This window comes from Microtus pennsylvanicus, chromosome 2 (genome assembly GCF_037038515.1).
Source record: "Microtus pennsylvanicus isolate mMicPen1 chromosome 2, mMicPen1.hap1, whole genome shotgun sequence".
Classification (NCBI taxonomy): Eukaryota; Metazoa; Chordata; class Mammalia; order Rodentia; family Cricetidae; genus Microtus; species Microtus pennsylvanicus.
In genome coordinates this window covers 90,337,649-90,481,827 of record NC_134580.1, presented here as the reverse complement: position 1 = coordinate 90,481,827, position 144,179 = coordinate 90,337,649, and the positions used below count along the sequence as shown (strand labels likewise).

At 35.5% G+C, this 144,179-nt stretch overlaps 5 protein-coding genes and 3 pseudogenes across 5 annotated transcripts; all 8 read left to right on the top strand.

Moving 5' to 3' along the window:
• Positions 1-15,166: 15,166 nt before the first annotated feature.
• LOC142844312 (olfactory receptor 4F21-like) lies at positions 15,167-16,102 on the top strand (annotated as a pseudogene).
• Positions 16,103-48,332: 32,230 nt separating this feature from the next.
• Positions 48,333-49,268, top strand: LOC142844311 (olfactory receptor 4F21-like). Its single transcript, XM_075962644.1, has one exon. The coding sequence runs from the start codon at positions 48,333-48,335 to the stop codon at positions 49,266-49,268; it is 936 nt and encodes a 311-aa protein (XP_075818759.1).
• Positions 49,269-71,774: 22,506 nt separating this feature from the next.
• On the top strand, positions 71,775-72,713 carry LOC142845013 (olfactory receptor 4F15-like). Its single transcript, XM_075963778.1, has one exon. The coding sequence runs from the start codon at positions 71,775-71,777 to the stop codon at positions 72,711-72,713; it is 939 nt and encodes a 312-aa protein (XP_075819893.1).
• A 12,632-nt stretch (positions 72,714-85,345) lies between these two features.
• Positions 85,346-86,281, top strand: LOC142844310 (olfactory receptor 4F21-like). Its single transcript, XM_075962643.1, has one exon. The coding sequence runs from the start codon at positions 85,346-85,348 to the stop codon at positions 86,279-86,281; it is 936 nt and encodes a 311-aa protein (XP_075818758.1).
• Positions 86,282-107,020: 20,739 nt separating this feature from the next.
• LOC142844309 (olfactory receptor 4F21-like) lies at positions 107,021-107,954 on the top strand (annotated as a pseudogene).
• An 8,663-nt stretch (positions 107,955-116,617) lies between these two features.
• Positions 116,618-117,546, top strand: LOC142845012 (olfactory receptor 4K3-like; annotated as a pseudogene).
• Positions 117,547-125,163: 7,617 nt separating this feature from the next.
• On the top strand, positions 125,164-126,081 carry LOC142845011 (olfactory receptor 4K15-like). Its single transcript, XM_075963777.1, has one exon. The coding sequence runs from the start codon at positions 125,164-125,166 to the stop codon at positions 126,079-126,081; it is 918 nt and encodes a 305-aa protein (XP_075819892.1).
• A 9,064-nt stretch (positions 126,082-135,145) lies between these two features.
• On the top strand, positions 135,146-136,075 carry LOC142845010 (olfactory receptor 4K15-like). Its single transcript, XM_075963775.1, has one exon. It carries the CDS (start codon positions 135,146-135,148, stop codon positions 136,073-136,075), a length of 930 nt encoding a protein of 309 aa, XP_075819890.1.
• The last annotated feature ends 8,104 nt before the right edge of the window (positions 136,076-144,179 follow it).

The window sequence follows — 144,179 nt, the reverse complement described above, 5'->3', positions numbered from 1 at the left end:
AAACCTGACATGGGTTTTGGGCTAGACCATCCATTGGTTGGTCACACTAGGTCATATTTAAACAAACATTTTTCATTGGTAGGACAGACTATAGGTAAAAGTTCAGTGGCGGGGTTGATTTCCCACTCCCTCCACTTAAAGTCTTGCCTGGTAACAGGGGGTGAACTGTTCTGTCTTAGTTTTTTCTTGGTGTCCTTGTGTTTCTTTGAGAGATTTATCCCATTCTCCCAATTTTTTGTTTGTCTTTTCCTCCATTTATTTAAGGAATTTTTTCATTTCCTTTTCAAGATCTCCATCATTCTCTTTATTTAAATTTATATTTAGAATCATTTTCTTCTGCTTCTTCTGGGTTAGAATGATCAAGTCTTACTGTTATATGACCACTGGGTTCTGGCGTTACCATGCTGCTTTTAGGTTGTATTGGTGCCGATACATCTCTGCCTCCAATTGGTTCCAGCCATATCTTTGCCTCCTGGTCCATCACTTCCAGTGGTTGTCTGTGTCTTTGAAAACTGTTCTTTGTCTGTTATGTACTGTAGCTCTATGTGTCTCAAGGAGCCACTGATGTCTCTTTTGGCCTGCTCTTTTGGTTCGCTCTCTTGGTCCACTCTGTGTATTCACAGCCTGAGCTTCAGAGTTCTTCTCTTGGTCCTTTCTGTGTAGTTGCAACTTGTGTTTTAGAATGCCACTGAGGTTGTGGGAAATAGGAGCATTTGGAGGTGGAGTGGGATTTGTAACTTGTAGGGTCCGATCGATGGGATGGTGTGTTGGAGCAGTCTACCTGCAGGAAACTTGCCTGCTGGCTCACTAGAGAAGCTGAAGAAGGTGGGGGAGGGACCTTGTCTTTTGCCTTGATATGGAGGGTCTAGAGAGTGAGGTGTCCCACTCGGTGGGTAGTCACTCAACTCTTGGTCCTGTGAATTTGCAGTCACTTTTTAGAGTTTCACTGAGGTTTTGGGGTCAGAGTGTGGCTTGTAGCTTACAGGATCTAATGGATGGGATGGGGTATTGGAGCAACCCCTTGGTAGTCTCTGTGAATTAATCACCAGTATTTATGTAAATGCTGAGTGAGCCAATCTATAATCCTAGGGATCCCTAAACCATGATGTCTAGCTAGATTATCCAAATAGGTAAACTCAGGTTTCAAGTGAAAGATCTTTCATCAATATATAATAAGGAAAGCAATTAAAAAGACACCTGACATCAACTTCTAGTCACCAAATACACACATACATACACACACACACACACACACACACATATTCATATGTATCTACACTCACATATGCCAGTACATGTACATATATGCTTACTAGGAAGATACATATATACAAAAATGCAAATAATAAAAATAATTTATTTGATACAGTCAGAAACTGAAATTAATGCCTTCAAAGATTCCTCATGAAACAGATGACAATGAAATAAAAAATGTGAAAGCTAGAAGAAATTAAAAATAATTTAAGGCTACCCCAAGCACCATAGACTATCTAATAAAATAAATAGCCAACATCAGCTATTAGAAACAATATTTTGAATTGTTGGTCAGAGTTGTCCAACAAACTCTTACAAAACTGTAGGTTATGATTTAGCCCTTGGTTTCTTCCTCCAAAAATGTAGAAGGTAAATCCTTATTGCTGAAGACACCATGTGATTCAGACACAGGACAAAGAGGATCTGAGCTAGAACTGACCTGAAAACCTTCTTGCAGAGAATTAGTTCTCAAAGTACCAGAACACAAAAAGTCACGGAAACTTCCTTAGGAGAGAAAAAAAAATTATAGTACTACCTTATGAACCACAAAAAGCATGACATAATAATCCTAAGGCTACAGTAGGGGCACATCTTCATGGGTAATAATCAATAGCTCCCTGATGGACCACTGAACATGATTGAAATTATTTCTGGTACTGGAAATCGAGACAACTAACCAAGGTTTGTAAGACTAGGATATTGGGGGAAAACATAAAACCAATACTTTACTCAAACAGCACAATCTCTAATTATTCTCTAAATTGTTATAATCATAGAGAAGTATAGTTTTTAACTTTTATTAAGACATTTCTCTTTGCAAGGTTAGAAACCATTACAGAAAACAACTGACCAAAACTAGTATTGGGGAACTCATTTCCAGCTGACACATCAATAATATAGCTCCTGCAACTAGCACTTGGGAATAATAATAGAGAGAGGACATAATGACCATCAAAGCAGAGGAACAGGAAATTCTCTGTAGAAATTCAACCTCTGAAGAATATCTTGCATTTTTACTTTTTAATTTAAGAGATTCTACACTCATTAAGTCTTAGCAAAATGGCTGACAAACAGGCCCTGAACAAGAACAACACCAATAGACATGCTATAGAAGGGGGGAAGCACCTAAAGTGTTCACCCCCCAAAAAAGCTAAGGAATGCTGAGAACAGAAAAACAATCTTACCCATTGGTTATCCACTAAAAGATGGTCAGCTGGGAATACACATGCATCCAAATCATAGCAAGTAGTAAATGAGCTGATAAGATTGTATTTACATATTTAGAAGTGTGTGTCTGTGTTGTTAGAATAAATAAAGAAAACAAAGACTTCAATCTGAAAGAAAACTGTAGTGCTGGCTACAGTTGAAGAGGGAAATAGAAATGAAGAAAGGAGAGAAAAGATATAGTTACAGTATGGTCTCCAAAATATAATTTAAAATGCTTTAAAGAATAAAAAGTACACTTCATAAAATTCTACAATTAAGATCCAAGTGACCAAGAAAGAATATAGCACAGAAAGAATGTAAGACCAACCCTGGGAACTAATAAAAAATGATAATAACCTTAAAACAGTATATAACTGGAAAAAATATATAGGAAACTGTGAAAAGTATTTTCTAGATTGAATTCAGCTTCCTGGTTGAGGCAATTCAACCTGCAGTCAAAAGCAAACTTAGTTTTAGGTAAGAGTATAATTGTTAGAGAGCTAAATTAGGTTTAAAAAGAGTACAATTAAAAGGTACAACTGGTTAGGGTGGGCAAGAGACTTGACCCTAGAGGGGCTCCCAGGTGCCCAAGATGAGGTTCCCAGTTAGTTCCTTGGGCAGCTGAGGATAGGGAACATGAATTGACCCTATCCTAGAGCAATACTGACGAATATCTTGCATATCATCATAGAACCTTCATCTGGTGATGGATGGAGATAGAGACAGAGACCCACACTGGAGCACTGGACTGAGCTCCCAAGGTCCCAATGAGGAGCAGAAGGAGGGAGAACATGAGCAAAGAAGTCGGGACCACGAGGGGTGCACCCACCCACTGAGACAGTGGATCTGATCTACTGGGAGCTCACCAAGGCCAGCTGGACTGTGACCGAAAAATCATGGGATAAAACCGGACTCTCTGAACATGGCGAACAATGAGGGCTGATGAGACGCCAAGGACAATGGCAAGGGGTTTTGATCCTACTTAATGTGCTGGCTTTGTGGGAGCCTAGCCAGTTTGGATGTTCACCTTCCTAGATATGGACGGAGTGGGGAGGACCTAGGACTTACCACAGAGCAGGGAACCTGGACTGCTCTGTGGACTGGAGAGGGAGGGGGAGAGGAGTGGGGGGAGGGGGAGAAGGGTGGGAGGAAGGGGAGAAGGGTGGGAGGAGGGGGAGAAGGGTGGGAGGAGGGGGAGGCAAATGGGAGGCTGGGAGGAGGTGGAAACTTGTTTTTTGTTTTTGTTTTTCTCCTTTTCTCAATAAAAAAAATAAAACCATAAAAAAAAGGTACAACTGGGAGAGAATGCAATTGATACCCTGATATTAGTGTTGACCACATTCCTGTTTGGAGGAATAACTCCACTGTCAAGTCAGGAACTGATTGAGTTCAGGGATTTAGTGGGAGAGCAACTTTCACTGCAATCTGACAGAAAACCCAATTCCATCTCTTATCAAGCTCCAGGAATAAAAACCAGAAGACACCAGGACAAAGATCATGTTTTAAAGGACTGAAGCCTTTTGGTCTGCAGAAGGCACAATACTGTACTTATCAAAGAAGTACATCTCTCCTTGGAACATGGGGCCACAAATTCAGTGCTGTTAAGCGTTCTTTCTTTTTATTTTCATTGTATTTTTATTTTTTGTGTTATATGAACATGTGTCTATCGGTCACCATGTAGTCCAGAGGTGTCAAATCTCCTAGAATTGGAGTTACAGGTGATTGTGAGCCACAAGACATGAGTTCTGGAAACTAAATTTGGGTTGCACTCTTTAATTGTTGAACTGTCTCCACCACTGTGCTAACAGGTTATAATATTATGACTACTATTACATATTAATAACATTTTCTTGTGTTGAGCTTTTGTTAAATCTTTATTGTATACATCTCTTTAATTTTTGGGGTAGATGACTAAAACTGTCAGCAGTGGGTACTAGGGAGTACCTTCCCTTAGTCCGGGCAGCTTGAGCAAGGGAGTATCTCTTGAATAATTGTTTCAGTACTAAGCAGATTGAATGATCTCAAGGAAGTTCTGCTATCTCAACACTTAAGATTCCAGGGAGACTTCAGCACCAAAGGAGACAATAACAGTCATTAATTGAGATATGCTATACACATGACCACTTGAGACAGCTCTATTCTAGACCTAGGAACACTCTAAGCCAAAAAAGACTCAGATTCAATCTGGTGGCTTAATGGGGCATGGGGGTAGTAGAGATTTATGTCACAAACTTTGATACTTGATTTGATAATGTGACAATAAAGATTGAAGTAGGAAATGTAAGTTACCTGTAATTTGTTATTAACCTTAAGTTCCACTTGAGATAATCAAAATCATAATTTAAAAGATAATTACCATTTTATATACAGTTATTTTCAATGTAAGATAAATGAAATTTGTAAACACAGACATTTTAACGACCATTTTATGTAACTTCCATGAATTTGAGAACGTTTATAGTACATAGAAAAAGGGCAAATGTGATTAGTTTAGTCACCTATAAGTTAACAATCTAACAATGTAAAATCTTAAAATATATACTGAAATCCATATGCTAATATTGTAATCTCTTCAAAGCATTTCTAATCTCTTTGTTTCTTAAAATGTAAATGGCTAGGTTCAGAAGAAGTATGATGACAGCATAAAGCACTGCAAGAAACTTGTCTACTTGGGTCTTGCTGACTGGCCACAGGTAGATGAAAGTGCAGGGCTCCCCAAAATAATATGATCACAGTGATAGGAACAGTGCAAGCAGAGAGAGCCTTGTGTTCTCCATCCTTATATGAAGGCAGACAGTAATCAGAATAAGAGAATAGGAGATCAGCACCAGAATGAATCATATGGTTGCTAGCACCCCAGTGTCAACATTTATCAAAATTTCTAGGACATAGATGTCCATGCTAGCTAATTTGATGACAAATGGAATATGACAGAAAAAAATTGTCCAATTCCTGGGATCCAAAAAAGGGCAGTTTTACAATTATAACAATTTACAATTATAACTAATAGGCTTATTATTGGATACATATCATTGGCACAAAGCCAATGATCCAATGATGGCATCACTATTCCAATGCACATATGTCTGCTCATGATGCTGGAGTAATGGATTGGCTTACGGATGACCCCATAACGGTCATAGTACATTGACACAAGCAGTACCATCTCGCCCCTTCCAAAGAAGTGTCTAAAAAAAATCTGACCCGTGCACCCTTTAAAGGAGATAGTCTTTTTTCTTTGAGGAAGTCTGTGATCATCTTATATGTAGTGACTGAAGAAAGACGAAAGTCAATGAAAAAGAGATTGGCAAACAGGAAATACATAGGGGAATGGAGATGAAGGTCAATGATGATAATGAATACAATAAATATTTTGCCGAAATGGTGATTAAATAAAGTAAGGAAAATATCACTAAGAACAAAGAAAGACTAAAGCTCCCAAGAGTCACAAACCCAAGAATAATAAATTCAAATACCTCAGACTGGTTTAGTTCTTCAATTTAGTTCAGTTCTAAATAAATCTAAAGAAAACTATACAGGACTAGATCCTGTGAATGTCAGAGGATTGTATTAAAAGAATTTCTCTAACTCTTCTGATGGCAGTGACTGATCTTTGATATTTGCATATACAATTCCCTATAAGAGACATACATTGTGTGTCCAAGAATCCTTACTCTCATTTATTTACACAGATTATTTCTTGTATATGAGTATAAGAATAAATATATGCTAATGCTAATGACCATTGACAAAAATGGCATATTGTTCTTAAATACAACTAAAACATAATTATGTAAATTGTAGAACTATTTTAGTAAAATATAGATTTTACATGTTCAAGGTAGATTTTTGACATAGTTGTTGCAAGATGAAACAGAAGGGAAAATAACGATACTTGTAAAGTTGTGATAAAATTATATATAAAACAATAAGAAAATCTTAAGAGAAAAGTAACAGAGTCAGGCAAAGTCAAAAATAGATATAAAACTGAGCACATAAGCATGATAAAATATTCTTAATCTTCTTTCTTGAATTTATCATATCCTATAGTGTCATATTATTATTAAGTAAACAGGTATGAGTGGTGATAGACACTCCAAATGAGAAACCCTAATCAATTTGATACTGTATACCTGAAAAAAAATGTGAATTTTTAAAAAGAATATTTGGTAGTTACATGATAGGAAAATAAAGTTCTATATAAATTTAAAATGCTAGAATAGCTCTTTTTTATATTTATTAATTATATGATTAATGAATGTATGAATAAGTAATTTAGTAAAAATTAGAAGTAGTAGTACTAGTTTATAAAATTGTCAACATTGTTTCACAATGACAACAGTTAATTGCATATGAAAGATGAAAAATGAGATATTTAGCTACCTGTGATAAAGTCATGACTATTGGAAAGAAATGTTCTCTGATCATGAATTTCAAAGGTTCTGGACTCTGTACAAAAATGCTGAAAAACATAAAGGATACGTAATTACAGTGTATCAGGAAGCCTAGTGTTCAGAAAGCTCATTTGGGAGTTGGAGAGATGGCTTAGTAGTTAAAAGCACTGGCTGATCTTCCAGAAAAGAGGACCTGAGTTAAACTTTCAGAACCCACATAACAGCTTATAATCATTTAGCCAAATGTGATTTAGACAGAGAATACACAATTTAACATTAAATTTCTATTGAAAAGAAAATAGCCTCTTAGAAACTGATATCTGAAAGTCAATATAGAGTTAAATGCAAACAAGACTGGGGTAAAAATCAGGGGCTGAACAGGTTTCAAGTTACTTCCAAGTGAGTACACCCTGAGTATCTGAAGCTGCAGCAACCTAGCTACTCTGTTCCAGAGTACAATGTCTCCATCGTTTCTCTGTGTTTGTAATTTTTTTTACAGATTTTCATGTTCTTAGACTGAAAAATTATAACTTTTAAAAGAGGTGTATGTCGCCTATGTTCACCAATGGAAGGAATTTTTGGCTATTCAGGGTAAATGATATATACAAGTTCATTAGGTTCCTTATAGTTGACTTTCAAGCATGTCCAATATAACAAAGTAAAGCTTTACTCCAAAAGGACACATTTCTAAACACTAAAGCCATAAAATCTAGCTTGACAAAAAGAATAAAACCAGGAACATCCAAATAAATATGTCTTCTCAGAACATATTCATATTCTAAGCCATTTACATTAGCTGTTATTTAGGTTACAAAGAGTAAATTTGAAATAAAAAACATTATATTGTATATAATACATATTGTTTAGCATTTGTGACTATCGATGTGGTGTTAGTTTTGTTACACGTTGTTTGTTTTCTGAAAGTTTTGTAGTATTTAGCAAGCCTAGCATTAACAAATGAATAAAGACCATTTGCCTGAATCCATCACTAGAAACAAGCAATCTAACTCAATTATTTGAAGATGAATTGTAGAATTATCTAGTCACTTAATAAAACTATTATATAATTATATCAAAATTTTAATACAGAAATTATATATATATATATATATACTGAGAAAAATTTAAGTGGGCATACATTTTTATTTACATACTATTGCAATGATACAAAAGAAAAATGGACTCTCATGAAACAACTGTAGTTGAATATTAGCTAAGATTACCTTGATAATCTTTGTCTATATTTGAAATGTATAGTTACATATAGAATAAAAATGTTAAGCAATATTGATGACTTTAAAGGACAACAGTAATTGCATTAATTTATTGATATCAAATATTCCAAACAATATTTCTTGAATATTTTTGTAGTTGAGCTGGCTGTCATAACATAAGAAGACATAAACCCAACTCACAAAGACAAACTTTGCCTCATAAGTCAGGTCTGAGCTTATGTACAATAACATGAAAGCAAAAGGGGACAATATGGGATGTATGATGTGAAATTGGGAAAGTGTGAATGGGAAGTAGATGACAGAGCTTAATAGAGGTGTTTAATATTATAAGACATGTAAATATATAACATTGTCATAATTTAATCCATTGTTTTATACAATTAATATGTTAACATAAATAATTTAAATTTAAATGACACTCAATGATTTTGTTAGTAGCTACATGGTTTTCAATAAAATTGGTACAAATGATATATAAATTGTGCTGTGTAATAAAATATCAAGTTTTGTTTTTCTTTAAAAAAATATTCTTTGGTTTCCTTTACCTCCTTATCAAATATTTACTAAAACAACTAGTATTTCTTTGATGCAATGGGATTTTGATGTACAATTCCCATGATAAATGATCTGGAGACTTAGGTCAGCAACCATCAGTTGGTCACCAAATGCTTTTGCCAGGTTGTAGGTAGTTAGAGCATTGGTAAGAAGTATTAAACAGACAGTATCCAAGACAAAGACACTTCCTAAAAGATAGTGGAAATACTTCTTCTAGTATTTGAGGACACCTGGTAAGTAGACATCAATACCATACTGCATTAGCAGTAACTTTCCTTGTACAGCTAATGCACAGCATCTTTGTATCATGCAGAGTGCCCAATCTTCAATAAAATTTTTCTTTCAGTTATACTTATTGGGCATCCATTCATGCTTGTTTCCCAAATAAATTTAGAAGTTGTATAACCCTAGGTTTCATTTCAATTTTTGGAACGAATTAGGCATCTGAGTTAAAAAAAAAAGATGCTGAAAATAGTCTTATAATATACAGACCAAATGAAAGACGAGAGCAGGAAAAGGACAAATACACGTATTGTAAGGATTTGACCACCACACACACACAGAGAAATTATGAACACGGTGGCTGTTAGGGGTTTCAAACAGTGAATAGGTATTAAACGACTCAGGAAATATTCCATTCATGATCTACCTTTGATTTTTTGTTTTGCTTGTTGTGTGTCTGAGCCTGGTCCTTCTGTCATAGTCTCAGTAGTAGGTCAGTTTGAACATAGCAACAAAATGTGCCTTTAAATTTTACTCTAATTACTTCCCTTTTAAACTATATAGTGTTATTTTACTTTTTTCTATCTTCTCTACTATTATCTTTCTTGGTCCATGTCTCTTCTTCCTCATGTTTTCTTCTTTAACATCAATCAAATAGCTGATCAGTGTTAAAATAACTAACAATGAACTGCTCCTACATGTGAGCTTTTTATTGCTGATGAATCTGATGTTGAGCAACATATATTTAGGAGAAAATAATTTTTCTCTAATTTTAAATCATTATTATAACATTATATGCTAGTCTGGATAAATCTGAAATTGTTCAGTTGAATTTTCAAATCTTTTCTTTCTTAATCTAGTATTTTGTATTTATAAATCCACCTTTGGTTAATGTAGATACAAGAATCTTTGAGATTGTTTAAACAACACAAGAATATAGAATTTAGACAGGAAAAGACACTTAGCATTCTACCTTTTAGCCCTCACCATTACTGGTGTTATTGGTGTTTCTTCCTAAAGAATGTTTAAGTTTAAAATGTTCACAAATAGTTATATTACTGTTTTTATACTTTCTCTTGTTTTTCAGGTAAGTATAAATCTCTCTAGACTTGCCTGGGTAAATCTATTCTGGTGATTTTAAAGTTTAATATTTCACTGTATTTATTTATTAAAATTAATAATTCATTATTTACACTTTTAAACTATAGTCTCTGTGTGAATATATTTGTCACATATTTATTATTCAGTCTTGTAATAATAGCCACATGTTAAAATCTTATACATTTCAATTATAATACATATGCAATATACAAATTTAGATTTTTATTTAAAGTCTTAAAAATGTTAAGGCTCTTTTGCTGATCTATTTCTTCTGACTTTACAAATCTCTCCTTTTCTCCCCATTCTGATTGGCAAAACAGGAAGATTATGACTAGTGATGGACATAGAGAACTATTTCATTGTTAACTGTGTGTGTTGATCTCATTGTGATATTTCTATGCAAGTGGTACTGTATTTTCAATAAGACCTTACTTGGCAACATGTTGACAATATTATGAGTGTTTATATTCTGAATAAATGATGACTATATTTTTATACTTTTGAGTACAATATCATCAGTGAGAATATGTAAAAACACCTGGAACTATAAACGAGGAAGATAAAAAATAAACCATTTTATGAAAACTCTGTTACAGCTTCTTTTTTTAAACTTAAACCATGGGTTTTAATCATCCACACAGTAAAACATACTGAATATGTATATGCTTTGTATTTCAGAATAGTAATATTTTAAATTTGTGGGTAGCATTTAATTCCATAGAGTTTTGATTATAGGTTCTTTACAAAAGGCATCTCCTCCAGCTGAGCACAGTATTTGTTCTAGTGTCCCTGTACAGTCCTGCTCTATTTCATCTGGTATTTATAATATAAATTCTCCACCTGTGCCCATATAGCAGTGGCTCCTTGCTCACCTCTGCAGTGTTTCCCTTTGGTTATGGTACTTACAAGATATAAATAAAGGACAGTGTGCCATGCCTGACTGCCTCAAGTTGCTCTGAGCATGTCATCTTTTATTTTAATTTATTGTTTTAATTTCATTCCTAGAGCATCTCAATGCAAGGATCCAGGTATGGAGTGAGTGATGACATGAAAATGACCGTAATAAAGAGGCTGTGTGAGAGCTTGCTCTTGTCTGTAAAGTGGGGAATTCAGATATAAGATATTCAGTTAGCCCTTGCTTTGTAACATGCTGACTCACTGAATCTTGATCTTACTGTTTCAGGTAAACTGGAGGCTGGTACCCCCAAGATATCTGTTCCCTTCACTGATATGAATATATACCATTGCACTTGGTTTATAAACAGGTTCTAAGTATCTGAACTTAGGTCCTCATGCATACAGAGCAAGCACCTTACTCAATGAGTCATCCCAGCAACCCTTTTTCTGTTTTATATTTAATGATCAATTGAGGTCAACTAAAGTTAATGATAGGAAGCAAATATGGCTTACATGTTTTATTTGTTATATTTTGTTATGAATAATCCATCCACTCCCTAACACCATATATTTCTCCACTGTTCTAGGACAGATTACGTGATGTTCTTTCCATATTTGTATATGACCATTTGAAAGTATTAATTAAAATAAAACTACTGCTTATAAAACTTCAGAAACATTATTTGTGTCAGAATAAAGTTCTAAACATAGAACTAAAATTATGTCTGCCTTGTCCTCCATTCTGATCTATTAGTTGAACAGGTGAACAAGTTAAGGAAATTTCAAATTACTTTCTAATGACTATAAAATTGTATGTACTTAATTTATTCAGAAATATCATTAATTATTTAATTGCTTATTGCTTTTAAGTGTTATGTGACTTAATTCATCAAGACTCTCAGATGGAGAGGTAAGCAGTGTAACTGATGTTGATTAGAAACAGCAGAACATGGAAGAAAACAATGCAATCACTTTACATTTTTAATGAGGGAAAATATGAAGAAAGGAAACCAAAAGCATCAACAACAGGTACAAAAAATGAACCACTGAAATTGCTTGATAGTAAAAACTGTGAGCATGTATAATATATGTCAAGAGCAGAAGTCTGTGGTGTGACTATTTTTTTTTTTGTCTGGGAAAATGGTAATAATACAAATTAACAGATTTGGTTAGCCTCCGTGATTATAAGTTTAGGTTTTACAGATTAACTTGAAGCCCTAGGAAGTCTTCTTTACAAATATGACATATTTAACTTTGGACATAGGACTCTTGATTCAAAATTAAAACTAAAGGTAAATAATTTAATAGTAAGATACTAATTAAACTGAGTATCATGGTGCTGAAAGAAACAAAACAGGAGAAGTCTAAGATGAGTGAGTCATGCCAAATATTAAAGGTCGAAATAGGAGAAACTATCACTTTATAAAAATAAAAGCATGGAGAAAGGTTACATGCAACTTTTCAGAAACTGGTTGAGAAAATGCCAGACTGAATGTAGTTGCAGTCATCAGAAGGCCTTGTTTGCAGTGACTCATAAAGAGCAGAGTTCAGTGTTCTCACATCACTAGAAGAAATGTGGAAAAGGACTGATGGCTTGGGTGAAGTTGGTCAACATGCGCACTGAGTGCTGGGCTTTGTTCAAGTTTCTACTGTGCCACATGCAAGTCGTGGGCTTTATGCATCATAACTGCCGCACTCTTAAAAACAACAATAGTATTAATTACACAAATGAAATAAGGAGCAAAGATACACTTTGTCCATAGGAAGGTGTTTTCCCTATTTAGAGGAAATGACTTTCTGCAAAATTACTGATTTGGAATTACATGCCCAAATTTCAATGAAAAAATAGAAATTTCACTACATGTTCAAAAATGAACCCAGACTTCGTGTTCCTGATGTGAGATAAAGCTGTAATCCTTTAAAAATTAGATTGAAAATCATTGAATGATAGGAGAACAAGTGGTTATAAGAGCTTCATGAAGCCAAGAGTCCAAAACTTTAGAAACATACAAAAGCAAATTAATACAATTACAACTAAATCGTGTAGAGAAATTCAGTAAAACAGTAAGTGAAAATTGATTGCTATAGAAAATATCCAGAATAGTTTCTCTCAAGGAGCACAGTGTTAATGGCAATTGTATAGTAAGACTGACTGAATGGACACCAGGGATTTCTGAGGAATATCTGGCAATAGAGAAGAGTAGTCACAGTGGACACCACTTCAGAGATTTTTATCTTAATGAGTTTATTACAGCTATAGGATACATAAGCTGGAGGTTGTTTGATTGGAAGATGTTTGGAGTATATTTCAAAATACCATTCATTATAGCATAGTTCTGTAATCAAAAGAATTAAATATTTTTTCCAAATTTCTAAATGTAAGTCCTGAACCTAACACTTTATTCTTGTATATGTGGAGATTCATTTTTTAACATATAAATCTATAACAAGAACAGAGAATATATACAGAATTATACATGGTATAAGACTTAATGTACTTGCTAAACTTATCTGCACAAAAGAAGTACATAATAAATATTATGCTTTGATATATAATTTTTAACTAATAACACATTTACTTTTATAATCACTGAATATTGATGTCTAAGCAGGACCATGATAAATGTGTCACAGCCAAATATTTTTTTAAAAAAATTGTCTCAATTTGAGTGTAATATTCATAATAAATTGTATAGAAAAAGGAAAACATACACAACATGTAAGATATGAATTATTTAAAAAACAAAAAACAGTAATGCAACTTATCCCATTGGTATAGGCATACATTCAGATACGATTTCAAAACTACACTGCAGTGAAACAAAAATGATGAAATAGATCTATATAACAAAACAAAAATAAAACTAACCAAAGGGAATGAATAAGAATAAACAATATGAACATTCATCGGTAATATTAAGAAAGTCAAAATGCTAAATCATCCTCTGAAAATATAAGCAATTCATTTTTAAAGTCATATGGAAATGAGAATGAATGTCACTTCAGAAGAAAATATATACAGATGCCCAAATGACATGTAGAAAAATATTCACTATTGGGGATGTTGAGATGTTTCAATAGAAAAGACCATTTGCTGCTATTATACAGGACTCATGTTAAATTCCCATTACCCAGAAAGTTACTCGTGGACTGTAATAACTCAGGTCACAGAGGATAAAATGCCCGCCTCTAACTTCAATGTGAATTACACACACATGGAGCACATATAGATATGCAGACAAAATAGTCATATGCATAAAAGCAGGAAAATAAATATTTAAAATGTTCTGTTACTACAATAAACCATAAGTGAAACACAAATCAAAACTACAATGAAATCACAGTATTATCTACTAGAAAAGCTACTAATAAATCAAAAGGTATCTAGTGATAATTAAGAATAAAGTAAAAGTCTACTTTTGTGTACTTGTGATGAGAGTGTTCATGTAGCAATTGTATTGAATCATAGACATTTTTCAAAAGTTAAAATAGGGCTGACATATTTATCCATTATTTTCCCTTGGGCTGTATCTTAAGCAAACAAATTGAGCATACCGAAGAGAATCATTATTTTACATATTTATGACTATACTATTTACAATAGCTTACACACAGAAATAACTAAAATATAATTAAATATTAGTCATCTAAAGAAAGTAATTGTTTCATTTGCAGCACGAAGGAAAAAAATGCAAGGCACTGTTTTAAAGGAACTATCAGAGAGAGAAACATGTCCAACTTCTCATCATTGCTGTAAAATGTTAAAGAAAAAGTAAGACTGTAGAAGAGTAATCAATAAAGATTTGGGAATGAGAAAATGGGAGAGTAAAAAGACTGAAATGTACAAATTACATGTGTATAAAAATACCTTTGTGCCTACACCTCCATTTCACCAGTGAAACAATTCATGAAAAATACTTTACAAAATACGACAAGAACACATTCTATGGATATTCTGTCATCTGAAGTGAACAGACACTAAAACACTTAGAAAATAGTTCAGAGAACATATATAGAAATGCTGCAAAGCAAACCTACTATAACAGAATGTCTGGCTGTAGAATAAATAGGAGGAATCCCACCTGCTTTCCGTTACCATATTTATGCTTGTGTTTCCTTAAAGGCATTATCATAAAAGTTTTATTATTTTTCAGTTGCTTGTTCTTTTGCTATCAACTCAGAGTTTTTTCTCTTGATTTTGATTAGAGAATCAGGGCGTTTTGTAATTTGAATATATCCCTTAGTAGCTAAGCTACAAATTTTCATAATTTCCTAAGAAGTGATTTGAAAATACCCATACCAATGGATCAACTAAATGACTCCACTGTATCTGAGTTTGTGCTTCTAGGACTCTCTAGTTCTTGGGAAACTAAAATTTTCCTCATACTGACGTTCTCTACACTCTACTTATGAATCATTGTGGGAAATCTCTTCATTGTCATTTTGGTAATTGCTGACTCATATTTACATTCACCTATGTACTTTCTTCTGGCCAACCTGTCCCTCATTGATGTTGGACTTTCCACTACCACTGTTCCGAAGATGATCTCAGATCTTCCGAAAGAACACAGAGTAATTTCTTTCCACAGCTGTATGACTCAGATCTTTTTTATCCACATTATGGGAGGAGTGGAGATGGTGCTGCTCATAGCCATGGCATTTGACAGGTACACAGCCATCTGTAAACCTCTGCTCTACTTGAGCATCATGAGCCCTACAATATGCATTTCATTTGTAATCGCTGGCTGGGTCACTGGTGTGGTCCATGCCCTGTTCCAGTTCTCATTTGTTATAAGCCTGCCTTTCTGTGGTCCTAACAAAATAGACAGCTTTTATTGTGACTTCCCTCGGATCATACAACTCACATGCACTGATAGAGACAAGTTTGAGTTTGTTGTTGTTGCCAACAGTGGCTTCATGAGCATGGGGGCCTTCTTCCTGCTTCTGCTCTCCTATGTCTTCATTTTGGTCACCGTCTGGAAAAGGTCCTCAGGGGATTTGTCAAAGGCACTTGTCTCTCTGTCAGCACACATCACTGTGGTTGTTCTTTCTTTCACTCCATGTATGTTTCTCTATGTGTGGCCTTTCCCTACATCATCAATTGATAAATACCTATTTATTGTTGACTTTGCTATCACACCTGCCCTGAATCCTGTCATCTATACATTGAGGAACAAAGATATATTTGTATCAATCCAAAGATTATACAAAAGAGTTGGTTATGACAATTTTTGCTGAGTTAATCTGGTGTGGGAGCTCAAAAAGCATATGAATAACTGTATAATGTAAGTTTCCACTAAGGCATATGTTCCATTACCTTGTAAGCAACACACATCAATTACCACAGACCATTAGTGTCTTGCTCCTTTTTCTTTGAAAAATTAGAATACATAAGTATTCTAAAAATGCCGTATGGATAGATAATTCTTTTTAGTCTGTTTAAATAACCTATAGTGATAAAAAAATTAACACCAAATTTGTTTGTGTAAATAAATTAATAATCACAATGAGTAGTTCTCTATAAAGGACTAGTGTCTCTGTAATTTAGGTTGTGTTGTCTCAAAAATGCATACAGAGTAAATTTGAAAGTGAATAATTTATTCAGAAGTGTGTTCAGAGTCATTAGTGGGAAAGTGAGACATTAGTAGCTTTTACTGGCTCTGCCCTAAAGGTGACTATATAGATGATGTAATTTAGAATTATTTAAATTTAGGATAGAGTGTCCAAGTGTAGTTCTTTATTTTATAAACGCACATTATTTTTTGATACGTCCAAACTGCCTCCTAGAAAATTTTCTCTGTGTGCTTTATAACATCTGGAAAAATGGTCAAGCAGAGTGGATGATTAATACACTAAAAGAATCTAACCATCAAGTAAATTGAAGGTTATATCTAACGGCTAAGTATCTTATAAAACTACCCCTTAAAAATTTTCAGTTTTATCATGCGGCAATAAGTGATACACGGGCATGGAAAATTCTATCCTCTGAAAAAATCTGTGATTTCATCCTTTTTTGAGTCTCTAAAGTACTGATGTTGGTGTTCTTTCATTCATATACACAGCCCAGCGAAGAAATGGCCAGTAAAGTAGTCTAAGGAGCAGGGTTAGATACCATCCTTATAAACTGATATCATCTGACTTCTCCAGAGACAAGAATAGACATCTGAGTTGAAATTAAAGTTCTAGATAAACACAAAATAATGTCATTATACACACATGAACAAATAAAATAATTCACAGAGTAAAAGAGTAACAAGGGGAAAGAGGCATATCTGAGAAAAGGCCACTGGGATTGATCTTCATTTAAGGGTATAAAAGCTATTATCACTGCAAACAATACAGCATGAGTCTGAATGAAGAGGATTTCATCTTACTGGGTAAAGCAAGGATTCTGTTTTGGGTTGTTTCTGTTTTTGTTACTGTTGCTTTTTTTCATTGAATTTTTTAAATTCTATTAAGACTTTTTTCATATCGTTTTCCATCCATCTACTCCCTCCAGTTCTTCTCCACCTCCCCCGCATCTTTCTCATATTAGAAAACGAACAGTCACCTAAGGGATGATAATAAGATAAGATTAAAAAACATACAAATTGGAATAGGGCAAAACAAATGGAAAAATAGCCCAAGAACAGACATGCAGAGACCACTGATATGTACATACAAGATTCCCATAAGAGCAGAAATCAGAACACCATAATATATTCATAAAACCTATAGTACAAAAAAACAATGGCTGAATAAATAAGCAAAACATAACAGTATAGATCTTTAAAAAATCACTGAAATGACAAAAGACCTCCAATGATGCAGGTAAGTTCCTTTTCTGTTGACCATTGATTGTGGGGCATGTGACCTATTCTAAAGATAGCGTGTTTCTCTAGTGAGACTCCTTTGGAGAAAGGTAATTTTTATTTACAAGTGTTTATCAGTTGGAGATAGCTTCAGGGATAATGATGATGCCTGTGTTATCTTACAGGCCCCATATAGGCTGCAGATTTCTGATGGGGGAAAAGGCAGTCTAAACCACAAAAAAAGCAGTTCTGGTTAATATGTGATCTGTACTTTGTGCCTACAGCTTCTCTTCCAACATCTGAAATTGTCTTTCTTAATTTTCTGGCTTCAAACACACCATCTGCCAGCTTTGCTGTGTTTGAAATGTCTCTGTTCTGTACTAAAGTTCCGAGGAAAGAAGGAAAAATAATACATGCCTATATTAAAGACTATTAGACATAAAGCAAAGAATAACTAATCAATATCCAAAACCCCATAGAAGCTAGGAAACAAGGAATGCCCTAAGAGAGGCATACATAAATCCCCTGGGAAGGGGAATTAGACAAGATCTCCTGAAAAAATTGGGAGTGTGTTTGTTTGGGAGGAAGCCCAGAGGGAAGGGGAGGGGAGAAAGGTAGTGAAGAAGAGAGCATGAGGAAATGGGATGTTTGAGATGGGAGAGAAACAGAGAGGAAGAACAAGGAAAAAGATATCTTGACAGATGGATCCATTATGGGGCTGGTGAGAAGACAGGCAGTAGGGAAATTCTCAGGAATTCACCCACTAAGACCCTAAGCCAATAATGGAAACGGTGCCTGAACTGGTCTCCCAGTTCAGGACCTTTCTCAAGTAGCTAATGGGAACAGATGCTGACATCCACAGCTAAATACTGGATCAAGCTTCTGAAGACCAGTCCATGAGAGGGAGGAGCAAAGGGGTCATGACCATAGGGGGAATAACCACAGAATCAGCTGATCTGAGCTAGTGATTGCTCATTGACTCTGGACTTAACAGCATGGAAACTTGTATAGGACCAAATTAGGCCCAATGAATGTGGTGACATTGTGTGGCGTGGGAAGTCTGTATGGCCACTGGCAGTGGGACCAGGATTTAAACTTAAGGCTTGAACTGGCATTTTGGAATCCATTATCTTTGGAGGGATACCTTTCAGGCTAGATATACTGGGAAGAGAGCCTTGTTCCTGCCTCAAAGTGATGTGTCAGACTTTGTTGATTCCACTTGGGAAACCTTACCTTCACTGAGGAGTAGATAGGGAGCTGGGGTCCTGGGATGGAGGGGAGAGCAGATGGAGGGAGGGAGTGGAAACTGGCCTAGTTATGTAAAATGAGAAAAGATTCTTATTTATTTATTTATTTTTAATTTCTTTTTTTTTATTTCTTAAAGATTTCTAACTCTTCCGCGCCACTGCCTCCCATTTCTCTCCCCCTCCCTCAAACAAGTCCCCCTCCCTCGTCAGCCCAAAGAGCAATCAAGGTTTCCTGCCCTGTGGGAAGTCCAAGGAACCCCCACCTCCATCCAGTCTAGTAAGGTGAGCATCCAAACTGCCTTGGCTCCTACAAAGCCAGTACGTGCAGTGGATCAAAAACCCATTGCCATTGTTCTTGAGTTCTCAGTAGTCTTCATTGTCAGCTATGTTCAGAGAGTCTGGTTTTATCCCATGCTTTTTCAGACACAGACCAGCTGGCCTTGGTGAGTTCCCGATAGAACATCCCCATTCTCTCAGTGTGTGGGTGCACCCCTCGCGGTCCTGAGTTCCTTGCTCGTGCTCTCTCTCCTTCTGCTCCTGATTTGGACCTTGAGATTTCTGTCCGGTGCTCCAATGTGGGTCTCTGTCTCTGTCTCCTTTCATCGCCTGATGAAGGTTAATATTCAGGAGGATGCCTATATGTTTTTCCGTGGGTTCTCCTTATTTAGCTTCTCTAGGATCACTAATTATAGGCTCAATGTCCTTTGTTTATGGCTAGAAACCAAATATGAGTGAGTACATACCATATTCCTCTTTTTGGGTCTGGCTTACCTCACTCAGGATAGTGTTTTCTATTTCCATCCATTTGCATACAAAATTCAAGAAGCCCTTGTTTTTTACTGCTGAGTAGTACTCTAATATGTATATATTCCATACTTTCTTCATCCATTCTTCCATTGTAGGGCATCTAGGTTGTTTCCAGGTTATGGCTATTACAAACAATGCTGCCATGACATAGTTGAGCATATACTTTTGTTGTATGATAGGGCATCTCTTGGGTATATTCCCAAGAGTAGTATTGCTGGGTCCAGGGGTAGGTTGATCTCGAATTTCCTGAGAAACTGCCACACTGCTTTCCAAAGTGGTTGCACAAGTTTGCATTACCACCAGCAATGGATGAGGGTACCCCTTCCTCCACAGCCTCTCCAGCAAAAGCTATCATTGGTGTTTTTTATTTTAGCCATTCTGACAGGTGTAAGATGGTATCTTAAAGTTGTCTTGATTTGCATTTCCCTGATCGCTAAGGAAGTTGAGCATGACCTTAAGAGACTTTTGACCATTGAACTTCTTCTGTTGAGAATTCTCTGTTCAGCTCAGTGTCCCATTTTATAATTGGGTTGATTAGCTTTTTACTGTCTAGTTTCTTGAGATCTTTATGTATTTTGGAGATTAGACCTTTGTCAGTTGCAGGGTTGGTAAAGATCTTCTCCCAGTCAGTAGGTTGCCTTTGTGTCTTAGTGACAGTGTCCTTTGCTTTACAGAAGCTTCTCAGTCTCAGGAGGTCCCATTTATTCAATGAGGTCCTTAATGTCTGTGCTGCTGGGGTTATACGTAGGAAGTGGTCTCCTGTGCCCATGTGTTGTAGAGTACTTCCCACTTTCTCTTCTATCAGGTTCACTGTGTTCAGACTGATATTGAGGTCTTTAATCCATTTGGACTTGAGATTTGTGCATGGTGATAGATATGGATCTATTTTCATTCTTCTACAGGTTGACATCCCGTTTTGCCAGCACAATTTGTTGAAGATGCTCTCTTTTTTGCATTGTATAGTTTTAGCTCCTTTATCGAAGATCAGGTGTTCATAGGTTTGTGGGTTAATGTCAGGGTCTTCTATTCGATTCCATTGGTCGACTTCTCTGTTTTTATGCCAATACCAAGCTGTTTTCAATACTGTGGCTCTGTAGTAGAGTTTGAAGTCAGGGATGGTAATGCCTCCAGACGATTCTTTGTTGTATAAAATTGTTTTAGCTATCCTGGTTTTTTGTTTTTCCATATAATGTTGATTATTGTCCTCTCGAGATTTGTGAAGAATTTTGATGGGATTTTGATGGGGATTGCATTGAATCTATAGATTGCTTTTGGTAGAATTGCCATTTTTACTATGTTGATCCTACTAATCCAGGAGCAAGGGAGATCCTTCTATTTTCTGGTGTCCTCTTCAATTTCTTTCTTTAAAGACTTAAAGTTCTTGTCAAATAGATCTTTCACGTCCTTGGTCAGAGTTACCACAAGATATTTCATGCTATTTGTGGCTATCATGAAAGGTGATGCTTCTCTAATTTCCCTCTCTGTTTCCTTATCCTTAGTGTATAGGAAGGCCACTGATTTTTTTGAAGTTGATCTTGTATCCTGCCACATTACTAAAGGTGTTTATCAGCTGTAAGAATTCTTTGGTAGATTTTTTGGGGTCGCTTATGTATACTATCATATCATCTGCAAATAACAAGAGCTTAACTTCTTCTTTTCCGATACGAATCCCCTTAATCCCCTTGTGTTTTCTTATTGCTATTGCTAGAACTTCAAGCACTATATTGAAGAGGTATGGAGAGAGTGGACATCCTTGTCGTGTTCCTGATTTTAGTGGGATGGCTTTGAGTTTTTCTCCGTTTAATTTGATCTTAGCTGTCGGCTTGCTGTAAATAGCCTTTATTATATTTAGGTATGACCTTGTATCACTAATCTCTCCAAGACTTTTATCATAAAGGGGTGTTGAATTTTGTCAAATGCTTTTTCAGCATCTAATGAAATGATCATATGGTTTTTTTCTTTCAGTTTATTTATATGATGGATTACATTGATAGATTTTCATATGTTGAACCAGCCCTGCATCTCCGGGATGAAGCCTACTTGATCATAATGGATAATTTTTCTAATGTGATCTTGGATTCGGTTTGCCAGTATTTTATTGAGAATTTTTGCGTCAATATTCATGAGTGAGATATGCTTGTAATTCTCTTTCTTGGTTGGGTCTTTGTGTGGTTTTGGTATCAGGTTAACTGTACCTCATAAAAAGAATTTGGCAATGACTCTTCTGTTTCTATATTGTGAAATACATTAAGGAGTATAGGTATTAGCTCTTCTTGGAAGTTCTGGTAGAATTCTGCATTGAAACCATCTGGTCCTGGACTTTTTTAGGAAGGGAGATTTTTGATAACAGTTTATAGTTCTTCGTGACTAACAGGTCTATTTAGATTGTTCACCTGGTCTTGGTTTAGCTTTGGTATATGGTACTTATCTAAAAAATTGTCCATTTCTTTTGCATTTTCTAGTTTTGTGGCATACAGGCTTTTGTAGTAAGATCTAATGAGTCTCTGAATTTCCTCTGTGTCTGTGGTTATGTCCCCCTTTTCATTTCTGATCTTATTTATTTGCGTGTTCTCTCTCTGCCGTTTAATTAGTTTGGATATGGGTTTGTTGATCTTGTTGATTTTCTCCAAGAACCAACTTTTTGTTTCATTGATTCTTTGGACTGTTTTCTGTGTTTCTATTTTGTTGATTTCTGCCCTCAGTTTGATTATTTCCAGTCTTCTACTCCTCCTGGGCGTGTCTGCTTCTTTTTTTTCTAAAGCTTTCAGGTGTGCTGTTAAGTCTCCGATGTATGCTTTCTCTGTTTTCTTTAAGTGGGCACTTAGTGCTATGAACTTTCCTCTTAGCACTGCTTTCATAGTGTCTCATAGGTTTGAGTATGTTGTCCCTTTATTTTCATTAAATTCAAGGAAGACTTTAATTTCTTTCTTGATTTCTTCCTTGACCCAGGTGTGGTTCAGTAGTTGACTGTTTAGTTTCCATGAGTTTGTCGGCTTTCTGGAGGTAAGATTGTTGTTGAATTCTAACTTTAATCCGTGGTGATCTGATAATACGCAGGTGGACACTGATAATTTTTTGTTATCTATGGAGGGAGGTTTCCTTTGTTTCTGAGTATGTGGTCATATTGAGAAGGTTCCATGAGCTGCAGAGAAGAAGGTATATTCTTTCCTATTTGGGTGGAATTTTCTATAGATGTCTGTTAAGTCCATTTGCTTCATTACCTCCAGTAGTTCTCTTATTTCTCTATTAGGTTTCTGTCTGATTGACCTGTCCATTGCTGAGAGAGGTGTATTGAAGTCTCCGACTACTAGTGTGTATGGTTTAATGTCTGCCTTGAGTTTTAGTAATATTTCTTTTACATAAGTGGGTGCTTTTATATTAGGGGCATAGATGTTCAGGATTGAGACGTCATCCTGACGAATTGTTCCTGTTATGAGTATAAAGTGTCCATCTCGATCTCTTCTGATTGATTTTACTTTGAAGTCAGTTTTGTTAGAAATTAATATGGCCACACCTGCTTTATTCTTAGGACCATTTGCTTGAAAGACTTTTTCCCAACCCTTTACTCTGAGTAGATGCCTGTCTTTGTGGTTGAGATGTGTTTCTTGCAAACAGCAGAATGTTGGATCCTGTTTTCGTATCCAATCTCTTAGCCTTTTTATAGGTGAATTGAGACCATTAATATTAAATGATATTAATGACCAGTGGTTGTTTACTCTGCATATTCTTATTGTTTTTGGAAGTAGAATTTGTGTGTCTCCCTTCTTTGAGTTGTGGTAGTGAAGGTTCGCTAGATGCCTCAGTTATTGTAGGCAGTGTTGGCAATGTTGGATTCCTTGGGTTGTGATTTTCCTTCTATTACTTTCTGTAGGGCCGGATTCGTGGCTACGTATTGTTTAAATTTGTTCTTATCCTGGAATGTCTTGTTTTCCCCATTTATAGTGAACGAAAGCTTGGCTGGGTATAGTAGTCTGGGCTTGCATCCATGTTCTCTTAGCTTCTGCAGTACTTCTATCCAGGACCTTCTGGCTTTCATAATTTCCATAGAGAAGTCAGGTGTAAGTCTGATCGGTTTATCTTTAGAAGTTACTTGGCCTTTTTCCTTTGCAGCTCATAAAATTTTTTCTTTAACCAGTATATTTTGTGTTTTGATTATTATATGGCGAGGGGATGTTTTTCTTTGATCCAGTCTGTTTGGTCTTCTGTATGCTTCTTGAATATACAAAGGAATAGCTTTCTTTATGTTGGGAAAGTTTTCTTCCATAATTTTGTTAAAAATATTTTCTGGGCCTTTGAGCTGTGACTCTTCTCCTTCTTCTATTCCTATTATTCTTAGGTTAGGTCTTTTTATTGTTTCCCATAATTCCTGAATGTTTTGTGATGAGAATTTGTTGGCTTTTCAGTTTTCTTTGATCAGTGTGTTTATTTTCTCTATGGTGTCCTCAGAATCTGAGATTCTTTCTTCTATTTCTTGTATTCTATTGATTATGCTTGTTTCTGTAGGCTCTGCTTGTTGACCTAGATTTTCCATATCCAGCTGGTCCTCATTTTGTGTTTTCTTCCTTGCTTCCATTTCAGTTTTCAATTCTTGAACTGTTTCCATTACCTGTTTGATCGTTCTTTCTTGGTTCCCAGGGTATTATGTATGTATTTACTCATTTCTTCAAATTTTTGTTTATACTTCTCATCCATTTCTATAAGGGCATTTTTCACATATTGTTTAAGGGACTCTATTGCTTTCATAAAGTCAATTTTTTCCACTTCTTCTGTGTTAGGGTGTTGAAGACCTTCTGTTGTAAGATCATTGGGTTCTGGTGTTTTCATGCTGTTTTTCAGATTATTGGGTGAATTCCTGCCTTGGCGCCTGCCCATCTCCTCCTATTGATGCTATCTAAGGGGTCTTTTAAAACTGGTTCAGGTTTCCCTGCTGGCCAGGGGCTCCTCTTACAAAATGCCCTTGCACTGTTCCCTGGTTCCTGCCGGGGGCCAAGATCCCTCTCACCCCTCAGAAGGGTCTTCAGGAATAGGACCCGGCTCCTCCTTTGCCAGGGACCTCACCAACCAAAGGCCTACCTCTTTGATTTAATTGTAGTGGGGCGATCTGCTCTCGGTGTTGCGCGGTCCCTGCAGCCTGCATCTGCTGCCACGACGGTTCCCGCCGCCTGCAGCCTGTGTCCTCTGCTGCCACTCAGGTCCCAGCCCGTCCCAGCCAGTCCCAGCTGGTCACCGCCAGCTGCGGAGGGTGTCCTCCGGCCGCCTCCGCCATCCTGGTTCCGGCCTCCTCCGCCGTCCGGGTTCCAGCCGCCTCCCTTATTTATTTATTTTTATAGTTTTTATTGAGCAGTGTGTTTTTCTCCTTCCCCCTACCTTTCTCCCGTTTCCCCTTCTCCTCTCTCCCATGACTCACATGTTCCAAATTTAATAAGAAGATATTTTCTTTTTCACTTTTTTATCCATGTATGCCTCTCTTAAGATCCTCTTTGTTGTCTAGTTTTTCTGGAGTTGTGGCCTGTAGGCCTATATATGTATATTTTTTTGCTTTATGTCTAAAAGCTACTTATGAGTGAATATATATTATATTTGTCTTTCTGGGAGGCAAAGGAATGGATCTAGACAAAAAACATATTGAATGAGTTAATTCAGACTCAAAAAAGACTGTGGTTTTTTTTTTAAATAAATTTAATGATAAAAAAGACTCTTTAAGGCCATGGACTGCAAAGATGACTTGGTAGTTAAGGAAACCTCAGCACCCAGAATTCACGCTGAGTTACTCACAAACACTTTATTTCCAGCTTTAGGGAAATACTTAGGACACCTGCAAACACACACACATACGCACACATACACACATATACACATGTCCATACACACAGATATACACAATACATATACACAAATACACACGTCCATACACATAGACATATACACACATACATACATACATACATATATCCATATCCAGAGACACAGACATACACACACACATATACACATTTATACAAATATATATATACACATACACGTGGACATACACACTGACACATACATTAAAAATTAAAGAAATCTGAAATCCATGTTCTGCCACATGATTTCTTGACTTGAACTGCTGTGCTTCTAGAGAGCTATGATGTTAGCAGTCCAGAGCCTACTATGGTATCATTAGTCCCCGTAAGAGCCATTCCTTGACTACCTCAGTTATCTGCCTAAATTCCAGACACGTGAGTACTAGGTAATTATTTTTTTAAATGTACAAAAAGACCTTTAACTTTCACTAAGACAAAATTAAAGGACAACGCGTTAGTTATTGAGTAGACATATTACCCACCTGATGTTCCCATTAATGTATTTTAACTCTGTCTTGATATTTGACTCTCGTTTGTTCTGTCACTATAAACACTTCATGAAACTGGTATGACATTGAAATATTGTTTTAAGGCAACTTGAAGCTGTGGTCATGGGCCATGGTCACTCTTACTTGTTCTCAAATAAACTATTTTTTCCTCCTGTTGAGCTAGAAATGTGGTTTTGGTATATGCACTATATACATTCTTATGCTAAGCCCAAATGGAATTAGACAGCACTTTTAAGGCTTTATTACAGACAGTATGATACATACACTTAGAAAACCATACTTTAAACATCATTCTTTTTAATAATATAATTTTTTATTGATTTTTTGGGGAATTTCACATCATGCACCACAATTTTGCTCACTCCCAGTCCTTCCATATACTCTCCTCACCCCTGCAGAATCCACCTAAAAGAAATCCCCCCAAAAAACCTCAATTAAAAACAAAACAGAAAATAACCCTCTCCTTCATGTTTTCTAATTATTTATTTAGTCTATCTATCCTATCTATCTATCTATCTATCATCTATCTATCTATCTATCTATCTATCTATCTATCTATCTATCTATCATCTATCTATCTATGTTTTTACAATACAGGGTGTCTCAGTAGCTATGGAGCCAGTCCTAGAACTCGCTCTTGTAGACCAGAATGGCCTCGAACTCACAGAGATCTTCCTGCTTCTGCCTTGTGATTACTGGATTTAAAGTCATGTGCCACTACCACCCAGCTCCTTTGTGGTTTCAACACTTCTTTATTCATTCTAATGACACTGGAGGCTGCTGTATGTCACATAGTATACCTTACTGTCCAAACAGTCACACCCACAAAATGTTCATTAATGAATTATCAATCTGATTCAAGGCTTTTCACATAACTTCATCACTAGACCCTCACCCAAACTCATCTCCATTATCTTCATGTTGACCCAAGACATGACTATCTTGCAGTTATTCTTCCTCAGGACCAGTCCCTTCCTGCACTCTTAACAGGTAGCCCTGAATGTGGGTCTGCCTGTTTGGTTGCTCTAGGATATTGGTACCACACCCACTCAGGCAAAAGCAGAGTCAGCTCCTCTAGGATCATGCCATGGTGAGAGGTGAGGTCTGAGTGTGGGGGCCAGATATCCCAGGGGTGGCAGGAACAACACTTCTGCTGCAGTTACCAGCAAGCATCAGGGACAGCTATCCCAGCTGTAGTGAGGGGTGTCATAAAACAGCATGACCTTTGAATTTCAATTCATATGGTTCCTATGAACCCTATGGTAACACAAGCCATGAACATCATCACAGAATCCAGCTGCAGAAGAACTATGGGCATGGATATGACTCTTGGCACAGCAACTTGTGCTTAGATGTCACCATGGCACTGGAGGAAGCAACTCCCACCCAGATCAATATGACCCTGGCTGCAGCAAGGCCTTAGGACACAGATATTGTTATACAGACCCCTGGCATCCACACAGCCTTTAGTGCTATCAGGAGTCATATATATCAGCACAGACCCTAGCATCTGAATGGCCACAAAGCCAGACATGGCACATACATGGTCCTGTGCAATAGCTGGGACCAGACAACATCATAGCCTTGTATGGCAGCACAGGCCACACAGATCAGCATGACTCAAGTTGTGGCTTGGGTCTCAGCTACCAATAGTGCTACAGGTTGTGGCCTTGACCCATACAATCCATGTGGTCTTCAATGTTACAATGAGACACAGGCATCAACACAGGCCTCAGATGTAGTAGGACAATGAAACCAGATATGATTTCTGCTAGCACCCTGAGCTCAGATGTCACCATGACTCCAGGTGGCAGGGCAGACCACTCATATTGGCAGTGTCACCCTTGGATACCCACATGGAACCAGAAGGCAGCCCAGAGCCCTGGCATCTGCATGCTCTGTTGTGGGAGCTGTGGGGCTGCATTCCGCCACCCAGCTCCCGCCACCAGCTAGCTTTACCTGAAATAACAACACACAAACGGTTCTTTTAAACACTGCTTGGCCCATTAACTCTAGCCCTTACAGGCTAATTCTCATATCCTGATCAACCCATCTCTGATAATGTGTGTAGCATCAATCTTACCGGGAAAGATTCAGCATGTCTGACCTGGCAGCTTGCTCCATGGTGTCTTCCCCGGAGAGGGGAGCATGGCGTCTCTGCTCCAGAGAGCAGAGCTGTCGAGTCTTAGCTCACTTCCTCTTCCTCCCAGCATTCTGTTTTGTTTACTCCTCCCACCTATGTTTTAACCTATGAGGCCAAGCAGTTTCTTTATTACTTAACCAATGGCCTTCCTCCATCATTTCCCCTTTTTCTGTTTAAACAAAAAGGAAAGGCTTTATCTTTAACATAGTAAAATTACATATAACAAAACAGTTATCAAGTAAAAATTACAATATTTACATTTATTTTATCTTCATCATAACTAAGGAAAACAACTATAACTATCTATCTATTCTTCAACACCATCAGAGACTCCAGAAAAATATAATATTACCTACGTAAATAAAAAGTAAGCAACTTACAAACTCTAGAAATGAGAGAGACATCTCGCTGCCTGGACAGTCACCCAAAGTTTCTCTGTACCGTTGGGGAATCCATCTTTGGCCTCCAGGCCCATAGTATCCAGAGACATTTCCATCTCCCACTTCTCCATCACATACATGTTAATCATAAGGCTGCCCTCTGGATGTTTTTCTCTTGCCTAAGCTATTTGGTATCAGACAGGCCTGCTTATAGTCATGACTTTGACAGATGGATTCAGCCCATTGCTTAGCTTTTTTCTGAGAGTCTAGCCTCATGACAGAGTACTGGCAAGAGCCATGTTTATTGCCACAACTCTACGGAGTTTCAAGTTCCCTGCCACCAACAAGAAGCATGCTGTTCTCTATTCATAGACACCATTTAACTGTTTGTGGTGGATACTCTTAAAATGGATGCAAAGTTTTTGCAGCTAAAGCCGAGTCAGGAATCCTCTGTTAAATGAGATGTGCTTGCCTCTAGCAAAGAGAGCAAAGCCAAGAAATTGCTGCTACCAAGAAGCCATGCTTAAAGCTGTTATTTTGTTCTAGGATTACTTCCCAAGCTTTCTCAGGTTTTCTGTGTATGCAGTTGGCCACACATTGGGCACCATTTGTTGACTGAGATTTCTGTCCTATCTGGTCCTGCAATTGTTCATCCCTAAAGAAAACACACATAGGTTTATAAACTGATTGGCCTAGAATCTTGGGCTTCTTATTAACTCATATAAAGTATATTAGCCCATAATTCTTTTCTGTGTTTGCTACGTGGCTAGGCATGCTTTTCAGGAGGCAGTCACATCTTTATTGTTCTGTGTCTGGCTTCGTCTGTGTCTGTGTGAAGACTGTAGACTGACTCTTTCCTCTTCCTAGAATTCTCATCACGCTTCCTCTACTTCCTGCCTGGTGGCCCTTCCTATGTTTCCTGCCTGCATACTGGCCAATTAGCATTTTATTAAACAATTACAAAAAAGCAATCTTTACAGTGTAAAACCATTGTCACACAGCACAGGGTGATTCATTAGAGCACAGTTCAATTTCCATAAGTTTGTAGTTGTTCTGCAATTAGTGTTGTTGTTAAATTATAACTTTAAACCATGGTGATCTGATAAGATACAGGGGGTTATTCCTATTTTTTATATCTGTTGAAGTTTGCTTTGTTACTGAGTATGTGGTCAGCTTTAAAGAAGGTTCCATGAGGTGCTGAGAAGGTATATTTTTTTTAGTTAAATGTTCTGTAGATATCTGTTAAGTCCATTTGAGTCATGATATATATTAGTTCTCTTATTTCTCTGTTAAGTTTCTGTCTGGTTGACCTGTCCATTGTAGAGAGTGTGTGTTGCTGGGTATAGTAGTCTGGGCTTGCATATGTGGTTTTTTAGTATCTGCAGCACATCTGTCCAGGACATTCTTGCTTTCGTGGTTTCCACTGATAAGTTGAGTGTAATTCTGATTGGACTGCTTCTGTATATTACTTGACATTTTTCCTTTGCAACTCTTAATAATCTTTCTTATTCTGTATATGTTATATTTGTGCTTTTACTATCACATGACGAGGGGACTTCTTTTGGTTCAGTCTATATGGTGTTTCATAATCTTTTACTTTCATAGGGATATCCTTCTTTAGGTTGTGAAGCTTTTCTTCTATGGTTTTGTTGAATATATTTTCAGTGACTTTGAGCTGGAGTTCTTTTCCTTTTTCTATCTCTATTATTCTATGAGTTCACTTTTCATTGTATCCCAGATTTCCTGCATGTTTTGTGTTAATAATTTGTTGGATTTAATGTTTCCTTTGACTGATAAATCTATTTTCTGTATATTATCTTCAACACCTGAGAGTCTTCTGTCTCTTATGTTTGTGTGGTTAATCTTACACCTCTAGTTCCAGTTCAATTACCTAGAACTTTCCATATCTAGAATTCCTTCCATTTGTGTTTTCTTTATTGTCTCTATTTCAGTCTTCAAGTCTTGAACTGTTTGCTTCACCTGTCTTATTTTTTTCTTGGTTTTCTTGTGTTTCATTGAGAAATTTATTCCTTTCTCCCATTTTTTTGTTTGCTTTTCCTCCATTTATTTAAGGGAATTTTTCATTTCTTCTTTCAAGGTCTCCATAGTTCTCTTAAAGTTATATTTAAAATTGTTTTCTTCTGCTTCTTCTGGGTTAGAATGATCAAGTCTTACTGTTATATGACCACTAGGTTCTGGTGTTACCATGCTGCTTTTAGGTTGTATTGCTGCCTACACATTTCTTCCTCCAGTTGGGTCCAGTCATATCTTTGCCTCCTGTTCCATTACTTGCAGTGGCTGTCTGTGTCTTTGATAACTGTTCTAGGTGTGTTATCTACTGTAACTCTATGTTTCTCAAGGAGCCACTGATGTCTCTTTTGGCCTGCTCTCTTGGTTTGTTCTCTCTTGGTCTCTCTGTGCATTCATAGCTTCAGAGTTCTTCTCTTAGTCCTTTCTGTTTAGTTGCAACTGTGTTTCAGAGTGCCACTGAGGTTGTGGGAGATGCGAGATTTCGGAGGTGGAATAGCACTTGTAGCTTGTAGGGTCTGATTGCTGGGGTAGTGTGTTGGAGCCTTCTACCTGCAAGAAACTTGCTTTCTGGCTGACTAGAGAATCTGAAGCAGGTGGCGGAGGGTCCTTGTGTTTTGCCTTGAAATGGAGGGTCTAGTGCATGAGGTGTCCCACTGAGTGGGTGGTCACTCCATTCTTGGTCCTCTCTGTGAATTTGCAGCCTTTTAAAAAAGAGTTTCACTATTACAAACAATGCTGCTATAAATAGTTGAGCATATACTTTTGTTGTTTGATAGGGCATCTCTTGGGTATATTCCCAAGAGTGGTATTGCTGGGACCAGGGGTAGGTTGATACCGAATTTCCTGAGAAACCGCCACACTGCTTTCCAAAGTGGTTGCACAAGTTTGCATTACCACCAGCAATGGATGAGTGTACCCCTTTCTCCCAAACCTGTACAGCAAAAGCTATCATTGGTGTTTTTGATTTTAGCCATTCTGACAGGTGTAAGATGGTATCTTAAAGTTGTCTTGATTTGCATTTCCTTGATTGCTAAGGAAGTTGAGCATGACCTTAAGTGTCTTTTGGCCATTTGAAATTCTTCTGTTGAGAATTCTCTGTTCAGCTCAGTGCCCCATTTTATAACCTAGATGCCCTTCAGTGGAAGAATGGAAGAAGAAAGTATGGAATATATACATATTAGAGTACTACTCAGCAGTAAAAAACAAGGACTTCTTGAATTTTGCATACAAAGGGATGGAAATAGAAAACACTATCCTGAGTGAGGTAAGCCAGACCCAAAAAGAGGAACATGGGATGTACTCACTCATATTTGGTTTCTAGCCATAAATAAAGGACATTGAGCCTATAATTAGTGATCCTAGAGAAGCTATCTAAGAAGGAGAACCCAAAGAAAAACATATAGGCATCCTCCTGAATATTAACCTTCATCAGGCAATGAAAGGAGACAGAGACGGAGACCCACATTGGAGCACCGGACAGAAATCTCAAGGTCCAAATCAGGAGCAGAAGGAGAGAGAGCATGAGCAAGGAACTCAGGACCGCGAGGGGTGCACCCACACACTGAAAGAATGGGGATGTTCTATCGGGAACTCACCAAGACCAGCTGGTCTGTGTCTGAAAAAGCCTGGGATAAAACCAGACTCTCTGAACATAGCTGACAATGAGGACTACTGAGAACTCAAGAACAATGGCAATGGGTTTTTGATCCTACTGCACCTACTCGCTTTTGGGAGCCTAAGCAGTTTGGTTGCTTACCTTACTAGACCTGAATGGAGGTGGGTGGTCCTTGGACTTCCCACAGGGCAGGGAACTCTGATTGCTCTTTGGGCTGATGAGGGAGGGGGACTTGATTGAGGGAGGGGGAGGGAAATGGGAGGTGGTGGTGGGGAAGAGACAGAAATCTTAAATAAATAAATAAATAAATACGGTAAAAAAAAAGAGTTTCACTGAGACTTTTGGGCATAGGAGTGTTTGGGGTCAGAGCGTGACTTGTAGATTAAAGAGTCCAATGGGTGGGATGGGGGTATAAGAATAGCCTCTTGGTCCTATGTGTGAATTAATCCCAAGATTTTATGTGAATGCTGAGTGAGCCAATCTATAATCCGAGGAATCCTTCAGCCATGATCTAGCTAGACAATCCCAATAGATAAATTCAGGTTTCAAGTGAAAAGATCTTCCTTCAATATAGAATAAGTAAAGCAATTGAGAAAGGCACCTGACATCAATTTTTAGTCACCAAATACACACATACACACACACACACACACACACACATACACACACAGTAATACACACAGACACAACTTCACATATATCTGCACACGCATATACCAATACATATATACATATGCTTACCAGGGAGACACATAGACAAAAACCACAAAGAATAAAATTAATCTATTTAGTAGAGTCAGAAAACTAAAATTAATGCCTTCAAAAGATTAGTCATGAAGCTTGTGACAATGCAATAAAAAATATGAAAGCTAGAAAAAATTAAAAATAATTTAAGGCTACCCCAAGAGCCATAGATTGTCTAATAAATTCCCTAACATCAGCAAAGAGAAACAGAGTTGTCCAACAGACTCCTACAAAATTATAGGTTATTATTTTGCTCTTGGTTGCTCCCTCCAAATATGTAGAAGGTAAATCCCTATTGCAGAAGACACCATTCACTTCAGACACGAGACAAAGAGGATATGAGCTAAGACTTACCTGAAAATCTTAGTGCAGAAGGTTAGTTCTCATGGTATCAGAAGGCAAAAAGTCATCGCAACTTCCTTAGGAAAGAAAAAAAATTAATAGTACTATCTTATGAGTCACAACAAGCATGGCATATTAATACTAGGGCTACCATAGTGGCACATCTACATGGTTAGTAACCAATAGCTCTTTAACGGACCATGTAACATGAGGGAAATCATTTCTCGTACTGGAAATCTAGATACCTAACCAAGGTTTGGAAAGCCTATGATCTTGGGGGAGAACATAAAACCAATACTTTACTCAAATAGTATAATCTCTAATTATTCTCTAAATTGCTATAACCATAGAGAAGTTCAGTTTTTAACTTTTATTAATATATTTCTCTTTGCAAGGCTGGAAACCAATACAGAAAACAGCTCACCAAAAACACTACTGGGGAACCCATATCCATCTTATACATCAACAATATAACTCCTGCAACTAGAACTCAGAAATAATAATAGAGGACATAAAGACTGTAAAAGCAGAGGAACAGGAAATTCTCAGTGAGACTGTGCCTTTATAGAATATCTTGCATTTTTAGTTTTTAATTTCAGAGAATATATACTCAGTAAGTCTTAGCAAAATGGCTGACTAATAGGCCCTGAACAAGAACAACACCAACAGACATGCTATAAAAGGGGGAAAGCACTTAAAGTGTTCACTCTAAACAAAAGCTAAGGAATGCTGAGAACAGAAGAAACTATCTTCTTCATGAAAGAGCATACCAATTGGCTATCCACTAAAAGATGGTCAGTTAGGAATACACAAGCATACAAATAGTAGCAAGTAGCAAATGAACTGATAAGATTGTATTTACATCTTTAGAGGTGTGTGTTTGTTTTGTTAGAACAAATAAAGAAAGCAAAGCCTTCAATCTGAAAGAAAACAGTAGTGCTGGGTACGGTTGAAGAGGAAAATGGAAATGAAGGAAAGAGAGCAAAGGATATAGTTACAGTATGGTCTCAAAATATAATTTAAAATGCTTTAAAGAATAAAAAGTACACTTTATACAATTCTACAATTAAGATCCAAATGATCAAGAAACTATATAACACAGAAAGAATGTAAGACCAACCCTGGGAACTAATAAAAAGCGATGATAAGCTTAAAACAGCACATAACATTAGAAAAGTACAAAAGGAAAAGTGAAAAGTATTTTCTAGGTTGAATCCAGCTTTCTGGTTGAGGCAATTGAACCTGCAGTCAAAAGCAAACTTAGTTTTAAGTAAGAGTATAATTGTTAGAGAGTTAAATTAGGTTTAAAAAGAGTACAATTACAGCGTACAACTGGGAGAGAATGCAATTGATCCCCTGATATTAGTGTTGACCATATTCCTGTTTGGAGGAATAACTCCATTGTCAAGTCAGGAACTGATTGAGTTCAGGGATTTAGTTGGAGAGCAACTTTCACAGCAATTTCACAGAAAACCCAATTCCATCTCTTATCAAGCTTCAGGAATAAAAACCAGAAGACACCAGGACAATGATCATGTTTTATAGAACTGAAGCCTTTTGGCCTGCAAAAGGCACAATACTGTACATATCAAAGAAGTACACCTCTCCTTGCAACCAGGAGCTACAAATTCAGTACAGCTAAGCATTCTTTCTTTTTCTATTTTCACTTTATTTTTATTTTTTTTGTGTGTTACATGAATATGTGAGTATTGGTTATCTGTAGTAAAGAGATGTCAAATCTCCTAGAATTGGTGTTACAGGTGATTATGAGTCACACAACATGAGTTCTGAAAACTAAATTTGGTTTGCACACTTTAATTGTTCAACTTTCTCCACCACTGTGTTAGCAGGTTATAATATTATGATTACTATTACATATTACTAATATTTTCTTGTATTAAATCTTTTTATTAAATCTTTATTGTATATATTTCTTTAAATTTTTAGGTAGATGACTAAAATTGTCAAGAGTGGGTACTAGGGAGGCCCTTAACTTAGGCCTGGCAGCTTGAGCAGGGGATTATTTCCTAAACAGTCCTTTTAGACTACGCAGATTGAATGACCTCATAGAAGTTCTGCTATCTCAACACTTAAGAATCCAGGGAGATTTCAGAACCAAAGGAGACAATAACAGTCATGAATTGAGACATGCTACATGCATGACCACTTGAGAAAGCTCTGTTCTAGACACAACACCACTTTAAGCAACCCAAGACTCAGATTCAATCTGGTGGCTTAATGGGATTTTGGGGGGTAGTAGACATTTATGTCACATGGTTAGATACTTCATTTTATAATAGGATAATAAAATTGAAGAAGCAGCAAATGTAATAGGTACCAATAATTTGTCCTTAACCTTAAATGCCACTTGCAATAATCAAAATCATAATTTAAAAGATTATTACCATTTTATAGTTATTAACCATGTATCAATGAAATTTGTAAACAGACATTTTAAAGACAATTTTATGTAACTTCCATGAATTTTAGAGTGTTTATAGTCTATAGAAAAAGGACAAATGTGATTAGTTTAGCCACTTGTAAGTTAATATTCTAAAAATGTAAAATCATAAAAAATATACTGAAATTCATATGATAGTATTGTAATCTCTTCATAGCATTATAATCTCTTTGTTTCTTAAAGTGTATATGGCTAGGTTCAGGAGAGGTGTGATGACAGCATAAAACACTGCAAGAAACGTGTCCACCCGGGTTATGCTGACTGGCCACAGGTAGATGAAGGTGCAGGGCCCCAAAAATAATATGACCACAGTGATATGAGCAGTGTAAGTAGAGAGAGCTTTGGATGCCCCATCCTTAGAGTGAAGGCAGAAGTAATAAGAAAAAGAGAACAGGAGATCAACAACAGAATGAAGCATATGGTTGCTAGCACCCTACTGTCTGCATTTATCAAAAATCTCTAGAACATAGATGTCCATGCTGGCTAACTTGATGACAAATGGAATATCACATAAAAAAAGAACTGTCCAATTCCTGGGATCCACAAAAGGGCAGATTTACAATCATAACAATTCACAATTATAATTAATAGGCTTATTATTGGATACATATCATTGGCACAAAGCCAATGATCCAATGATGTCATCACTAATCCAATGCATGTAAGTCTGTTCTTGATGTTGGAGTAATGGAGTGGCTTACAGATGATCCCATAACGTTCATAGGACATTGACACAATAGTATCATCTGACACCCTCTAAAGAAGTGTCCAAAGAAAGTCTGATATGTACACCCTCCAAAGAAGTGTCCAAAAAAAATCTGACATTTTACCTTAAGGAAGTCTGTGATCATCTTATATGTAGTGACTGAGGAAAGACAAAAGTCAAAGAACAAGATATTGCTCAACAGGAAATACATAGGAGAGTGAAGATGAAGGTCAATGATGATTATGACTACAATAAATATTTTTCCCACATGGTGATTAATTCAAGTGAGGAAAATATCACTAAGAAGAAGGCCGGGAGCTCCCAAGACTCACAATACCCAAGAATAATGTATTCAGATACCTCATACTGGTTTAGTTCTCCCATTTAGTTCAGTTCCAAATTAATCTAAAGGAAAATATACAGTACTAGATTCTGTGAACATCAGAGGATATTTATTAAAAGAATTTCTCTAACTGTTTTGATGGAAGTGATTGATCTTGAATATTTGCGTATACCCTTCCCTGTAGGTCATACATGGTGTGTCCTAGAATCCTTACTCTCATTTATTTACACAGATAATTTTTTGTATATGGGTGTAAGAAGAAATGTATTCTAATGATACTGGCCATTGACAAAAAATGGCATATTTTTCTGAAATACAGCTGAAATATAACAATGTAAAATATAGAACTATTTTAGTAAAATATAGATTTTACATGTTCAAAGTAGATTTTTGACAGAGTTGCTGCAAGATGAAACACAATGGAAAACAACCATACTTTGTAAGCATGTGATAAAACTATAAATAAAACAACAAGGAAATCTTGAGAGAAAAGTAACCAAGTCAGGTGCAGTCAACAGTATGTTTGAAACTGAACACATAAGCATAATAAACTATTCTTAATCTTCTTTTTTGAATTTCTCATATCACATCTGTGTCATCTTATCATTAAGTAAATAGGTTAGAGTGGTGATAGGCACTCCAAATGAGGAACTCTAATCAATTTGATACTGTATATGTGAAATAAATGTGATTTTTTTAAAAAAAAAAACTTTGGTACATGATTTTAAGTTACATGATATAAACTTAAAATATTAGAATAGCTCTTTAGCTAATCTTAACAATTATATGATTAATGAGTGCATGAATAAATAGTTTAGCAATAATTAGAAGTAGTAGTACTAGTTGATAAAATTGTCAACATTGTTTCACAATGATAACAGTTATTTGCATATGAAAGTTGAAAAGTAAGATATTTAGCTACTTATCACATGACTATTGGAAAGAAATGTTCTCTGATCATGACTTTCAAAGGTACTGGACTCTGTACAAAAATGCTGAAAAACATAAAGGATACGTAATTACAGTGTATCAGGAAGCCTAGCGTTCAGAAAGCTCATTTGGGAGTTGGAGAGATGGCTTAGTAGTTAAAAGCAGTGGTTGATCTTCCAGAAAAGAGGACCTGAGTTAAACTTTCAGAACCCACATGACAGCTTATAATCATTTAGCCAAATGTAATTTAGACAGAGTATACAAAGTTTAACATTAAATTTCTATTGAAAAGAAAATAGCCTCGTAGAAACTGAAAACTGGAAGTCATATCTGAAATCTAGAGTTAAATGCAAACAAGACTGGGGTAAAAAGTAGAGGCTGAACAGGCTTCAAGTTACTTTTAAGTTAGTAGACACTAAGTATCTGAATTTGCAGCAACCTATCTTCTCTGTTCCAGAGTATAATGTCTCCATCATTTCTATGTGTTTGTAATTTCTTTTTACTGACTTTCATGTTCCTTAGACTGAAAAATTATAACTTTAAAAGAAGTGTATGTCCCCTATGTTCACCAATGGAAGGTATTTTTGCTATTCAGGGTAAATGATATATACAAGTTCATTAAGTTCCTTATAGTTGACTTTCAAACATGTCCAATATAGCAAAGGTAAATCTTTATTCCAAAAGAACGCATTTCTAAACACTAAAGGCATAAAATCTAGCTTGACAAAAGGAATCAAACAAGGAACATCCAAATGGAAAAATCATTGTCTTCTCAGAACATATTCATATTTTAAAATTGCTTCTTTCAGAATCATATGAAAATCAACTCTGTGTCCCTGTCAACCTCTCTGACTTCTATATTCCAGTTACTTTTAGCAAGTGTGTGACTAAGTATCACAACATCAGGAGTGTGCCAGCATGCATAGCATGTATTCTTTAACATTATCCCTTTTGCTTCTGTGATTTTACCCAATTCTTGAGTTATTTCCACAATCATAATTTTCTCCCAATTCTATCTTCTCTCTCTTTGTCCATCTTCCTCTCTCTCCTATATATTAATAATTAATAGTTAATTATCTGAAAATTTCTTATTATACTCCTCTCTGTGCCTGCAAAAATTATTTTACTCTGTGAAAACTATGCATCCCAGTTGTTCACAATCATTGAATCTTCAACCAAATCACCCAAAAGATAGTCTTACCTAAAGCAAAATATTCTTCCTGATGCTTATAAATATCACACATTCCAAGACAGTTGGACAAAAATCTTGATATTTCTAAAATCTCTGTGGGAGTTCAATATCCTCCTTATTAATATTTGTGGTAAAATGGATTAAAACATTGAAGAATTATCTTAAATATCCTAGAGAAGGGGATTAGGAAGAAATACAACTGTTTATAGATAACATTTTTATCAGGGAGACATAATACCTGACCAATTGTTTTTGCATAATCAGTCATCGTTCTTAGTAATAACAGGACTCCAAAACTGTTTCATAATAAGGTAAAACAACCATTTTCTGCTGTGCCAAGGATTTGTGAAAATGTTTGGGCTATATTAGAGCAGAGTGGCCCCATGGGAAGGAAATTTTTTTCTATCTATATCATATTCCTTTGAGACCTCGAAGTTTTAGAATTGAGAATATCAGCAGGCAATGCATCTATCTGATGTTAAAGTCAAGGAAAGTAGAGTGTGGATAGGAAACAAAGCTTTAGATGACAATGGTTAAGCATTACTTTAAAACATTTCTTTCTTTAACATTTCTAAAGAGCTAATATATTAAAAGACTGAAGTGTTATTTCTCTAAAGATGCTACATGACTTTTATCAAAAGGAGCAGATGACTATTTTTGCAGACTGATCCATTTAACTGGTCATCAGTGTTTTCAGTCATACTTGTATGAAAAAAGTCAGAGAGGAACAGAAAAACTATTCCCATCTCAAATGTTTCTGTGTTAACAAAAAAAAATTTCTATGTGTAACATTCCAATATTAAAAATATTCGTGGGCTGGTTATTAAGATCAAAAGTAAAGCACTTGTTTGAGTATGTGCCCTGCTAAAATAATTATAAAATGAACAACTAAATTATTAATATTAATACAATGTAGGATATTAAATTATTAAGATTATCCTAAATAACATTAATAAGAATATGATTGATGAACAATACTGGTATATAAGAGCAACACATGTTCTTACCATTGGGTCATGACTTTGATCATCTAATTACAAACAAACAAAATAATATATATTAAATTTTATTCTTTCTGAGTCTTAGTAACACTACGTGTTCTTTATTGTTTCTTAGTCATAATAAAAAAATCTATGAATATGAATGATTATATAATGTGGGGTAACTACAGAAAGCAAGATATAGGATGAAATTTATGGCTGGCACATATATTACCTATGCGGTCCTGGTTCCTAGAGAAGACACCTAAGATTAACATATTACAAATTTAGTGTGATTTCTAACTTTACTCTAGATACTCATCTTTTTGTCTAGAGATATTTTTAACTCTTACCCTTCATCAAGTAAACTCTTTTTGTGGCAGATATAGAGTATTAGAGACACCAACCACTGGTCAACATACAAAGAACAACACACCATGTGGTACGCAAAGTAATTCCTACACCAAAATCTCAGATGAAGTCAAGGAAGGAGGGCAGAAATGTTTTAAGAACCAAACACTGAGAACTCCTTGCTCTAAGTAATGTCATATATATATATATATATATATATATATATATATATATATGAATCTATAAGCATTAAATCCCAACAATATGGTCATCTAAAGACATATAAATATATATACATATATACATACACAGACACACACACACACACACACACACACACACACACACACACACACACACATATATATATATATATATATATATATATATATATATATATATATAACAGTGTGGGATAGAGACATCTCACAATTCCTATCCCCAGGTGCAGAGCATTTACACACATACCATGAATATTAACTCATGCATACATATACACATACATATTAAACAACATATATTGAATTAAAAAAAAGAACTAAGCCTATAAACTCCATGAGGACCTAAATTTAATTTTTATTACAAAATTCCTTGAGAAAGGTAAATGAGAATATATTAGGTACATTATGGCATGATAGTCATTCAGTTTTGATTTAAATAGTATTTTTCAAAATGAGTTTTTGATTTTGGATTCTTGTCATTTTGCGTAAGAATAAGTGTATAATTTTTCTATAGGCATATTCATCTTTTCCTTTATGTTTATGTTATAGTAATACTGTGTAAAACTATGCTTGGATTCCAAATGTTATACTTAAGACACTGCATATTAATTTTAAACTATTCACATTAGCTATTATTTAGGTTACAAATGAGTAAATTTGAAATAATAAACAGTATATTGTATATAATACATATTGCTTAGCATTTGTGGCTATCAATATTTAGTTTTAGCTTTGTTTACACGTTTTTCTTTTCTGAAAGATGTGTAGCACTAACAAGTGAATAAAGACCATTTTCCTAAATTCTTCACTAGAAACAAGAACTCTAACTCAATTATTTGAAGATAGATTGTAATCTTATCTAGCCAATTAATAAAATATTACATAATTATATCACAATTTTAATACAGAAATAAAATAGATACATATGAGTTGAGAAAAATTAAAATGGGCATAAATTTTTATTTAAATACTATAGCAATGATACAAAAGAAAAATGGACTGTCATGAAGCAACTCTATTTGAATATTAGATAATATTACCTTGATAATCTTCATCTACATATGAAATGTATAGTTATATATAGAATATAAATGTTAATCAATATTGATGACTTTAAATGGAAACACTAATTGCAGAAATTAAGCTAAAAACTTGGTATCATGTCCCCTACAATATTTCTTGAATATGTTTGTAGTGGACCTGGCTATTATAGTGTCAGAAGACATAAACCCAACTCACAAAGACAAGACTTTGCCTCGTAAATGAGATCTGAGCTAATATAAAATAACATGAAAGCAAAAGGGGACAATATGGGATGTGTGGTTGAAAATAGGAAAGTGTGAATGGGAAGTGGATGAGAGAGCTTAATAGAGTTATTTAATATTAAAATATATGTAAAGATATGACATATTCATAATTAATCTATTATATTATACAATTAATATGTTAACATAAATAGCTTAATTTTAAATGATACTCAATGAATTCATTAGTAGCTACATGGTTTTCAATAACTTTGGTCAAAATGATATATAAATTGTACTGTGTAATCAAATATCAAGTGTTGTTTTTCTTTAAAAATATTTTACTTTGGTTTCCTTTACTTTCTCATTAAATACTTACTAAAACAACTAATATTTCTCTCTTTGATGCAATGGGATTTTGAAGTACAATTCCCATGGTAAATGACCGGCAGACTTAGGTCACCAACCATCAGTTGGTCACAAAATGCTTTTGTCAGGTTGTAGGTAGTTAGAGCATTGGTAAGAAGTATTAAACAGACAGTATCCGAGACAAAGACACTTTCTAAAATATAAAGTAATAGTGGAAATACTGCTTCTAGTATTTGAGGACACTTGGTAAGTAGACATCAATATCATACTGCATTAGCTGTAACTTTCTTTGTACAGCTAATGCACAGCATCTCTGTAACATGCAGAGTGCCCCATCTTCAGTACAATTTTTCTTTCAGTTATACTTGTTGGACATCCATTCACGCTTGTTTCCCAAAACAAGTTTAGAAGTTGTATTGTATAACCCTAGGTTTCATTTCAATTTTTGGAATGAATTGAGGGTATGAGTTATAGCAAAAAGATGTTGAAAATAGTATTATAATGTACAGACCAAATGAAAGCAGGAAAAGGACCAATACACTATTCTAAGGCTTGATCACCTCACACACAGAGAGAAATTATGAACACGGTGGCTGTTAGGGGTTTCAAACAGTGGATAGGTATTAAGAGACTCAGGAAATATTCCATTCATGGTCTACCTTTGATTTGTTTGTTTTGATTGTTGTGTGTCTGAGCCTGGTCCTTCTGTCATAGTCTCAGTAGTAGGTCAGTTTGAACATAGCAACAAAATGAGCCTTTAAATTTGACTATAATTACTTCCTTTGTAACCTATATAGTGTTAATTTGCTTTTTTCTAACTTCTCTACTATTATCTTTCTTGGTCCATGTCTCTTCTTCCTCATGTTTTCTTCTTTAACATCAATCAAACAGCGGATCAGTGTTAAAATAACTAACAATGAACTGCTCCTACATGTGAGCTTTTTATTGCTGATGAATCTGATGTTGAGAAAAATCTTGTAGAGTGACATATATTTAGGAGAAAATAATTTTTCTCTAATTTTATATCATTATTATAACATCAAATGCTACTTTGGATAAATCTGAAATCGCTCTGTTGAATTTGCAAATCTGTTCTTTCTTAATCTAGTATTTTATATTTATAAATACACCTTTGGTTAATGTTGATATAAGAAACTTTTAGATTGTTTAAACAACACAGTAATATAGAATTTAGGCAGGGAAAGCCACTTAGAATTCTGTCGTTTAGCCCACAACTTTACTGGTGTTACTTCTTAAAGAATGTTTAAGTTTAAAATGTTCACAAATAGTCATATTACTCTTTTTATACTTTCTCCTGTTTTTCAGGTAGGTATATATTTCTCTAGACTGTGTAAATCTATTCTAGTGATTTTTAAAGTTTAATATTTCATCATTTGTATTTATTGAAATTAATAATTCATTATTTAGTCACAGTCCAGCTGGCCTTGGTGAGCTCCCAATAGATCAGCCCCACTGTCTCCATGGGTTTGTGCACCCCTCTTGGTCCTGACTTCCTTGCTCATCTTCTCCCTCCTTCTGTTCCTCATTGGGACTTTGGGAGCTCAGTCCAGTGCTCCAGTGTGGGTCTCTGTCTCTATCTCCATCCATCACCAGATGAAGGTTCTATGGTGATATGCAAAATATTCATCAGTATGGTTATAGAATAGGATCATTTCAGAAGCCAGCTGGACTGTGACTGAAAAAGCAGGGGATAAAACCGGACTCTCTGAATATGGTAGACAATGAGGGCTGCTGAGAAGCCAAGGACAATGACACTGGGTTTTGATCCTACTTCATGTTCTGGCTTCGTGGGAGCCTAGCCAGTTTGGATGTTCACCTTCCTAGACCAGGATGGAGTGGGGAGGACTTTGGACTTTCCACAGGGCAGGGAACCCTGACTGCTCTTCAGACTTGAGAGGGAGGGGGAGAGAAGTGGGGGGAGAGAGAGAGGAGTGGGAGGACGGAGAGGAGTGGGGCGGGGGGAGTGGGAGGCAGGGAGGAGGCGGAAATTGTTTTTTTCTCAATAAAAAAAAGAAAAAATAATAATTCATTATTTACACCTTTAAACTATAGTTTGTGTGTGAATATATTTGTCACATATTTAATATTCAGTCTTGTAATAATAGCTACATGTTAAAATCTTATACATATCAATTTATAGTACATATGTAAGTACAAAATTAGATTTTTATTTAAAGCCTTAAAAATGGTGAAGCTATTTTGCTGATCTATTTCTTCTGCCTTTACAATCTCTCCTTTTCTCCCCATTCTGATTGGCAAAACAGTAAGATTATGACTAGTGATGGATATAGAGAACTATTTGACTTCTTAATTGTGTGTGTTGATCTCATTGTGAGTTTTTTATGCAAGTGGTACTATTTTTTTCAATCAAACATTCTACTTGGCAACATGTTTACAATATTATGAGTGTTTATATTCTGAATAAAAGATGACTATATTTTTATACTCATGAATACAATATCGTCAGTGAAAATATGTAAACACATGGAACTATAAACAAGTAAGATAAGAAACCATTTTATGAAAACTATGTTAGAGCTTCTTTTTTCAAACTTAAACCATGGGTTTTAATCATCCATACAGTAAAACATCCTGAATATGTACATGTTTTGTATTCCTAAATATCCATATTTTAAATTTGTAGGTAGTATATTTAATTCCTTTAGCATTTTGATTATAGGTCCTTTTCAAAAGACATTTCTTTCAGCTGAGCACAGTATTTGTTCTAGTGTCCCTGTACAGTCCTGCTCTATTTCATCTGGTATTTATAATATAAATTCTCCTCCTGTGCCTATATAGCAGGGGCTCCTTGCCTCAGCTCTGCAGTGTTTCCCTTTGGTTATGGTACTTACAAGATGTTTATAAAGGACAGTGTGTACAGCCTGACTGCCTCAAGTCGCTCTGAACGTGTCATCTTTTATTTTAATTTATTGTTTTAATTTCATTTCTAGAGCATCTTAATGCAAGGATCCAGGTATGGAGTGAGTGATGACATGAAAATGACCGTAATAAAGAGGCTGGAGGAGAGCTTGCTCTTGTCTGTAAAGTGGGGAATTCAGATATAAGATATTCAATTACCCCTTTCTTTGCAACATGCTGACTCACTGAATCTTGATCTTACTGTTCCAGGTAAACTGGAGGTTGGTACCCCCAGGACATTCTGTTTCCTTCACTGATATGAATGTGTACCACTGCACTTGGCTTTTAAACAGGTGCTAAGTATCTGAACTTAGGTCCTCGTGTATGCACAGCAAGCACCTTACTCAGTGAGTCATCCCAGGAGCCCATTTTCTGCTTTATATGTAAATGATCAATTGAGGTTAACAAAAGTTAATGATAGAAAGCAAATATGGCTTGCAAGTTTTATTTGTTACATTTTGGCCTGAATAATTCATCCACTCCCAAACACTATTTATTTTTCCACTGTGCTAGGACAGATTACATGATATCCTTTCTATTTTTGTATATGGCCATTTGAAAGTATTAATTAAAATAAAGCTACTGCTTAAAAAATTCAGAAACTTATCATTGGTTTAAGAAAAAAGTTCTAAACATAGATCCAAAATTATGTCTGCCTTGTCCTCAATTCTGATCTATTAGTTGAACAGATAAACGAGATAAGGAAATTTTCAAATTACTTTCTAATGACTATAAAATTGTATGTATTTAATTCCTTCACAAATATTTTTTATTTTTTAATTGCTTATGTCTTTTCAGTGGTCTGTGACTTAATTCATCAAGTCTCTCAGTTGGAGAGGCAGTGATATCTGATGCTGCTTGGAAACAAAGCAGAACATAGAGGAAAACAATGCAATCACTTTACATTTTTGATGTGGGAAAATATGAAGAAAAGTAACCAAAAGCATCATCAACAGATACAAAAAGTGAACCACTGAAATTGCTTGATAGTAAAACCTGTGAACCTGGAAAATATATGTGAATAGTTGAAGTCTGTGGTGTGACTATTCTATTTGTCTGGGAGAATGGTAATAATACAAATTAACAGATTTGGTTAGCCTTTGCGATTATAAGTACAGGTTTTAAATACTAACTTGAAGCTCTAGAAATTCTTCTTTATAAATATGACATATTTATCTTTGGACATTTTACTCTAGGATGCATAATTAAATCTAAAGGTAAATAGTTTAATAATAAGATACTAAATAAACTGAGTATCATGGTGCTGAAAGAAACAAAGCAGAACAGGTCTGGTGTGAGTGAGTCACGCCAAATATTAAAGGCTGAAACAGGAGAAACAATCACTATATAAAAATAAAAGCATGGAGAAAGGTTGCAGGCAATTTTTCAGAAAACTGCTTGAGAAAATGCCAGACTGAATGTAGTTGCAGTCATCAGAAGGCCTTGTTTGCAATGACTCATAAAGAGCAGAGTTCAGTGTTCTCACATCACTAGAAGAAATGTGGAAAAGGACTGATGGCTTGGGTGAAGTTGGTCAACATGCGCACAGAGTGCTGAGCTTTTTTCAAGTTTCCACTGTGCTGCATGCATGTCGTGGGCTTTATGCATCATAGCTGCCGCACTCTTAAAAACAGCAATAGCATTAACTACACAGATAAAATGAGAAACAAAGATACACTTTGTTTATAGGAAGGTGTTTTTCCCTACTTAGCAGAAATGACTTTCTGGATAATTATTGATTTGGAATTCCATGCCCAAATTTCAATGAAAAATAGAAATTTCACTACATGTTCAAAAACGAACACAGACTTCATGTTCCTGATGTGAAATAAAGCTGTAATCCTTTAAAAATTGGATTGGAAATCATTAAATGATAGGAGAACAAGTGGTTATAAGAGCTTCATGAAGCCAAGAGTCCAAAACTTTAGAAACATACAAAAGCAAATTAATACAATTACAACTAAATCATGTAGAGAAATTCAGTAAAACAGTAAGTGAAAATTGATCACTATAGAAAATAGCCATAATATTTTCTCTCAAGGAACATGGTGTCCACGGCAATTGTATGGTAGGACTGACTGAATGGACACCAGGGATTTCTGAGGAATGCCTGGCAATAGAGAAGAGTAGTCACAGTGGACACCACATCAGAGATTTTTATCTTAATGAGTTTATTACAGCTATAGGATACATAAGCTAGAGGTTGTTTGATTGGAAGATGTTTGGAGTATATTTCAAAGTACCAATCATAATAGCATAGTTCTGTAGTCAAAAGAATTGAATATGTTTTACAAATTTCTAAACATTAGTCCTGAACCTGGCACTTTATCCTTTAATGCGAAGATTTATTTTTATCATATAAATCTAGATTAAGAACAGAAAATATATACAGGATTCTACATGGTATAAGATTTAATAGACTTGTTAACCATATTTACACAAAAGAATTTTATAATAAATGTTATGTATTGATATATAATTTTATAACTAATAACGTGTTTACCTTTAAGGTCACTGAATGTTTATGTCTAATAGAACCATGATAAAAGTGTCACAAACATATTTATAACTCTACTATTTACAATACCTTACATACAGAAATAACTAACATATAATTAAATATTTGTTTTACAAAGAAAGGAATTGTGTCATTTGCAGCATGATGGAAAAAAGTGCAAGGCACTGTTTTAAAGGAACTGTCAGAGAGAGAAGCATGTCCATTTTTCATTGGTAGAAAATGTTAAAGAAAAAGTAAGACTGTAAAAGAGTAATCAATAAAGATTTGGGAATGAGAAAATGGGAGAGTAAAAAGACTGAAATGTACAAATTAAATGTGTATAAAAATAACTTTGTGCCTAAACCTCCATCTCACTAGTGAAACAAATTCATGAAAGGATTCTTTACAAAATACGACAAGAACACATTCTATGGATATTCTGTCATCTGAGGTGAACAGACACTAAAAACACTTAGGAAACAGTTCAGAGAACATATTTAGAAATGCTGCAAAGAGAAACTACCATAACAGAATGTCTGGTTGTAGAATAAATAGGAGAAACCCCATTGGCCTCCCTTTATCATATTATGCCTGTGTTTCCTTAGGGGTACTATCATGAAAGCTTTAATATTTTTAAGTTCCTTATTCTTTTGCTTTTCGAACTTAGAGTTTTTTCTTTGGATTTTGATATTCAGAGAATCAGGGAGTTTCATAAGTTGGACATATGCCTTAGAAGCTAAGCTACAAATTTTCAACAAGTGATTTGAATACTGCCCACACCAATGGATCAACTAAATGACTCCATGGTTTCTGAATTTGTGCTTCTAGGACTCTCTGGTTCTTGGGAAACTAAGGTTTTTCTCATGCTGACTTTCTCTACACTCTACTTAGGAATCATTGTGGGAAATCTCTTCATTGTCATTTTGGTAATTGCTGACTCTCATTTACAATCACCTATGTACTTCCTGTTGGCCAACCTGTCTTTGAATGATGTGTGGGTTTCCTCTACCACAGTTCCCAAGATGATCTCAGATCTTCTGAAAGAACACAGAGTAAGTTCTTTCTGCAGCTGTATGACTCAGATCTTTTTTATCCACATTATGGGAGGAGTGGAGATGGTGCTGCTCATAGCCATGGCATTTGACAGGTACACAGCCATCTGTAAGCCTCTGCGCTACCTGAGCATCATGAGCCCTAAAATATGCATTTCATTTGTAATCACTGGCTGGGTCACTGGTGTGGTCCATGCCCTGTTCCAGTTCTCTTTTGTTATAAACCTGCCTTTTTGTGGTCCTAACAAAATAGACAGCTTTTACTGTGACTTCCCTCGGATCATACAACTCGCATGCACTGATAGAGACAAGTTTGAGTTTGTTGTTGCTGCCAACAGTGGCTTCATGAGCATGGGGGCCTTCTTCCTGCTTCTGCTCTCCTATGTCTTCATTTTGATCACCGTCTGGAAAAGGTCTTCAGGGGATTTGTCAAAGGCACTTGTAACTCTGTCAGCACACATCACTGTGGTTGTTCTTTCTTTTACTCCATGTATGTTTCTCTATGTGTGGCCTTTCCCTACATCATCAATTGATAAATACTGGTTTATTGTTGACTTTGCTATCACACCTGCCCTGAATCCTGTCATCTATACATTATGGAACAAAGATATATTGGTATCAATCCAAAGATTATACAAAAGAGTTGGTTATGACAAATTTTGCTGAGTAAATCTGATGTGGGAGCTCTGAAAGCATATGAACAACTGTTTAATGTAAGTTTCCACTAAGGCATATGTTCCATTACCTTGTAAGCAACACACATCCATTACCACAGACCATTAATGCCTTGCTCCTTTTTCTTTGAGAAATTAGTATACATCAGTATTCTCAAAATGCAGTATGGATAAATAAATGTTTTTAGTCTGTTTAAACAACCTATAGTGATCCATAATGAACACCAAATTTGTTTGTATAAATAAATTAATAATCAAAATGAGTAGTTCTCTATAAAGGACTAGTGTCTCTGAAGTTTAGTTTGTGTTGTCTCAAAAATGCACACTGAGTTTAAAGTTTGAAAGTGAATAATTTATTCAGAAGTGGGTTCAGGTCATCAGTAGGAAAGTGACACATTAGTAGCTTCTACTGGGTCTTCCCTAAAGGTGACTATATAGATGATGTAATTTAGAATTATTTCAATTTTATGATAAAATGTCCAGTGTCATTCTTCTTTTTGTAAATGCACATTATTTCTTTGATATGTCCAATCTGCCTCCTAAAAATTTTCTCTGTGCAGTTTAGAAAACATGGAAAAATGGTTAAGCAGATTGGATGATTAACACACTAGAGGACTCTAACCATCAAGTAAATAGAATATCATATCTAAAAGCTATGGAGCTTATAAATTACACATTAAATATTTTCAATTTTGTCATGTGTCAACAAGTGATACACAGGCATGGAAAATTCTGTCCTCTATAAAATCTGTGATTTGATACTTTTTTGAGTCCCTAAAAGTACTTAATGATGGTGTTTTCATTCATATATACAGCCCAGCAAAGAAATGTCTTTGCATGGAAACAAACTAGGCCTACTGAATGTGGTGACAGTTGTATGGCTTGGGAAGTCGGTGAGGCCACTGGCAGTGGGACCCGGATTTCTCCTTATGGTTTGAACTGGCATTTTGGAATCCATTATCTTTGGAGGGATACCTTGCTCAGGCTAGATATAGTGGTGGGGGAGAGCCTTGATCCTGCCTCAAAGTGATGTGTCAGACTTTGTTGACTCCATTTGGGAAGCCTTCCATCTCTGAGTAGTAAATAGGGAGCTGGGGACCTGGGAAGGTAGTGAAAGCAAATGGAGGGGAGGGAGTGGAAACTGTCCTAGTTATGTAAAATGAGAAAAGATTCTTTTTTTGTATTTATTTTTATAGTTTTTATTGAGCAGTGTGTTTTTCTCCTTTCCCCTACCTTTCTCCTTTCTCCCCTTCTCCTCTCACCCATGACACCCAAGTTCCCAATTTACTAAGCAGGTGTTTTCTTTTTCACCTCTCTATGTAGATCCATGTATATCTCTCTTATGGTCCTGTTTGTTGTCTAGTTTCCCTGGAGTTGTGGCCTGTAGGCATATTTTTTTTTGCTTTATGTCTAAAAGCTACTTATGAGTGAATATATACTATATTTGTCTTTCTGGGAGGCAAATGGATATATCTAGACAAAAAAAATTGAATGAGTTAACTCAGACCCAAAAAAGACTGTTTTTTAAAAAATAAATTTAATGATAAAAAAGACTCTTTAAGACCATGGACTGCAAAGATAACTTGGTAGTTAAGGAAACCTTAGCATGCAGAATTCACACTGAGTTACACACAAACACTTTATCTCCAGCTTTAGAGAATCATACTTAGGACACCTGCAAACACACACACATATGCACACATACACACATATACACATGTCCACACACAGACATACACAATACATATACACAAATACACATGTCCATACACATAGACATATACACACATACATACATACATATATAAATGTCCAGAGACACAGACATACACATTCATATATATATATATAAATTTATATACACACATACACATAGACATACACACTGTCACATACATTAAAATTTAAAGAAATCTGAAATCCATGTTCTGCAAAGATGATTGCTTGACTTGAACTGCTGTGCATCTAGAGAGCTATGATGTTAGCAGTCTAGAGCATACTGTGCTATCATTAGTCCACTGAAGAGCCATTCCTTGACTACCTCAGTTATCTGCCTAAATTCCAGCCATGTGAGTACTAGGTAATTATTTTTTAAATGTACAAAAATATCTTTAACATTTACTATGACAAAATTAAAGGACAATGCATTAGTTAATGAACAGAGATATTACCCACCTGATATTCCCACTAATGTATTTTAACTCTGTTTTGATATTTGACCCTCTTTTGTTTTGTCACTATAAACACTTCATGAAACTGGTATGACATTGAAACATGGGACTGTTTCTTCACCATACCTTTCTAATAAAAGGATAGAGAAAATTTGCTTTCACAGTGCCTTCTTATAATAATCTCAGCCTACTGGGAGATATCAATGGACCATACTTCCACAGCAAATACTCAATAATCCAACCCTGTGCCAATACATTGTAAGTCACCCATTGGAAATGATACATAAACAATTCCCAAAGCCTATAATTTACCATTACTTGGATGAGACTTTGCTATCTGATTCAAATGTAGATATTTTACAAAGAATGTTTGAAGAAGTAAAGAGAGTTTTACCTAATTGGGGATTACAAATTGCTCCCAAAAAATACAGAGAGGAGATTCTGTCAGTTACCTAGGTTTTAAAATAGGTTTACAAAAAATTAAAACACAAAAGGTGTGTATTAGGAGCGACAAATCGCAGGCTCTTAATGACTTTCAGAGAGTGTGAGGAGACATTTCCAATCTATGACCTACTTTTGGGAAAACACCTAATCTAATAATTTATTTTTAAATATCCTTAGATGTTGACAAAGACTTAAATAGTCCCAGGGAATTAACAGTTGAATCAGAGAAAGAATTAACTATGGTTGAAGAGAATTACAGAAGGCACATGTCGATCAGGTAGAATCTAGTCTTAATAGCATTCTAGTCATATTGGATTCTAGAACTTATCCTACACGAATTTCAATGCAGAAGAAAGATGTTATCTTTGATGCAATCTCTTTGCCACATAAAATGAGTAAAAAGTTAAAAACTTATGTGAAAAGGTCACTGAATAAATTTTAAAAATGAATTTTTACTTCACCAATTAGTAGGAATAGATCCAGCAGAGATTATAGTGCCTTTTACTACTGATAAAATTAAAAACTTATGGGAAGACAATGGACCTTGGCAAAGAGCTTCTGCTAATTTTTAGGAAAGATTAATAGCAACTATCCCAAAAGTGATAGAATTAACCTTATATAGAGAACTACTTGGATCTTTCCCACATTATATGTAACACACCAAGAACTGGAGCCCATATTTCCAAACCGATGAAAATGAATAAGCAAAGGCAGGTTACAAATCAGAAGATTTAAGTAAGGTGGAATGAAGCCCTTATAATTCTCTCCAAAAGGGAGAATACTATTCTCATGGTACTAGAGCATTTTATAAAACCTCTCAATATAGTTACTAATTCACAATATGTAAAAAGAGTTGTTTTGCATATTGAATCTGCTGAATTTGTACCAGATGATACAGAATTGATTTCATTCTTCATTCAGGTTCAAGATATAATCAGAAATAGGCTTTGTCCCATATACATAACACACATCCCATCCCATACTGTTCTGCCAGGTCCTCTATCACATCATAATGGAAAAATTGACAGATTATTGATTGGAAATGTGATGAAGACATCAGAATTTTATAAAGAAACATCATATTAATAGAAAAAGTTTAAAGAAAGAGTTTTCACTTTCATGGCAAAAAGCTAAGGATATTAATTATAAGGAGATTTCCTACTTGCTTTTTAGATAAGCAAACACTGCTACCTTCAGGGAAGGTACCGAAAGGGTACTCAAAGGAATGAAATATGGCAGATGGATGTGTTCTACATAACAAAATTTGAAAACTAAATATGTATATCAATCCATTTTCATCTATTCAGGTTTTGAATGGGCAACTGCTTTGAGCTCAGAGAAGGCTGATTCAGTAATCACACATTTATTAGATGTTATGGCCATCATGGGTATACCTGCACAAATAAAAACAGATAATGCTCCAGCATATGTTTCTAAGAAAATGGAAACAGTTTTTTGCTTATTATAATATAAATCACATTACAGGTATAGCACACAATCCTACAGGTTAGGTAGTTATAGAAAGATCAAATCAAACTATAAAGGATATGTTATACAAGCAGAAAGGAAAGGAAAATACTCCCATAAATTTGCATAATTCTGTATTAACCCTTAATTTTCTTAATGGCGATGAGAAAGAAACAAAAGTAGCAAGCTGTTTTCATTACTATAGCTCTATAATAGAGTTTGAAGTCAGTGATGGTAATGCCTCCGGAAGTACCTTTATTGTATAGGATTGTTTTGGCTATCCTGGGTTTTTTGTTTTTCCATATAAAGTTGATTATTGTTCTCTCAAAGTCTGTGAAGAATTTTGTTGGCATTTTGATGGGGATTACATTGAATCTATAGATTGCTTTTGATAGAATTGCCATTTTTACTATATTGATTCTCCCAATCCAAGAGCATGGGAGATCTTTCCATTTTCTGATATCCTCTTCAATTTCTTTCTTCAATGCCTTAAAGTTCTTGTCAAATAGATCTTTCTCTTTCTTGATTAGAGTTACCCCAAGATACTTTGTGCTATTTGTGGCTATCATGAAAGGTGATGCTTCTCAGATTTCTCTCTCTGCTTCTTTGTTCTTTGTGTATAGGAGGGCAACTGATTTTTTGGAGTTGATCTTGTATCCTGCCACATTACTAACGGTGTTTATCAGGGGTAGGAGTTCTTTGGTAGAGTTCTGTGGGTCGCTTATGTACACTATCATATCATCTATGAATAATGATAGTTTGACTTCTTCCTTTCCAATTCGAATCCCCTTGATCTCCTTATGTTGTTTTATTGCTATTTCTAGAACTTCAAGCACTGCCTTGAAGAGGTATGGAGAGAGTGGACAGCCTTGTCTTGTTCCTGATTTTAGTGGAATGAGTTTAAGTTTCTCTCCATTTAATTTGATATTAGCTGTCTGCTTGTTGTATATTGCTCTTATTATATTTAGGTGTGAACCTTTTATCCCTAATCTCTCCAAGACCTTTATCATAAAGGGGTATTGTATTTTGTCAAACGCTTTTTCAGCATCTAATGAAATTATCACATTTTTCCAGTTTATTTATATGATGGATTACATTAATAAGTCTTTGTTTGTTGAACCAGCCCTGCATTTCTGGGATGGAGCCTATTTGATCAAAATAGATAATTTTTTGGATGTGTTCTTGGATTTGGTTTGCCAGAATTTTATTGAGAATTTTTCCATTGATGTTCATGAGTGAGATTAGTCTGTAATTCTCTTTCTTGGCTCAGTCTTTGTATAGTTTGGTATCAGGCTAACTATAGCTTCATAAAAGAAGTTTGGCAATGACTCTTATGTTTCTATTTTGTGAAACACATTAAGGAGTATAGGTATTAGCTCCTCTTGTAAGTTCTGGTAGAATAATGCATTGAAACCATCTGGTCCTGGGTTTTTTTTTGGTAGGGAGATTTTTTGATGACAGCTTCTAATTCCTTGCAACTTACAGGTCAATTTAAATTGTTCATTTTTTTTATTTAACTTTGGTATTAAGTACTTACCTAAAATTTCCATTTATTTCACATTTTCCAATTTTGTGGCATACAGGCTTTTGTAGTGAGATCTAATGATTTTGTGAATTTCCTCTGTGTCTGTGGTTATGTCCCCTTTTCATTTCTGATCTTGTTAATTTGGGTGTTGTCTCTCTGACGTTTGATTAGTTTTGATAGGGGCTTGTTAATCTTGTTGATTTTCTCCAAGAACCAGCTTTTTGTTTCATTGATTCTTTGGATTGTTTTCTGTGTTTCTATTTTGTTGATTTCAGCCCTAAGTTTGAATATTTCCAGTCTTCTACTCTTCCTGGGTGAGTCTGCTTCTTTTTTTTCCTAGAGCTTTCAGGGAGGCTGTTAAGTCTCTAATGTGAGATTTCTCCATTTTCTTCATTCTCTGTGCTATGAACTTTCCTCTTAGCACTGTTTCATAGTGTCCCATAGGTTTTTGATATGCCATGTCTTTATTTTCGTTGAATTCCAGGAAGAATTTAATTTCTTTCTTTATTTTTTCCTTGACCCAGAGGTGGTTCAGTAGTTGCCTGTTCAGTTTCCATGAGTTTGTATTCTTTCTGGGAGTAGAATTATTGTTGAATTCTAATTTTATTCCATGGTGCTCTGACAGTACACAGGTGGCTACAATTTCTTTGTATCTGTGAATGTTTGCCTTTGTACTGATTATGTGATCAGTTTTTGAGAAGGTTCTGTGAGATGCTGAGAATAAGGTATATTCTTTTCTGTGTGAGTTGGAATTTTCTATAGATGCATATTAAGTCCATTTGGTTCATTACATCTGTTAGTTCTCTTATTTCTTTGTTAAGTTTCTATCTGGTTGACCTATCCATTGGTTAGAGAGGACTGTTGAAATCTCCTACTATTAGAGCATGGGTTTTGATGTATGCTTTGAGTTCTAGTAATATTTCTTCTACATATGTGGGTGCTTTTATATTAGGGGCATAAATATTTAGGATTGAGACTTCATCCTAATGAATTGCTCTTGTTATGAGTATAAAGTGTCCTTCTCCATCTCTTCTGATTGATTTTAGTTTGAAATCAGTTTTGTTAGATATTAGTATAGCCACACTCGCTTGTTTCTTTGGTCTATTTGATTGGAAAACCTTTTTCCAACCCTTTACTCTGAGGTAGTGTCTGTCTTTGAGGTTGAGGTGTGTTTCTTGTAAACAGCAGAATGTTGGATCCTGTTTCCGTATCCATTCTCTTAACCTGTGCCTTTTTATAGGTGAATTGAGTCCATTGATATTAAGTGATATTAATGTCCAGTGGTTGTTAACTCTGGTTATTTTTTCTGGTGGTACTGCTGCTGTGTTTACCTTCTTTGAGTTGTGCATGGTGGGGGGTTGTCAGATGATTGGTCTTATTGAATTTCTTGGTTTGTGGTTTTCCTTCTAGTATTTTCTGCAAGGCTGGGTTTGTGGCTACGTATTGTTTAAATCTGTTTTTGTTCTGGAATATCTAGTTTTCTTCATCGATGGTGAAAGAAAGCTTTGCCGGGTATAGTAGTCTGGGCTTGCACCCGTGGTTTCTTAGTGTCTGCAGCACATCTATCCAATACCTCTGGCTTTCATGGTTTCCATTGAGAAGTCAAGTGTAATTCTTTTTTTCCTTTTTTTTTATTGAGAAAAAAAATTTCTTCTCCTCCCAGCCTCCCACTCCTCCACCCCCAATCCACTCTCTGTCCCCCCACTCCTCTCCCTCTCCCCCCACTCCTCTCCCCCTCTCTCTCAAGTCTGAAGAGCATTCAGGGTTCCCTGCCCTGTGGAAAGTCCAAAGTCCTGCCCCCTCCATCCTGGTCTAGGAGGGTGAACATCCAAACTGGCTAGGCTCCCACGAAGCCAGAACATGAAGTAGGATCAAAACCCAGTGCCATTGTCCTTGGCTTCTCAGCAGCCCTCATTGTTCGCCATATTCAGAGAGTCTGGTATTATCCCCTGCTTTTTCAGTCACAGTCCAGCTGGCCTTGGTGAGCTCCCAATAGATCAGCCCCACTGTCTCCGTGGGTGGGTGCACCCCTCTTGGTCCTGACTTCCTTCCTCATCTTCTCCCTCTTTCTGTTCCTCATTGGGACTTTGGGAGCTCAGTCCAGTACTCCAGTGTGGGTCTCTGTCTCTATCTCCATCCATCACCAGATGAAGGTTCTATGGTGATATGCAAAATATTCATCAGTATGGCTATAGGATAGGATCATTTCAGGTTCCCTATCTTCAGCTGCCCCAGGAACTAACTGGGGACCTCGCCTTGGGCACCTGGAAGCCCCTCTAGGTCCAAGACTCTTCCCAACACTAAGACGGCTCCCTTAATTAAGATATGTGCTTCCCTGCTCCCCTATCCAACCTTCCTTTATCCCAATCATCCCGTTGCCCCAAGTTCTCCCCATCCTACCCTTCTCACTTTTCTCTCCCCATCTCCCCTTACCACCCTCCCACCCCACCCTTAAGATCCCGATTTTTTGCCTGGCAATCTTGTCTACTTCCCCTACCGAGGAGGATAGCTATATGTTTTTCTTTGGGTTCACCTTCTTATTTAGCTTCTTTAGGATATCCAATTATAGACTCATTGACCTTTATTTAAGGCTAGATACCAATAATGAGTGAGTACATCCCATGTTCATCTTTTTGGGTCTGGGTTACCTCACTCAGGATAGTATTTTCTATTTCCATTCATTTGCATGCAAGATTTGAGAAGTCATTGTTTTTTACTGCTGAGTAGTACTCTAATGTGTATATATTCCACACTTTCTTCATCCATTCTTCCATTGAAGGACATCTAGATTGTTTCCAGGTTCTGGCTATTAAAAATAATGCTGCTATGAACATAGTTGAACAAATGCCTTTGTCTTATGATCGGGCATCTCTTGGGTATATTCCCAAGAGTGGTATTGCTGGGTTCAGGGGTAGGTTGATCCCGAATTTCCTGAGAAACCGAAACACTGCTTTCCAAAGTGGTTGCACAAGTTTGCATTCCCACCAGCAATGGATGAGGGAACCCCTTCCTCCACAACCTCTGCAGCAGAGGCTATCATTGGTGTTTTTGATTTTAGCCAATCTGACAGGTGTAAGATGATATCTCAAAGTTGCTTTGATTTGCATTTCTCTGATTGCTAAGGAGGTTGAGCATGACCTTAAGTGTCTTTTGGCCATTTGAACTTCTTCTGTTGAGAATTCTCTGTTCAGTTCAGTGCCCCATTTTTTAATTGGGTTAATTAGCATTTTAAAGTCTAGTTTCTTGAGTTCTTTATATATTTTGGAGATCAGACCTTTGTCTATTGTGGGGTTGGTGAAGATCTTCTCCCAGTCAGTGGGATGCCTTTTTGTCTTAGTGACACTGTCTTTTGCTTTACAGAAGCTTCTCAGTTTCAGTAGGTCCCATTTATTCAATGTTGCCCTTAATGTCTGTGCTTCTGGGGTTATACCTAGGAAGCGATCGCCTGTGCCCATCTGTTGTAGGGGACCGCCCAATTTCTCTTCTATCAGGTTCAGTGTGCTTGGACTGATATTGAGGTCTTTGATCCATTTGGACTTGAGTTTTGTGCATGGAGATAAATATGGGTCAACTTTCATTCTTCTACAGGTTGACATCCAGTTGTGCCAGCACCATTTGTTGAAGATGCTTTCTTTCTTCCTTTGTCAAAAATGAGGTGTTCATAGGTTTGTGGGTTAAAATCTGGGTCTTGTATGCGATTCCATTGGTCGACTTCTCTGTTTTTATACCAATACCAAGCTGTTTTCAATACTGTAGCTCTGTAGTAAAGTTTGAAGTCAGGGATGGTAATGCCTCCAGATGTTCCTTTATTATATAAGACTGTTTTGGATATCCTGGGTTTTGTTTTTCCATATAAAGTTGATTATTGTCCTCTCAAGATATGTGAAGAATTTTGATGGGACCTTGATGGGGATTGCATTGAATCTATAAATTGCCTTTGGTAGAATTGCCATTTTTAATATGTTGATCCTCCCAATCCAAGAGCAAGGGAGATCTTTCCACTTTCTGGTATCCTCTTCAATTTCTTTCTTCAATTCTTTAAAGTTCTTGTCAAATTGATCTTTCACTTCCTTGGTTAGAGTTACCCCAAGATATTTTATGCTATTTGTGGCTATCGTGAAAGGTGATGCTTCTCTGATTTCTCTCTCTGCTTCCATATCCTTTGTGTATAGGAGGGCGACTAATTTTTTGGAGTTGATCTTGTATCCTGCCACATTACTAAAGCTGTTTATCAGCTTTAGGAGTTCTTTGGTGTTTTTGGCGTCGCTTCTGTACACTATCATATCATCTGCAAATAATGAAAGTTTAACCTCTTCCTTCCTAATTTGAATACCCTGGATCCCCTTATGTTGTCTTATTGCTATTGCTAAAACTTCAAGCACTATATTGAAGAGGTATGGAGAGAGTGGACAGCCTTGCCGTGTTCCTGATTTTAGTGGGATGGCTTTGAGTCTCTCCGTTTAGTTTGATGATAGCTGTCAGTTTAATGTAAATAGCTTTTATTATATTTAGGTATGACCCTTGTATCCCTAATCTCTCCAAGACTTTTATCATAAAGGGATGTTGAGTTTTGTCAAAAGCTTTTTTAGCATCTAATGAAATGATCATATGATTTTTTCTTTCAGTTTATTTAGATGATGGATTACATTGATAGTTTTTCGTATGTTGAACCAGCCCGGCATCTCTGGGATGAAGCCTACTTGATCATAATGGATAATTTTTCGGATGTGTTCTTGGATACGGTTTGCCAGTATTTTGTTGAGGATTTTTGCGTCGATATTCATGAGTGAGATTGGCCTGTAATTCTCTTTCTTGGTTGAGTCTTTGTGCGGTTTTGGTATCAGAGTGACTCTAGCTTCATAAAAGGAATTTGGCAATGACTCTTCTGTTTCTATATTGTGAAATACATTAAGGAGTATAGGTATTAGGTCTTCTTGGAAGTTCTGGTAGAATTCCGCATGAAACTATCTTGTCCTGGGCCTTTTTTGGTAGGGAGGTTTTTGATAACAGCATCTAATTCTTCGCGACTAACAGGTCTATTTAAGTCGTTCACCTGGTCCTGGTTTAACTTTGGTATTTGGTATTTATCTAAAAACGTGTCCATTTCTTTTACATTTTCCAGTTTTGTGGCATACAGGCTGTTGTAGTAAGATCTAACGATAATCTGAATTTCCTCTGTGTCTGTGGTTATGTCCCCCTTTTCATTTCTGATCTTATTAATTTGCGTATTCTCTTTCTGCCGTTTGATTAGTTTGGATAGGGGTTTATCAATTTTGTTGATTTTCTCTAGGAACCAGCTTTTTGTTTCATTGATTCTTTGGATTGTTTTCTGTGTTTTTATTTTGTTCATTTCAGCCCTTGGTTTGATTATTTCAAGTCTTCTACTCCTCCTAGGTGAGTCTGCTTCTTTTTTTTTCTAGAGCTTTCAGTTGGGCTGTTAAGTCTCCAATGTGTGCTTTCTCTGTTTTCTTTAAGTGAGCACTTAGTGCTATGAACTTTCCTCTCAGGACTGCTTTCATAGTGTCCCATAAGTTTGAATAGGTTGTTTCTTTATTTTCATAGAATTCAAGGAAGACTTTGATTTCTTTCTTTATTTCTTCCTTGATCCAGGTGTGGTTCAGAAGTTGACTGTTCAGTTTCCATGAATTTGTAGGCTTTCTGGGGGTAGCATTGTTGTTGAATTCTAACTTTAATCCATGGTGTTCTAATAAGACGCAGGAGGTTACGAATAATTTTTTGTAACTGTGGTAGTTTGCTTTGTTACCGAGTATGTGGTCAATTTTTGAGAAGGTTCCATGAGCTGCAGAGAAGAAGGTATATTCTTTCCTCTTTGGGTGGAATAATCTATAGATGTCTGTTAAGTCCATTTGCTTCATTACCTCCATTAATTCTCTAATTTCTCTGTTAGGTTTCTGTCTGATTGACCTGTCCATTGGTGAGAGAGGAGTGTTGAAGTCTCCTACTATTAGTGTGTGCCGTTTGATGGCAGCCTTGAGTTTTAGTAATGTTTCTTTTATGTACGTGGGTGCTTTTATTTTAGGGGCATAGATATTTAGAATTGAGACTTCATCCTGATGAGTTGTTCCTGTTATGAGTATAAAATGTCTCTCTCTATCTTTTCTGATTGATTTAAGTTTGAAGTCAACTTTGTTAGAAATTAGTATGGCCACACCTGCTTGTTTCTTGGGTCTATTTGCTTGATAAGCCTTTTCCCAGCCCTTTACTCTGAGTAGGTGCCTGTCTTTGTGGTTGAGGTGTGTTTCTTGTAAACAGCAGAATGTTGGATCCTGTTTTCCTATCCAATCTTTTAGCCTGTGCCTTTTTATAGGTGAGTTGAGCCCATTGACATTAAGTGATATTAATGACCAGTGGTTGTTAACTCCGGTCACTTTTTTAGTAGTAGAGTTTGTGTGTTTCCCTTCTTTGAGTTGTGCTGGTGAAGGATCTCTAGATGTTTGAGTTATTGTGGTCATTGTTGGACTCCTTGGTTTGTGATTTTCCTTCTATTACTTTCTGTAAGGCAGGATTTGTGGCTACGTATTGTTTAAATTTGTTTTTATCCTGGAAAATTTTGTTTTCTCCATTTATAGTGAACAAAAGCTTGGCTGGGTATAGGAGTCTGGGCTTGCATCCATGGTCTCTTAGTTTTTGCAGTACATCTATCCAGGACCTTCTGGCTTTCATGGTTTCCATAGAGAAGTCAGGTGTAAATCTGATAGGTTTACCCTTATAAGTAACTTGACCCTTTTCCTTTGCTGCTCTTAATATTCTTTCTTTATTCTGTATGTTTTGTGTTTTGATTATTATATGGCGAGGAGATTTTTTTTTTTGGTCCAGTCTATTCGGTGTTCTCTATGCTTCTTGAACCTTCAAAGGAATATCTTTCTTTAGGTTGGGAAGGTTTTCTTCTATAATTTTATTAAATATATTTTCTGGACCATTGTGCTGTACTTCTTCTCCTTCTTCTATCCCAATTATTCTTAGGTTTGGTCTTTTTATTGTGTCCCAGATTTTCTGAATGTTTTGTGATGAGAATTTGTTGGTTTTGCTGTTTTCTTTGATCAGTGTGTTTATTTTCTCTATGGTATCTTCAGTGTCTGACATTCTTTCTTCTATCTCTTGTAATCTGTTGTTAGTACTTGTCTTTGTAGTTCCTGTTCGATTACCCAGATTTTCCATCTCCATTCTTCCCTTGGTTTGTGTTTTCTTCATTGTTTCCATTTCATTCTTCAAGCCTTGCACCGCTTCCCTTACCTCTTTGATTGCTTTTTCTTGTTTTTCTTGGTTTTCTTGCATGTCTTTGAGCGATTTATTCATTTCCTCTACCTTTTTGTTTGTAATCTCTAATTGTTTATGGCAGCTTTTCACCTCTTGTGTAAGGTCCTCTATTATTTTCATATAGTTCACTTTTGAGTCTATTTCTTCTATTTCTTCTTTAGTAGGGTGTACAATTCTTCTTATTTCCGGATCCCTGGATTCTGGTGGTGTCATGTTGCCTTTCAGGTTGTAGGTGGAATTCTTGCATTGGCGCCTTCCCATCTCTTCCTTCAAATGGAGCCAGGAGAGGCCTGGTGTCTTGGTCCAGTCTTTGCTGTGATTGACTCTCTGGGTGTATCTCTTCAGTGTAGAAGCAGGAACCGTTCCTGTCCAGATGGGATTCCTCAGCAACTAAACAGGGCCGCTCGGTAGCCCAATGATCTGGGGGCAAAAGGATGAACGGAGCAAGGAGGAAGGGGAGGTATCCAGAAGAGCATAGGAGAGCCTGGCGCATGCACGAGCTGAAGGTGCCCGGGCACCCTTACAGGGGACCCTGAGGCCTGCCCGGTAGGCAGGCACTCACCGCTCTTGGTGGATAGCCTTAGTGTAGGAGCTTAAAACTGTTCTTGAGCACTAGTCCTAGCATACAGCAGGGCAGGGTTGGGGAGGGGTGCTGGGGGGCTGGGTCGTGCAAAGGAAAGACAGCCCTGCAGAAGGAGCTGGGGGAGGGGGGGTTGTGCTCTCTTCCGGGACAGTCTGCCCCTGGATAGCACACACTCACCCGTCCAGATGGAATTCCTCAGCAACTAAACAGGGCTGCTCGGTAGCCCAATGATCCAGGGACGAAAGGAAGAATGGAGCAAGCGGGGGAGGCGGTATCCAGAAGAGCACAGGAAGCCTGGCGCACGAGTTGAAGGTGCCCGGGCTCCCTTTCGGGGACCCTGAGGCCTGCCCGGTAGGCAGGCACTCACCGCTCTGGGTGGGTAGCCTTAGTGTAGGAGCTTAAAACTGTTCTTGAGCACTGGTCCTAGCATACAGCAGGGCAGGGTCTCAGGTGTAATTCTGATAGGTTTCCCTTTATATGTTACTTGACCTTTTTCCCTTGCTGCTGTTAATATTCTTTCTTTATTCAGATGTTTTGTTTTTTTATTATTATATGGAAAGGAGATTGTTTTTGATCCAGTCTATTTGGTGTTCTGTATGCATCTTGTGCCTTCATAGGAATATCCTTCTTTAGGTTGGGAAAGTTTTCTTTTAAAATTTTGTTGGTTAATGTCAGGGTCTTCTATTCGATTCCATTGGTCGACTTCTCTGTTTTTATGCCAGTACCAAGCTGTTTTCAATACTGTAGCTCTGTAGTAGAGTTTGAAGTCAGGGATGGTAATGCCTCCAGACGCTCCTTTGTTGTATAAGACTGTTTTGGCTATCCTGGGTTTTTTGTTTTTCCATATAAAGTTGATTATTGTCTTCTCCAGATCTGTGAAGAATTTTGATGGGATTTTGATGGGGATTGCATTGAATCTATAGATTGCTTTTGGTAGAATTGCCATTTTTACTATGTTGATCCTCCCAATCCAGGAGCAAGGAAGATCTTTCCATTTTCTGGTGTCCTCTTCAATTTCTTTCTTCAAAGACTTAAAGTTCTTGTCAAATAGATCTTTCACATCCTTGGTCAGAGTTACCCCAAGATATTTTATGCTATTTGTGGCTATCGTGAAAGGTGATGCTTCTCTAATTTCCCTCTCTGTTTCCTTATCCTTAGTGTATAGGAAGGCCACTGATCTTTTTGGAGTTGATCTTGTATCCTGCCACATTACTAAAGGTGTTTATCAGCTGTAGGAGTTCTTTGGTAGAGTTTTTGGGATGTACTCACTCATATTTGGTTTCTAGCCATAAACCAAGGACATTGAGCTTATAATTAGTGATCCTAGAGAAGCTAAATAAGGAGAACCCAAAGAAAAACATAGGCATCCTCCTGAATATTAACCTTCAGCAAGCGATGAAAGGAGACAGAGACAGAGACCCAAATTGGAGCACAGGACTGAAATCTCAAGGTCCAAATCAGGAGCAGAAGGAGAGAGAGCACGAGCAAGGAACTCAGGACCGCGAGGGGTGCACCCACACACTGAGACAATGGGGATGTTCTATTGGGAACTCACCAAGGCCAGCTGGCCTGAGTCTGGAAAAGCCTGGGATAAAACCGGACTCTCTGAACATAGCGGACAATGAGGACTACTGAGAACTCAAGAACAATGGCAATGGGTTTCTGATCCTACTGCACGCACTGGCTTTGTGGGAGCCTAGGCAGTTTGGATGCTCAACTTACTAGAACTGGATGGAGGTGGGGGTTCCTTGGACTTCCCACAGGACAGGGAACCCTGATTGCTTTTCGGGCTAGGGGGAGACTTAATTGGGGGAGGGGGAGGGAAATGGGAGGCGGTGGCGGGGAAGAGACAGAAATCTTTAATAAATAAATAAATTAATAAAAAAATTAAAAAAAATTTTTGTTAAATATGTTTTTTGGGCTTTGAGCTGTAATACTTCTTCTACCCCTATTATTCTTGGGTTTGTCTTATCATGGTGTCCCAGATTTCCTGGATGTTTTGTGTTAAGAATTTGTTGGATTTGTTATTTTCTTTAATCAGTGCGTTTATTTCCTCTATAGTATCTTCAGCATCTGAGATTCTTTCTTCTATCTCTTGTATTTTGTTGGTTATACTTGTCTCTATAGTTCCTGTTCATTTACCCAGAGTTTCCATATCCAACCTTCCCTTGGTTTGTGTTTTCTTTATTACCTCCATTTCGGTTTTCAGCTTTTGAACTGTTTTCATTGCGTATTTATTGTTTTAAATTGTTATTTATTTATTTCTTCTACTCTTTTTGTTTTTCTTCTCCATTTCTTTAAAGCAATTTTCACATCTTGTTTAAGGTCCCCTATTATTTTCATAATGTTACATTTAAAGTTGATTTCTTCTATTTCTTCTGGAATAGGGTGTTCAAATCTTCTTGTTGCATGATCCCTGAATTCTGCTGTTGTTATGTTGCTTTTCAGGTTCTTGGAGGAATTCTTGCATTGACGTCTGCCCATCTCTTCCTTCAAATGTAGCCAGGAGAGTATTGGCATCTTGGTCCAATCTTTGCTGTGACTGACTCTCTGGGTGTATCTCCTCTCTGCAGGAGTAGGAACTGTTCATGGGCCATGGACCTCGCAGAAAATATGGCAGTCTTAGGGGAGGCAGATTCTTGTGGAACAAAGAAGCCCTGCAGCAGGAGCTGGAGGGGCCCTGTGTTTTTTTCCCAGTCTGTCCACCCCGGGATGGCACACACTTACCAGTCTGGATGTATGTCCTCATAACAAGAACAGGGACTCCTGGAAGTCCAAGGACTCCGCAGACAAAAGGGTAAACTTGGGGGGCGGCAGGGTCTTGTTGAACAAAGAAGACCCTGCTCCAGGAGATGGAGGTGCCCTGTACTCCCTTTCAGGGACCTTCCAGCAGAGCAGGCACTCACCCCTCTGAGTGGATAGCCTCAGTACAGGAACAGGAACTGTTTCTGAGGCAAGTAGTTCGCATACAATAGGGCAGGCTTGAGGGAGGCAGGGTCGTGTGGAACAAAGAAGCCCCTGCAGCAGGAGCTGGAGGTGCCCTGCCAAATTAATTTTCATTTGACCAAGATTACAAGTCCTTAGAATGTCTGGTAACAGAGTAGGAACCCAAGTTTTATGATCTGCTGTATATTATTGATTTGAATAATCAAGCTGTATTATTTCTCATTTTAATCTATTAAATTAAATGAATGATTTTCTTTCACTTTGCAATCATCATTATTGACCTGATATGCACATAATATATAATAAAATATAAAGTTGGTATTATAGCTTTATTCTATCTGTGTGTTACAGCAATGACATGAACTGTCTACTTGATATTATAATATCTACAATCTCCTCACTGATATTGGCTTAGGTAATAACTAACTTAAAGATAGTCTACTGTTTAAAAACAGTGATTCTCTTTAAAGAAATTATTGGTTATAATTTAATACATGATGGTTCTTAGCCCTTTAAACTTATTCTTTAATTAAAATTTTAGTGTTTGCTCACTCTTCCTACCATGGGTATTCCCACAGAATTCCCATGGTAAATAGGCTGAGGACTATTAGGACACCAGTATCAAGTGGTCACTAAGAGCTGGATTTTATGCTGTGGTCATCTAACATCCTGGTTATGTTCCAAAAGAACTCACAGAAACTAGAATTTTTAAAAAAAAACAAGTGAAAATATTGTTTCTTAGCATAAATTTTCATCTTCATTTTTGTGCTAAGGTGAGTAAGAAGAAAAGGAAGTGGGTGGGTTTTTGAAGTGTCAGAAGGATAAGGACTTCTTTCTCCTAGCAATTCAAAATTATTTATTAAATATCTTTTATGTGCTAAGTTTTCATAATGGAAACTAAAGGATTTTGCTTCAGATTACATAGAAGGAGATGCACACTACTCTACTAGGTGATTTTCTGGATTGTGTCTCAAGGATATTTTAAAATGTAATAAATTCACAAATCATTTTTTCTCATTTTACTACCCATACTTATTCAAGGGAATTTTATAGAATGCTTTAGTTTCTGTTCCAGAATTTATTGTATCTCTCTCCCCAAATAGGATAGCAATCCAGGTGTTACACTTTAGGAACCACAGGTCTTATGCTTGCTGGATGATATTTTATAGGAAGAGAATGAACACCACCATTTTCAACTTTATCAATGATGCCTCTGTAACACATATGTACCTTTCTTTATAGCAATACACGTTTAGTTGCACCAATTATACTTAAATGCCTTTAAAGCTTCCATACATAGTTGTAGAAAAGTAATTTGAAGTTTCTGAAGCAGTGAATATAAGGTTATTAGAAAATGCCTATTTTTGACAGGTTTGGTTTTTATATAGCACCACTGCTTTTTATGTTAGGTCACAGAGGCATGTTGAACAAGATTATATTTTAAATAAAACCAAATGCATCACACGAATTTCTTGCATATTGATTATTAAGCCCTATTTTGCTTTGAACAAACATTTAAGATACTGACATTTATACTTGTTTTCTTCCATTTTATCTTACAATTATAAAAATTTAAGAACATGAATAATTAATTTCCTATTAGTGGGCAAACAATGTTTTACCTATAATAAACCATTGAAAAGAAATATTTTTACGAATACTTCTAAAAGCATATAAACAAAATTATTGAATAATAATCTCGAAGAAGAAATTACCAATAACTTCATAACTTTCAGCAGAGATAATAGGTGAAAATATTAATGGATAAATTTAATACTAACATCAATTTATAGTGACTCGCTTTTTGATAAAAATCTTATAAACAGTTATTATAATGTAAGCATTCAAAATTATTTGTACAAATTTGGGAAAATAGAGTTGAAAATATCATATGTTCTGTAATTCTAATCTTTACTCAAAACAGAATTAGGTAATATGAAAGAATCATCAAAGAACTTTATAAAGACAAAATTTGGGTATACCTCTATTTACATATTTCAGTTACTTTTGAATTAATCTGATTAGTGAAACAATCATGATTGATGACCCAAAAGAGTTGAATAGTCAAAAAAAAAAGAGTTGAATAGTCTACATTTTTCCATTTATTCTTTAAACTGTTTCATTTTTGTTGGAAATTTTGATTTTGATGCAGAAATACTCAGTGATATGAATATACATTTAAAGAGTCACCCACTGAGATAACAATTGCAGGTGCTAATAGAAGGACATAGTGATGAAACTGTAGTTAATACAGTGATATTTACAGCTTGAGTAAAATTACTTTATTTATAATATTTGAAAATAGCTTAAGCTAGTTGCCACAAATAATATCCACAGTTGTTGTTTCCAGTTCTTGCTCTCCTTAAGGAGAATAAAAATTACCATGAGAAGCATATAGTGAGCTATCATTGTAATATGAGCTCTGGGAGGTTTTCTGGACAGATTTGAATCACACGTGAATGGAGTATATTTCCCAAGGAAGAAAGGAGGACTGTAGCAGAACTCAAATGGGCACGTCAGCATTTGCGTTCAAAAGTGTCCCTAAACTCTCAAAGATTTGGATTAGACAGGGGACCCTGAATAAAACCCCCTTTATTTGCAGAGTTGATTCCAATAGATTCACATGCTTGCCAAATTCCTATTTTTTTATTATTCTATATTATTTACTAACACCTGAAGTCTTCTCTGTCAATTAATTTGTTTAAAAGATAAAGCAATGTATTCATGTACTATTCAAAATCAATACTAGAGTCAGTATTCTAATTTACTAAACTCAATTTCCTTCTAATCTACTAAACTCAATTTCTAGACTTACTGCACAATGACAAGCAAGCGACAAGGGACTAATTCATATCATGAAATGTCCAACACACTCTAATGTAGGCTGTGTAGTTTGCTGTTTTATACATATGAAGAATATAAAATAAAATATCATGTACTAAGAAACTAGAGCAGCTATCTAATTATCTATGTATCTGAGTACTCATGAATCATTACTGAATAATTGTATGGGCCGGAGTTTGTGACTAACATACTGTTTTTATGGACAAGGAAAGAACAAACAGCAAGATTGTCAAATGCCATCCACATAAGTCAGCAGTCTTGTCAGAGACGACTGTATAAAATGATACAAAAGCACAAGGCCTGGGTCTACAACAGGCTGTGACGGGAGAAGTATCTGTTTTGGCAAAGATGAGGCATGATGTTTACATGCAGACAAGGAAAAGTTGCACAAACGTAGGCCTGTAGTATTTCAAACATTGCAAGCAATCAAGGAAACAAACAGAATTATTCAAGTGATTGAAGAAAATTGGGATACAATATTGAGTTGTCTGAGTAATTTAAATGTTGGAATGGGAGATAGTCTGTGTGGTATGAGGATTGTGACTTAGAAAAAAGCCACTGATGTTATTAAAAAAGGATTGCAATTAATCAACTGATGCAGACACTGCTGTACCTTCCTGTTAAAATCTCTCCATTCATCTTGTTCCCATGTCTCTTGCTGTTTTATTTTATTTTGGCCATTTTTTCTTCATTCTTTTACTTAAACAACTCTGTTTTTTGAAAACCAAATGATTCAAGTCATCTTTTCAACAACACGTTTGTATCTTCAGATGTATATCAGTGTCTACATAGGTATTATGTAGTGAGCTGCTTTTTAAGGTCTCATTTTTTAAGAGAATTGCTCCTAAAACACTTCTTTCCTCATCTTCTTGTATTGTGATCATACTGACTGTGCATTTTGTTTATAGAATATTTATTTTAGGATTTGAGTAAAGTCAAAATACATGGTACATTTGAAATAAAATATAATTAGGAAGCAAGTGACTTTCCTAAATGTGTATTCAATAATAAATTTTAATGAAAATTCATTTTTAAGTTCCAAGTATTAAATAGCTACTATGTAAAAACAACTGAAGAAACTCGGCATATAGAATGCTTTTCTACCAGGGTTCAAGCCTCAGCATTGAAAAGAAATGAATTTTTATAAATTACAGAAGTCAATTTTAAATATTAAATAATTCTGGTGCTCCTGGCATGTCAGCTGTTGTTACTCACTTAATTGTCAAATTATCTCAATCTGTGACCTGCTCTGTGTCATCCCAGCTGTTACCAATATAATTCTTCCCATCCTGTGACCTGTGTTAGGACCTCCTATAATTGTCACTGCAGTGTGTCCTTTCAGCTATCATTTTATATCAAATCCTTAATACATAGTCTTGTGCAACCTGCAAGATCAAAAATCATTGTTAAATCTCCAATCATGGAACTTGTGCTACTTTATGCAGGTGCTCTTGCAGTGATAAGCTCCGGAGCCTGGCATGGTGCTGAGTGACAACATGGAAATTCACTGGAGGAGAGTAAAGAGGGAGCTTGGTGCAGAGCAATGCATGACTTCATAAAACATTGTTTTATAAAGGGGAAAATAGTTTAGAAAATTCAGAGAGTATAACAAAATATTACAAGAAAAATTGAATCAAAATTTTAGATGGGCTCCATGAGATTGATACTTGACCATATTTGGATATATTGAATGTATAATTTCTTATATTCAAGAAATAAGTAAATATTAGTTGAAAACCAAAAACTGTTACTTCTGATACCTTTCGGTAATATGGTGTTAATTTAAAAAATGTTTTCTAAGTTGGTTTTAGTTTCCTACAATTTGGAATAAACTACAAACATTTTTCCTTTTATATAATGTTTCTGTGTATGAATAACAGCTTTACCCACCTGGATATATTATTTGTACTATATTTTAATTGAAGAATTTTTATTTTTTAAGGTAGTTGGTGATATGATATTCACCCAATAGTACGTGGTAATGGCATCTTTTAGAGAAAGTTTCATTTAAGGGATTATTATTCTAAGACTATCTTCCTTTAGATGATACATAAACTCATATTTTGAGTTTCAGTGAAAATGTCTCTTTCTTCAGAGTTTCACTTGTGACATATTTATTAATATTCATATTTTCTGCAAACAAAATATTATCATAAGATTTTAAATTTACACATCTTTCATTACTTGTGGTCTATTTCTTATACTAATTGATTATATTGACTTTCTATTTTTCATAGCCATTATTTAATGTACATTTTATTTGATCTATATTTTAATATTTATTGTATTACATTTATTTCAATATGAAAGCTTGCATAAAATATTTAAATTTTGAAATGCAAGTGCACCCATTCTTCTGCAAACATTGTGGGTCCATACTTGCTATGATCTTTTTCCACAATTAAGTAAAAATGTGCAATTTTCATTTTAAAAAACATTTATTTTATTAACATAGCACTCAAATTACTTGTAGTCACAAAAGTCATTTCTTTTTTCCACTAAGATTGTTAATTTGGTACCATTTTTTTGGGGGGAAATTTCTCCCTTTTTGATCTATTTTGCATAGTCCATGATAATCTTACAACTGATCTGTGTTTTGTTCTTCTCCTACACCTTTCCATTATTTTTTTCATATTAAAGTAACTAACCAGTTCCTTTAGCTCATCACCAATATGTGTAGACCTATCTGTTAACACACATATAACCCTTCATCTGAATCAGAATCTCACCAGTTTCTTATTTGTTGCTGAGGTTTTGGTTAAGTCATGCTCCTGGGTATTTCTAAATAATTTTCTCCTTATAAATAGCTCTCACTCACTCATCTAGCATCACTGATTCTTTATATCTCAAAACAGACACCTTCCAGAGTGGTATGTGCTACACCTGTAAGCTAATGTATCACTCAGCCCCTGATTCATGTTCACACTACTTCTCACAGTAGCACACATACACTATTATAGATTTCATGTTTCACTTCACATCTAGACAGAACACTGGGTGAAGACAGAATCTGTGTTCATTGCATTTGGCTGGCACAAGGCACTTTTATATTTAGTTCTCTGTGTTATCTGCCAGGTTATTGAACACTTGTCAAATGAATGAGCTAATTCATTTTTAAAGGTTTTACTATATGAAGAAGATTTTTCATGGGACTCAGCACTTGCTTCTTTTAAAATTATAATATATTCATTTGAAATTTTTATTTTTTTCTATTTATTTCAGCAAATATAACGAAGGTTAATGAATAAAACATATTACACAGAGGTGGCTGAATTTGTGTTTCTGGGACTTTCAACATCTAGACCAATACAGCATTTCGTTCTTGCCTTCTCTATGGTATTGTACATAGCCATTGTGCTAGGAAACACCCTTGTTGTGCTTACAGTGACCTTTGACCCACATTTACATTTCCCTATGTACTTTCTTTTGGGCAACCTCTCATTTATTGATTTATGTCTTTCCACCTTAACTGTACCAAAAATGATTTCTGACCTCTCCTCTGGGCACAATACCATCTCATTTCAGGGTTGTGTCTTCCAGATATTTGTCCTTCATGTCCTGGGGGGATCTGAGATGGTGCTGCTGATAGCCATGGCCTGGGACAGATATGTGGCCATATGCAAGCCCCTCCACTACCTGACCATCATGAGCCCACGGAAATGCCTTTTGCTTCTTTCTGGTGCTTGGGTTATTGGTTTCCTGCATTCAGTGGCCCAATTAGCTTTTGTTGCTCATTTGAGTTTCTGTGGTCCTTATAAGATAGATAGTTTTTACTGTGACCTTCCTAGGTTTATCAAACTGGCCTGCAAGGACACCAACAGAATGGAGTTCATGGTTGCTGCCAACAGTGGCATCATTTCTATTGGCACCTTCTTCTTACTGATTGTTTCCTATATTGTTATCCTGTTCACTGTATGGAAACATTCATCAGGTGATTTATCCAAGGCCTTCTCTACACTTTCTGCTCACATCTCTGTGGTGATTTTGTTCTTTGGACCATGCATCTTCGTGTACATGTGGCCTTTTCCTACTGTCCCAGTGGATAAGTTTCTTGCTATTCTGGACTTCATGATTACTCCCATCCTGAACCCTGCCATTTACACACTGAGGAACGAAGACATGAAGGTGGCAATGAGGAGACTGAGCGATCAGCTCCTGCATTTTAGGAAAATGTCCTAAAGAATCCCTAATAATAAAAGTTACTCAGAGTGAGTTCAGTATGCTAAAACAGTAAATATTCTTTAGAACTATTTTGCTTTCTGATTTTTAAGTTAATATAATCTTTTCAAAACTTAACTAAGATGCTGTAAATAACATGAACTCCTAATATTTATGGATACATAAAACTCTAATATGCAGAACCCAACTACTTTTTAAAGGTTAATATATTTTGATTTTGTGTAGGATTTTGACAGTGTCTCAAATACTGTATTCGTTGTCTATGCAATACCTATGGATGCCAGAACAGGTCCTCTGCAACTCGAGTGACTGATGGTTGTAAACCACTTTGTGGTATAGGAAAACAAACTAGGTCTTCTACAATCATGTTATTAACCACTGTAGCTGCAAAGAACAATTTTTTCATTTATCAATCAAAGTCCACTTACCCTGTATTCACATAATATATATTGTAATTAAACTTTCGTAAATATGAAAATACAGATATCTTTGTGGATTTGTAGACCTTATATAAATTCAGAAGTGGGGTAGCCAAGTTAATGGTAATTTTATTTATTAGTTTTCTGAGAATCTTCCTTAATGTTTTTGTTATGGCTGTACTAATTAACATTTCTACAAACCTTATAGAATAATTCATTTTTCTCTATCATCTTGCCAAGACTATTTTTAAAGTTTCTTCAGTGTATATTAATTATGCATAATGGTGATTTTTCATTTTAATAAAATGTGAATAAAGTATTGGATTATATTCATTCCCCACTGTGGTCTTTTGCCAAACTACCACACCTCCCAATCCTCTTCATCTTCCCAACTAACTTCATTTCTACTTTTGTACATTCTTTTGTGACTCAATGGGTTATCTTAGGGTTCTTTACTCCTAAGTAGAATCACCACTGAAGAAAATGGCTCTCCCTTCTTTATCTTCTCTTGTCATGGAGTAGTGACCCCTCTAAGAAGACCCCTTCCATGTCCAAATTTTGTTGGGACCAGTGTGGTAGAGATCTAATTATAACTGTTGTGAGTTTGAGTGCAACAACTCTGTAATGCCCAGGAGTCAACATTTCACACACTTCTACCATTTATCAAATTCTTTTTTTTTAAATTTATTTATTAAAGATTTCTGTCTCTTCCCCGCCACTGCCTCCCATTTCCCTCCCCCTCCCCCATTTAATTCCCCCCCAAGCCCGAAAAGCAATCAGGGTTCCCTGTCCTGTGGGAAGTCCAAGGAACCCCCACCTCCATCCAGGTCTAGCAAGTTGAGCATCCAAACTGCCTAGGCTCCCACAAAGCCAGTGCGTGCAGTAGGATCAGAAACCCATTGCCATTGTTCTTGAGTTCTCAGTAGTCCTCATTGTCCACTATGTTCAGAGAGTCCGGTTTTATCCCAGGCTTTTCCAGACCCAGGCCAGCTGTCCTTGGTGAGTTCCCAGTAGAACATCCCCATTAAAGTATATGCTTTACGATGTTCATAGCAGCATTGTTTGTGATAGCCAGAACCTGGAAACAACCTAGATGCCCTTCAATGGAAGAATGGATGAAGAAAGTATGGAATATATAAATATTAGAGTACTACTCAGCAGTAAAAAACAAGGGCTTCTTGAATTTTGCATGCAAATGGATGGAAATGGAAAACACTATCCTGAGTGAGGTAAGCCAGACCCAAAAAGAGGAACATGGGATGTACTCACTCATATTTGGTTTCTAGCCATAAACCAAGGACATTGAGCCTATAATTAGTGATCCTAGAGAAGCTAAATAAGAAGAACCCAAAGAAAAACATATAGGCATCCTCCTGAATATTAACCTTCAGCAGGCGATAAAAGGAGACATTTATCAAATTCTTACATTCATTCCCTCCCTCATTCTTTAAAGAATCCCAAGTCTTGGAGGAAGTGATAATATCTACTTCCTTATATACCATTGGTCAATCACACTCATTTCTTCTCTCTATTTTACCAGCTATGTATCTTATGTATCTGTGATTCACCAACGCACATTACTCATCTACTCTGACATAAGCTGGAAATATATATATATATATATATATATATATATATATATATATATGAAAGGCAATCTGACCAACAAACCATGTGCACTTACAGAAGCAGCTGTTTCCCCACCTTGCACTGACATGGCTTTTTACCAGAGATAAAGGAATAGATATGAATTTTGCCTTGCTTATTAAGCATCAAATACTGTGAAATGTGGTTAGTTATACTCATGACAGACTTTTCAGTATTTTAACGGTGAGCTATATCTCTGAACAATGATATTGTTGTACACACGGTATAAAACTGAGTAAGATGACTGTTGATAATCTCCAAAAATACTATGTACAATACGCTGGTATTACAAGGGGATAACCAGCAAGGAGAAAGCTTCCAGCCCACCCCCAGATTAATTTTTTTTATGTCCTTACCAAGATATGTGGTGTCTTTAGCAATTTTTTTCTGTCTAGTAATAGTGGGCAACCAAGTATAGTGGCAATTGACTGTATTGTTATGGGGGTTTAGGAAAACTTTCTCACCAATAACTCATAAAGAAATAGCAAACACAAGACACCAAAATTTTTACTCCATACTTTAAGACTTCTGTAAACACCATTTCTCTCTCCCACAGGTTGCCTCTTACCAAGATCTTTTATTTCAGTTTTCTTTTGATTAGCTTATGAAGTATCAGCTTTGTCAGACATCATTAGGCTTATTTACCCTCCCTCAAACTCCACTTCGACCGAATCCTGCCCTTCCTCACTGCTTAAATCATTTTACTCTCAGTGTTCCTGTTTCCACTTCCATATCATATTCATGTTGCGTTCTAGCAGCCTTTAAAAGTCTTTCACACTGGCATAATTCTAGTCTTCTATCCTCTTCACACACGTTCCCAAATGAAAGCATGAATCTAAAAGCTTAGCATCTAGGATGCACATATGAAAGAGAATGTGGTAGTTTTCTTTTGAGGCAGAGTCTCCTCCTTAAATTAATATTTCCAGTTTTATTAATTTTCATACAAATTTCATAATTTTATTTTTTTTTGGATTTTGGAGACAGGGTTTCTCTGTAGTTTTTGGTGCCTGTCCTGGAACTAGCTCTTGTAGACCAGGCTGGCCTCGAACTCACAGAGATCCGCCTGCCTGTAGCAGTAAAATTCCACAAGGTATATTTACCAAATTATAAATTTCCATTTACCAGTAAATGAATATCTTGACTGACTCTATTTCCTTGCTATTTTAAATAGAGTAGAAAAAAAATATGGTTGTGCACTTATTTCTAACGAATTCTTTAGATACATGTTTACAAATATTATAGATGGAAATTCAATTTTAATATTTATTTTAGGAATTCTTTGCAGTGCTTTCAATATTTTACATACTAGTTTACAGCCTACCAATAATAAAGATTCCATTTCTCCACATCCTTGCCAGAATTTGTCATATGTTTTACTGATGATAGCACTTCCAACTGTAATGAGATAGCATATAAAAGTACTAAGTTTGCATGTCCCTGATCTCAAATATGCGGACACAGTTGTCTTTGATCCAATTACAGTACTTTTGTGGGGTATAACAGATTTGTCTAATTCCACTATTCTACATGTGTAGTCACAGGATCACATTTTAATCATATGCACTTATTTGAGTTGTCTATATTGCTCCATAGAATTTTGCATCTATTTTTGTGCCATTAAGATGATGGTGTTAATACTATACCTCTGTAACATAATTTGAAACCTTTTGGATTGCTAGTGTTTGCTCAGGATTATTTTGGCTATTGGGAGTCTTATATGATTTTATATGTATTTTAAATTGTTTTTCTATTACTGATAGAATGCAGAATGCATATATATATATATATATATTGATTTAGGTAAGACTCTTTAGTAACAATTTTGAAGTCATGCAGAAAGTAGACTACTTTCTTTTGTTCCATATCATTATAGAAATATTTTCTGTTTTTCCTCCATTTAATATGACATTTACTACAAATTTGATATATATAATATTTATTATACTGAGGTAGCCACCCTAATTTCCTAATACACTGGTTTTGGATTTTGATGATGGTTTTTTTCTGCATCAAATATTTTCTGAGTCTATGCAGTTGATAACAGGAATTGATTTATGAGTATGGAACCATTTTTAATCTCTAAAGTAATTAAACTTCATCACAATGAATAGTCTTTCTGTATGTTCTTAAATTTTATTTGTAAGTATTTTAATGATAAATTTTTCATTTGTGTTCATCCAATAGCATGGTCTGAAAATTTTTGTTGTGTTTGGTTTTGGGGGTTGTATCTTAATCAGAATTGAATGTGAAGATAATACTGGGTTCATAAAAAATTCAATAGCACTCCTTCCTCTTCTGTCTATGAAATTATATAAAAGGAATTGGAGTTAATTTTTCCTTAAAGATCTGCTAGAATTATAAATTTAATTTGTCGAGTACTGGGTGTTTTTGTTTGTTTATTCTTGGTTTTGTTTTTAATAGTGAAGAAGGCCATTTTATACCTGTTTTCATCTCATTGCTGGTTATAGATATGTTTATCTCTTGAGTTTTTAATAATAACTATTTTTTCAAGTTTGCGATTGGGCTTCAGTGTGGGTGTTAGTCCATTCTTCTTCGGATTAAAAGTAGCAAACTTGTTTCTGCATACTTATCAGCTATCTCAATTTTCTTTTTTGGAAAAATGTTTTACTCCTGCAACATTATTCAGGTAGACAAGAAAAAAACATAAGATAAAACAAAAAAGTAAGTATTAAGAAAGAAGAGGGATGAGGAAGGTGAATATTAGGTATGATAGAGCATCTCTTGGGTATATTCCCAAGAGTGGTATTGCTGGATCCTGGGGTAGGTTGATCCCGAATTTCCTGAGAAACCGCCACACTGATTTCCAAAGTGGTTGCACACGTTTGCATTCCCACCAACAATGGATGAGTGTTCCTCTTACTCCACATCCTCTCCAGCAAAGGCTATCATTGGTGTTTTTGATTTTAGCCATTCTGACAGATGTAAGATGGTATCTCAAAGTTGTTTTGATTTGCATTTCTCTGATCACTAAGGAAGTTGAGGATGACCTTAAGTGTCTTTTGGCCATTTGAACTTCTGTTGAGAATTCTCTGATCAGTTCAGTGCCCCATTTTTTAATTGGGCTAATTAGCATTTTAAAGTCTAGTTTCTTGAGTTCTTTGTGTATTTTGGAGATCAGACCTTTGTCTGTTGTGGGGTTGGTGAAGATCTTCTCCCAGTCAGTAGGTTGCCTTTTTGTCTTGGTGACAGTGTCCTTTGCTTTACAGAAGCTTCTCAGTTTTAGTAGGTCCCATTTATTCAATGTTGCCCTTAATGTCTGGGCTGCTGGAGTTATCCGTAGAAAATGGTCTCCTGTGCCCATGTGTTGTAGAGTACTTCCCACTTTCTCTTCTATCAGGTTCAGTGTGTTCAGATTGATATTGAGGTCTTTAATCCATTTGGACTTGAGTCTTGTGCATGGTGATAGATATGGATCTATTTTCATTCTTCTACGGGTGAACATCCAGTTATGCCAGCACCATTTGTTGAAGATGCTTTATTTCTTCTATTGTATACTTTTAGCTCATTTATCGAAAATCATGTGTTCATAGGATTGAGGGTTAAAATCAGGGTCTTCTATTCAATTCCATTGATCGACTTTTCAGTTTTTATGCCAATACCAAGCTGTTTTCAATACTGTAGCTCTGTAATAGAGTTTGAAGTCAGGGATGGTAATGCCTCCAGAAGTTACTTTCCTGTATAAAATTGTTTTGTCTAACCTGGGGTTTTTTTTTTTTTGTTTTTCAATATAAAGTTGATTATTGTTCTCTCAAGGTCTGTGAAGAATTTTGATGGGAACTTGATGGGGATTGCATTGAATCTATGGGAAATAGAGAAAACCCTTAGCCAAGAAGACATCCTGCTGAATGGCCAGAAATGTTTACATAATTGGAGGGGGCCTGTACTCCATTCTTGGGACTGTCTGGCCTGACAGGCACATACTTATCTCCTCACTACAGGAGCAGGACCTCTTGCTGGGCCAAGAACCTTACAGACAAAAAGGCAGGCTTGGAGGGCGGGGCAGGGTCTTGGGGAACAAAGATGCCCCTGTGGCAGGAGCACTCACCACTGGCTCCACAGATCCTCAGCCCCAAGCAGGCTGAGTTGGAGGATCGAAGGACCCTGCAGATGGAAAGGGGTGCTTGGGGGCAAGAAAGGATGGGGTAAATAGAGTAAGAATAGCCAGGGAGCTCTTTTTTTTTTTTCAAACTGAAAGCTTTGTGCTTTAATAGAACACTTTGTTCATCCACACAGTTAAAATATATTGAATATGTATATATTTTCTATTTCAGAATATCAATATTTTAAATTTGTAGATAGCATTTCATTCCTTTAGATTCTCTTAACTGTGACATCTGCCAATAATTTTTTAAATTTAAAAATCCTTTCAAATGTTAACTTTGATTTAATGTTTGCTAGTTGTATGTCATTTGCTTTAATATGATTTTTTTTTAATTGGCTTATATGGGGTCTAGAGAGATGGTTGAGTGATAAAGAGAACTTTATGTTCTTACAGATGAGTGTGGTTAAATTCCCCAAGCGATGAACAAGTGGTTTACAGCTGTATGTAACTCCAGCTAAGGGAACACCACGGCTTCTTTTGGTTTGTGTGAGTGCTGGCTTGCATGTGCACAAAAGCATATTCACCTACACATAAATAGATGAATGTATTTTAAATTTGACAGGCAATATATTCTCATTGGTGCAATAGTGGAATTTATGGTATGGGAATTAAAGACATTCTGTCTCTATCTGAGGTCTGCTCCATGTTAATAGACACAATCTAAAGTTTAAATGACAAAGTAGTATCACTCTTTCTCAACTACAACTTAAACTCTCATATTGTTATTTCTCAGACTATGTTCTCTTGGACATTGTGTTGCCCATTCTGCATTGGAACAGTATTGGATAGACACACAATAAGTTATGTAATATTGCCCCTATGACAAACAATATTGGAAAATGATGGATGGTTGCAATTAGATCACACCTTTAATAATTGCTAAAATACATGTAGCAAATTGTCTTTAACCTATTTAAATTATGCTACATATACAATTTTATTACAATGATAAATTACTTTCCCATCATCTTTTTATCCCTTTAAGATTTGCATAAATTTGCATGATAGCATTCCCCGGCTATCCTGGCTGTCACTACCCAACTATAATTAATTCATGACAGTTATTTAGGTGTGAAATTCACATGTGAGTTCAATATGTAACACTATACATTGAGAAAACTATATTCTCTCTGCAGATACATTTTTAACTGCCTTCGTCATTTTTTTTCAATTACATTATTTGTTGCATTTTCCTAGCTTAACTCAAACCTAAGTTTAATGAAGCATAAGAGTCACTTGAGGTCTAAATTCAGAGAAAGTAAGTGACTATGAGATTCCCCCAGGAAAATCTAAAGAAAGCCTTTCCATGTTGGGGTGCTATTTAAAACACAGAACTACAAAGTTTTTCCACAAAGAGGCTTTACAAATATAATGTTCTCCACTGAGAAACAACTCTCATTAAAGTTGTTCAGTATAGTAAATGAGCTCACCATCATCTTGGGGTAGAAGCACAAGCTTAAATAACTGTTATCAGACAAGAAGAAACTGATTTCATAGGCAATTCCAATAGGTAAGTACATAAGAAACTCTTTTTAACTTAGGGAATCACTTTCAATCTAATTTGGTAATTTCAGAATATTTTTTCCCTTGGCATATTTTTTTTTAATTTCTAAATATGAATCTTAGAGTTCTGAATGTGTTACTCATGTGAATACCAACCACAAATATTTTAGATTTTCTCTCCAGTGAGTAGTTTTGGGACTTATTTGCTGCAGTTTTACACACATTCTCTCTCTCTCTCTCTCTCTCTCTCTCTCTCTCTCTCTCTCTCTCTCTCCCTCCCTCCCTCCCTCCCTCCGTCTCTCTCTCTCTCTCTCTCTCTCTCTCTCTCTCTCTCTCTCTCTCTCTCTCTCTCTCACAATGACTTTCAAATGGAGTTCAGGGTCCTTTGATTTTGATATTTTCTAAATAATTTCAATTTTTCCTCTTTTAGAACATAATCAAAATAGTAAGTTTAAATATACTCAGCTATTGACATCAACAGTGTAACATGCACTCTGACAAAAAATATTTTAGATGTTTTTAATAATAATGTAAATTTTGTTGGACTTTTGTTATTTGTGCATGTGTGTGTCTGTGTTCATCTCCATGTTGATGAGTCTTCTGTCAACTTTATGACTTAGATTTCTCAAAGTTTCTGCAAGAAGCCAGACAATCCTTACTATATATTATAGGTTTGACACTTTGTGCTAATGTGAATGAGCAAGCCAAATTGGAGATCTACCATGATGAAAAAAAAATGTTTAATTAAATAAATGGGGAATGAAATTTTAAAAAGAACAATTTAATTTCCAGAGAAATTTTTATTTACTACCCACTAAGACTAATATAGATAATACAATTTTTACTTGTTTAAAGTTTACCTGATCTTTAAAATAAACATATAATTTATTTTTTAATAAAAATAGTCATAAAGGAAAAGGTAGCTTTTATTTTCCTCCAAGAATTAAATATTGCATTTCTCTATAACTCTACAAATGGAACATTTTTTGTAATTACTACATATTCAACAATGTACAAACCTATTTTATATAATAAATATCTATTCTCCCAGCCAATATTCTTAAATACTAAATCTACTTCTGATTACTTAGTATTTTCAGAAATAAAATTATATAAAATAATGTAAAAATCCCATTCTGACTTTTGTCATCTAATTTCCTTTAATTATAGACACATGGAAGAGAATGGCAGGATCAGAGTTAAAAAGGTTTGGCCTTCAGTGATTCCCTTTGACCTGTGGAGTCACTGTGACTCACGTTCCCATCACTGAGGCTGAAAAGCATTTCAGGCTACAGCATCCACGGGGTTATCATCATTTCAGGAAGTTTCCTATTACAAGCTGGAACAGGTTTTCTGAAACTTTTGGTCTTAAAAATATGACTTAACCTGAAGTTTAAAAATAACTTTCAAAGCTGAAGAGATGACTCAGTGGTTTAGAATATATTCCACTCTTGAAGAATTCCAGAATACATATCCAGTGTCTGCTTCTAGCTTCTGTGCATATCTGCACATGTGCAGCACACACACACTTAAACACACAGAGATTCACGTACTTATAGCCTTTACTATGTCTATTCTGTAAAGTGTCATAATTTATAATCTTCTAATCAGCCAGGCAACATTTTTACAAGACATTTAATAAAACTATCAGAAATCCATGATTCAGCATTTGCCTGCATTTATATCAACCAGCAAGAATTATGATTTTTATATTACTCATTCATGTTCCAGCAAATTTGCAATAAATCATTTAACATATTTAAATGTACTCATAACTATCTAATTTTACTGTGTTCATTCCAGTTATCATTATAATTTATTGTTTAATTGATTACAGCTTTATTCATATAATTTTAGGTTCTCTGTGTCTCAAAAAGCAAACTGAGAATTCTCATAAGACCACAGGGGCTCCTTCCCAAAAAATGTCATACACATGTATAGTAGCTGTATAGATTATTTTTTGAGGGAAATATATATTTTTTTAAATTTCAGATATTTTACCAATTACTTAGATACTAATTAAACTGAGTATTGTATTGCTGAAAAAACTAAGGAGGGCAGGTCTAGTGTGGATGAGTCACATAAAATATTAAGGGTTGGAATAGGAGAAACCAATACTTCACAAAATAAAAATATATAAAAGTTGGCTTCAGTGAAGTTGCTCAACATGCGCACTGAGTGCAGGGCTTTGTTCAGGTTTCCACTGTGCTGTATGTAGGACATGGGCTTTAGTTATCATAGCTGCTGTACTCTTAAGAATAGTAATAGTATTAAGTTCAAAAATTAAACTGGGAACAAAGCAACACTTTGTCTGTTAAAAGGTCTTTTTCCCTTTTGAAAGAAAATGACTTTCTGGAAAGATACTGACTTAGCAATACATATCCAATTTTTAATAAAAAATAAAAATATCACAACATGTTAAAAAAACAGACCTAATGTTCCTGATGTGAGATAAGGCTGCAATCTTTAAAAATTGGATTGAAGGTCATAACAGGAAGGAAAAAAAGCAGTTATAAGAATTTCATGAAGTCAAGAAGCCAAAGGCTTAGAAGAATACATAGAGAAATTAATAAAATCAGGGCTTGAATCCTGTAGAGAAATACAGGAAAAGAGTAAGGGAAAACCGGTTGTGATAAAGAAAAAAAAATAGCCTGAATAGAGTTTCTCTCAAGAAACAAGGTGTCTATGGCAATTAGATGGTAGGACTGACTGAACAAACAATGAGGATTGCTGAGGAATGACTGGCAAGAGAGGAGTAGTTCTAGGGGACACCAGAGACTCTTATCCTAAATGAGTTAATACTAGCTATAGGACATAGAAGTTGGGGGCTGTTTGATTGGAAGATGTTTGTGGAAACCAGAGTGTATGTCGAAGTAACAATCAGAGTAGCATAGTACTGTAACAAAAAACATTGAATATGTGTTTAAAATTTGTAAACGTAAGTCCTGACCCTGACACTTTATCCCACTTTAACTCTGGAGATTTATTTTTTTATAAGATATAAGTCCAGATCAAAAATATACAACATACACAGAATTTTACATCTTATAAGTGTTAATGGGATTGCTAAACATCTTCACACAAAAGAAGTACAAAATTAATGCTATGTATTGGTATATAATTTTAAAACCAATAACATATTTACCCTTACAGCCACGGAATGTTGATATCTAAGCAAAACCATAAGTGTAATAAAGTAAATGTTTTTTTAAAAAGCATCTCAATTGAGTAGGGAATGTCCATGATAAGTGTATAAAAAAAGCAAGACATATACAAGGAAGACATGAATTGTAAAAAAAAAAAAATCTACAAGAAAAAATAATAAAACTTCTATCATTGGTATAGCCATAACTTTAGATAGGATTTCAAAACTACAATATGGTGAAAGCACAAATAATGGAAGGAGAGTTTATATCACAAAACAAAAAGATACATAAATAAAATCAAGGACAAATAAAAGAATAATATGAACATTTATCTGTTATATTTAAGATAATCAAAATGCTAAATGCTCCCCTGAAAAAAATAAGCAATCTCAATTAAAATTCATGGGAAATAAAAATGAATGTCACTTCTAACATAGATGCCCAAATGCTATACAGAAAATGATTTATATTGGGGATGTTGTGATGGCTCAATGGAAAAGACCACCTGCTGCTTTTACAGAGGACCCATGTTCAATTCCCAGCACCCATAAAGTAGCCCATAGACTGTAATAACACCAGGGCCAGAGAATTGAATGTCCTCTTCTGACCTCAATGTAAATTGTACATACGTGATACACATATAGATATACAGACCAAACGATCATATGCATTAAAAACAAGAAAAATATTTAAAATTCTATATTAAATCATAAACCACAAGAGAAACACTAATCAAAACTGTAATGAAATCACAGTGTCACCTACCAAATAAAAAGTAACCAATCTTCTTCAAGAATAAGCTAAAAGTTCTGTTTTATGCATTCATGATGAGAATGATCATGTAGCAGCTGTATTGAATTATAGATGTTCCTCAAAATTTTAGCCTAGAATTGCCATATTTATCCATTATTTTAGCTTGGGTTTATCTTAAATAAACAAATTCATCATACCAAAGAGATACATGCTTTTATGTATTTATGACTGTACTATTTACAATAGGTGACATGTTGAAATAGCCAACATATAATACAATATTAGTCAAACAAATGAAAAAATTGAGCCATTTGCAGATAATGGATAAAAATGAAAGACCCTTTGTTAAAGGAAATGCCACAGAGAGAAAATATATACAACTTTTGATCATGTGTGGCAATGTTAAAAAAACTCAGTATTACTATATAATAGTAATCAATAGTGGTTTGAAAGTGAGAAAGTGGGAGGGTAGAAAGACTGAAACAGTATATCTAATACTTCTGCATGTATTCATAATCATAATACACCCATGAATGAATATAACTAATGTATGTCTGCCAAAATATTTTAATAATTTTATAAAAATAAATATAAATGAAATGGGTAAAAAAACCTTCATTTTGCCACCAGTGAAGCAAATACATGAAATAATAATTTGCAAAAGAGAGCAAGAACACACTATATGGATATTTTCTGTCACCTGAAGTGATTAGACATTGAAAACATCTAGAAAAGAGTTCATAGAATATATTCAGAAATACTGAAAAGCAAATCTACTAAAAGAAAATGTCTGAATGTAGAATTAAAAGGAGGAACCCCATTTGCCCCCTCTACCATATTTATGCTTGTGTTTCTTTAGGGGTACTATGCTGATAACTTTATTATTTTTCATTTTTTTCTTTTGCTATACAACTCAGAGTTTTTTCTCCTGATATTGAAATTCAGAAAATAAAAGAGCCCCACAAGTGGAAAATATCCCTTAATAGCTAAGCTACAATTTCTCCTCATTTCCTAACAAGTGATTTGAAACTGCCCACGCCAATGGATCAACTAAATTACTCCATGGTTTCTGAGTTTGTGCTTCTAGGACTCTCTAGTTCTTGGAAAACTAAAGTTTTTCTCATGCTGACGTTCTCTGCACTCTACTTAGGAATCATTGTGGGAAATCTCTTCATTGTCATTTTGGTAATTGCTGACTCACATTTACATTCACCTATGTACTTCCTGTTGGCCAACCTGTCTTTGAATGATGTGTGGGTTTCTTGTACCACAGTTCCCAAGATGATTTCAGATCTTCTGAAAGAACACAGAGTAATTTCTTTCCGCAGTTGTATGACTCAGATGTGTTTTATCCATGTTATGGGAGGAGTGGAGATGGTGCTGCTCATAGCCATGGCGTTTGACAGGTACACAGCCATCTGTAAGCCTCTGCGCTACTTGACCATCATGAGCCCTAAATTATGCATTTCATTTGTAATTGTTGGCTGGGTCACTGGTGTGGTCCATGCCCTGTCCCAGTTCTCTTTTGTTATAAACCTGCCTTTTTGTGGTCCTAACAAAATAGACAGCTTTTACTGTGACTTCCCCCGGATCATACAACTCGCATGCACTGATGGAGGCAAGTTTGAATTTATCATTGCTGCCAACAGTGGCTTCATGAGCATGGGGACCTTCTTCCTGCTTCTTCTCTCCTATATGTTCATTTTGATCACTGTCTGGAAAAGGTCTTCAGGAGACTTGTCCAAGGCACTTGTCACTCTGTCATCACACATCACCGTAGTTGTTCTTTTTTTTACTCCATGTATATTTCTCTATGTGTGGCCTTTCCCCACATCAGGAGTTGATAAATACCTGTTTATTGCTGACTTTGCTATCACACCTGCCCTGAATCCTATCATCTATACATTGAGGAACAAAGATATATGGGTATCAATCCAAAGATTATACAAAAGAGTTGGTTATGACAGACTTTGCTGAGTAAATCTCATGTGGGAGCTCTAAAAACATATGGACAACTGTATATTGTAAGGTTCCATTAAGGCACATATTACATAGCCTTGTAACCAACACATGTCACCTACCTCGCAGCATATTTCCTTTCCCACACACTATTAATGTGTTGCTTCTGTTCCTTTGAGAAATTATAATACATCACTATGTACTTTTCTTTAAAAAACCCTGTGGATAAATAAATGTGTTTTATAGATTTTTAAACAGTCTACAATGTTCAAAATTAAACATCAATTTTTGGGGGTAAATAAATGAATTATTACAATGAATGCTTCCATATTTAGGTCTTGTGTCTCTAGCTTTTCAGGTTGTATTGTCTCAAAAAGTACACAGAGTTAAAATTTGAAAGCAAAATCTTATTCAGAAGATGATTCAGAGTCATCAGTGGAGAAGCAATACATTAGTTGCCTCTACTGGTTCTTCCCTAAAGGTGACTATATAGATGTCATTTTTTTTTCAAATTGTTTCAGTTGTAAGATAAAGTATCCAGCATGGTTCTTCTTTTTGTAAATGTGCAGTTTTTAATATGTTCAATCTGTTTCCTAGAAAATGTCTAAGTGCAGTGTAGAAAACTTGGGAAAGTCATCAAGCAGAGTTGATGGTTAATACACTAAATTAGGTAACTACCAAGTAAACCGATGGTCATAATCTAAAGGCTATGTAATTTATAAAATTATATGTTAAATCATTCCACTTTAATCGTGTGGCACTACCTGTTACATAAGCAAGAAAAATTCTGTTCTCTGAAAATCTCCAATTCTCTATTTTGTATGAGTCCCTTAAAACTACTAACTGATAGTGGCCTTTCATTCATGTGCCTGGCCCAGCAAAGATATGGCCAGTATAGTAGTCTAAGGAACAGAATCGATACCATACCCTAGAAACTGAAATCATCTGACATCTACGGGGTTAAAAACTGACATTTGAATTTTATGTTAAAGTTCTAGATATAGCCCAAATACTATCTTTATACACATATATACAAATAAAATGATCCACAGAGTAAAACGATGAGCAATGGGGAAAAGGCATATTTGAGAAAAGGGCAATGAGATTGTTTTTCATTTGAAAGTGGATAAAATCTATTAACACTGCACACAATATAGCAGAAGTCCAAAAAAAAAAAAGAGGCTTTCATCTTACTGGGTAAAGGAGGGTATCTGTGTTGGGGTTGTTTTTTATTGTTACTGTTGCTTTGCTTTTTGTTTATATTAAATATAGATATTTTAGACCCTGAATGTTTTCCCTTCTTCTACTCCTTCCAGCTCCACTCTGCCTCTCCTCCCATCTGTGTCACACTAGAAAATGAGCAGTCACCTAGGGGACAATAATAAAATAATATAAGGTAAAACAAAAATGTACAAATTGGAATAGGGCAAAATGAACAAAGGAAAAGAACACAAGACACAAGAAACACGTATAGATGCAGAGACTTGGTGTTCATATTCAGGAATCACATAAAAGCACAAACCTGGAAGCCACTATATATATACATATATAAACTCTATAGGACAAAAATGAATGAATACATGAATAACAATATTGCTGTTTTAAAAAACATCTCTTCCATGACAAAAGACCTCCAGTGATGCAAGTGAGTTCATTTTCTGTTGGTCATTGACTGCTGGGTTTGCAGAGACTCCCTTGGATAAAGCTGCTTTCTCATTTGCAAATGCTTATCAATTGTAGATAGCTTCAGAGTTAAGGATGCTAGCTGCATCTAATTGCAGCCTTGTACAGGCTGCAAGTTTCTAAGGGGGTAAAGCGGTCTGAGCCACACACACACACACACACACACACACACACACACACACACACACACACAAATATCCTGGATATTATAATATTTGTACTTTGTGCCTGCAGTCTGTGTCTTCCAATATCTGGAATGGTCTTTCTTTTATTTTCAGGCTTTAAATACACCACCTATCCTCTCTGTTGTGTTTGAAATGTCACCGTTTTGAACTAAAGTCCTCAGAAAGAAGGGAAAAAATGTATCCCCATGTTAAAGACTCTTTAAAACTATGGATTGCTAAGATGACATGGTGGTTAAGAAAACTTCAGAACCCAGAATCCACACTGAGTTACTCACAAACACCTTTAACTCCAGCTTCAAGGAATCAGACCTAGGATACCTGCATACATACGTACAAACACACACATACACACCCTCTCTCACCCACATGCACACACATACACATAGACATTTACACAGACACACAAACACGCAGACATGGCCTTTGAGAGAAAATGATGCATGAATATCAGTATGGCCGTGATTAACAATAAAGAAGAACCAGATCTGTATTGCCCTGGTAGTACTAGGTTCTTTAGACACTGACATTGTCTTGAGTAGCTAGCTGCACAGAACACAGGCATTCACATAGCCTTTGGTGGTAATAGGAGTCCCAGATAGCAACTCAGATTCTGGTGGCTTTTGGGTCACAGACCCAGATATGTCCCAGTCATGGCCCTTTACAGAAAACTGGGACCAGACAACACCATAGTCCTTTGTGTAAGGAAATACAGGCCACCAAGTTTAGCCTGGACCCAGTGGCAGCTTGCCTTTGGATACCAACAGTGCCACAGGTTGTGGCCTAGACCCCAGTCATCTGTGTGTACTTCAGTGTTACCATGAGCCACAGTCATCAACATAGGTCTCAGCTGAACTAGGACCATGGACCCAGACATGGTTCCTGGTAGCATCTTGGGTCCAGATGTCACCATGACCCCAGGTAGCAGCACGGGCCACTCGGATTGTCATGACATTCATAGTAGTATCACCCTTGGAAACCCATTTGATCCCAGGTCAGAGCCCAGACCCATGGTATTGGCAAGGCCTTAGTTAGTGTCATTAGCCTTGGACATTATCACAGACACTGGCTGTGGCAGAGTCGTGGACCCAGACATGACCTTGGCAGCAGCTCTGGCAAAGTCATCATGTTTCTTGGTTGGCATCTAAAGGCCACTCATGAATATGACCCCAGTGGTGCCATGGCCATCAGATAACAAAGTGACCACAGGTGGTAGCCCAGACTCTGGACATTCTTGTTGTCATTGATATCAACATAGACTCCAGCTGCTGTAGGATCACATACCCTGACATGGCCCTTGGCAACAGACCAGCACCTGACATCATCCTGGTCCTTGGTGGCAAGCAGGCCACCAACATTAGCCTAGTCCTCAACATGCTCACTTCTTCAGATCTGCCACTTAGCATAACATTCAAGCCTGTCTACTTCTCTTTCTCTCCTATTTCTCCACCATATACTTGTTCATCTTCAGGCTGCTTTGTTATCAGGTGGCCCATGAATATAAACACCACTGTTAAAAACACTGATAACTTTAAGTATACAAATAAGTCATTTAACACAGTAGGCTCACTATTAACTATTTAACTAAATAAAATGAATCTGTATGTATGACAAACACAGGAACATTTACACTGTTGCATTCCTAACAGGTACAGATTTGATACAACCCTAATGTACTGAAGTGGGGAGTAGATAAATAGAAGTGCATACAATGGAATAAAAGTAGCAATATAAAATTATCAATTTAACATCATGGTTTAATCCAAAATTCAGAGAGAAGAAACCTTGAATCAAAAGGGAATATAACATGTGACTATGAAAATCAATGCCATATTAGCATCACACCTTAGATATTTATAACTTCTCAGATATGCATAAAAATGATGCACCATCTTATGATAAAAAGTTGGAGAAATGAATTCTTAAATTGTTGGCACAAATACATACCTGCAAATCCAATGTTGATAATCATCTGGAAGATTTCAACACTCTAAAAATTGAAGAAAATCATGTGTTTCAAGTAAATTTGTGCTAGATAGCTTAACATTGGGCAACATGCAAAGCTAATTCTAGTATCATTGTTTTCAAAATGCTTACTACTAGGTAAAGGCAATATATGTGATATACTGTGTGATGGATGAAATACATAATATTACATATAAAAATATATGGAACACATAGGGTTTATGGAATAAGTTCTATGCCAGGGAGACAGAGACCCACACTGGAGCACTGGACTGAGCTCCCAAGGTCCCAATGAGGAGCAGAAGGAGGGAGAACATGAGCAAAGAAGTCGGGACCACAAGGGGTGCACCCACCCACTGAGACAGTGGAGCTGACCTACTGGGAGCTCACCAAGGCCAGCTGGATTGTGACTGAAAAAGCATGGGTTAAAACTGGACTCTCTGAACATGGCAGACAATGAGGGCTGATGAGAAGCCAAGGACAATGGCACAGGGTTTTGATCCTATGCAATGTGCTGGCTTTGTGGGAGCCTAGCCAGTTTGGATGTTCACCTTCCTAGATATGGACAGACGGGGGAGGACCTAGGACTTACCACAGGGCAGGGAACCCTGACTGCTCTTTGGACTGGAGAGGGAGGGGGAGAGTAGTGGGAGGAGGGAGAGAAGGGTGGGAGGAGGGGGAGAAGGGTTGGAGGAGGGGGAGGGAAATGGGAGGCTAGGAGGAGGTGGAAACTTGTTTTTTGTTTTTTTTCTTCCTTTTCTCAAAAAAAAAATACCGAAGAAAAAAGTACATTTGTCAAAATCAATTATTAATGGTGTAATTCTTTTGTATTTTTTAGAGATCAATGATTGTGGTTAGCTATATATTCCTTTTATGTAATAAATTCTAATAGTATGGATATCTGAATGTATTTCACTATTTTTTTTTACTTCTATGACTGTCCTAAGCATACTACAATACTGAACTAAATTATTTAGAGATATCATCATTCCATGTAATACCATAACCTAAAAACAATAAAATTTCTTCAAACAACAAAAAAAAAGAGGGATATAATGTCATTGATGGATTTGGAGAACATTATGCTAAGTGAAAAGCCAGGTAGAAAGTAAAACTGTAAGGTGTGCTCTCACTTATATGCAAAGTTTTAAAAAGTTGAATAAATAGAAAAAGAGAAGAACTGTGGTCAATAATAGTATATCACAGAGAAAAAAAGAAGATATCTAAGTTCATAGTTTTATACATAGCAAACAATACTACAAAATTAATGCACTGTATTAAAGCAATAGTTAATTGATTGTTATGGTAAGTTGAAGAGATTTTAGGTGTTTTTTTAATGCATACACTGTGTCTATGTAAAATACTGATATGCAATATTACCATATATATGTAAATAAAAACAAAATAGTGATCAACTTAAGCATATACCATAAGTGAACTTAAAAATAAAAGCAAAATTATACAAATTCAAATAAGATTGTTTGCCTGAGTCCTTGGTGTGTTATGAATTGATCATATAGTGCCAAAAGAGAGTATGAGAGGAAATAAATCACTCCATTGGCATTTTCAGATGTCATGACAGTTGTCTAAATGTGTATGCACAACTGTAAAGCTACAAACAAGAGGAATTTTTCAATGTTCAAAAATATTATTTTATTTATGTGTGCGTACATGTGCACATGAATGTATGCTTACCTCTCTTCATGCAACAACACTTGTTCTCGGATTAGAAGACAATGTGATGGAGTCCAGTTTCTCCCTCCACTATGTGGGACCTAGTTAAGCCTAATGAATAAACTCAGGTTATCAGGCTTGGCAACAAAACACGTTACATGATAAGATAGCTAATTGGTCACAGCAGAATCACATTATTACAATGGGACACAGTTTCAGATTCAACCAGAATTTAGAGGTAACATTATCAATTTGTGTTGCAAGGAAGGCCCTATTGTTCTTCTCAGCCACCAGGCTTGCTTAGTCCTGAAGTAACCACACAGAAACTGTATTAATTAAATTACTGCTTGGCCCATTAGCTCTAGCCTCTTATTGGCTAACTCTTACACCTTGAGTTAACCCATTTTTTAAATTAATTATTTATTAAAGATTTCTGCCTCCTCCTTGCCACTGCCTCCCATTGCCCTCCCTCTCCCCCGGTCAAGTCCCCCTCCCTCATCAGCCCAAAGAGCAATCAAAGTTCCCTGCCCTGTGGGAAGTCCAAGGACCACCCACCTCCATCCAGGTCTAGTAAGGTGAGCATCCAAACTGCCTAGGCTCCCACAAAGCCAGTACGTGCAGTGGATCAAAAACCCATTGCCATTGTTCTTGAGTGAGGTAAGCCAGACCCAAAAAGAGGAACATGGGATGTTCTCACTCATATTTGGTTTCTAGCCATAAATAAAGGACATTGAGCCTATAATTCAGGATCCTAGAGAAACTAAATAAGAAGGAGAACCCAAAGAAAAACATATGTTAACCTTCATCAGGCGATGGAAGGAGACTGAGACAGAGTCCCACATTAGAGCACCGGATTGAAATCTCAAGGTCCAAATCAGGAGCAGAAGGAGAGAGAGCACGAGCAAAGAACTCAGGACCGCGAGGGGTGCACCCACACACTGAGTTAACCCATTTCTATTAATCTGTATATCATCATTTGTCGGTGGCTTACCGAAAAAGATTCAGCATGTCTGACTCTGGTGGCACCATGGTAGCTTTCCAACTCTGCTTTCTTCCTCCCAGAATTCAGTTCCATTTTCTCTGTCTACCTAAGTTCTGCCCCTATCAGGCCAAGGCAGTTTCTTTATTCATTAACCAATGAAGCAACACACAAACAGAAAAGACTCCTACACCCAACTTGGGAGGACCTGGTTGATGAAATTACTCCAGTAATGTAAGTACATCCCAAAGTGACTGTTTTACTGACATTTTTTTACTCATCTAGTAAGTTTTCAATATTAGCAGCATGTTTATTTTTTATCACTAGTGATTTTTAGAAAATTCCATTAGTGTTTTTAATTGTTCTATTATCTAAAAACATCATATGTTTACTTTTCCAAATAAAATTAGAGATTTATGGAAACATTAAGTAGTTTTATATGTTCACATAAAATAAACTTATCTAACATGAAAAGATATAAGACTCCACTGTAAAAGCATGCTGCGGTAGGCCACTCACATTATTCTAAAATTATCTTTTCTTAAAATTTTATTATTCAGCTATAATACAATGACATCCTAAAAATTGCAGGCAAATGGATGGAACTCAAAAATTCATATTTAGTGAGAAACCCAGACCCAGGCAGACAAACACAATATGTACTCACTCATAAGTGGATACTAGATATAAAGCAAAGGATAACCTGACTACAATCCACAGGTCCAGAGAAACTAGGTAACAAGGAGAATCATAAGAGAAACACATGGATCTCCCTGGTAAGGGGAAATTGATGAGATTTCTTGAGTAAACTTGGGGCAGGGGGTTGGTAGAGTGTATGGGATTGGTAAAGACATCATGTGAGAATAAGAGAGTCGAGTTGGGAAATGGATGAAGTGGGAGAGCAGTGAAAGAGATATCTTTATAGAGAGGACCATTATGGGGTTATGGTGAAACCTGGTGCTAGGGAAGTTCCTAGGAATCCGTAAGAATGACCCCAACTAAGACTCTTAGAAATAGTGGAGAGTGTGCCTGAACTGGCACACTGTAATCCAATTAGTGAATACCCTAACTGTTATCGCAGAACTTTCATCCAGTAACTGATGGAAGCAGATAGAGAGATGAGCAACAAACACCAGACTGAGATCAAGAGTCTTGTTGAAGAGACAGAGAACGGATTATATGAACAAGAGTGGTTAAGAGTATGAAGGGGAAAACCACAGAGAAAGTTGGCCAGAGCTCTTGGGAATTCATATACTCTTGACTAAACAGCTAGGGACCCTATATGGTATCTACCTAGTACCTATCCTTGTGACCAATAGTTGTATAGATTTGTCTGTTTGAGGGAGCCCCTGGCAGTGAAACCAGGATCTATCCCTGATGCAGCAGCTAGCTTTTTGGAGTACCTTCCATATGATGGGTTGCTTTGCTCAGTCTTCATGCAGGGGGAGGGTCTTGGTCCTGCCTCAACTTAATGTGTCAGTCTTTGTTGACTCCCTGTGGGAGGCTTTACCATTTCTGAGAAGTGGATGGGGGTGGATTGGATAGGAGAGAGAAGAAGGATGAGAGGGAGCAGGAATAGTGGTTGTCATGTAAAAATTAAAAAAAAAAAGATGTTACACAAGCCCAAGCTGTGTACCATGATATGACAATCTTCATGTGACAAAAACATGTTTTTCCATAGAGCCATATAAAGGATAGCTTAAATACTTAATTGAATAACAAGAGAAAGCAATAATGAGCAATCTAAGGTGAATTCACTCCTATCCTCTACAACTGAAAGAAGCATAAAAATTACACTGAAAGAACAATTCCATGTTTTAAAGAAATTGAGGACACAAGATTCTTTTGTCTTGGAGCATCCTCCCAAGATCTCAATATTCTCCTCACAGGACTCCATTTCTGAACTGTGTTTTGACAGGACATGACTCCCAGTGTTCTCTTAAGAACACACTTCCAGTGATCTCACTTCCTTCCCTCAGGCTATAAATCCTAAAGGCTTCATCACCTCCAGAACAGTGACCAAGCATTAGATTCATGGTTACAGTTGTGAAAGCAATTAATATTGCCTAATTATATATTTAAAATTGTCTAAGTGACCACATTTATATTTTGTATTTTTTCAGTCATTTTTTCTTAAAAGCTAATAATATACAATATTTTACAAAATGCTTAAAAGGCTATCATAGTAGAACCTATGAAGATAGTAATGCTGAGAGTTATGAAAACTCTGGAGTCTCAAATCAAGCAGTCTCAGAGTGCTTGGCTTTTCTAGCCAGCCAGCAGGGAGTTTCCCCCAAATCCAACCCCATCATCCACTGGCCCCACCAAATTATTAGCCACACTCCACTCCCAAGGTGGAAATCTGAAACACAGCTTGTTCCAATACTGAGGGGACTTAAGAAGTAAGTGAACAGTCATGCAGTGGGATACCCCAGTCATTAGAACCTCCACAGTGGAATAAAACCATGGGCCCTTCCACCAACTCTCTCAACTTTTCTAGTCACCCAGCAGGAGGGTTTCTTTCAGGCAGACTCCCCCAAAACCCAACCATGAATACTGAACCCTGTAGGCTACTAGCCCCATCCTGCCTAAGAGCTGAGAGCTTGCTACAATACTAAGAGGACCAAGAGCATACAACAAAACTATGGGGACCAAAAGAGAGGACCATGAGAGTAAACTAGGAGAGACAACCAAGAGATCAGGCTTATGGAGACCTCAGAGGCATTCTGAGACAGACATTGACAGTACAGTGTATACAAAAAAAAACCCCACAAACCACTCAGAGAGCCACTGCAAGGATTGAACCACAACACAAAGACACTGCTGGCCTCATTTGGAGAGAAGGGTAGGCACCAATGCAAGAATTCAACCAACAACCTAAAAAGCAGCATGGTAACACCAAAACCCAGTGATCACACAACTGGAAGACTTGATCATCCTAACCCAGAAGAAGCAGAAGAAAACAACTTTAAACATAACTTTATGAAAATAACGGAGACCATTAAAGAAGAAACAAAAATATCCCTTAAAGAAAGAGGAAAAGACAAAAAATTGGAAAAAATAATGAATCCTTCAAAGAAAACCAAGGGAAAAAAAATCAAACAGGTGAAGCAAACAGTTCAAGACTTGAAGACTGAAATAGAGGTAATAAAGAAACACAAACTAAAAGAATTCTGGATATGGAAAATCTGGGTAAATGAACAGAAACAATAGAGACAAGTATAATCAACAGAATATAATAGATAAAAGAAAGAAACTCAGGTGCTGAAATACTATAGAGGAAATAGACTCATTAGTCAAAGAAAACATTAAATCCAACAAATTCTTAACACAAAACATCTAGGAAATCTGGGACACCATGAAAAGTCGAAACTTAAGAATAATTGGTTAGGAGATGAAAAAGAACTCCAGCTTAAACACACAAAAAAATATATTCAACAAAATCATAGATCACTTTTTCGACCGAAAGAAGGATATCCCTATGAAGGTACAAGAAGCTTACAAAATGCCAAATACAAATACAATACAAAAAAAGTCCCTCACCAACAGCCCGCCTACACTTCCTGGTCATCCTACAGGGACTATACTGCCCGGTACCTCCTCTCTCTTCCTATCCCATCCAGCTTACATTCAGATATCCCCACCCCCTGTCTCCCTCCCCCCCTCCCTTCTTTGGTGGCAGAGAGCCTCCCTGCTCAGCCTGCTTGGGCGCTGGGTCCTAACCAAAAGCGGAGGGTAAAGGGGAGCTCGGTAGCTCCTTTGTCCCCATAGCCTGCCTGCAGCAAGCAGGGTGGGCCCTTTGTTTGTGAGCTAACCAAGCAGCAAGGAGATCCGATCTGGACACCAGGAGAAACATCACTGGGGAGTGACATCACTGGGAAGGTACATCAGTGGGCAAGAAGACCTGATCCTGTAAAAGAAGATCCATAGGAGAATATTGGGAGGAAGAGATGGGGAGACGCCAATGCAAGAATTCACCCAACAATCTGAAAAACAACACGAAACCACCAGAAGCAAGTGACCTCAAAACAGGAGGACATGAACACATTAATCAAGAAGAAGTAGAAAAAACTGACTTCATGAAAGTGATTGACACCATTAAACAGCATATAAAAAACGCCCTTATAGAAATGGATGAGAAGTATAACAGAAAGTTGGAGGAATTGAGTAAATCAGTGAATGATACCCTAGGAAACCAAGGAAAAACAATCAAGCAGATAATGGAAACAGTTCATGACTTGAAAACTGAAATGGAGACAAAGAAGAAAACACAAACAGAGGGCCGGCTGGACATGGAAAATCTAGGTAAACGAATAGAGACTACAGAAACGAGCATAACCAGCAGAATACAAGAGATAGAAGAAAAAACTCAGATTCTGAGGATAACATAGAGAAAATAAACGCACTGATCAAAGAAAACAGCAAGTGCAACAAACTCTCATCAGAAAACATTCAGGAAATATGGGACACAATAAAAAGACCAAACCTAAGAATAATTGGAGTAGAAGAAGGAGAAGTGCAGCTCAACGGTCCAGAAAATATACTTAATAAAATTATAGAAGAAAACTTTCCCAACCTGAAGAAGGATGTACCTATGAAGGTTCAAGAAGCATACAGAACACCAAATAGGCTGGATCAAAAAAAAAAAAAACATCCCCTCGCCATATAATAATCAAAACACAAAATATACAGAATAAAGAAAGAATATTAAGAGCTGCAAAGGAAAAGGGCCAAGTTATTTATAAAGGTAAACCTATCAGACTTACACCTGACTTCTCTATGGAAACCATGAAAGCCAGAAGGTCCTGGATAGATGTACTGCAAAAACTAAGAGACCATGGATGCAAGCCCAGACTACTATATCCAGCCAAGCTTTCATTCACTATAAATGGAGAAAACAAAATTTTCCAGGATAAAAACAAATTTAAGCAATACGTAGCCACAAATCCAGCCTTACAGAAAATAATAGAAGGAAAATCACTAACCAAGGAGTCCAACAAAGACCACAATAACTCAGACATCTAGAGACCCTTCACCAGCGCAACTCAAAGAAGGGAAACACACAAACCCTACTACTAAAAAAGTGACCGGAGTTAACAACCACTGGTCATTAATATCACTTAATGTCAATGGGCTCAACTCACCTATAAAAAGGCACAGGCTAAGAGATTGGATACGAAAACAGGATCCAACATTCTGCTGTCTACATGAAACACACCTCAACCACAAAGACAGGCACCTACTCAGAGTAAAGGGCTGGGAAAAGGCTTATCAAGCAAAATGGACCTAAGAAACAAGCAGGTGTGGCCATCCTAATTTCTAACAAAGTTGACTTCAAACTTAAATCAATCAGAAGAGATAGAGAGGGACATTTTATACTCATAACAGGAACAACTCATCAGGAAGAAGTCTCAATCCTGAATATCTATGCTCCTAATATAAAAGCACCAACGTACGTAAAAGAAACATTGCTAAAATTCAAGGCAGCCATCAAACCGCACACACTAATAGTAGGAGACTTCAACACTCCTCTCTCACCAATGGACAGGTCAATCAGACAGAAACCTAACAGAGAAATTAGAGAATTAATGGAGGTAATGAATCAAATGGACTTAACAGACATCTATAGATTATTCCACCCAAAGAGGAAAGAATATACCTTCTTCTCTGCAGCTCATGGAACCTTCTCGAAAATTGACCACATACTCGGTAACAAAGCTAACTTACACAGCTACAAAAAAATATTACTAACCACCTGTGTCTTATCAGACCATCATGGATTAAAGTTAGAATTCAACAATAATGCTACCCCCAGAAAGCCTACAAACTCATGGAAACTGAACAGTCAAGTACTAAACCATACCTGGATTAAGGAAGAAATAAAGAAAGAAATTAAAGTCTTCCTTGAATTCAATGAAAATAAAGAAACAACATGCTCAAACTTATGGGACACTATGAACGCAGTCCTAAGAGGAAAGTTCATAGCACTAAGTGCCCACTTAAAGAAAACATTGAACGCACATATTGGAGACTTAACAGCCCACCTGAAAGCTCTAGAAAAAAAAGAAGCAGACTCACCTAGGAGGAGTAGAAGACTGGAAATAATCAAACTGAGGGCAGAAATCAACAAAATAGAAACACAGAAAACAATCCAAAGAATCAATGAAACAAAAAGCTGGTTCCTGGAGAAAATCAACAAGATTGACAAACCCCTATCCAAACTAGTAAAACAGCAGAGAGAAAATTTGCAAATAAATAAGATCAGAAATGAAAAGGGGGACATAACCACAAACACAGAGGGAATTCAGAGAGTCAATAGATCTTACTACAAAAGCCTGTATACCACTAAACTGGAAAATGTAAAAGAAATGGACACTTTTTTAGATAAATACCATTTACCAAAATTAAACCAGGACCAGGTGAACGACTTAAATAGACCTGTTAGTCGCGAAGAATTAGACGCTGTTATCAAAAACCTCCCTACCAAAAAAAGCCCAGGGCCAGATGGTTTCAATGCGGAATTCTACCAGAACTTCCAAGAAGACCTAATACCTATACTCCTCAATGTATTCTACAATATAGAAACAGAAGGGTCATTACCAAATTCCTTTTATGAAGCTACAGTTACTCTGATACCAAAACCACACGAAGACTCAACCAGGAAAGAGAATTACAGGCCGATCTCACTCATGAATATCGACGCAAAAATCCTCAACAAAATACTGGCAAACCGAATCCAAGAACACATCCGAAAAATTATCCATTATGATCAAGTAGGCTTCATTCCTGAGATGCAGGGCTGGTTCAACATACGAAAATCTATCAATGTAATCCAGCATATAAATAAACTGAAAGAAAAAAAACCATATGATCATTTCATTAGATGCTGAAAAAGCATTTGACAAAATTCAACATCCATTTATCTTAAAAGTCTTGGAGATATTAGGGATACAAGGGTCATACCTAAATATAATAAAAGCTATATACAGCAAGCCTACAGCTAACATCAAATTAAACGGAGAGAAACTCAAAGCCATCCTGCTTAATTCAGGAACACGACAAGGCTGTCCACTTTCGCCATACCTCTTCAAGATAGTGCTGGAAGTTCTAGCAATAGCAATAAGACAACATAATGGGATCAAGGGGATTCGAATAGGAAAGGAAGAAGTTAAACTTTCATTATTTGCAGATGATATGATAGTGTACATAAGCGACCCCAAAAACTCCACCAAAGAACTTTTACAGCTGATAAACACCTTTAGTAATGTGGCAGGATACAAGATCAACTCCAAAAAATCAGTCGCCCTCTTATACGCAAAGGATATGGAAGCAGAGAGGGAAATCAGAGAAGCTTCTACATTCACGATAGCCACAAACAGCATAAAATATCTTGGGGGTAAATCTAACCAAGGAAGTGAAAGATCTATTCGACAAGAACTTTAAGGCATTGAAGAAAGAAATTGAAGAGGATACCAAAAAATGGATGGACATCCCTTGCTCTTGGATTGGGAGGATCAACATAGTAAAAATGGCAATTCTACCAAAGGCAATTTATAGATTCAATGCAATCCCCATCAAGATCCCATAAAAATTCTTCACAGATCTGGAGAGGACAATAATCAACTTTATATGGAAAAACAAAAAACCCAGGATAGCCAAAACTATCCTACACAATAAAGGATCTTCTGGAGGCATTACCATCCCTGACTTCAAACTCTATTACAGAGCTACAGTAATGAAAACAGGGTGGTACTGGCATAAAAACAGAGAAGTAGACCAATGGAATCGTATAGAAGACCCGGATTTTACCCCACAAACCTATGAACACTTCATTTTCGATAAAGGAGCTAAAAGTATACAATGGAAGAAAGAAAGCATCTTCAATAAAAGGTGCTGGCTTAACTGGATGTCAACCTGTAGAAGAATGAAAATAGACCCATATCTATCACCGTGCACAAAACTCAAGTCCAAGTGGATCAAAGACCTCAATATCAATCTGAACACACTGAACCTGATAGAAGAGAAAGTGGGAAATACCCTACAACAGATGGGCACAGGTGATCGCTTCTTAGGTATAACCCCAGAAGCAGAGACATTAAGGGCAACATTGAATAAATGGGACCTACTAAAACTGAGAAGCTTCTGTAAAGCAAAGGACACTGTCACTAAGACACAAAGGCAACCTACTGACTGGGAGAAGATCTTCACCAACCCTGCAACAGACAAAGGTCTGATCTCCAAAATATTTAGAGAACTCAAGAAACTAGACTTTAAAATGCTAATTAACCCAATTAAAAAATGGGGCACTGAACTGAACAGAGAATTCTCAACAGAAGAAGTTCAAATGGCCAAAAGACACTTAAGGTCGTGCTCAATTTCCTTAGCATTCAGGGAAATGCAAATCAAAACAATTTTGAGATATCATCTTACACCTGTCAGAATGGCTAAAGTCAAAAACACCAAGGATAGCCTTTGCTGGAGAGGCTGTGGAGGACGGGGTACCCTCATCCATTGCTGGTGGGAATGCAATCTTATGCAACCACTGTGGAAGTCAGTGTTTCGGTTTCTCAGGAAATTCGGGATCAACCTACCCCTGGACCCAGCAATACCACTCTTGGGAATTTACCCAAGAGATGCTCTATCACATGACAAAAGCAGTTCTGGATGTAGAACTTAGGCGTCTGGGGCATCTGCTCCTATCATGATGTCAGGGGGTCTTCCTTGATCAAACATTATTTTTCTTAATCCAGAATGAATTCAGAGCTTCTCATTTCCTGTGGAAACAAAAACAAAAATCTCTTCTCCAAAGTAACGTATCTTTTGACCTCAATTTTGTTGTCAAAGCATTTACAAAATATTTATGTTTTATTAATCCAGCAGCATTTATATTCAAATATTTAGCAGTTGTTGCTTCTTCCTCAGGTGTCAATCAATTCAAAGACAACATAATAACATACAGTATCCAGACTCTCTAGGCATATTCCATCTATACAAGGCTTTATTTTAAACTCTATTTCTTTTATTTATTTTTTTTTAATTTTTGGCTATTTGAGAGAGGGTTTCTCTGTGTATCTTTGGCTGTTCTGGAACTCCCTTTGTAGACCAGGCTGTTTTTGATTCACAGAGATCTGCCTGACTCTGTCTCCCAAGTGCTGGTATTAAACTTCTATACCACCACATCTTGGCAAAAAGGGGGTACAGGTGGACTGCATTCTGCCTATCCTAATAATTTACCTGATGCTCAATTTAAAATCAGTGAACTATTTATTTGGTATGGGAGATTTCAGTACATTGTAATATTCACTGTGACATGAGTATTAGTGATCATTCTTATCAAGATCTGCAGTGTAAAAGAACAAATGAGATGGAAAGAAATCCAGAATGTCCATTTGGAAGAGAAAAATACCACTGGAACACTTTAGACTACATACACGGCTTTGCTGAAAGATAAAAGGCGATTGAGGGTCCTGATAGGCATTAGAATAAAGGGAGGGATGCCCTTGAGAAAAGACCCTCCAATTGTATAACTATTTCCTCATCATTTAAAACCTTGCATGTTGGAGGGGAATTTCTTAAGGGAGGTTGTATATAGGGATATGAAACAAAAGGATGCCCTTTGTGGTCAAATATTAGATTTTCTATTTTAAAATATTAGATTTTATATTTACATTATGAGTCATAGTAATAGCAAAATTACAGTTAGAAGTACCAATGAAATAATATTATGTTTGTAGGTTACAACTTGAGGACTGCATTATTAAATATTGGCAGAATTAGGAAGGTTGAGATTCACTGTTCTAAGGGGAGGTAAAACACTACAGGGAAAGTCCTTAAGACAGAGCTAAACAACTCATATAGCTTCAGGAAGTCCCTAATGCTAAACAGACTCACAAGTACTCTTCAATCCACAAGAATATATAAACAGTAAGGTTATAGCATGTTGCTCAAACATAAGTAAGAAATTCTCTTAGACTATTCCTGATGCCTGGAAAAAGCAGACAGCAGCTAATTATCCCAAAGGAAGCAGAGAAGAAACCAAATCAAGATCAGTAAGCTAACAAGAAGAAGGTCAGATTCATTGAAGCAACTAGAGGATGCTCTTTAACCTATTAAGCTCTCTGTAGGTTTTGAGGTTTGCTCCAGGTTCCCAGCTGTCATACGACTTGATGTAGTTTTGGTGATGTAAGTCTTTTGAATCATTTCTGAATCATTTCTGCCCCTCTAAGTAACCTCCAACTGCCTCCCCCACACATTACAAAAATGATTTGATACATTGAATACCAATGCTTTAAGAATACAGATTTATTTTAAAGAGTTTTTATTCTCTCGTCATAGTGGATTGGATCATGAATTTAACAAAAAATCTCAAGCAATAACTTTTACTGTGTTGTCCAGGCAAATGATCAAAGAAGTTAGGAAAAGGTTTTAGAAGACTATGAAACCCCACTTAGGTATAAATATTAAATAAATATTTAAATAATTGTGTTACATTTTTCTATATTTTTTTTAAAAATGGGCATTATAATAACAATAAAAACAAAACAGGTATTAGTAGTTATTTTGATAAGTTCAATAACTCAGTATACATCAGATATCAAAATTAAGAAAATATTACCAGAGCCACATAATGATTCCTCATCAAATAGAACAGTCAATTTTCCAACAATTTCTTCTGCATCTGTTAATAGCTGACTCTTGGGAAAGGCAATATTTATAGAAGTCATAGTTCATATAGAAAATTTATAACATAGATATTGAACAGTATTCCCAGTTGTATTAAATGGTTGTTTCCCTGTTGATAAGTATGTGTGTGCCATTTCTTGTAATGATGAGTGGTGAATTAGAAAAGGAATAACTCTCCCTGTGTTTCTCATCCCTTACAACCGCTGAGTGTGGAATCAATGCCTGCTTGGGTAGGTACAGCCCCATTTTCTAATCTTCTAGTGTCATCTTGTACCCCTTGTTCTGTGTTTTTGTTCTTCGTAATCTACTTCTTTGTGTCTTTAGGTCTTTGCCAGCACGCCTTTCTCAAGTTCTTTTGTAACATTTGGGTTCTTTCCTCATAGTTGAAACTTAATTGGGAGAAATTAAAATATTCTTCAAATAAATAATATTTTAAATAAATATGTGTAGTATTTTGACTCTTCTTTCTCCTTTCATTCTAAATATAAAAGCATAAAATAAAAACAATATGTCATATATCTCAGAAATTAAATTATTGTTGCCAATATAAAAAGGTATAGAATAGTTTCCTATATATTACCAATTTTTATGATGGATAAAACTTATCTAGTACTTATTCTCTGTTAGGTATTGGTAATTTCAAATATATATGTGTATATATATTCTATACATTAACTTAGATTCATATTTTCTCATTTGAAAAAATACTATAATAATAGAACAACTCACACTGGAAAGAATAAATTGAAATAGTTATTTAGTTCCAACTACAGGAGGCTGTCACAATAACTTAGTGGGTAAGAGGCCTTTCACAAATTGTGGTTATGTACTTTTATATAATTTGAAATGTCTTTTCAACAATTTATTCATATTTTTGATAAAATTATCATTGCTTTAATAGAAGCTTAGGGAACTTTCTAAACCATTGCACAATAATATTGTCTTTCCTGCTCAACCGCTCCTTATATATTTAATCAAATTGCCTGCTATCCACCTTGTGTTCGTCCATCATATATATATATATATATATATATATACATTACTGTTCAGGAATTTAGAAGTTTATACATGAATTATTCGTCATGGAAATGATTGTTTCATGAGTCTGGTCTTGCTTTATTACTTTACTTTGAATTTTCAGTTTATATAGAGTATCAAATATATAAAAATAATATTTTAATATAATGTACACACTATGCTCTTTTATGCCTTATTTTGGGCAGACTATTAAAATCTTCTTATGTTTGCTTAAATTGTCTTGACATAATATTCCTTTGTTCTTAACTTTTAAGGTAGTCCTGTAATTTGGAACTTGATTACTGAAATTTAAATCTTGTCTTTCAAATTGCATTCTCTGAATTAGATTCTTGTCTATTTCAAGACATACTGTTGATCTATAACTCTAATCAATTTTTCTTTACATTTTAGTTTTAATATTTCACTTAAAATCCAAAGTTGACATTTAAAAATTACATTTAAATCACATTGAGTAAATTACTTCTAAATGCTTCATTTTGTCATAAATATAAATCTATAAATTGGTTTAAAAATTAGTAACCCATTGTTATATTCATGTCTTGTAACCATAGTGGAAAAGTCCTCTGAAATATTATGGCATTTCACCTAAGTTTTATTCAAAGGCTGCAGAATTTCAAATAGTTTCTCAATAAATACACCCAAGAATTAGGTTGAAAAAAATTACATTGATCTTGATAAATAGAGAGCTTTACAAACATTCTGTAGAATGATTTAAACATAGGAAGAAAAAATAAAATACTATCATTCATTTTAATCAAGATAAAAAAAACTAGAGAAATAGAGGCAAAAATGGCCTTGGAAGTCTACAGGAAGGAATTGATTAGATAATTATTTGGAAGTAAATACAGGAAATGAAAAACAACTAGTCTATAAAAATTTTGGTTCTGAAGTAAGGTAAATATTGCTTTATTTAATCTAACACACTTCTGCTCACATTCTGAGAAAATACTATTTCTATTGATGACAAATGGAAAAGTATATAACTGATAGATGTCAGAAAGCCAAATGTAGAAATGTATAGCAAAAAAGACCATGATAAAGATAATGATATTCTGCAACAGTCCCAAGAAAAGTATATTTAATATGATTACTACATAAGATATTGAGAGATATAGCTATTTTTTGTAAAACACATTGAATAAAGGAAAGTATCATAGTAGAATTAATAAAATTAGTGATGACATTACAAAGGAGACTTTGGAATGAACAGGATACTTAGTGCAAAGAATTCCAGAGCCTAACTATTTGTTTGTTTGTTTGTTTCCTTGCTTTGAATTTTGAGACAAAGACTCCAGTAGCCAAAGATGGCTTACAACTTACTATCTATCCCTGAATGATTTTCAATTGGTGATCCTTTGATGTTGCCCAAAAGCATCCATACCTATCATCTAGATATAACAGTAAAAGAAATAAAAGCAAACAAAACAGAACTATCGATTTAAAAAGAAGTCACTAGTCAGTAGATTAAGGAAAATAAAGATGAAATAAATTTTAGTCAATTAACTGTACTTGAACAAGAGTTTACCTTATAATTAAAGGGTCTGTCCTTGAAATGAAAGAATAATTAGGAGCATGGATTACCATATCTTTAGCTTTGGATACAAATCCTAATTCTGACATTTCATTACTCTAAATGTCAGTGTCTCTGTGTATAAAATGGATCTAATAAAACAAACTTAAAATTGTGTGAAGCTTATGTTAAATAAAGTGTTAAACATCGAGCCTTTCCCAGAATAAATGTTTAATACAACTTATTTATAAATGTTACCATTAATGATCATAGTTGACTTTTAGATGTACAGTCTATTATTGTAGGAAGTAAAACATAAATAAATCACTCCAAGCCTGTATTACTGTGAGTAGATACTGAAATGTGAATGACCTCAATCTGTGTATTTGTCTTTCACAGAAAACTGTTAAAAAAACACATATGACAGATACAGCAGGCAAAATGATTAGCTAGATATATTGATGTTCACAACACAGTAACAAAGGTGGGAAGGAATACTTTGCAAGTCATTGCCAAGTATTAATGTGAAAATAAAAATATTGTCTCCAGAGTAGGAGGGTTCATGTAAGGAGGAGTCATGGGAGCATAAAGTCAACTTTGAAAGTCAAAGCAAAACAAAACAGAACAAAAATATCTGGTTGTTAAAATAACAAAACAATGAAATTAGACCATTTTAAACCATTTAGTATGTTAGCAACTTTCCTGTATTTAATAATTTTCTATATTAAAGGGAGATCCTTATTTACCCCAGAAGCCTATGGTTCTCATACCTTAGTGTCATGCACACTACAACTAAAGAAATACACTGAGTTATACTGCTAGTTTTTAATCTCTTTTTTGATATTATCTTCCAATATCTTTATATGTGATATGTTGATCATTATATTTCCCTTCTCAAATGATATTCATGTATCTACTATTGTCATAAATACAATAAACAGAATAAATAATTATAATCAATGGTAAGAATCCTAACTCACAGATGAAAACTTGGTCATTTTCTATCAACAGGTACCTTGAAAAACTCTCCTCGGTTCCAGTCAATGGATCAAACAAACGACACTGTAGTTTTTGAGTTTCTGTTGGTGGGACTCTCTGGTTCCTGGAAAACTACAATTTTTCTCATATCCACTTTTTCTTTGCTCTATTTAAGCATCATCTTGGGAAATCTTTTTATTGTCTTTTTGGTAATTACTGATTCCCACTTACAGTCTCCGATGTACTTTCTTCTGGCCAACCTGTCCCTCATTGATGTAGGACTTTCTTCTACCACAGTTCCCAAGATGATCTCAGATCTTCTGAAAGAACACAGAGTAATTTCTTTCCACAGTTGTATGACTCAGGCCTGTTTTATCCACATTATGGGAGGAGGGGAGATGGTGCTACTGATAGCAATGGCATTTGACAGGTACACAGCCATCTGTAAGCCTCTACACTACTTGAGAATCATGAGCCCTAAAATATGTATTTTATTTGTACTCACTAGCTGGGTCACTGGTGTGCTCCATGCCCTGGCCCAGTTCTTCTTTGTTATAAACCTGCCTTTTTGTGGTCCTAACAAAGTAGACAGCTTTTACTGTGACTTTCCTCGGATTGTGCAACTAGCATGTGCTGATGGAGACAAGTTTGAGCTTGTTGTTGCTGCCAACAGTGGCTTCATAAGCATGGGGACATTCTTCCTGCTTCTCCTCTCCTATGTCTTCATTTTGGTCACCGTCTGGAAAAGGTCTTCAGGGGATTTGTCAAAGGCACTTGTCACTCTGTCAGCACACATCACTGTGGTTGTTCTTTTTTTTACTCCATGCATGTCTCTATGTTTGGCCTTTCTCCACATCATCGATTGACAAATACCTGTTTATTGTTGATTTTGCCATCACACCTGCCCTGAATCCTGTCATCTATACACTTAGGAACAAAGATATAATGGTAGCAATCAAAAGATTGTGCAAAGTGCCTGGTTATGACAAATATTGCTGACTAATCTGGTATGGGAACTCTAAAAGTGTATGTCCTAATATACATTGGAAAATTTCACTGAGGAACAGGCTCATTAACTTTGCCAATTGTACATGTCACCTACTTTACAACATATATCTCTTTCCACAAAACATTAATGCCTTACTTCTGTTCCTTTGAGAAATAAGAATACATCAGTATGTACTTCTTTTCAAAAAGCACTATGGATAGATAAATGTTGGTTTTTCCTACCTTTATGATAATCTGAAAACAACAAAGGACAGAATGTCATCCTATAATATTCAAAATTAGCTCCAATTTTTTGGGGTAAATAAATGTATAATCACAATAAATGGTTCCATATTTAAGTTTACTGTCTCAAATTATTTAGGCTACTTTGGTTGGATTGACTCAAAAAGTCAACAGAGTTTACATTTGAATATAAACAGCTTATTTAGAAGAGGTTTCATGGTCATCAATGAAAAATTAACGCATTAGTAGCTTCTACTAAAGTTGGCTATTTTGTTTCTGCAATTTAGAGTGGTTTCAATTGTAATATAATATATCCAGTGTGCTTTTTTATTTTGTTAATGCACATTATTTCTTTGATATATCCTATATGTTTCCTAAAAAATATTTTATGTGTACTTTAAAAAGCCTGGAAAAGTCACCAAGTAGGGTTGATGGTTAATACACTGAAAGCTAACCATCAAGTAAATTGACAATAATCATCTAAAGGTTATGTAACTTATAGAACTACAAGTCAAAATTTTCCACTTTAATTATGTGTTAGAGTAAAAATAGCTAAAGAAAGTTACTAATACAATAGCATGGTTTAACCCCAAGTGGAGAGGAAGAAACCTTAAATCTAAAAGGAATATAAAATGTGACTATAAAAGCCAATGTCATGATGACATAATGCCTTATTACTTATCAGATATTTATAACTTCTCAGATATGTATCAAAAATGATACACCATTTTAGGGTAAAAATTTGTAAAAAGTAATTCTTAGATTATTGGTACAAATAGAAACTTGTAAAGTCAATGTTGATATTAATCTAGAACATTTCAACATTCTAGAGATTAAAAAAAATATTATGTGTTTCATGATCAACATGCAAAGTGATTACTGTGTCGATATTTGTTGACTGAGGTTTCTGTCCCACCCAGTCCCCTAGCTGTTTAGTCCCAAGAAAATTGCACAGAGGTCTACATTAGTTTTAAACTGATTTTTAAAATGTTTACTAGGTAAAGGCATATATATGATACATGTGTGATGGATGAAATACTATTGCATATAAAACAAATAGGTGAATCACATTGTATGTGCTCTAAATCATATACAAAAATTTAAGCAGGTGAATAAAAAGTAAAATAATAGAGCTGTGGTCAACAATCATAGATCAGAGAAAAATAGATTTCTAAGTTCATAGTTATATGTGGTTAATAATTCTAGAAAATTAAAGCAGTGAATTAAAACAACAAATAATAAGTTGGTATTTAACTGTCAAAAATTTGAAGTCACCATGTTTCTTTTGTTAAATATGTTCTTTCACAATATCTGCAAAAGTTGATAAAGTCTGATGACAATATTTGGCCTCTTAGGTTCTTCCTACTTATATCCCCCCTTGCAAATACACAGGTGTCCCTTTCTGCATTTATATATTTTGTTTTACTTATTGATGCATTGGTATTAACCATGTCATCTTTGTGTCTATTTTTTTGTAACTATCTCCAATGAATTATGAGTTCATCAGTAAGTCACAACCAGAAAATATGTCCAGTCTTGCCCAAAACCATCAGGAGCTCACAATTCAGGAAGGAGGTTTAGGACTACATAGCCTACTCATGGATCTACAATTGACTATTATTACCTTCATGTCACAGTAGGCCCCATTGAAATTATAATTGCATTGGTGTCATGACAACAAAATAGCATTTGATATCACTTCTCACTTTTTCAGAGTTTTTTTTTTCTCCTGTCCTTTTCTTATTGTATGTGATCTGAGTTCAATCTCTAAAACCTACTCAGTAGAAGAAGAAACTAACTTCCACTAGTTGATCTTGGAGGTGGTTAAAATTAAGAAATTTTTAGTGTCTCAGAAGAGACTTCAAACTTTTAAACTCTGTTGAGATTGTAGAAGACTTTGGGACTAGAGATGGAATAAGTGTCTTTTGTAATATCATATTGTCAGATCATATAGAACCCAGGTATTGGAATATGGTGGTTTGAGTGAAAAATATCTACCATAGATAGTCTCACATATTTTAATGTTTGATCTGTAGTTAGTTGGACGATTCATAAAATATTGGAACATATGGCCTATTTGGAGGAGCTATATCACTAGAAGGAAGCTTTGCACTTTCAATGGCCAAGTCATTTCCACTTAACTTGCCCTCTCTTTCTCATAGTTATCAGTGACATGTGAGTTCTCAGGCACTGCTCCAGCATTATTTTGTCTGTCTATGGTCAAGCTTCCTGCCATAACAATGGACTCTAATGCTATCAAAGTGGAATCCCCCAAAATAGTTGTTTCCCATTACACATTGTATTAGTCATGGGTATTTTTGTTATGGCAGTAGAAGCAACTAAGAAAATTAGAATAGAATTGGAAAAGGTTGTGTTTTATCTAAGCATACCATATATCAGCTATATAGCCATATTTTATAAGTTCCATATTTGGTAAGAAAAACTTTCTATAGGAATTCCTACAGCCAGTAGCCTTTAAGCTACTCATCCACTTGAGTCTGGCCTCTTATACTGTAAATACCAAAGTAAAGCACATGGTAATTCTCTCTTCTGCCAGCCGGATTCAGTCACTGTTCCCCATTCGAGCAGAGGACTTTGATCTGTGAGATTACCCCTAAATAAATAACCTTTTATTATACTAAATTTTGAGCTAGTGTGAGATTTTTTTTTAGCATCTGTCTTCAAAAACTGATATTTCTAAATCAGGTACAATGAAAATTGACTTCTTATGGGTTATATATTTTATCTTGTGTTATGAAAAACCCATTTCCAAGTGCAATAATGTAGGCAGGTGAAACTCAAAGTAATCCATCAAAGAGTTCCAAAATGGGTTTATCTGATTAATAAAATATTTTGGGAGACCGAGAAAAACCACCTAAGTAAGCAATATAATTAAATAGTTAAGAGTGTGTCAGAGTATGCAAGAATTCCTCCAACAATCTGAAAAACAACATGATAACACCAGAATCCAGTAAATATACAATAGGAATACTTGAGCACCCTAATCTAGAAGAAGTAGAAGAAATAGACTTTAAACATAACATTATGAAAGTGATAGAGTCCCTTAAACAGGATGTGAAAACCTCCCTTAAAGAAATGGTAGAGAAGACAAACAAAAAGTTAGAAGAAATTAATAAATCCCTCAAAGATACCCTAGGAAACCAGGTAAAAACAATTAAACAGATAAAGGAAACAGTTCAAGACTTAAAAACTGAAATGGAGGCAACAAAGAAAATACAAACCAAGGGACGGCTGAATATGGAAAATCTGGGTAAACGAACAGGGACTACGGAGACAAGTATAACCAATAGAATACAAGAGATAGAAAAAAGAATCTCAGATGCTGAAGGCACCATCGAGAAACACACAGAACAAAAAAGGAATATTAAGAGCTACAAAGGAATAAGGTCAAGTAACAAATAAAGGTAAACCTATCAGAATTACACCTGACTTCTCTATGGAAACCATGAAAGCCAGAAGGTCTTAGATAGATGTACTGCAGAAGTTGAGAGACCATGGGTGCAAGCCCAGACTACTATACTCAACCAAGCTTTCGTTTACCACCAATGGAGAAAACAAGATATTCCAGGATAAAAACAAATTTAAACAATACATAGCCACAAATCCAGTCTTACAGAAAGTAATAGAAAGAAAATCACAACCCAAAGAACCCAACAGTGCCCACAATAACTCAGACACAATCTTATAGATACCAAAAAGCAAAATTTCAAAAAGTTAGCAATAAAGCAACGATAAATAACTACAAATTCTGAAATAATAACAATAAAATAAACTTGAAAGTGATTTTTGCCTACACTACTGAGAATTATTATTATTTCCCTAAAAGTATCTGTAGAAATGAAATATACTTGAAGGAATAAAATGTGATGATGGCCTTATCAAAAAGAATTGGAAAGAAAGATCTAAATAGAATTCACAAAGAAATCAAAGGGATGAAATATATGGTTGTTTGCTTGCTAGTTTTTTTCTTTCTTTTGAAATTTTATCGTGCATTTTATTCTAATCATGATTTTTCCGACCCAAACAACTCCCATAGCCTGCTCACATACCGACCAACACACTATTCACTCCTTTCTTTTCCTTTCCTTAGAAAAACAGACAAATACACCAAGAAAAATAAAGAAACCAAATATAAAACACCATAAAAGAAATGTAAAAAGAAACACATAAACGCATAGAAGAACACAAAATCAGGACCAATATTTTTCAAGCAAAATCCAGTAAGACAAAAATTATCCAGACAGAACAATATGAGAAAAACGTCTTTACAAATACCCTTCAGTTCATTTTTTGTTGGCCATCTACTAACAGACATTGGGCCTCCCTTACATGTGGTTAGTGTACTCAATGTGACTTCACTAGAGTAAATTAAATTTTTATTTGTAAGCAGAAATCCATAGGAGATCGATAGACCTGTGAGAACATCTCCCAACATTAAATCAAAAGAGTTTAGAGAAGCTGGGCTACTATTGGGACTCAATTGTTAGTCATTAACTTGAGCTACAATTCATATAGTTCCTTAGGTAAGACACACAGACACTGGCTATGAATTTATCATTGTAATAATTTTTATTCATCAAAATTCTATATAAGGTATCATTATTATTATCAAATTGGACAGTACAGATTAGGGAGGACGCATCTTCTTGACAATTTCAAGGTTAAAATGCTTCCAAGAAATAAACACATTATTTTATAGGCAATGGAGATCTCTCCACATCTACTCATGCTATGCTAGACACCAGATAAAGAAAGTTGCAGCAAACAAATAAAAAAAAAGGAGCAGAAGCAAGAGACATTCCAGGGTCTGCAGCCTCATGTTCTTGCCTAAACAAGATTGGTCCATCAGAAGATTCCCTTCTGGTGGACAAATATCTTGAACTTCAGCTGCCTCTCACTGCTCCTCTGGCATGACCTACATCATATTCCCTTGATGTTGTTAGGGTTGACATAAGCATTTCTGCTTTGATTCTCATAACTTTCATGTTTCTTTCGTAAAGAAAAGTAGGGGCACTTTCTATTGCTCATTAGTCCTGCTACATGGGTCGTAATCACTTTACATAAAAATCAAGAACCCATTCCCCATGGATATCTCTATAAAGCACTTTCACATCTAAGGCTCTGGGAAAATTAGAAAAAAAAGGCAGAAATATTGTAATAGCAAAGAATCAAGGACTTTGCTTTGAAATTGTGTCTCCTAGTAATATCAAAAACTACATTTAAAGTCTCACCACTAGGATTGTCCAAAGATGAACTGAACAAAGACTACAATAAACAATGTCAAAGTGGATGGGAAAAAGTCTATGAGACCTCAATCCTACACACACAAAACATTCCAGGCAACTGAGTAAAGCTGGTTTGAGAAAGCTGTAATCCATTCCCAGGGAGAACACACCAATTGGTTGCCTAGTGAACAAAAGTCAAAAACCATACATTCAAGTAGCATTACACAGACTGAGCAGATTCTATTTCAGATAATAAATGCATATATATGCACAAATGTATATGTATGCATAGATATGGATGCAATAAAAATTAAAGAAAAAAGAAATCAAGGAATTGAGGAATATGGAGAGTTATATATAAGGGTTTGGGGGTTATTACAATATAACAAAAATATACTAGAATATAGAACATAAAAATACTTTGGAGAAACAACTATAATACCAGATTTATTATATAAAAGATTAGAAGCATATTTGGGGTTTATAATTACTTTGTTTATAAAACTGCTTTTAATAAATAATAATGTTTCTCTATAGAACTACATATAGAGTTAAAAATAAAATAGCTTTTTAAAATTATGAAATAAAAACTATATTTAATGTAGTAGAATTATGTGATGAAAATTCAAAAGGAGATTTTAAATTATTTAAGCACACAGTTTCTATATAAAGTACCAATATGCAATTTTACCATAGATGTGTCTACTAAAATATAGTATTGTTCACCTTAAATATATAGAAATAAATGATTTTGAAAATGAATACCAAATTACACAATCTAAATAAGATTGCTTGCCTGACTGAAAGGTGTGTTAGTGATTGATCTTAAAATATCAAAAGAGAGTGAGAAAGAAAAAAACTGTCTCAGTTGGCATTTTCAGGTGTGGAGATAATTGTCTAAATGGATACATGAGCTAAAAAACTACAGATGTATTTTCTACCTTTTTCAAATAATTATTACATTTATTAACATGGTTACATGTGTCACAAATGCAAGCATATTTATATATGTACTTTCACACATGCAATAACATGTGTGTGGAGATTAGGAGACAGTTGAGGGAGTGGCTTCTAACCCTCCACCCTGTGGATCCGTATGATTAATTCATCACCAGGCTCTGCAACAAGTGACTTTAACTGCTATGGCATCTCAATGTCCCAAGTGATCCACCTTTTGAATTGTAAGTTGTCATAACACAAACAAAATATTAATTCATATTTACAAAATATTTCTAAAATTAAAGAATAAGTTTTCTTTATTATCTAGCTCTTAGAGTCGATTCAAGATGAGTTAGAGGCTAGGGATCCCTGAAGACTATGGAAGCTTTCCAATTTCATGGTCATATTTAATGTGCAGAATGGGAAACTTTCCAAGGCAGACATGACTTTTCTCAGTGTGTATAAACCACACTGAGGTGAAAAATTTCAGCAACATTGGCCATAAAAGGACAAAATGATGTAAGAGTATTCCAGGGAAAATTAAATGAACTATCATCCAAAAGAGAAGATTTGTGTCACAAATTGATTCAGATAGCCTGAGTACCTGGCGAATTGACTGTTGTACATTCAGTTTTCATCACAACTACTCACTTAAGGTTTGTTTGCTTGTTTGTTTGTTTTAGTAGGACATCTGTTAAATCCTTCATGAGTTTACATGAGTCTTGCATTTGTAGCTTTTAACTGTTGTGCTTGATGAAAAGTTTGTAGCTTTCCTTTCCAACTAGTTCTTGGAACATTGGGAATCATAAAGCTGTTTTATATGTTTACACCTAATGGTCTCAGGATAATCTTAAAAGTTCCAAGTCTCTCAACACAGAAAAACTTTGTACTCAGGAAACTAAACTTATTCTAATGTTATCTGAATACCATTAACATTTTAGACTCTCTGATTTTTCAAGATATAGGCAATACATTAGCAAAGTAGTTGTTAGAAATTACAATGACACAGATTAGAGGAATCATTATTCACTAAGAATTCACCAAATTAAAAAAGTGTGTGAAAACATCAATGTCCAATTCTCAACAAAATAAAATTAACTTTATATAATCCTGACCATTTTTGCTACTTCAGTTGATTATTCTAATTTTGTTATTGATAATTAAATAAAAAGTTCCTTGTTTTACAAATGTTATTAATTTTCTTAGACTCACAAAATTGAAATTTCTACTATTTATTTCATAATATAGAACTGATATTGGGAAATTGTGAGTCAGAGAGACCTCATTTGGTAGTACATTTTTACTATTGCATAGAACTGATTGACACAGGAAATCAATAAACATTACTATTACTAACATATATTGTTTCAAGTACTTAACAGGGAAATTGTAAAATATACCCTAACTTGTTAATGTTTTAACCTTTAAACTTCAAACCTAAAAGTAGTATGTAAAAGTATGGACATTAAAATTAAGAAAGAAAAGTCATGAGAAATAAAAGAAGGGAAAATGTCAAGGAAAGAAAGAAGTTTAGAAAATTGAAGAAATGAAATAGAAAGGTAGAGAAGCACAGAAAAAAGTTTGCATGAATAAAATATTGTTTGAAATCTCATCACTTACAGTTGAAAGTAAAATCCTTTAGTCCCACTAATACATGATTGTTCAGAGATACAGTCCAATGAATAAGAAAAACATAATGCTAAACACATTTTTAGCATGTGGATTGTCAATTAATTTGAGGAACCATTTTTCTCACAAATTTTAATAGGCTTTATTCAATTCTGTGTCTTCAGACAAAGTCAAAAATAGTCTTGTGCCTGGGAATTTTGTGTTTATATTTAAAATATGTCAGTGGTCTTTCTGTATTTTGACAGTCAAGTGAAGAGGCTTTAAATATGACTCAGATATTAATTGAAGAAAGTAACCTCTGATTCCATGTCAAAAGGATAGTTTTAACAATTGTGAAATGCAATAGGAATATTTGCTACTGATATGTTTAAATGATATACCCATTTACATACCTGGACATATTAACTTTCAGATGTGGAAAGCTTTTCCTACATTTAGGAAAATTCCTCGATTAGAAAGAATATACAAAAACAATTTATTTAAATATGACTTAATGCAATGCTAGGATATAATTTGTGTTCTTTCCTTCTTACTTTACTCTGAACATTAAGATATTGTTTCTATTTCAGGAATTCTTAAGCTCTGTCCCACTCAACCCCTTGGAGCACAGTGTACTAAATGGAAGAAGCAAACCACTCTGTGGTGTCTGAATTTATTTGCAGGGACTTTGTAACTCAAAGGAACTACAGATCTTCCTCCTGTTGCCATTTTCTACCCTCTATCTGATGACTGTGGTAGGCAACCTCTTTGTGGTGATATTAATCATCACTGATCATCATCTCCATTCTCCCTTGTACTTTCTGTTAGCCAATCTCTCGTTTACTGACTTCTGCCTATCCTCAGTTACTACACCCAAACTGATCACAGACCTTACAAAAGAAAATAAAACTATTTCCTTCGAGGGCTGCATGAGCCAGATTCTCTTTGTGCATATCTTTGTTGGGGGTGAGATGGTGCTTCTTATAACAATGGCCTATGACCGCTATGTGGCCATCTGCAGGCCACTCCACTACACCAGCATCATGGACAGACAGAAGTGCATCTGGCTGGTTGTGATATCATGGATCATTGGATTTGTGCATGGTGTTAGTCAACTGATTCTGATTTTGGAGCTACCTTTTTGTGGACCTAGAGTGATAGACAGCTTTTTCTGTGATATTCCTTTAGTGATAAAATTAATCTGCATGAATACTGATACTCTGGATATCGTGATGAATGCTGAGAGTGGTGTTATAGCAACAGCTTGTTTCATTTTCTTGCTGATATCTTATACTTACCTTCTATTAACTGTTCGGCTTCACTCTAAAGATGGCTCATTAAAAGGCTCATCAAAGGCACTCTCTACCTGCACCTCCCATATCATAGTAGTTGTGCTGTTCTTTGGTCCTGTCATTTTCATCTATCTGTGGCCAGTCAGCATCACGTGGGTGGATAAATTTCTTGCTGTATTTTACTCAGTCATCACACCTCTCCTGAATCCAGCTATTTATACACTGAGAAATAGAGATATTAAGAATGCCATAAAGAAGCTGATAAGTCACATGTGAGATTTTGAATAATTTTTAGACATCTTACATTATTAGAAAATTTATTGTATGCATACCATTTTACACAAATTTTAATGGAAATTGATTCATAAAATAACTTGTTTCTGTAGTCTATAACTTGTAATTAGTATATGGTTATGAAAATAACCATTATAAAAATATATTGAAAATTGTAATACTTATAGTTTTACCACTTAGAATGAACAATATTCCACACAATGTACTTACGTATATTGAATAGTAGAAGATGGAAAAGTTGCAAGAATAATTACATGTTATTGCACATTATGTGTCTTTCCAAAGTTGTGCAACATACTTTAATTAGATTGGTAGTAACAAAATACTCTTTGAATTACTTATCAATTTTGCCACCTTTTAAAATAACATTATACATCAATCTTAATTCTATCTTTGTAAAAGAACAGATTGAAGTTATTTGTGAAAATTGCTAGAAATCGAATTCTAAACAAATCTACATCATCATGATAACTGCCTCTTATTGGTATAATGTTTGACAGTTTTCAAGGCTTATTATTCATATGAATTCAGGATTTTTTTTACATTTTATTCCTTAGATAAAAAGGATAATCTGTTTATAATATTTGAATATACTTTCATCAGTTCACAAATTATTTGCATGATCACAATATTATAATATATGATGAAATAACATAACTGCCAAGGCCCATTCGATAAACATTATCTGCACTTGATAATATGCTATTCATAATAATTTATATTATTTAACATTTTCTGTAGTGTGTCATTTGCTGGATAAACTATATTATACATGTTGAGAATAACTTGAAATTTAGTTGATTTCTAAACAAATCTGAAAATTAGAACTTCTTGCATATCATACCAATGGTTCTTAAGTTTAGGGTTAAAATCAACCTATACGTATATTCTAATAAGTTAGGGGTTTTTATATCATATATTACCTAACAAACCCCAAAATATCTGTATCGTGTTTTCTCAAAATCATATGAAGCATTGGTCATATATGGCCGCAGACTTTGATGTATACATATGTACAGATTCTAGATTCTAGTTTCTTTTACAAAAAAAAGTAACTCTAGTATATATATATATATATATATATATATATATATATATATATCATCAATTTTGTCACCATATTTTAATTATATTCTTTGACAATGTCTGTGATAAGCTGATTATATCTGATACAGTCCCTGGCCTCTTATATCTCTCCTACACTTATCCCTGTTCCTCAGCCACACAAACCATAGGAGTTACTGTCTTTTTGTTCTTTTCTTCTTTAGAGGGTAAGTGTATTTTTATTACTTAAGTATAGTTACATTATCATAAGAGAACTTCCAAAGTTGAGTGGTTTGGGACAAGGAAATGATGACATGGACTGCAGTGGCTATTAGTGTTTTCAATTCGCTCAGTTTCTCTTCAGCTTCATTTAATCCCTTTGTATTCTTATTTTAACTACTTTATTAGCTTGTATTCATTGTAGAAGATCCTACTTTTTAGCAAGAAAGCTTTTGTCCACAAACACCATGCTCTTTCATCATACTCATCCCACACTGCCCTCTCTGCCCCTCCTCCCTGCTCCCCTTTGGTACCCCTCCTTACCCCAAATAGTACTACTTTTAATTTTATGTCTTTTTTAAATTTAGATTTTTAAAAATCTGTTTGTCTCTCAGAATCTGGTTTCTTTCACACAGCATGATGAGCTTTAGTTATATCAGCTTTTATGAAAACGATATTAATTTTGTTCTTTTTTTGGCTAAATAAAACTCTACTGTATATAAATTCACAATTCTTCATCCATCTTGGTTGATGACTAGGTTGATATTTTCTTATTCTTCATCACACCATTTAAGCCTTTTTCTTAAACTATTAACATTCAAGCTGTTAATAAAAGTTTGAATAAGAACAGGCTCATAGATTTGAAGGCTTGGTCACCAGAGAGTGGCATTATTTGAAAGGATTAGTGACTTTCAACATTCCTATATGTTTGTTTAGCTTTGTGATCCATAACTATCTAAGTGTCCATTGTTTGCAACTATCCCTGGTGTACTATGATCTCTTCAGCAGGTGGTCTCAACTGAAGAAAATGCCTGGCACTGTCCCAGAATCATCAGTAGCTCACAGTTCATCAAGGAGATGTAACAGTACATAGGTATTCTCTTATCTTTGATTGACTATTGAGGGAGCTTTGGTACCATGATTGCATTAACTATGCCAGGCCTACAAGATTGCATTTCACAGTTCTTGCATTCTTTCTGATCCCTTCCTCATTCTTTCTCAGGACTATTTTATAAGTCATGTTAAGTCTACAGACTTTACCTGCCCAAAGTCATATTATAGCAAGAGAAACACCTTAAGAATTCTTTGAAAAACTATACAATTAAACTATAAAATGACCTCTGATTGTCTGTATAGTTTCTAAGAATATAAATTTTACTTAAATTTTAACAATTATTTCAATGACATATCTTGTATGTAATGTGTGTTTCAAGAAGGGCAATGGAGGCCAGTAAGGTAGCTCTGCAGGTAAAAAAGTTTCCTGTCAAACCAGAGTTAAATCCCCTGAAACCTCCAGGGTGGAAGAAGAGTTTCCACTCCCGTGAGATTGCCTCTAACATCAACAAATAGCCCAATTCATGCACACACAAAATAAGTAAATAAATAAATGTTGACAGTAACCAACGCAGCAGGTCTGGTCCTAGCCATGTATGCTTAACAGCTTAAAGCAGTGATCAAAAAAAGAGAAGTATAAATACACAATTGAGACAGATTTGGAGAAAAATAAACTCCTATACGAGTCATGATATGTTTTAAAAATGTATGTAGGCTTAAGAAAAAAAGAAAATGGGTATAGGCAGTGACAGAAAAAATGTTCTAAAAGATAAAACAAGGTCTCTAAAGAGACATTAAGGTATTATAAAAGTGTACAGAAAGTCACAGATTAAAGGAATAAAGGTAATAAATATTATACAGTAGTAGAGTAAGAAATATAAGCCTTATTAACATGGCATATGCAAATATCACTTTTACTGTCTCTTTAAAGACTTTGTTACTAAAACTACATTTGAAAGCTAAACTGAATGCATGGAAAAAGAAAGTGGGGAGTCATCCAATGAGGAAACAAGGCATGTATGAAATGAGGTAATGCCACAGCCACGTGGCAATATATACATGAATAGAAATGGATTAATTTAAGTTGTAAGAGCTATCTATTTATACACCTGAGCCATTGGCCAAACAATGTTGTAATTATTATAGTTTCTGTGTGATTATTGAGGTCTGGGAAGCTAGGAAATAAAAGTTCAGTCTCCATTTACAGTAAGTTTTGTTTATAACCAAATAAATGCTACACACACACACACACACACACACAAACAAACACACACACCGTATTAGGCAATTAGTCGAAATCTCTAATAAAACAGCACTGGGATTTCTATCATATTAAAATGAGATAATGTAATAAATATAGTGTCATTTGCAGAATAGTTATTTTATAAAAGTGGTTTTACTATTTTAATGACCATTTTTAAATCTTTATATATTGTATTATTCAGAGTAATCATTTAAATGTTGTAAATGAACTCAATCTGTGTATCTGACGTCTGCAGTAAATTGAACACACATAAGAAAATATATGCCAGATGTATCATGCCAAGTGCTTCAGTTTGTGAAAAAATATTGGTGTTCACAGTTATTAAGAAATCCAGCTAGATATAATTAACATGTTAGTATAAAAGTATTAGTATGAAAATAACAGAAATCATTGTATCCTCTACTGGGTAGTTTTGTGCATCAATTTGAAATACACTGGAGCCATCAAAGGAAGGATCCTCAGTTGAGGAAATGTGTCATTGAAATTCAGCTGTAAGGCATTTTCTTATTTATTCATCAGTGGGGGTAGGCTCAGCCTGTGGTTTGTGGTGCCATCCTTGGTCTGCTTGTCCTGTGTTTTTATAAAAAGGTGGGCTGAGCAAGCCAAGCTAAACAAGCCAGTAAGCAGCTCCCATCCATGGCCTCTGTATCAGCCCCTGCTTCTGGGATTCTTCCCTGTTTTGTGTTCCTCTTCTGTCTGCCTTCAGTGATGAACAGCAATGCTAAGTGTAAGCCTAATGAACACTTTCCATCCAAACTTGCTCTTTGGTCATGGTGTTTCTTTCCAGCATAGAAACCCTAGCTATGTCACTATCTAAATAGGAGAACTCAAAAAATTAGGGGCTTGAGAAACATGAAGAAATCTTTGTGAATCAAACTGAAACAATATAATACACAAAAAACACAAATAATCTGTGTCAGAAAAACAAGTAATGTAATAAGCTTGTATCCACCTTTACTTACATAATTATCATGTGGTTCAGGGAGGCCTTGAACCTATGGTTTTCCTGACTCAGCATCTTGCATGCTAAATAAAAGCATAAGCTGCCTTACCTATTTAAACCTCATCTTATGTGATCTCCTGATCATTACACTTCAATTTTAACTGTTATTCAGTGGTCTCCACCTCTCATAAATGTAGCCAATAGGACATAGCACATGGATAAGTGAGGATACACAATGCTATTACTGATTATGATTTTGGTCATTTTTCTATCAACAATTGATTTTGAATCTGCTCCTCTGTTAAACACTACCCACTCCCAAATCAGATCCCTCAAGTTCCTGTCCTACCTGCCCCTGGTCTATCCAAGAGATCACTTCTATTTCCTGTTCTTTGGGAAATCCATGTATAGCCTTGTGGGTCTTCCTTGTTATCTCTCCTTTCAGAGTCTGAATTGTTACATGGTTATTCTTTTCTTTGCAGTTAACATACAATTATGAATGAGTTCATACTATGTTTTTTTTTATCCCAAGTTATCTCCTTCAGGATGACGTTTTCAAATTGCATCTATTTTTCTTCAAATTTCCTGATGTCATTATTTTTAACAAATGAAAGTTTGAATTGCATGCGCAGTTTAAAGTAAATTAGTTTTTTGAAATGGATGTAATGAGCAGTAGAGTTAATGAAATAGAATTCTGTGATCAAAAGTTGAAAGGAGATTTTAAATGATTTTAATGCACACAGTTTTTACATAAAGTACTAAGAAGCAATTTCACTATAGTTATATCATCAAAATATAATTATGTTCTTATTAATTATATGTAATGAAATTAATTTGAAAAAGGACAAATTGTACAATCTAAAATAAAATTATTTGCATGATTCATATATATGGTAAGGGTTTATAATAAAGTATCAGAAGAAAATGAGACATAAAAAAATGTCTGTTGGCATTTCCTAGTGTGGAGATAATTGTCTAAATGCATATGTATACTACAGATGTTTTTGCGCTTTTTGAAATAATAATCTCATTTCATAACGTGGGTGCATGTGTAATTAATGTAGTCATATACATACATACATACATACATACATACGTACGTACGTACGTACGTGTGTGTGTGTGTGTGACTTATACCACTAAAACTACATCTGTGTGGAGATCAGAACTCAGCTCAGTGAGTGGATTCTATCTCTCCATCTTGTTGATCCCAAAGTTTAGATTGGGTCATCAGGCTTGGCAACAAGTGACTTTAACTGCTACATTCAGCATTTCAATGTCCCATGTATTCATCTTTTTAAGTTGTCATAACACATGCAAAATATTAACTCATATTTTCAAAAATATTTATAAAATTAAGGGAACAATTCCTCTTTATTATTCAACTCTCGTATGCAAATCAAGGAAAGCTGGAAGCTAGGGATTCCCCAAAGACTATGAAATCAAAAGGCTTTCCAACTTGAAGGTATTATTTAATGTGGAGAATGGGAAACTTTCCAAGGCAGATATGGCTCTTGACAGTGTATATAAGCCACAGAATTGAAACATCTCAGCAACTCTGGTTATGGCAGAAACAATAATTTAAGAGTTTCAGATTCCTGGGAAAATCAGAGGAAACATCATCCAAAAGGGAAGATCTGTTTTATAAGGTGATTCTTTTACTGTGTATGCATCACAAACTGATTGTTGTACTTTGATTTTTATTGCAACTACCCATTTAAAGTTTATTTGTTTGTTTTAAATACTGTATGATTTTACAGTATTTTCTGCATTCATGTTTTTTAACAGTTGTGAGTGACAAAAATATTGTAGTTTCCCCTTCCAACTAGAGCTTGAGGCATTTGGAAACATAATGCAGTTTTATATGCTCACATCTAAAGTTTTCTTAGGATAACTTTAATATTATGTGATTATCTTTTGATTTTTGGGTTCTCTATTTCTCAGGATGAAAAAAACAATAGGGAAGTAGTTATTAAAAAATAGAGGGGGATGAGAAGGACAATGATTAGAAAAATCATATTTCACTAGGAATTCACTGAATTAAAAAAGATATGTGAAAATGTCATTGATAGTCAAAGAGTTAAGTATGCTCAAATTTGAATACAATAAAATTAATTATATGTAAGCCTGACCATTGTTGCTTTTTAAATTGACCATTTTTACTTATTTGTACTTGTATTAAAATAGTAAATTATCTTGTTAGAAATGTCATTGATTTTCTTTAACCTCTCAAAATAAAATCTTTTATGATATATTTCATAATCTGAAACTGATATTTGGGATTTGGAAACAGAGAGATCTCAATTAGCACTAGTTTTAATCTACACATACATATTGTATATATATGAAAATCCAAACATATTGTTATTACTATTATATTTCAAGTACTAGTAAGGAAATTAAAAAATCCCCCAGATTATTGACATATTAATCTTCTAATTTCAAACCTAAATTTAGTAGGAAAACTGAATATATTAAGAAAGAAAACTCAAGAGAAATAAATAAAGGGAGAGAGTTAAGGAAGGAAGAAAGGAAAAAAAGAAATGAAACAGAAAGTTAAAGAGGCAGAGAAAGCAGCTTCCATCAATAAATTATTCAAATTATCTTATAAAATCTCACCATTTCTAGTTGAAAGTCTGTAAATATATGACAATAAATAACATCCCTCAGATATAGTAATGCATTATTGTTTAGAGATAAACTGCAATGCATAAGTCCAAAGAGTATGGAAAGACAATGCTAAAAACGTATTCTTGGCATGTAATTTCTCAGTTTATTTGATGAACCATTTGTATCACACATTAAATAGAATTTATTTGATTACATCTCTTCAAACATAATCATGAATAGATTGGTGCCTTGAAATTTTGTGTTTATGTGTAAAATATGTCAATGGGTTTTCATTCTGCTATTTTTAGAGTCAAGAGGCTGTACATACAGATTAGATATTTGTTGAATAAAATTATCTCTGAACCCATTCCAAAAATTTAGATTTAAGGCAAAGAAAATGTAAAATGAGTAACAGTTACTAATATTTTTTTTAAAAATACATATTCATTTGAATACCTATACAGATTATTTTTCTCATGTGTAATGTTTTTTTTAATTTAGGAAAATTTCCCAATTAGAAAGAATATATAAACTCAAGGAAGCTATTTTAAATTTGGCTGGGTACAATGCTAAAATACAATATATATTCTTCTTAATTGATTCTGAACATAAAGTTATTGTTTCTGTTTCAGAAATTCTTAATTAGGCTCTGTCTCTCTCAACAATTTGGAGCCCAGTGTACTAAATGGAAGAAACAAATCAGTCTGTGGTGACTGAGTTTATTTTTCAGGGACTTTGCACCTCAAGGGAATTGCAGATTTTGCTCCTGTTGCCATTTTCCATCCTCTACCTAATGATTATGGTAGGCAACCTCTTTGTGGTGATATTAATCATCATTGATCATCATCTCCATTCTCCTATGTATTATTTGTTGGCCAATCTTTCATTTATTGACTTCTGCCTTTCATCAGTTACTACCCCCAAAATGATCACAGACCTCACAAAAGAAAATAAAACCATTTCCTTTGGGGGCTGCATGAGCCAGATCCTCTTTGCACATTGCTTTGCAGGGGGTGAGATGGTTCTTCTTGTAACAATGGCCTATGACCGCTATGTGGCCATCTGCAGGCCACTCCACTACACTAGCATCATGGACAGACAGAAGTGCATCTGGCTTGTTTTAATATCATGGATCACTGGATTTGTGCATGGCATTAGTCAACTGATTCTGATTTTGGAGCTTCCTTTTTGTGGACCTAGAGTGATAGACAGCTTTTTCTGTGATATTCCTTTAGTGATGAAATTAGCCTGCATGAATACTGATACTCTGAGAATCATAATAAATATCGACAGTGATGTTTTAGCAATGACTTGTTTCATTTTCTTGCTGATTTCTTACACTTATATTCTACTAACTGTTCAGATTCATTCTAAAGATGGTTCATCAAAGGCACTCTCTACCTGCACCTCCCATATCATAGTGGTTGTACTATTCTATGGTCCTATCATTTTTAACTATCTGTGGCCAGTCAGCATCATGTGGGTGGATAAGTTTCTTGCTGTATTTTACTCAGTCATCACACCTCTCCTGAATCCAGCCATCTATACACTGAGAAATAGAGAAATTAAGAATGCCATAAAGAAGTTGATAAGTCACAGGTGAGTGCTGGAATAAGCTTTACACATCTTATTTTATCAGAAAATTTATGGTGTTCACTCCATTTTATACGAACAACTTTTTTTCTGGAATTTATATAATATAATTAGTATATGGTTATGAAAATAGCCATTAAAAAATTAAATTCAAAATTGTACTAATTACAGTTTTACCACTAGAATGAGTAATAGCTCTGCATAAAACATGTATTTAAGAGTAGACAATAATAATAATGCTGCAAAATAATGGTCACATGTTATTACACATCATCTGTGTTCCAAAATTGGTGCAAGTCACTTTGCTTAGAATTTTAGTAACAAAATCCTCTTTAAGCCCAGCTGTGGTGGTGCATGTCTTTAATTTAAGCACTCAGGAGGCAGAGGCTGGTGGACATCTGTGAGTTCAAGGCCAACCTGGTCTACAAGAGCTAGTTCTAGGAAAGGCTCCAAAGCTACCGAGAAACTCTGTCTATAAAAAAAACAACAACAAAAAATCCACTTTGAATTATTTATCAATCTTACTATATTTTAAAATATTGCATTATTTTATCAGTATGTATTAATCTATATTTCTTTTTAAGCTATATATTACATGTTTTATTGTTTTATTGAGTAATATATTTTCTCTGCTCCTTTTTTTATCTCCCATCACCTTCTACCCTCTCCCTTGGTCCCCATGCTTCCAATTTACTCAGGAGATCTTATCTCTTTCTATCTTTCATGTAGTTTAGATCAAAGTATATCTTCTCTTAGGGTCCTCACTGTTTTTTAGGTTCTCTGGATTATGAATTGTAGGCTGGTTTTTCTTTGTTTCTTGTCTAAAAGCCACTTATCAGTAAGTACATATGATAATTCTCTTTCTAGGTCTAGGTTACCTTACACATTGTGATGTTTTCTAGATGCATTCATGTGCCCACAGATTTAAAAGTCTCATTTTTTTCTGCTGTGTAGTACTCCATTGTGTAAATGTCCTACATTTTCCTTATCCATTCTTCAGCCGAGGGACATTTAGGTTGATTCCAGGTTCTGACCGTGACAATCAATTCTGCTATGAACATAGCTGAGAACAAGTCTTTGTGATATAATTGAGCATTCTTTCGGCATATACCCAAATGTGGTATTGCTGTATCTTGAGGTAAGTTCTTTCCTAATTTTCTGAGAATTTCCCATACTTATATCTAAAGGGACTGTATCAGTTTGCACTCCCACCAAAGGTGAAGGAGTGTTCCCTTTACACCACATCCTCTCCAGTTTATAGTAGTTAAACTTGTGGTCACACTAGTTTGATTTTCTAAATATGTAGAGGTATATTTCAGTTAGATAAATAATCTTCACCACTTTAAAGACCTACAGAATATGACATTTAAAATTTTTTAAGAACTTAGACTTTTCTTGAAAGTGACATATGTGTGCTTTGGGCAATGCCAATACTTTAGAGGTTGATAGGCATTAAAGAAACTTGTTAAGGAATTTGCCTTCACTGTTAGAAGGCTAGTTAGTCATTTGGGCAAAACTGCTCTTGCCTGAACTGCTTAGCGACAGTATGCTATATAAATTGAATATGCAGAACCCACTGAAAAATGACTGCTGAACTTGCCTAAAGAAGGTAAGATCGCCCTTCAGGTTTCCAGCTTCACAAAAGAAACTGTTGGACATTCTCTAGAAGACAGAAGAACGTGACTGAACAATCTTTCCAATTTTCTACTTCATGGAAAAGTCTGCCAGATACTATGGGCCTATAGGCTGAAGATGGATACCCCTATTTTACAGAAGAATTCTTCTGTCCAGGCAGCATGATGTGTCTGTCAATTCTAGAATTTAGCAAGTTGCTTACAATGCACTTCCTGTTGATTTAGGTAATATTATAACCTTCTGGTCTTTGATGGAGGTGAGGACAGATAGTTATAGTTTTCCTTAGTTGAGATAAAAGATAAATTGGAAATAAAACTTTAGACTCACAAAAAGATACTATAATTATTGCTTGATACCCATTTTGTTATATGTAATTTTACTATTTTAAAGTTAAAACTTTCCGTTTTATATAGACAGAAAAGGGGAGTGCATGTGGAATTCTCTTATGTATATTGTGAATATTTTTATTACTATTGATTAATTAATAATCTTCTTTGGCCTATGGCAAGCTAGAATAAAAAATAATATGTGGCATTATATGTGAATTCTAATTCTACGTTTGCAACAGCAGACATTGAAGATATCTGTTGAGACTGCAGCCACGTAGAAATAAAAATGCTAAACATATCACATCATAAAGTTAGTTACCTTATATTGATATAATCTCTGTCAGTTTTCAAGCCTTTACTATTCATATAAATTCAGATTTTTTTTATATTTTATCCATAACTGAAAGGACAACCTTTTATACTATTTGAATGTACTTTCCTCAGTTCACAAATTCTTTGCATGATCATGATTTTATATAATGAAATAACATAATTATTAAGGCCAGTTAAGTAAACATATGTTCTTGATAATATCATATTCATAATATTTCATATTATATGTGATCTAGTATAGTGTATTATTTGCTGCATAAACTATATGTATACTTGTTTACAAGGGTTGAAGTCTAGTACCTTTCTTCTTTCTTTGTTTCTGTTTTCCTTTCTTTCTTTCAGTCTTTCTTCCTTTTGTTTTTGTGAGACGGAGTTTCTCTGTAGCTTCAGAGCCTGTCCAGAACTAGCTCTTGTAGACCAGGCTGGTCTCAGACTCACAAAAATTTGCCTTCCTCTGTCTCTGTATGTGGTGATTAAAGCCATGCACCACCGCCTCCTGACTGGTCTAGCTCATTTATAAACAGATATGAAAATTTGAACTCCTTGAACATCATGCCAACATTTCATGAGGTTATGGCTAAAATCAACTTGTATGTTTGTTTTAATAAGTTAAAGAGATTTTCATAATACAAATATCTCAGTAAAGCATACAAACTTGTATATCATGTTTTTCTGAGATCATATGATTACGGATAAGCCTTGCTCATGTCTGGCAACAGACCTTGATATGTACATACATGCAGATTCTGGCATTTTTTTCAGAAGAAATTATCCCTAGTGTGTTTACAGATTTGACTCTCAACAATTCTCTCACCATATTATTTTTCTTTTCTTTATTTTTTTTGTTTATTTTTTTAGTTGTTGAAAAAAAATTTCCGCCTCCTCCCCATTTCCCATTTCCCTCCCCCTCCTCCTACACATTGCCCCTCCCCTCACTCCCCTTCCCCTCTCCCCCTCCCCCCACTCCAATCCCCCTCCCTCTCAAGGATGAAGAGCAGTCCAGATTCCCTGCCCTGTGGGAAGTCCAAGGTCCTCCCACTTCTATTCAGGTCCAGGAGGGTGAGCATCCAAACAGGCTAGCATATCACCTTAGAATCTTCATCTGGCGATAGATTGAGATAGAGACAGAGACCCAAATAGGAGCACCAGACTGAGCTCTTAAGCTCCAAATGAGGAGCAGAAGGAGGGAGAACATGAGCAAGGAAGTCAGGACCACGAGGGGTGCACCCACCCACTGTGACAGTGGAACTGATCTATTGGGAGCTCACCAAAGCCAGCGCGACTGGGACTGAATAAGCATGGGATGAAACCGAACTTTCTGAACATGGCGGACAATGAAGGCTGATGAGAAGCCAAGGACAATGGCACTAGGTTTCGATCCTAATACATGAACTGGCTTTGTGGGAGTCTAGCCTGTTTGGATGCTCTCACTATATTTTTAATTAAATACATTCTTTGACAAAATCTGCAATAAACTTATTACATCTGATACAGTCCCAAACCTCTTATTTCCTTCCCATTCTCATTACTCCCTTTGCAAGTCACACAACCGTGGGAGTACCTTTCTACATTTATATATTTTTTGTTTCATTTGTTATACACTGCAATGATCCATAGAATATGTGGGTCCTACGTTTGTAGCTATCCCCATGACACTATGATCACATCAGTGGGTCACAACTGAATAAAATGCCCGACAGTCTCCCAGAATCTTCAGTAGCCCAAAGCTCAACAAGGATATGTAGTAGTCTATAGGTACTCTTTGTTCTTTGATTGGCTATTAACTATTTTACTGTTTGGCACCCATGGTAGGCAGCTTTGGGTTCATTGTTGAATATGCCAGGCCTACATGATTACTTTTCACTGTTCTTGGATTTTTCTGACCTCTTCCTCATTCTTTCTCAGCATTATTTTATAAGGGATTTTAAATCTACATACAGTTTGCCCCCATCTGCTCAGTCATAATCTAACAACAGAATATCTGAAGGACCCTTCATTAAGTGTATAATTGAACTGGAAAATGACCTCTTATTGCCTGTATATTTTCTAAGGATATTTTTTTTTTAAATTTTAACAATTATCTTAGTGATATTACTTTTATAAAATGTGTGTTTTCACAGTCACAAGAGAGCCCAGTGCGATAGCTCAGGGAGTAAATCAGCTTCTTGTCAAACCAGAGGACCTGAGTTAATTATCCAATAACCCACATAGTCAAGGAAGTATTACAACTCCCATAAGTTTTGAGCTAACATCCACGAGTATTCCCACAAATGCACACACAGAAGAATTAAGGTGAATCCAAAGAAAAACATATAGTTATCCTTCTGGATATTGGAAGTAGACAAGATTGCCAGGCAAAAATTGGGAACTTAGGGGTGGGGGTGGGATGGGGTAAGGGGAGATAGGGTGAGAAAAGTGAGAAGGGGAAGATGGGGAGAGCTTGGGGAAATGGGATGGTTGGGATGGAGGAAGGGTGGATATGGGAGCAGGGAAGTATATATCTTAATTAAGGGAGCCATTTTAGGGTTGGCAAGAGACTTGACTCTAGAGGGGTTCCCAGGGGTCCATGGAGATATCCCCAGCTAGTTCCTTGGGCAGCTGACAAGAGGGAGCCTGAAATGGCCTTATCCTATAGCCACACTAATGAATATCTTGCATATCACCATAGAACCTGCATCTGGCGATGGATGGAGATAGAGACAGAGACCCATATTGGAGCACCAGACTGAGCTCCCAAGGTCCAAATGAGGAGCAGAAGGAGGGAGAACATGAGCAAAGAAGTCAGGACCGCGAGAGGTGCACCCACCCACTGAGACAGTGGGGCTGATCTAATGGGATCTCACCAAGGCCAGCTGGACTGTGAATGAAAAAGCATGGGATCAAACCGGACTCTCTGAACGTGGCGGACAATGGGGGTTGACTGAGAAGCCAAAAATTTTAAAAATTGAATAAACAGGAAAATAGTAGAACTGTAGTCATTAATAGTGGATCAGAAAGAAAATAGAAGATATATAAGTTCATAATTACATGTGGCTAATAATTCTAGAAAATTAATGTCCTGAATTAAAACTGCAGTTAATAGATTGATATTTAATGATGATGAGCTGAAGAGATTTTAGATGTTTTTATTGCACACACAGTGTCTATATAAAGTACTGATATACAATTTTCAAAAATGTATTTATACCAAAACATAGTAGCGTTCTACTTAAGCATATATAATAAATGGATTTAAAAATAAATAAATTATATAAACTAAAAGAAGATTGTTTTCCTGAGCCTTAGATGTGGTGTGGGTTGATCATAAAGTATCAAAAGTCTAAGAGAAAATAAATGACTCCGATAGTATTTTCAGATGTCATTACAATTGTATAAATGTATATGCACAGCTGTAAACCTACAGACAAGTTGAAATTTCCATTCCCCAAATATTATTATATTAATTTTTGTGCATGTACCCATGAATGTGTGTATGTTTGCCTATATCCATGCAACAACGTATGGTGTAGAGATTAAAATAAAATGTGATGGAGTCAGGCTTCTTCCTCTACCATGTGAGACCCAGTTAAGTCTAATGAAATAACTCAGGTTGTCAGGTTTGGCAACAAGTGATGTTCCCTGTGTGGCATGTCACTGAACCATATTATTCAGTTTATAACATGTATGTTGTATTAACACATACAGAAATATCTGCTATATATGTATATATATATATATTCATGTCATATTGGGCTCTTTGTTGTATTCATCTGTATTAATAGGTTATTTATTTAATATATGTTAGAAAGTGCCCCCTAATCACTTAGAGAAGCAACCATAGTAAGTTTTTCCATTAAACTTGATTTTCTAAACTGAACTAAAAGAAGTTCTGAGCATGATGTGACATCACAATATTCCTCTGAGCCAAAGGAAGTAAAAGTTTACATGGACTCTTCAGTCAAAAGGAGAATGGCAGTGTGCCAATGGTGATGTGGGTGCCACTTCCAAATGAACATAACAAATAATTACTGTGTGTGCAGATATAACATCTACATATATAATTTCATGATATGAAAGATATAAGTCTAAAATAAGAGCATCATATCCTTCTATAGAAATGACAATAACACATTTTTTTTTTATTTAACAGCCTTGTTAAACATTACAACATTGCTCAGGGACAACTGATACTTGATAACCATGCATTTAATGTATACAACGATGTGTTTTCACAGCTACAGTTCCATGTAAAATTATACTTCCTTTGCTAGGTTTTCATTTTCTGTTTTCTTTTGCTTTGTTTTTCATTGTTGAGAGAGAGGGATTATATTCCATGCTGCACATATGGGAAAAACAGAGGACAACACTGGGGATTAGTTCTTAACTTCCAACTTACTTGAGACAGGGTCTGCCTGTGTATCGTCAGATAGCAGACCTAGCTTCTCAAGATTCCTCTGTTTCCAATGCTCATTTTGCCATAGGAATGTTGACAATATGTGTCTTTTCTGACATTTGAATTCAACTTCTCCTGTTGGATGAGAACGCACTTTGGTCACTGATTCATCTACCTAGTCCTATCAAAGTCTACTTTATACTGGTCTTAATTAGCCACTGTCATTATATGGTGAAACAAATCCACAGAAATTGATTCAAGTAAAATAATTATGTGCTTGCTGTATGCCTCCTTTTCTTCCTTCTCTAGTCTTTATAAACCACTATTGTACTCTCTGCTTCTGAGATTCATTGTTTTAAATTTCTCACACACCTGAGAAAACTATGCAACACTTATTCTTCTATGAAAAATATCTTTAGCATTCATCTACATTGCCATAAATAATAGTGTTGTGCTTTTTAATAACACAATATAAATAATAATATATGTCTTTGTGTTCATTCTCTTGTCCACATGCACATGCTTTTATGCAGGTATCTCATATATACATATATATGTATGATACAGAACTATGTTTCTCTGTTGGTTCATCTTTCCCTAGAAGCTTCAGTAGATAATGTATGATATATGTATATATGTATATATATATATATACATATACATATAAAGTACATAAAAGAACATGGAAATACAGCATTCTTTGATATGTGAATTTCACTTAATATATATCTCAAATGATTTGATATTATGCTTAGATTAGTTTTCTGTTAACTCTTTGTAAACTCTTTCCTCAGTTATCACTGTGTACAGCAACAGCAATATACAAGAGTTTTGTTTCTCGATCCCTAATAAAACAACATATATTTTACTTCATTTAAACTTTGTAGCTTATATTTTTACAATTTTAACTGGAGCATACTGTTGAAATTGGGGAATTAATGCAAGTCATTTCTCATCCTTGATCCCCAAGGACTTGGACCAATTTAAAATACAGAACAGGAATGTTTCCAATGCTAACATGATTTTGTCAGTGTATATAAAAACCACACTAAGGTGAAATTCTTGCCAACATTGGTCACAGCAGAAACCACATTGTTGCTATGTGGCACAGTGTCAGATTTAACCAGCATTTAGATGGATCGTAATCAACTTGGGGAGACCAGGTTGATTACATGATTGCTGTAGTGTAAGTATATCTCAAAGTGATTGTTTACTGTCATTTTTCTCACACATACTTATTTTAAAAGGTTTTCCTGTATAGCAGCACTTTTGTATCACTAATTATTTTCAGGGAATGATCCATTTTATTTTTATTGTTCAATTTTCCAAAAACATCACATAAGTTTACCTTTCCAATAACATTTGAGACTTCTGGAAATTATAAGTAGTTTTATATATTCACTCTAACTAAACTCTTATGTTGCCTGACAAGTTACAAGACTCTGTTGAAAAAGCATTATGTTAAAAGGACATTTACATTACTCTAAAATTATCTTATTATCTTAGAATTTTGATATCTATTTTCTATAGTCAATAAAGTAGAGAAGCAGCTAAAAAATAGTGGTAAGGAGATGAGAATGCTGACAGTTTGAATAATAATAGTTCACTGCTAACTCACCAATTAATATGTTATCTAAAAATGATATTTCATATAAGAAAAGAAGGAAGGAGACAAAAGTATAGAGAAGCATGAAAATTAGCTTTCATTTATTAATTATTCAGAATACCATATGACATCTCACCACATAGAATTGAAAGAAGGTCAAAATAGGACAATAAGTAAAGTCCCCCAAGCCTCTGAATGTATTATTGCTCACAGATATACTCTAATGGGTAAGTCAAAAATCAAGACAAAGCTTAATGTTAACAATATATCTTTAGTAACTGTCTACATAATATATTTGATGAAAAAAATTCTCACATTTTATAGTAAATAGTTTTAATTATGTGCATTCATACAAAGTCAAGAGTATATTTTTGCCTGCGAATTTTGTAATCATTGTCCTTTTGTAATATGATAAACAAGTAAATGGATTATAGCTATTTCTCTAATACTCATTTAAAAATCATTTCTTATTCCATTCATACAAGCAGATTAAAGCTTGAAAAGATGCAAAGAGAATATGTGTAACTGATAGTTTTGAACAATATACTCATATCGATGCCTATAAATATTGTCTTTTAGATGTACAAAGATTTTGACACACCATTCTATGTTTAAAAACCTTCCCTGATTATACACAATCTACAAAAGAGAGAAACATTTATTAAAAATTTGACTGGTCATAATGTGCAGATATAATTTATATGTCTCTTACATTACTCAGAATCAAAGGTAGTGTTTCCGTTTCAGGGATTCTTTGTTATGCTCTTCCTCTCACATCCATTGGAGCACAGTGTACTAAATGGGAGAAGCAAACCAGACTCTAGTGTCTGAGTTTATTTTTCAGGGACTTTCTAAATCAAGAGAACTACAGATCTTCCTCCTGCTGCCATTTTCCATCCTTTACCTGATGACTGTGGTAGGCAACCTCTTTGTTGTGATTTTAATCATCACTGATCACCATCTCCATTCTCCCATGTACTTTCTGTTAGCCAATCTCTCATTTATTGACTTCTGCCTTTCATCAGTAAATACACCCAAACTGATAACAGACCTCCTAAAAAAAAATAAAACCATTTCTTTCTGGGGCTGCATGAGCCAGATCCTCTGCGTGCATTTCTTTGCAGGGGGTGAGATGGTTCTTCTTGTAACAATGGCCTATGACCGCTATGTGGCCATCTGCAGGCCACTTCACTACACCAGCATCATGGACAGACAGAAGTGCATCTGGCTTGTTTTAATATCATGGTTCATTGTATTCGTGCACGCCACTAGTCAACTGATCCTGATTTTGGAGCTACCTTTCTGTGGACCTAAAGTGATAGACAGCTTTTTCTGTGATATTCCTTTGGTGTTGAAATTAGCCTGCATGAATACTGATACTCTGGGAATCTTGATAAATGCTGACAGTGGTGTTTTAGCAACAACTTGTTTCCTTCTCTTGCTGATATCTTACACTTACATTCTATTGACTGTTCGGCTTCATTCTAAAGATGGCTCATCAAAAGGCTCATCAAAGGCACTCTCTACCTGCACCTCCCATATCATAGTAGTTGTGCTATTCTTTGGACCCTGCATTTTCATCTATCTGTGGCCAGTCAGCATCACATGGGTGGATAAGTTTCTTGCTGTGTTTTATACAATCATCACACCTCTCCTGAATCCAGCAATCTATACATTGAGAAATAATGATATTAAAAATGCCATAATTAAGCTGAAAAATCACAGGTAAATTTGGGGTTAATTTTTAGACACCTCTTCTCAGAAGAAAATTAATTGTGTGCATAATATTTTAGCTGTATTTTGACCACAAAGCTGCATATATTACTTCTTTTAGCATGGCATTCACTGTAAGAATATATGGCTATGAAAATAACTACTATGAAATTATATTCAGAAGTCTAACACTTAGACTTTTACCACTTAGAACGAGTAATATCTACATTGTATTTGTCTCTGAAGATTAGATGATGATATTGTTATACAAATAATGATCAAAAAATAATAATCACTGCAATCTTTTAATCATTTCAAATTGTTGCAACAATGTGCATATCATTTTAACTAAATTATTATTTACAAAGTTCTCATTAAATCATTCTTAAATTATTCTTCAAAGTTCCAATCCTAACTCTAACATCATTACAGGAGATACTGAAGTTATGTCAAGGTCTACATAGTCTTAGAAATGAAAGTGATTTACAAATCTAATCATGCTAGTTGCCTTGCATTGACCTAATCTCTGCCATTTTTCCAATTGTACCTAATCAAATGAAGTCATTTATCCCCTTTTTTCTATAACTAAAATGGCAGTGTTTATAATATTAGAATATACATTCCTTGGTCCAAAAATTCCTTTTATGAACTTGATTTTACTTTACATTATGAAAGTAGTTCAGTGAGGTAAAATTATATGCTTTTGAATATAATGTATTATGTGTAAATGTAGGTACATATATTTACACATATGTGTATAGATTAATCATGTTAGTTGCCATTTGGTAATGTTAGGCATTTGCTTATAAAACTATATGCATACACATTTATAACAGTTTGACATCTAGTGCAATTCTAAAAAAAGGTATAAGTGATAATTCTCTGAATATTCTGTCCTAATATTTCATGATTATGGTTGCAATCAATCTATATGTGTATCCTAATGAGTTAAATATTTTCCCATAACATAAACTAATAAAACATGCAAATACCTGCATCATGCTTTACTGAAAACATATTAGAGATAAGCAAGTCTCATGTGTGTTTATGCATCTTGGCATATGGAGAATATACTTGCAAGTTTTTGTGTATTTTTCCTAAAATATTATCTCAGCTATTTTTATAGATTTAACAAGGTAACATTTATAGTTACAATTTTTCCCTAGTGAAATTTGTCCTTTACTAATATCTGCAATAAGCTGACCTCATCTGACTAATGTTCCTGAACTCTTCTCTCCCACTACTATTACCCACTTCCCCAGTCACATGCACACTACTCCTTTTCTATAATTATGTTTTGGCTTTTTGCTTTTACCTTGTGGCCTACCTACTCCCAACCCATTCACCTTCCACTTCTCAGAAAGAGTAAGCCCTCCCAAATCAACAAAAATTGGAACATTCAGTTGAGTCAGGAACGACCTCCTCCCCCCATGCATCAAGAATGGGAAAGGTATACACAATAAGGAATGGGTTCTAAAATGCCAGCTCTTGCATCAGGGATAGATCCTGGTCACACTTCCAGGGGCCCCACAAATAGAACAGGCTACACAACTGTCTCCCACAACAGAAAGATGAACCAATGAAATCGAATAGAAAACCCTGACAGTAATCCGCACACCTATGAACACCTGATTTTTGACAAAGAAGCCAAAACTGTACAATGGAAATAAACCAATAATTCTGAAGAGAGGAAACCAAAATGGCTGAAAAATGTTTAAAGAAATCTTCAACATTCTTAGCACTCAGGGAAATGCAAATCAAAAAAAACTTTGAAATTACATCTTACACCTGTCAAAAAGCCTATAATCAAACACATAAGTGACAGCTCATACTTGTGAGGATGTAGAGCAAGGGGAAGACTCCTCCACTCCTGTTGGATATGTAAACTTGTATAGCATCTTTGGAAATCAATATGGTGGTTTCTTAGAAAATTGGGAATAGACCTACCTCATCCTGATATTAGAGAATAATACAAATAAAAGACTGTCTTGAGTTTAGAAGAGCTTACAATTTTAAACTTGTTGAAACTGTAAAAGATAACAAGGACTTTTGAGGTTGAATCCAATGCATTTGAATTATGATATGGATACAATCTGTGGGTCAGAGCATGAAATATGATTGTTTATTAAGAATGACATCCATAAACTCATGTATTTAAATGACTGTTTTGCATTTGTTTTGATTGAATGGTTTGAGATGTGTTAAGAATGACTTGGTAATAGAATGTGCGTCCTTTGGTGGTGGGCAATGAACTTTCAAAAGCCCACACCGTTCCCAGTAAACACACAGATCTCCTTCTCCTTTCTCTTTCCCTCACCCTCTCTCTTTCTCCCTCTGCTTCATGGATATGAATAAAATATGACCTTTTATTTACTGTTCCAGAGTAATATCTGACTGTCTACCTGCCTGCATGGTACTGTGCTCCCTGACATGATGGCCTTGGACTATAACTGTCTTGGACAATGAGCTTCAAATTAAATGCTTTTAAAATAAGTTTCTTACATTATGGTGTGTTGTCATAGCAATAGAAAGTTAACTAAGAAAATGAGAGTGAAATTTGAAGTTATTTTTAATCTATGTATACCAAATATTAGTTACATAGGCATATTTTAAATATTCCAGATTTGAGGATTAGAAAACCTAGATCTATATCAGATGAAAACAAATCCAATCTCTTGTGGGTCATAAATTTTATCTTGCATTAAGAAGCTTCCTTTCCTAATACAAGAAGGCAGTTATGTGTAATGATTATAACAGAGTAACAAACTGGTAATTTTCAAAAAAGGAACCCAAATAAATCCAGACTGGAGTCTGTTCAGTTTGTGAAGTGATGATCCTTAGATAGTCCATGTCAAAGTATGAAATATGTTAATTCTGTGATCTATATCTCTCCTAAAGTGCCATAAGCCCTTCCTTTTCTCCCATCTTACTATCAGCCTTATTGCTAGCATCACTGAAAAGTCTCCACCAGCACTCCTGGAGTATTGACCACACTGGACACTTTATATTTTTTATTAAAATTTTCCACTTCCTCCCCTCCTACAATTTCCCTCCCTCTTCCCCTCCTTCTCCAGTCCAAGGAGCAGTCAGGGTTCATAGCAATGGGGGAAATCCAAGGTCCTACCCCCTCCATCCAGGTCTAGCAAGGTGAGCATCCAAACAGACTAGGCTCCCACAAAGCCAGTACATGCATTAGAATCAAAACCCAGTGACGTTGTCTTGGTTTATCAGTCAGCCCTCATTGTCAGCCGTGTTCAGAGAGTCTGGTTTGATCACATGCTCCATCAGTCCCAGTCCAGCTGGCCTTGGTGAGCTCCCATTAGATCAGTCCCACCATCTCAGTGGGTGGGTGCACCCCTCTCAGTCCTGATTTCCTTGCCCATGTTCTCCCACCTTTTGCTCCTCATTTGGACCTTGGGAGCTCAGTCCAGTGCTTCAATGTGAATCTCTATCTCTATCTCCATCTATGGCCAGATGAAGGTTCTGTGGTTATATGCAAGATATTCATCAGTGTGGCTATAGGATAGGGCCAGTTCAGGCACCCTCTCCCAAGCTGCCCAAAGAACAAGCTGGGGACATCTCCATGGACACCTGCGAACTCCTCTAGATTGCAGTCTCTTGCCAACCCTAAAATGGCTCCCTTATTTAAGATATATATTTCCCTGCTCCCAAATCCACCCTTCCTTCAACCCAACCATCTCAATCCCCCAAACTCTCCCTTTCCTCCCCTTCTCCCATCTCCCCTTACATTCACCCCACCCCCACCCCCAAGCTCCCAATTTTTGCCTGCCAATCTTGTCTGCTTCCAATATCCAGGAGGATAACTATATGTTTTTCTTTGGGTTTACCTTCTTACTTAGCTTCTCTAGCATCATGAATTATAGGCTCAATGTCCTTTAGTTATGGCTAGAATCCACTTATGAGTGAGTATATACCATATTCATCTTTTGGGGTCTGGGTTACCTCACTCAGGATAGTATTTTCTATTTCCATCCATTTGCATGCAAAATTCAAGATGTCATTGTTTTTTTCACCGCTGAGTAGTAGTCTAATATGTATATATTACACACTTTATCCATTCTTCCATTTAGGGGCATCTAGGTTGTTTCCAGGTTCTGGCTGTTACAAATAATGCTGCTATGAAAATATTTGAACAAATGTTTTTGTAGTATGATAGGACATTTCTTGGGTATATTCCTAAGAGTGGTATTGCTGGATCCTGGGGTAGGTTGATCCCACATTTCCTGAGAAACTGCCACACTGATTTCCAAAGTGGTTTCACAAGTGTGCGTCCCCACCAGCAATGGATGAGTGTTCCCCTTACTCCACATCCCCTCCAGCAAAGTCTATCATTGGTGTTTTGATTTTAGCCATTTTGACAGGTGTAAGTGGTATCTCAGAGTTGTTTTGACTTGCATTTCCCTGATCGCTAAGGAGGTTGAGCATGACCTGAAGTATCTTTTGGCCATTTGAACTTCTTCTGTTGAGAATTCTCTGTTCAGTTCAGTGCCCCATTTTTTAATTGGTTTAATTAGAATTTTAAAGTCTAGGTTATTTTTTTTTTGGTTTTTTGAGACAGGGCTTCTCTGTGGTTTTAGAGCCTGTCCTGGAACTAGCTCTCTAGACAAGGCTGGTCTCGAATGCACAGAGATCCTCCTGTCTCTGCCTCTCAAGTGCTGGGATTAAAGGCGTGTGCCACCACCGCCCTGCTTAAAGTCTAGTTTCTTGAGTTCATTATATATTTTGGAGATCAGACCTTTGTCTGATGAGGGGTTGGTGAAGATCTTTTCCCAATCAGTAGGTTGCCTTTTTGTCTTAATGACAGTGTCCTTTGCTTTACAGAAGATTCTCAGTTTAAGGGTTTGTCTTCATCTTTTACTCTCTGAAACAAAATTTAATGACTTTGGGAATGTTAGAATGTAAAGGAGGTTGTGAATAAAAAAATCTGCTTATTGGTACTTGTTGGAAGAATATGAACAACTAAATATTTTGACAGAAAATGTTGTATTAATCTCACAGGAAAACTATAAGAATACAGAGTTTCTTATTTTATACATATAGGTAAATTAAATTAATTTAATTCCCACTATCTTAGGTTGGCAAGATGAATTAGTAGATAAAGGGACTTTTAATACATTAGGTTTCCTATTAGATACAAAATTTGAAATGTTTTGAAAAACATTCTAATTTAGGTTCCTTTGTATTCAAGTAAAATTATCATTGTTTAAATATTACAAGGTTGTAACACATTCTAAACTAGACATATATCCTGATTTTTGTTTAACAACTCTATGAACTATTTTAAATTTCATGTCCATTTTCTTTTATTCCCCATACTTTTTAGGAATTTTGATATTAATTCATGGAGTAGACCCCTGGGAAGCAAAAATTTCAAAACTCCGAGATATCTTTATTACTATGGCTTGATTTTTTCTGTTTTGGGGCATCAAATACATTATAAAATACAGATTTCCATATGTAACTATTATAGAATTTCCATATTTGTTTAGATTATCTCACTACATATACTATCCCTCCTTTGTCTTAATTGGGGTGGCAAATACTGTAATTTGGAAGTTAATAACTGAAATTTTGGTGCATTATTGCAAACACAGTTCCATGATTTTGAATCATGTCTATTTAACAAAATACTATCAATACATAGCCCCAAAAGTCTTTCATTTAACTTTTGTATTTAACATTTCACTTGTAATCAGAAGTTGAAAATTTAAAACTTCTATTCAAGGCAACCTGATTAAATAATTTCCCAATATTTCTTTATTTTTAATTATTAATGTAAAAATCAACAAAAATTTAAGTAATTCATGTTATATTAATTTACTTTGATCGATGGTAGGTATTATACATTAAAATATTATGCAATTTTATCAAAACTGCATACAATATTGGTCAAATTTCTAAAAGATTATAGATAACACAAAAATTATCAGCAAATTGACAACCTTTATTTTTAGATAGACATATGTATAAATATCAAATAAATAAATAAAGAAGGAAAAGGAGAAAACACTTAAGAAAATATGACATGGAGAAAAATTTGACAATTGAAATAAAAAATAACTAATTAACATTACTTTGAGTATAAATATAAGAAATGCATATATTTCATTTACAGAAATAATGTTTCCTTAGCTATAAAATTAAGGTTGTTTCACTGAAAATATATCATATGTCTTCTTAAATTTAAGAAAAGACACTTGAGGAAATGTTCAACATCCTTAGCCATCTGGGAAATGCAAATAAAAACAACTTTCAGATACAATTTTACACCTGTCAGAATGGCTAAGGTCAAATACACCAATGATAGCTTATGCTGGAGAGGATGATGAGTAAGGAATACTCATCAGTTGCCGGTGGGAATGCAAACTTGTACAACCACTTTGGAAATCAGTATGGCAATCTCTCAGAAAATTGGAAATCAACCTACTTCAGGATCCAACAATACCACTCTTGGGTATATTCCCAAAAGATGCTCAATCACACTACAAAGGCATTTGTTCAGCTATGTTCATAGCAACATTATTTGTAATTGCCAGAACCTGAAAACAACCTAGATGTCCCTCATCATAAGAAAATATGCATGAAACTAGAAAACACCATCGTGATTGAGGTAACCCAAACCCAAAATGATGAGCATGGTATGTACTCACTCATAAGTGGATACTTGCTATAAACAAAGACTATTGAGCCTATAGTTCATGATCCTGTAGAAGCTAAATAACAAGGTGAACCCTAAGGAAAACATATATAGATCCACCTGGGAAGGGGAAATAGACAAGATCTCCTGACAATATTGGGAACAGAGTAATAAGGGAAGAAAGAAGAGTAGATTTGAAAGATAAGGGGGGAATGGTGGTGGGGAGAAGAACTTGATGGAACAGAGTTGTTGAGAAGGAGGAAGGACAGGGATGAGATCAAGGAAAGAGATATCTTGATTGAGAGATCCATTGTGGTGAAGCATGAAACCTGTCTCTAGAGAAATTCCCAAGGAATCTACAAGGATGACCCCAGCTAAGACCCTAAGCAATAGAGAAGAGGGTGTCAGAACTGGCCTTGTCCTGTAGTCAGACTGATGAATATCTTAAATATTCTCATAAAACCTTCATCCAGCAACTGATGGAAACAGGCAGAGATCTGCATCATAGCACTGGACTGAGCTCCTAAATTCCAGTTGAAGAGTAAAAGGAATGAGAATGTGAGCAAAGAGGTCAAGACCATGGTGGGTGCCCCTGCTGAAATAGTCTACCTGAACTAATGGAAGCTCACAAACTCCAGCTCAACTGGGAAGGTACAAACAGGTCAAAACCAGTCCCTCTGAATGTGGTTGACAGTTGCATGACTGGGGCAGACTGAGGGGCCACTGGCAGTGGCACCAATCTTTATCCCAACTGCTTGTACTGTTTTTTGGGGAACCTATTCTCTATGGATATCTGATACCTGGCTCAGTCTAGATAGTGTGAGGGCCTTGGACCTTCCCCAAAGCAATATGCCTTACGCTCTCTGAGAAGTGGATGGTGGGGGTGGAGTTGGGGGTGTAAGGTGGACAGAATGGGAGGAGGGGAGTGAGAACTTGGATTGGTATGCATAATGAAAGAAAGGTAGTTTGAGATTACACATATGTATCATATGGAATTACACACTACAGTTCACATATTGGGGATACATGATAGCTACTTTAGCAAATGTGAAATTACCGAAAAAAGCATGAGTTCCCAGAACCAGTGTGGCCATAGTTCCTGGAAGGGATTTTCCTCCCTCAGAGAATCATTCATTTAGTGTATTGACATCTAAACACTAGTTGTCACCTGCTGCAGTTCCCACAGTGTCTGACAGTTGTGTCTGGAAGATATTTTTTCTGTGGTAATGTTCACCTCTCTCATTCTTAAAATTATCCTACTTTCTCTTCCACATAGCATCCTGAGCCCTGAGGCAAGGAACTTAATGAAGACCTTCCAATTAGAACTGAGTGTTCCAATGTCTCCCACTTTCCAAACATTGTTCAGTTGTGTATCTCTGTGATTGTTCTGCTCTACTGCAAGAAACAACTTCTCTGGCAATGGCCCATCAATGCACTGATTTGTAGGCAAAGGCATAGCAAA

Bases quoted from the DNA above. Each gene is read 5' to 3' on its own strand.
- LOC142844311 (XM_075962644.1), top strand. From the start codon at position 48,333: ATGGATCAACTAAATGACTCCATGGTTTCTGAATTTGTGCTTCTAGGA.
- LOC142845010 (XM_075963775.1), top strand. From the start codon at position 135,146: ATGGGAGAAGCAAACCAGACTCTAGTGTCTGAGTTTATTTTTCAGGGA.
- LOC142845013 (XM_075963778.1), top strand. From the start codon at position 71,775: ATGAATAAAACATATTACACAGAGGTGGCTGAATTTGTGTTTCTGGGA.
- LOC142845011 (XM_075963777.1), top strand. From the start codon at position 125,164: ATGGAAGAAACAAATCAGTCTGTGGTGACTGAGTTTATTTTTCAGGGA.
- LOC142844310 (XM_075962643.1), top strand. From the start codon at position 85,346: ATGGATCAACTAAATTACTCCATGGTTTCTGAGTTTGTGCTTCTAGGA.